Source organism: Eleutherodactylus coqui, chromosome 4, assembly GCF_035609145.1.
Source record: "Eleutherodactylus coqui strain aEleCoq1 chromosome 4, aEleCoq1.hap1, whole genome shotgun sequence".
Taxonomy (NCBI): Eukaryota; Metazoa; Chordata; class Amphibia; order Anura; family Eleutherodactylidae; genus Eleutherodactylus; species Eleutherodactylus coqui.
The window spans coordinates 207691475-207831998 of record NC_089840.1 but is presented as its reverse complement, the minus strand read 5'-3'; the positions used below and the strand labels follow the sequence as shown (position 1 = coordinate 207831998).

Here is a 140524-nt window from a genome sequence, read left to right as displayed (position 1 = left end):
GCTATGAAAAAGTCAGAAATAAATCGTGATTTTCCGTTTGCGGGGGCAAAAAAACCATTTGCAGCATGCTCTATTTTTAGGCGGATTCTGTGAGGCCCTTCCACTATCATCATTGTTACTGCTCACCGCAATGCGTGTCCTGTGCCCTAAACTACCTGCCTGAAGGGGCCAAGAAGTGCGTTGTAACAATAACAATGAAGCATTTCTTCCTTCCTTCTTCTCTTTGTGATATACATGAGTTTCCATTTGTATCCTGAAGACAATGAGATGTCATGTCAAGCTATCACTAGAATGTGAGCACAATCTGATTGCTGATCAAAACAAGCTATGTAAAAACTACTGCGTCATTTTGCGTTGATGAATGCCCAGGATGACAGAACATGTAATGGACGAAGAAGATGATATAATATGGAGTGGACTAATTCACTAAATGCTACCCAGTATGAACTTTGACCTGTCAAACTGACCATTGCTTCAAAATGACCTAAGTGCCCTAACTGGGCACTAAATACATTGTTTTGGCTGGCCATTATAGCCTGTTTTTAATAAAATACAAGTCAATACTCATATAGTCATTTATTGTAATACCGGTAATTACTCAGTGTCTGCAGAAGTAGTGCCCTAATAGATCACATGGCTTTATTAGTGGTACACTGGAAATACCTTGTTTCCCCTGCAGGGGGTGCTCATGGGCTAGCCAGCTTGGTGCAGTAAATATCAAAATTTTAAAAACTGCATTTAGGGTGCCTGCACACGAACGGAATTTCCAGCGCGTTATTTTAGGCACATTATCTGCCCCAGACCGCAGCCAATATACTCCTATGAGGATCCGCAGTTGTCCCCAGACGGACGGATTTGTATCGCATTTTTTCACGCGCTTGAAAAAATCGGCGACCTGTTCTAATTTGGGTCGGATTCTGCACGTGAAGCCTCCAATACAAGTGAATGGGTGCGTTTTTTCACGCAGTACATCCGCAGTGCAGCTGCAGATGGAGTCACTGGTTGCTATGACTACAGGAAGTAGGCATGGTAGGAGGCATCCCAACACACAGCACAGAGCTTCACAGGCAAATTTGTAGAGGGAGATAGGTAGTATTTCTTGCCAATGCAGGATGTAAGAATGCAAAATCTGTAGTAATGAATTCCTCTTGTGAATTTTTTTGCAGTGACTGAAATAAAGTCACGCTGGAGAAGCGCCTGAAAAAAGTTACATGGATCAACCATGCCCACAAAGACATCAATAATTTAACGGTGCTCGCACAAGCAAGAGGGACAAAACGGAGTCTGGGTGTTGGTTTTTAAGCTGTTTTCCAAGGAATGGGCAGTTCTCTAGGGGTTGGGTTTACAATAAGGGGTGTCTGCTGTTTTTTTTGCGCGTTTTTTTCTGCAACACATCCGTGTATATCCGCGCGTGATTTTTCACGCATCCGCACCTATCCGCAAGCACATTTAGGTACCATACGCGCGTGAAAATCCGCTAGCGGAATCCGGAACGCTCGTGTGCAGGCAGCCTAACTGTATGTGAAACCATTGTTTAAACAGAATAATTTCATACTGTCAGTTATTATGAGATATAAATCTAGAAGAGAATTGGCACTATAACCAACATCATAAACTCGAAATCATTGTTCCTCAACTCCAGTCCTCGAGTAATCTAAGGGACGCTCCAGACAGGACGAAAAAGGGATGCACAACACATCGCAAGCCGCAGTAAATTCTTAAGATCTACAGGCTACCTGCGGATTTTGATGCAGAGTTAAACATGGCTTAAAACCTGCCTGCAATTCCACATTAAAATCCACAGTTGGGCCTCCCTGAACATGGATTGTGCCCTGCTAATGGGCAAGGTATGCATTTGGAATTCTGACACAGAAATTTGCATTAGGCCTCTTTTACACAGGCATTGCGATTTTCGGCCCCGCACATTGCGGCCGAAAATCGTTAAATGTGAAAAAGCTGCAACCAGGTTGTGGCTAAATCCCCTATTTTCTCACTCGTTCACACGACTGGGCTGCGGCGTATATATACCGCAGCCTGGAATTCCGTATGCCGGAGGAAGAGACCTTAGCGCTGCTAAGGTCTCTCCCCCTCCCCTTGCCGGCTGATAGTGGCAATAGAAGCTCCCATAGAAGGCTAAATTCCCTCCCCCCACCTCCCCAGACGATGGGAGCTGCCGGTAAGGGGAGGGGAAGAGACTTTAGCAACGCAAGCCGCTGCTAAACTCTCTCCCCTTCCTTTTTCTGATGGCTCCCATAGGAGTCTATGAGAACGACTGGCATATTCTGGCAAAAGATTACACAAGTCATATCTTTTCCGGCTGTGCGTAAAAGTGGCCAGGTGGAATGTGTACCGTATGTGCTTTATTTTCCGCCCGACGATTTTAGGCACCAGAAAATCACCCATCGGAACAAATGCATTGGAATCCAATGCTTCAGATGGTCACGATTTTTGGCCAGTGGTTTATTGAGGCATTATATCCGCAGTAAAACGCTCATGTGAAAGAAGCTTTCAGTGATTTTCTGCATCTAGAAGTAACATGTCACTTCTTGACGCGGAAACTATCCAGACTTCTTACTAAAAATCTCATCTGTGTGGGGAGTTTTAGATAAATAACAGTGTAACTTGGAAAGGTCTTGACATCTACTTGGTACTGAGTTTTGCAGAACCACAGAAAAATGTCAAAGTTATCAGGAGTGTTGCTAGGGGCTTAAAAATCACTGTTTCTAGATGGATATACCATTTTAAATTAAATTCATCTCTACAGAACATACAGGAGGAGGGCTTATTTACACAAGCTCCAGCTCCTTGTCCATAACCAGCAATGGGAGTGGGCAGGACAGAGCAGAGCTTAGCTCCGCCCCTGTCCTATCCCCTCCAAATGCTAACGCCGGAGTGGAGGAGAGAGGCAGTTAGGAGAGGAGAGGGACTGCTTAGATGGAAGCGTATATCAGACGGACGTGAAAACGCTGGTCGATATACGCTCGTGTAAATAAGCTATCACAGGTAAAATATGCATAATTTATCTCCTTTGATCACATGTGACGTCCTTTCTGATTATACAGGTTCTCTTTCTTCATCTTCTCTATTTGGCTCAAATCACCATGATGCTGCTTCCAGCCATGGCTCATCTCTACATAATTTGCTGCCCAAACATCTTAAGTTCCTCACTTTTCCATCCTCCTCCTCACCTTTTCAACACAAACTCCCCAATTCTGGTGACCTAACAGTATCATCTTGCTGCTAGCTTTTTCCAGCTGTGCTAACAGCTATAGTAACCCTCAGGCTACGGCTACAGCGCTGGGACAAATCAATGCAGATGCAGCAGCGTGTTTTGTCCAACCCGGCCACCATCGAAGCCAAGCGTGGTACTCGCCCGTCTGCTCACCTCTCATTCCTGGGCGCAGCCTCACTCCTCTGTCCCCGCCGCGGCCTAACGCCCCGTTCTGGACAGCAGCTGTCTGCTCCTTTTCGCCGGCCGCATCAGTGGTCTATGACGGCTGCGCCCGGGAAAGCACTGTCAGTTAGGTTTGGCCTCCCTGCTGCCGACGGCACCCAGCACTTCTACAGTCAAGGGCCTGCTGCCGCCGGGGAAGGCACTTGTTCCAGGCAGCGCTTCTACTGTGAGGGGGCTTGGGGCTTCCGCCTTCTGGGCCATTGATGGGGAAGGCACTTGTTCCTGGGGGTGCGCAACTGCAGTGGCGGGAGCTGCTGTATGGATTTTCAATTACTCTTTAGTGCCCTTGCAGGACCTGGAGTCGAACACCCTGTGCAGCCAATCATGTACAGGGGGCATCACCTCCCTGTCAATCTTGACTCCACCAGAAATTCCTGGTGGCGTCAAGATACAATAATACCCAGGTAGGGAACCTGTTAAAATTTTCTATCTCATCTAGTGCAATTACCTCCTTCTAATAATCCTGGCGCGGGACTTCTCTGCAGGCTAGTGAGGTACGAGTAGAAAAAATTTGAGCAGTCTCAATCTATTGTATTTACCCAAAATATAACAGCCAATGATACTTTAAGCTCAAAGAGTAAAGCAAAATTCCTCACAATATACATTGCAGTTCACTGTTTTTCTGCAATTTTGGTAAGGGACAATATTGTATGTGAGCTGGTGAGTTTGGTGTGCCAGGGCTGCCATTTGTAATCCTAGTCCAAACCCTGGGCAGAATACTGTAGCCCAGTTCAAAGAAGAGGTTAATGGGAGAATTTATATTGATCTAGTGTAAGTAAAGGGTTAACTGTCCCATTCTTTGCCGGTCTTGGGTAAGAGATGGGTTACTTGGGCTCTTCCTCTGCGGGGCTTACCTTCTGCCTGTTACTGAGCAGCAGACAGAGCATCCCGTGCAGGTGTATAATGGGACTACAGGGTAGCTACATATCCCATCAAATAAAATAAACTTTTAATTTGCCGCTAATTTCTGAAAGATGAGTAGTTGAGTGACCAGGACATCATCATCCCCATGCTCTTACTGCACTGCTTGCTGTTCGGCTACCTACTGAATGCAGACAGAAGCTCTTCTGTAATTTGCTGCCCCCTGCAGTTGGGAAGGAGTGCCACCTGAAGCAGACTGTTCAACCAGCCTCTGTGTGCAGGTATTGAATATATTCCCAGCAAGATCATTATCTTCATTTACTTATATGTGGAAGGAAAAATCAAACCTAACACAAAGAGAATATTCATCGCAGCCATGGAATTTCCCAGACTTATCCCTCTATAAACATGCTGTTCATTAAAATGTATTTCAGGAGTAGTAAAAACCATAAGCATAACACAACAACATTGTTTTACTCTCTACTTGTATAATCCAGTAATAAATAATGACTAAAGCTAACCTAGAACCTACTATATAGTGATAATCCTTTTACAATGCAGTCACAAAAAGGCTTTACTCAGACTGCCATGTTGTGAGTTGTGACCAAGGTTCTCAGGCAGGGGCATAACTAAAGGCTCAGGGGCTCAGGTGCAAAAGTTCAGTCCAACCACCGTACCCGTACCCATACCTAAACCGCGCTGCATACAGTTGCAAAACAAACTTACATATATAAACTGGCCTCTTGTCTTAACCTATTTTTAAACATTTTCACGCCGAGCCGATATATGGTGTCCTTGTCTGCAGGGGGGGGGGGGGGAGAATGGAAGAGCCAGGAGCAGGAACTGAGCTCCCGCCCCTTGTCACTCTTTGCAATGGGGGGGCATGGGTGGAGCTAAGTGCCCAGACTTAGCTCCGCCTCATCCCACCCCTCCCATTGCAAATAATGGCAAGGGGTGAAGAGGAGGTGGAGAGGGGGAGGGAGCTCAGTTCCTGCTCCTGGCTCTTCCATCCTCCTCCCCCTGCAGACGAGGACACCGTATATCAGCTCGGCGTGAAAACCTAGCCGATATACGGTCGTCTGAATAAGCCCTAATACGCATGGGAGAGCCCATCATTTACTATGGGAGCATAATCAATGACACCCATATGCAATTACACTGTGAGGTGTCATGGGTCGGGAAATATAAACAAACGAAAAAAACAAACCATTGAACTGGCAAGACGACATGCATGAAATACGCTGTTACGCACAGTACAATTTTGCTGCCATATGCAGTGGTAAAATGCTGCATGATCCCCGTGGTGGTTACGCTTACAGCTGTGTCATCATGTGTTTCTGTTTTTTTTGAATTTTTGAACCACAATTAAAAAAACACGTTAAAAAACTGCTAACAGTATTTAAAAACCACAGATGTTTTTTTTAAAAAAACTGCATACACTATTAAAAACTGCATGTGAATTTAAACAATGCATGCGTTGTTTTAAAAGTTGTACGGAGGCTTTTGATGCCGTTTTTAATTGTGTGTAAAGTATGCAACTATCTACAGGAGATACCCAGGTTATTCCTGCATGGTATATCACTATATACAGAGAATGAATAACTTATACAAACTGTAGATATATACTATATGGACAAAAGTATTTGGACACTGCAGAAAATCAGCAAATATACAAATTCTGAGTTTGCCGAACGGTATGCTGGGAAGGGCATGGGGAAAATAAGCTGCTAATTTTGTAATAACTATTCATTTATCCGATCGAACACTTGTGGGAGGAACTGGAGCGACGGGTATGACACCGCCACCCACGCCCATCTTCACAACAATCTCTTCTCAGAGCCTTGCAGGAGGAATGGCAGCTATTCCTGCCCAGACTTACAGAGAACTTGTGGAAATTATGCCTCGATGTGTTGTCGCTACATGTAATGCAAGCAAAAGGAGGGCCGACATCTTACTAAATAGAAGAATAAACCACTTTTACTGATAAACATGCAGTGTTCAAATACTTCTGTCCATATAGTGAATAAATATATACAGCAGATAACAGGTTATACCAGAATGATCCATATCACTATATACAGGGAAATGTATAACCTATACCAGCTGTACATATATAATTATATGCAGGAGACACCCAGGTTCTACCAGCATGTCACTATACACAGGGAGATATATAACACATACCAGCTGTACATATATAAAAATATACAGAAGGTACCCAAGTTAAACCAGCATGCTTCATATCACTATACACAGGGATATGTATTTACATCTCTTGTATACAGTGATATCAACCATTCTGGTGTGAGGCCGGTTTCACTTCTGTGTCATAACCTCCGGTTAGAGGTTTCGTCACAGTTCTGGCTCAAAATACTGGAAGAAAAGGCGTGGATTCAGCACTTTTCCTTCCGTCTAAAAGCCGGGCAGCTGAGTGGAACGTGGATGGACCCCATTATAGTCAACGAAGTCCACCTGATGCTGTTTCGTTCCGTCCAGAGATGGCGACGGGGATTCCAATAGCCCTCATGGTGTATGAAGGGCCATTCCAAATCTTGTCATAGGCGAGCTGTTCAGATGAGGGAGCTCCCTCCCACTATTGGGTAATTTAGATGCTGCTGTTAGATTTGACAGAGACATCTAAATAGCTAACAGCCGCTACCATTATCTCCAATCGCGGCTGATGCAGTAGGGTGTCAACTGTTATACAACTGACACCTGCCATGTATAGAGTCTGACTTTCTTTTTTGTCCAACTTGGCAGGGCTAATTAGTTTTTTTCAAGCGCAAGTATGAAATCTGCATCGCCCTTTTTGAGGTGAATGCTCTGTTACATACAATTTTATTAGGGTTTACTAGGGTTACTTGGAATAATTGTTTTGCCCCTTTTTGGTATATTACATTTTTACTGTAGTAACTTGTCTTGGTCTGTTGACCAGGATTGACTTCTCTGTGATTGGGTTAAGAGGGTATTCCTATCTCAGCTTTCAAAGCTGAGTTGAGAAACTGCTGACATGGTCACCGGCTGGAGCCTACGGGAAGAGCTGAGCACTTCAGTTATTTCCATACCTCCCTTTCATTTCAATGAGAGCTACAGAAAAAACGCTGTGCTAAGCACTCTGCTCCTTCTGACAGATTATTTGAAGACAGCAACAGGGTTTTCCATCTTGGCTATGAAAAGCAGAAATGGGTATACTCCTTTAATATTTTGCTGGCTGCCTAATAGGTTTACCAAAAACTGTTTCATTTTTTTTTACAGTTAATAGTTTCAGAGATGTTCCAAAAATATTAAGAGGCCTTCAAAATATGGTGTATAGCCAAAACGCCATTTTTTACAACGTATTTAGCCAAATATGCATAAATACTGTGATAAACGCTACGAATGTTCAGCCTCTCCCCTTCTTTTCCACCCTGTTCTACTTTATCTCCAGAAACAAATTATTCCCGTCCTCGTCCTGATAGATATATATATATATATATATATATATATATATATATATATATACACACACATTCTCTTTCCTTGACCTTTAAGCCCCATAAACTATGTTATGGGGTATAACAAAAATTCCAGGAAAGATTGAGGAGGAACGTGAATGCAAACTATCGTCATCCTGCACACTTCCACCAAGCTTCCTAACTTTGCACCCGTATACCTCCCCCCCAACATGCATTGCGGATATCAACCAGGGGGTCGAAAATAAGACATGATGAAATAGATGAACTAACTACTAACATTTAGAACCCTACGTGATGGCAAACTACAGATCATGCTATACACCAACTGTAATTTCACATGCTACTGTATTGCACATACATGAGGCACCGTAAACCTCCCTAGAAGTAATGGGACATGTTTACTAATCCTGTCTAATATTAAGATAGCATAAACTTAAGGCCCATTTACACGTAAAGATTATCGCTCAAAATTTATTCAAACGACTGAAAATGAGCAATAATCGTTACATATAAACGCAGGCATCATGCCCTTTTTTGCAATGAAGCCGGTCACATGTTCTTTCCTCCGGCGCTGCAGAGAGACGGCCATCTTCAGGTATGTCCGTCTCCTTCTTGCAGTCACACGGGCGCATCGGCGCCGGTGTACGGATGCCGATGTGCCCGTGTGACTGAGCCCTAAGGTGTACTTAAAATCCATTGTTCAGCTACTGACAGGTGAATCAAACACATTTATCTATCAGTAGACCACACAGGAGTGCACAGATCGGCGTGTGATTAATCACAAGCTGGGCTCTGGAAACAGCTCCTGGAGCCCTTTTACATGCAAATGAAGATAATAAAGTGTTAATGGCCATTAACAATTTATACAAATAGATCACAAAATCTTTCACTTGTTTAAAAGATTATCTTTGCGTGTAAATGGGCCTTAAAGGGGGCTATACCAATTAGATAGCTGTATACCGACATTCCCATACCTTTACATGCTCGGATGACCTTGCATGTGTTCTAAAAGATGAGAAAAGAGAAAGATACTGCTAGACTCCTATTGAAATGGCTCATCCTCTCTGAGAATAAAAGCATTGGACAACTGCTGTATCTTTATCTACTCTGGCATCTGTTGGGTGAGCGTTGGGAGGCTTTCATGCACAGTTGGGAGCAATTCAATCTGCTGAAATCGGTGGCTTCAACTAATATACATCTAATCAATGTACATGTCATGTATTTAGCGATTTAGAGAATAGACAGCCTGAAAATAGACAGCACTGGAAAAGATCTGTCTTCATCCTTCTGCCAAAGAAAGGCGACTCCCAGAATTGCTCCAACTACCGAATAGCCCTCATTCCGCATGTAAGCAAGATCCTTCTAAAAATCATGCAGGAAAGACTGAGATCAGTAGTCGAACCGCCACTCCCTGATGCGCAGGCAGGATTCTGGTGAGGACATGGCACCCGCGATCATATTGCAAACCTGCGATGGACCATGGAAAAATCTTGAGAATATTAAAAGAATATCTACATGTGCTTAGAGTACATCACGGCCTTTGACTGCATTGCCCATAAAAAGCTATGGCACACCTACATGAGTTGGGTATATCGGCGCATCTAGTCAAGGTGATAAAATCACTTTATACCAATCAGGAAGCCACTGTAAGAACATAGAAGGGGAAATAAACTCCAAGAGAAAAAGTCCGCGGCAGCAGGTTGATGCAGTTTAAATCAGATGATTTTTATTCCTCCACAGCACCCATGCAACGTTTCGATCAAATTACTGATCTTTATCAAGCATAGTCACACCCATAAAACCACCCCTTATATAGTGGTTAGAGATGAGCGAGCGCACTCGTCCAAGCTTGATGCTCGTTCGAGTATTAGGGTGTACGAGATGCTCGTTACTCGAGACGAGCACCACGCGGCACTCGACTCCATTACATTTCCTTCCCTGAGAAATTTGCGCCCTTTTCTGGCTATTAGAAACACAGGGAAGGCATTACAACTTCCTCCTGTGACGTTCCAGCCCTATCCCACCCCCCTGCAATGAGTGGCTGGCGAGATCAAGTGACCCCTGAGTATTTAAATCTGCCCCGCCCGCGGCTCGCCACAGACACACGCTAAGAGAGATCAGGGACAGTGCTGCTGATGCTGCTATAGGGACAGTGTTAGCGTCTTCAAGAACCACAACGGCCCTTCTTAGGGCCACAGCTCACCTAGTGCATTACTGTTGTGGCTGCTGTGAGCAGTTTTGCACAATTTTTTTTTTTTTTTATGTATATCGGGCGTGCAGGCTGTAGCGTTCTCAGGCTGCAGTCTGTACTTCAGTATAGGGGCACTATTGGTCAGGCAGGTACAGTGGTAGTGTAGAATCCTGTCTACAAGTACCCCAACGGTTCTTCTTAGGGCAACCTGCGACCGTGTGCATTTAACTCCGTGGTTGCCGGGAGTTGTAGTATCTGTAGTGGGTGCTGTGATCACTTTTGCACAAATTTTTTTTTTTTTATGTATATCGGGCGTGCAGGCTGTAGCGTTCTCAGGCTGCAGTCTGTACTTGACTATAGGGCACTATTGGTCAGGCAGGGACAGTGGTAGTGTAGAATCCTGTCTACAAGTACCCCAACGGTTCTTCTTAGGGCAACCTGCGACCCTGTGCATTTAACTCAGTGGTTGCTGGGAGTTTTAGCACCTCTGTATTGCACAGCTAAGCCTGCATGCAGCCTTCATTTATAAATATTTTTCTGTCCGCACTTCGCGTAGCCTCACTGCAGTGTGCCTCTAATTGTACGCCAAGAAACCACACATTTTCTACAACGCTCTGTTATACGTGTGCTCTCTCAGATGTTCACAGTCTGCTCGACGCCCATAGATTGAAAGTACAATACACACTGCCTAGCCTCAGCCTGCATTGTAGAGTAAAATAAGGAGATTTTTTTTTAAATTCCTTTTTACGGCTAACGGTTACCCAGTGCATGTGCCTGCGTGGCCTGTGGGACTTCACGTCCATCCAAGCTGCATAGTTCACAGCCTAGCCTGCGTGCAGCCTTCATTTAGAAATATTTTTCTGTCCACACTTCGCGTAGCCTCACTGCAGTGTGCCTCTAAGTGTATGCCAAGAAACCACACATTTTCTACAACGCTCTGTTATACGTGTGCTGTCTTAGACGTTCACGGTCTGCCCGACGCCCATAGATTGAAAGTGCAATACACACTGCCTAGCCTCAGCCTGCATTGCAGAGTAAAATAAGGAGATTTAAACAAAAATTCCTTTTTACGGCTAACGGTTACCCAGTGCATGTGCCTGCGTGGCCTGTGGGGCTTCACGTTCATCCAAGCTGCATAGTTCACAGCTAGGCCTGTGTGCAGCTTTCCTTATTATTTATCTCTGGCTTCATTTAGCGTTATATTACCGCTGGCAACCAGCAACTGCGTGGCAATAATTCACAAACATTTTTACACCGCTCTGTCTCTGCTCGATTCTTAATCTAGCATGCTGAGGGGTAGGGGCAGAGGACGTGGACGCGGTCGCGGTCGAGGACGCGGAGTCCCAAGTGAGGTTGCGGGCATAGGACGAGTTCCTGGTCCAGGTCAATCGCTGCTGTGGGAGTAGGCGAGAGGACAGTTTCTGGCGTCCCCAGCTTCATATCGCAATTTTTGGGTCAACGTCGTAGACCATTATTGAAAAATGAGCAGTGTGAGCAGGTCCTATCGTGGATGGCAGAAAGTGCATCCAGCAATCTATCGACCACCCAGTCTTCTACGCCGTCCACAGCTGCAACTCTGAATCCTCTGGCTGCTGCTGCTCCTCCTTCCTCCCAGCCTCCTCACTCCATGAAAATGACACATTCTGAGGAGCAGGCAGACTCCCAGGAACTGTTCTCGGGCCCCTGCCCAGATTGGGCAGCAATGGTTCCTCTCCCACCGGAGGAGTTTGTCGTGACCGATGCCCAACCTTTGGAAAGTTCCCAGGGTCCGGGGGTTGAGGCTGGGGACTTCCGGCAACTGTCTCAAGAGCTTTGAGTGGGTGAGGAGGACGATGAGACACAGTTGTCTATCAGTGAGGTAGTAGTAAGGGCAGTAAGTCCGAGGGAGGAGCGCACAGAGGATTCAGAGGAAGAGCCGCTGGACGATGAGGTGACTGACCCCACCTGGTGTGATAAGCCAACTGAGGACCGGTCTTCAGAGGGGGAGGCAATTGCAGCCGCAGGACAGGTTGGAAGAGGCAGTGGGGTGGCCAGGGGTAGAGGCAGGGCACGAGCGAAAAATCCACCAGCTGATTCCCAAAGCACCCCCTCGCGCCAAGCCACCATGCAGAGGCCGAGGTGCTCTAAGGTGTGGCAGTTTTTTACGGAGACACCGGACGACCGACGAACACTGGTGTGCAACCTTTGTCGCGCCAAGATCAGCCGGGGAGCCACCACCACCAGCATGCGCAGGCATATGATGGCCAAGCACCCCACAAGGTGGGACGAAGGCCGTTCACCACCTCCAGCTTGCGCCACTGCCTCTCCCCCTGAGCCGCAACCTGCCACTGAGATCCAACCCCCCTCTCAGGACACAGGCACGACCGTCTCCTGGCCTGGACCCACACCCTCACCTCCGCTGTCCTCGGCCCCATCCAGCAATGTCTCTCAACGCAGCGTCCAGCTGTCGCTAAGAGAATCGTTGAAGCGAAAGCGCAAATACGCCACCACGCACCCGCACGCTCAAGCTTTAAATGTCCACATAGCCAAATTGATCAGCCTGGAGATGCTCCCCTACAGGCTGGTGGAAACTGAGGCGTTCAAAAACATGATGGCGGCGGCAGCCCCACGCTACTCTGTCCCCAGTCGCCACTATTTTTCACGGTGTGCTGTCCCAGCCCTGCATGACCACGTCTCACGCAACATCGTACGCGCCCTCACCAACTCGGTTACTGCCAAGGTCCACTTAACAACGAACACGTGGACAAGCAAAGGCGGGCAGGGCCACTATATCTCCCTGACGGCACATTGGGTGAATTTAGTGGAGGCTGGGACCGAGTCAGAGCCTGGGACCGCTCATGTACTACCCACCCCCAGAATTGCGGGCCCCAGATCGGTGCTGGTATTTGCGGCAGTGTATGCCACCTCCACTAAACCTTCCTCCTCCTCCTCCAACGCAACCTCTACCTCGCAATCAAGACTTGTCACCAGCAGCACGTCGCCAGCAGTCGGTGTCGCACGGCGCGGCACCAGCGGTGGGCAAGCGTCAGCAGGCCGTGCTGAAACTACTCAGCTTAGGAGAGAAGAGGCACACGGCCCACGAACTGTTGTACGGTCTGACAGAGCAGACCGACAGCTGGCTTTCGCCATTGAGCCTCCAACCGGGCATGGTCGTGTGTGACAACGGCCGTAACCTGGTGGCGGCTCTGCAGCTCGGCAGCCTCACGCATGTGCCATGCCTGGCCCACGTCTTTAATTTGGTGGTTCAGCGGTTTCTGAAAGGATACCCACACTTGTCAGACCTCCTCGGCAAGGTGCGCCGGCTCAGCGCATATTTCCATAAGTCCAACACGGACGCTGCCACCCTGCGCACCCTGCAACATCGGTTTAATCTGCCAGTGCACCAACTGCTTTGCGACGTGCCCACACGGTGGAACTCTACGCTTCACATGTTGTCCCGGCTGTATGAGCAGCGTAGAGCTATAGTGGAATACCAACTCCAACATGGGCAGCGAAGTGGGAGTCAGCCTCCTCAATTCTTTACAGAGGAGTGGGCCTGGATGGCAGATATCTGCCAGGTCCTTGGAAACTTTGAGGAGTCCACCCTGATGGTGAGCGGCAATGCTGCAATCATTAGCGTCACCATTCCCCTGCTATGCCTGTTGAGAAGTTCCCTGCAAAGTATAAAGGCTGATGCTTTGCGGGCGGAAACAGAGGCGGGGGAAGACAGTATGTCGCTGGATAGTCAGAGCACCCTCATGTCTATATCTCAGCGCGTTTTGGAGGAGGAGGAGGGGGAGGAGCCTGAGGAGGAAGAGACAGCTTGGCCCACTGCAGAGGGTACCCATGCTGCTTGCCTCTCATCCATTCAGCGTGTATGGCCTGAGGAGGAGGAGGATACTCAAAGTGATCTTCCTAGTGAGTACAGCCATATGTTGCGTACAGGTACCCTGGCACACATGGCTGACTTTATGTTAGCATGCCTTTCTCGTGACCCTCGTGTTAGACGCATTCTGGCCACTACGGATTACTGGGTGTACACACTGCTTGGCCCACAGTATAAAGAGAACCTTTCCACTCTCATTCCCGAAGAGGAAAGGGGTTTGAGAGTGATGCAATACCACAGGGCCCTGGTGGACAAACTGATGGTAAACTTCCCATCTGACAGCGCTAGTGGCAGAAGGCGCAGTTCCCAGGGCCACGTAGAAGGGGAGGCGCGGAGATCAGGCAGCATGTTCAGCCTAGTCAGGGGAACACTCTCCAAGGCCTTTGCCAGCTTTATGGCTCCCCAGCAAGACTGTCTCTCACCTCCCCAGTCCAGGCTGAGTCGGAGGGAGCACTGTAAGAAGATGGTGAGGGAGTACGCAGCCGATCGTACCACCGTCCTCCGTGACGCCTATGCTCAGTACAACTACTGGGTGTCAAAGCTGGACACGTGGCCCGAACTCGCGCTGTATTCCCTGGAGGTGTTGGCGTGCCCTGCGGCTAGAGTCTTGTCGGAGAGGGTGTTTAGTGCAGCTGGGGGAATCATCACGGACAAGTGTACCCGCCTGTCAACTGACAGCGCCGACAGGCTTACACTCATAAAGATGAACAAAGCCTGGATTTCCCCAGACTTCTTTTCTCCACCAGCGGACAGCAGCGCTACCTAAAGAACTTTGTCAATCTGTGTATGGTATTCGTCCTCCTCCGGCTCCTCCTCCTGAAACCTCTCGTAATCACCGCGAATGGGCAATTTTTCTGTGGGCCAAAAAGCTCATATAACTTTTCTAAATAATATTTTTCTGTTTCAATTCTCATTAAAGCATTGAAACTTCCACCTGAACCAATTGTTTTTTAGACTGGGCTGCCTCCAGGCCTAGTTAAAAATTAAGGCACAGTACGCTAAGCGATTAATGGGTTTCACCTGCCCTCTGGGTTGGGCATGGGCAATTTTTCTGGGGTACATTTATACTGTCGGTACAACAATTTTTCGGGCCCTCGCCTACAATGTAATCCAAGTAATTTTTATGGGCTTCGCCTACACTCATGGTACACCACTGTGTCTGGGATTGGCCTACAGTTTTGCTACAGAAATGTAACTCTGTTCTGCCTACCTATACTTCTGCCACAGTAATGCTACAGGGGTCTGACTATACTTCAGCAACAGAAATGTTACTTCGGTATGCCGATACTTCTGCTCCTGAAATGTTACCTTGGTTGGTGTATACTGTTACTACTGTTATTTTTACTAATACTGGGCTCTGCCCATAATGCTTCAACGGAAATGTTACTGGGGCAGGTCTATACTGCTATAACAGAAATGTAACTAATAGTGGGCTTTGCCCATACTGCTTCTACGTTAATGTTACTGGGGCCTGTCTATACTCCTACTACTGAAATCTTACCAATACTATGCTCTCCCTATACTGCTGCCAGGGAAATGTGAATCTGTTGCTTTGTCCCTACTGCTTCTACGTTACTGTTGCTGGGGCCTGTCTATACTCCTACTACTGAAATCTTACCAATACTATGCTCTCCCTACACTGCTGCCAGGAAAATGTGAATCTGCTGCTTTGTCCCTACTGCTTCTACGTTACTGTTACTGGGGCCTGTCTATACTCCTACTACTGAAATCTTACCAATACTATGCTCTCCCTACACTGCTGCCAGGGAAATGTGAATCTGCTGCTTTGCCCATACTGCTTCTACGTTACTGTTACTGGGGTCTGTCTATACAGATACTACTGAAATATTACTGGGGTCTGTGTATACTGCTGCAAATGAAATGTTAGTGGGGTCTGTCCTCACTGCTGCAAATGAAATATTACAGGGGTTTGTGCATACTCTTACCGCTGAAATGTTACTAATTCTCGGCTCTGCCTATACTGCTGCTACTGCAATGTTACAGGGTAGTGGAAACGGAGGCTTCCCAAAGACATGATGGTGGCGAGGCCACGCTACTAGGTTCCACAGGCGCGACAACTTTTCAGCGACGTGGTCACTGGAAAGGTGCATATAACCACGGACACGGGGACAGGACACGTACTGCCTCAAAAACTTTCCCGTCCTCCTCTTCCAACAATGAAAACATTCTTGGCCGAAGCCCACCTGCATTTAATCTGACGTTAGCTCTGCTGTCCAGGGCACTGCAATGGGATCTTTTTATGTACCGCCGGTGGCTTCCTGGGACCCACCCATGCTGTCGGTCCACACGGAGTTGTAACTGCATGTGTCTAGTTATAAAGAACCCCAGTCTGACTGGGGCATGCAGTGTGGGCCGAAGCCAAACTGCATTAAATCTGACGTTACCTCAGCTGTGCTGGGCACTGCAATGGGATATATTTATGTACCGCCGGTGGGTTCCAGGGAGCCACCCATGCTGTGGGTCCACAGAGACTTCACATAGGGGATTTGTACCTGCCTGTGTCTATGAATTAAAAACCCCGGTCAGGTTGGGGCATACAGTGTGGGCTGAAGCCCACCTGCATTTAATCTGACGTTACCTCAGCTGTGCTGGGCAATGCAATGGGATTTATTTATGTACCGCCGGTGGCTTCCTGGGACCCACACATGCTGTCGGTCCACACGGAGTTGTACCTGCCTGTGTCTACTTATAAAAAACCCCAGTCTGACTGGGGCATGCAGTGTGGGCCGAAGCCCACCTGCATTTAATCTGACGTTACCTCAGCTGTGCTGGGCACTGAAATGGGATATATTTATGTACCGCCGGTAGGTTCCAGGGAGCCACCCATGCTGTGGGTGCACACGGAATTTCCATTGCGGAGTTGTACCTGCCTGTGACTATTTATAAAAAACCCCAGTCAGACTGGGGCATGCAGTGTGGGCCGAAGTCCACCTGTATTTAATCTGACGTTAGCTCTACTATCCGGGGCACTGCATTAGGACAAACTACAGGAGCAATACAGCGCTAATGAGACGTGCACAGCTACGCTAGCATAGGAGTCGGCTGTAGGCTCGCGATTGCTTAGGGTTTGTGCAGAGGCCTACGTCCTGGGTGCAGTGAAAGTCCGCTTCCTGCCTAGGATTGCTGAAGCTGTGGGCCGAGGCCTATGTCGTGGGCGCGGTGCAAGTCTGCCATGTTTGGCCGCTCAGATCAATTTTTTGTTCATGTCTTGGGTTTCCTAGGACCCACCTATGCTGTTGGTGCAAACTTAGTTCCCATCGCAGTGTTTGACCTGTCTGGCACAAAGACACTGACAGACTTGGGTAGATGGCAGAGCGCTGACGGCTTTCCCCTTGCAGTGTGGATTGAGCTATGCGACACCTTGACAGAATGAATACTGTGCGGCACATGGATTCCCCATTGCTATGCCCACGTTTGCAGCTCCTGACGGAGGAGGCACAGGATTGGATGTCTCATTGCTTCTGTACAGCATTGTGGGCTATCGCCCTGCCCCTTTTAAATAGGGTCGCTGCCTGGCCCTGCCAACCCTCTGCAGTGTGTGCCTGCGGTTCCTCCTCATGACTGACGCACTTATAAATAGACATGAGGGTGGTGTGGCTGTGAGGCCAGCGTGTGGCATGAGGGCAGCTGAAGGCTGCGCAGGGACACTTTGGTGTGCGCTGTGGACACTGGTCGTGCGGGGGGGTTGGGCAGCATGTAACCCAGGGAAGAGGCAGGGGTGTGTCCCGCAGGTAGTGCTTGTGCTTAGTTGGAGGTAGTGTGGTGCTTAGCTAAGGTGTGTCTTACTAATGAGGGTTTGTCCGAAGTAAAAATTGTTGGGGGAGGGGGGCAACTCTTGCCGCTATTGTGGCTGAATAGTGGGACCTGGGAACCTGAAATGCAGCCCAGCATGTTGCCCCTCGCCTGCCCTATCCGTTTCTGTGTCGTTTCCATCACTTTCTTGGGTTTTGCAGATTTTCACCAATGAAAACCTTAGCGGAGCATGGGTGATATACAAAAATGCTCGAATCGCCCATTGACTTCAATGGGGTTCCTTACTCGAAACGAACCCTCGAGCATCGCGGAAAGTTCGACTCGAGCAACGAGCACCCGAGCATTTTGGTGCTCGCTCATCTCTAATAGTGCTATAATTAAAACAGATACAAATCAGCTGTCTATAAAAAAATCCCATACCTGGGGTACATGTGGATCCATCCTCCATAACCTCCGGTTCCTCCAGCGTCATGCCGCAGCTAATGAGTTAGCACAGGTGTACACAGGAACCTCAAGATCTCACGAGATCTCGGCCATGTTACATGGTGCCCGGCACCTAACAGCACCTTAATATCGTTACTAAGCATGCGCGGGAACTTCATTCGTCCCGCGGGACTTCGGACATACCTCACCCAGTCTATACAACTACTAGTGGAACACTGCACATGCGCAGACGCTCATACAGCCTACGGAGCATGAAAGACCCTGGTACTGTTAACCAAATTGTACAAATGAGTGGCAGAACGCCATCAAGGAATAGCGGGCCCCATAAACATCCTAAATATGGACTCATGGCAGCTACCATAGTATTCTCAGCGCACATAACTAATAATAATTATGTTCTACACATTGCAAACCGGCTCACAGCCTAAAGCAGCAGCATACACTAACCTATCTATCAATAAATCCATATTGTATATTATATTATTCATATTCTTTAATCATAAAGTATTCAACAATAATAAAAAAAATTTCATAACCATTATGTTTATAGCGTATTAACTTGTCTCAACTGCAATGTATAGCCATACCAAGTATAACCCGCTGATTATGCATCGCAATATATGTACAGTTGCAATATCTCCATTGCTATATGTGAAGGGCAAAGTGTGTTCCAATATGTTACAAACGTAGGCTCCCATAGAGCAATAATAGGTCCAATAGGAATTCATTGTCCCAAATAACGTGTGAGGGATTGTACATTTAGCATATGCACAACATATTCACCTAACAGAACTGGCATATATAGCCACCACAAATGAGTCCCATTGGTAATATACCGCAGTAAATGAAAACCGCAATATACTAATCGTCATGTGTGAAAGGCACAGTGTGCTTTGAAACGTATTATCAGCACAAAATCCCATAAGTAGATAGTAGGCCTAATAAAGATTAGTCACTCCAGTAGCGTGTGCAAAATATGGTAATTTATTATTATGATGAAGAAATTCAAGCAATGCAAGTCATGACACAGGAGGAGGGAAATCCGGAAGTCAGGAGTCCGGATCACATGTATAAATCAGCGTAACTATAGTAACTATAGAAAGCAGATGCTAGAACGATAGTGACAATAATCAGCACGTTTACAGTGCTTTTACATCAGATTTGTGATGATGATACAATAGTGAAGCCAGATACATGGTTATAGAGAGCTTCCCTAAAGCCACTCTCTATAGGAACTGTTGGGAAGTAGCTGTAAACATCAGATGCGCCACACTAACTGGTTAAGGGGGGGGGGGGGGGGGGCAAGTATTTAACCCCTTAACGACAGGATGTTTTGGTCCAAACAGTCCCTACACTTTTTGGCTTTGTTCCCAAGAGCGTATATCGGCCACCGTTTTCACGGCTGCTGATATACACTATGATCTGAGCAGTTAAAACTCGTGAACAGGCGCACAAATGTGACGCTTGTGTGCTCGTTCAGATGGCTGCCATGCCATCACCCCTTCCCTCCCCCTTGCCGGCTCACTTCCTCTTTCCTCCCCTCTGGCTGATTGCAATAGGAGGGGGCGGGGATTAGCGCCACCCCATCCTGCCTCTTCTGATTGCTGGCTGCGGACAAGGGGCAGGAGCTTAACTACACCTCATCTCGACCATTGTCCACAGCCAGCAATGGGAGGAGCACGGGGCGGGGTGGCACTTAGCTCCACCCCGTCCCGCTTTCTCCCATTGCAATCAGCCAAAGGGGAGGGAAGAAGAGGGGGGGAGTTTAGCAGTCATGCTGCTAAACTCCCTCCCACCTCCCTTCTCCAGCTGTCATTGGCTCCCATAGCAGCCCATGCAGCGGCCTACGTATTCCGGCCCAAAAGATAGTTCCAATGTAAAAACGCTCGGCACTATATTGGCTAGCCAGACGGTTTTACGTCAGGGGAATACAGCCATGTGATCTGATGCATTGAAATCCAATGCATCAGATCACAGTGTATATCGGCCGACCGTGAAAACGACGGGCCAATATAGGCCCGTCGGAACAAAGCCTCTAGGGTGCTTTTCCGGCCCTATTTTTTTTCTTTATCTACCAAAATTATTTTGATGACATGTAGGGCTGTGTTATTATATCTTTTTTTCACAGTTTTTTTTAATTTTTGGATTTTTAGTTTTATTTAACTAAAAATATATATTTCTTTCAATTTATAGTTGTTTATTTTTAAAATTGGTATATTTGCACTAAAATAAGGCAATGGAATGGGTTCCTCATTTTGTCTTGGATATATATAATTTGTATAATCTCAGATTACATGGCGCATATGGTGAAGGATTAAATTGGCGTCAGTGGTGGGTCGTTTTCATTTTACTATATATGTATATTTTTATTTTTTCTGATAATTTTTTAAACTTATTTTTGTAACTATTTTGTAACTATTTTTTGTAACATGTCTCTCAGGACGTTCTATAAGGCCTCCGATTGGCATTCACATTGTCTTTATTTCACGCTCTTATGCATGCCCCAGTTAAAGGCAAAAAATGTCCCCCTTTTAGTGACAACAGTCACTGACAGCTGATCTGGGTCTGCTAAGTCCTCCCAGCTCTGCTGTGGCATGGGGCACCCGGTGGTCATGTGGTCACCGTCTCAAATAGCAGAAGTAACACTCCCACTTTCTCTATTTGCTACATAGCATTCACTGAACGCTATGTTGCATGCAAGAGAGAAGGCAGAAGCAATTAAAAACCACTAGAAATCACCTATGAAGGTTATCAGCGCCGCACGCTGATTTTCTCAGTGGGTGGCGCTGATAGTATTCTTTCAGCTGGTATCCCTCTGGGACTTCTCAGCGGGATACCAGCTGAAAGCTCCAAGAACAAAGCAGCTGTTTGCATATACAAAACAGCTGCTGTTCTCAGAGTTATCAGTGGTGTCCTGCTCCACCTGCATTTAACTCTTTAAGTAGCTAATTAGCTACTTAAGAGTTATGCAAAGATGATCACTCAAAACTGTCAGTCAAACTGTCGTTCGAGAGATTTTTGAGTGATCATCTTTCAGTGTTAATGGGCCTTAAGTCTTGCTCACCTAAATCTTAGTTTGTAACATTGTATCATTGTATTGTAAATGTTAGGGTTCCTGCACTCTTGCGTTTTTCTTGCGCATTTTTTTCACTCGATATCGCTGCGTTCTTTTCACGCGATTGTCAATGTGACTTTCTAATGTGAAAAACTAGAGATGAGCGAGCATACTCGCTAAGGGCAATTGCTCGAGCGAACATTGCCCTTAGCGAGTACCTGCCCGCTCGAGAGAAAAGGTTCCGGTGCCGGAGCGGGGGAGCGGTGAGTTGTGGCAGTCAGCAGGGGGGAGCAGGGGGAGAGAGGGAGAGAGAGATCTCCCCTCCGTTCCTCCTCGCTCTCCCCCGCAGCTCCCTGCCCGCCGCCAGCACCCGAACCTTTTTTACTCTCGTGCGGGCAGGTACTCGCTAAGGGCAATGATCGCTCGAGCAATTGCCCTTAGCGAGTATGCTCACTCATCACTATTAACCCTTTCCAATCCAATTTGTATTCTGGTTTTCCCAGGGGGCTTACTCTTTTTCTGCCATTATACAATGGCGCTATATGCTGGCTAAAGCCAGTACTGCATGAGGTGACACGTTGGATAGGCTCCGACAGCAGAAAGGCTGGCAATATACAGTAAGAGAACTCCAATGGACGTCTTCCAACATCAGAGCTGTACAGCCTTAAATCATAATGTCTTCAGACGTCAGACAGTGGATTGGAGAGGGTTAAAAACGCATCGCACAAAAATTGCAAAGCACCAACTTGGGGTGCGTTTTTAACATTAGAAAGTCCCATTGACAATCGTGTAAAAAATAACACAGCGATATCGCGTGAAAAAAACGCGCAAGAAAAATGCAAGCGTGCAGGAACCCTAACATTTACATACAAAACGCAAGCGTGCAGGAGCCCTTATCAGGACAGGAAAGGGATTTCTGATGCTGCTGTTGGTATTAGATCAAAGTTACAGGCTTAGGCTGGGTTCACACTCCACTGATGGCACCCCAAAAACTCCATTTATTATAATGGGGTCAGTCGGGCTGCTGTCATGCTGCCTGACATTTTCCCAGATGAAATACAGCAGCATGCTGCTTTTTTCCCCCCGTGATTTGGTGGCGGATCTATTCTGTAGCCTCGAATACAGCTGTAGACACAGCCCTGGATTAATTTAACAAGACAATCAGCTTTGTGTGCCATTTTACGTCATGGCCAGTGGCTACAGCGCTGAATGTAAACAATGAGTGTTTCTCTTCACTGAAAAAGGCCAAGAATTATATTGGAAAAGTGCCTAAGTTTTAATTAAACAATGTATGTGTCACAGCTCAGGGTGATGTCACGGTGTCAGCCCCGGCCCATGGGATCCTCACTCTCGCGCATGGTTTGTGTCAATTCAGTGTTGGATGTCGAGGTGGACACTTCTCTACAGGTAAGTGGATAGATTGGTTGGCTTAAGGCCGCCTTCACACAGACAACACAACATCGGCGCAAGAAAATCGCAGCAATATCGCATTGCTGGTCAGGGGTTTGAAATATAAGCCCTACCCTGAAAATATGCCCTAGCTGCAAGAGAAAAAAAAAGTATACATCATCTAGAATTGTAGAAAGCACTGTCCGGGGCTAAGTGTCAGCCAATCACAGCCAGTGCTTCCAGGAAGCAGGGATTTTTCAATCCCCGGCCAGAAGAGATGAAGAGAAACAGGAAGCTGCAGCAGCGCCAGACAGCGCTTCTAAGGTGATGTATATTGTTTTTTAAAAAAAATTTCTGCAGCTAGGGCTTAGATTATGGCTTTCGCAGTAGGATTTCCTACTGTCAAAGTTGCATCGCACCACCTAAAAATCGTGTTTTCGTGCGATGCGATACAACACAAAGGAAGGCTCCATAGGGAAACAAGTTACAAAACCTCACGAGTAACGGGCATACCGCGGGACCATCAAGGTTTTTGTGTCGGGTTGTTGCATTCTACAAAATATCGCACATGTGATTTAACCTATAGGAAAGCATGGGCTTCACATACATGCGATTTGTAGCATTGTCGCATGGTGACAAAATCGCACGACTTTGTCGCTCGTGTGAAGGAGGCCTGAAGGTGTGCATTCTATCTAGCCAATGAGCTTTAATTGATACACATTTATTCCAGCTCCTCCTTTCAAAGGACACTAGTTATACTCAGTCTGAAGGTGTTTCTGGTTGAGTCAGTGGTTTCTGGTCGACTCCTGCGTCGTAGTTCAGATAAGTCTGTTTGGAGTATTATTGTTACAGTGTTTTACATCTTATCTTCTGCTAAGTTGTGATACTTTTTCTTTGTAGCATCAATTGTTGCCACATTCCCTGTCACAATCTAGGGAGAGACAGGATTGCGTCAGGTTCCTTATGTGAGGTCACCCTGATCAGGGTAAGCACTCTGCTTTTAGGTAGGGTCTTCTCTTATTAGTAGGTTAGGAACAGTTCTCCTGTTTCCCCACTTTTACATTTCCTGATATACAATCTTGTGTTATCCACGTTTCCACTCTGTATGAATATCCGTCCTTCAAGGACACTATTATATCTGGCTTGGACATAACAGTATATCCTTTAAGGAGTATTCCCATCTCAGTCAATCATGTCTTAGATGAGAATACTCATCCTCATACCGCAGTCACCAATGGCCAGGATTGCAGAAACTACCGATCAGACTGTTCTACAATATACTGTTTTCATAACACTTATAGAACTGAATGACAGTTATTGGATACAACATAACACAGTGAAATATGTTATGTCTGTAACTCCTAAATTGCCAAAACATCGTTGCTTGCTGGGCTACACTGCTTCTCTAACTCCAATTCACTTCTAGGGGAGTTATGGAAATTGAACAGATAGTTCAGCTGTTTCCGTAATCCTTGCCAGTAGTAGCCACAGAGGTGAGCTGAGATAGGGTTGGATGACCCCCGCCCTGAAGATAACTGCAAGTTCCAGAGGTGGGACCTGCATCTAACAGACATTTGTGGGATAGATTCTGTTTTAAAGACAACTACTGTCCATATGCATATGAGATGTCACAAAGGGTGTTCTCATGTGAACGGAGTCTGTGCAGCATCATATCCTACACTACCTTATAGTGCCTCATTATGGCACTATATTTTCCCCAAAAGCAAGGTTTGTAAATAACTTGGTAACTGTTTTGAATTATAAATGCCCTCTTAAAATACTTTCTGCCAAGTGTTTGCCCAGCTGGTGACCGTATAATGATACTGGTTAGTTATCTGTCGTTGTGAAACGATGTAACTTGGCTAACTACAGTAGCTGAAACTCTGGTTCTCTTGGTGAAGGGGCTGTGCTTAATTTTTTCTTTGTCACTACTGCTTGTGAGTCTTAACACAGGAAGTATTGGACGAGTGAAAATCAGGAAGTATAGTATATATCGTATTACAGTAACTATGTGCTCACATTGAGCAACAGGTGTTTGCACTTGTTCATTTCAATACCAGCCAGATTCTGCTACTGCAAGATTTTGTTCTACATAGTTACAAGCTTTTACCAATCTAGGATGATACAAGAAGGCAAACACAAGCACTTCATGGGACGTTGAGAAGACATAGAATGACAGTGTTTAAACTTGGAGCTATGACAAGGATAATTAATAAATCACCTTGAAGACCACAGAACTTAAACTGAAGGATTATACTTTTTTTTACGCTTTTGAAAATGGCATCCAGAGGTATGTAGTAAGTTTTATTTACCGTAGATCTTTCTCTAAAAAAAAACATATTTCCTCCTTCGAAGGTTCCTCTTTCTTCATTAAGCTCAGTGCAACTGTAGCGGACATTAAAATGTTTGCTTGTTGCTGAAAATCTGAATTTATTATTAAGGTGTCGAATACATAAAATAGTTTGTGAATTTAAATGAAATTATTTAACTCAAAAGTTTCAATTCGCAATATGTTAAAGGCTTGGCTGTGACTGATGTCCAGCAACATTTTCACTTGAGGGCATCTAATTGTACGAGTATGTGGTACTGCAGCCGAGACACATTACATCACTGCAACTAAGCTGCAGATGCAGGCATAGCTATCCTTTATGGATGATCCGCAGTGCTACATTATGAAGTTCGACAGGATTCGCATCTCCACAGATCAAATATACTGTAGATGGCGAATGCTAAGGATAGGTCATCAATGTTTAAATTCCGGAGAAACCCTTTAAAGAATTGTTCATATTGCGATTTTCTAATATTTTAACCAAAATGAAAGGTGAGGGCAGAGTGTTTTGTATGAAATGCTTTTATATGTATGTTTACACAAATGGATAGATAGATAGATAGATAGATAGATAGATAGATAGATAGATAGATAGATAGATAGATAGATAGATAGGAGTATGTTTTTATATTATGTTATTCGTTTTATTGTGTTCACTGATATTTAAATGATCCTTTTACCATATTTAGGTTTCATTAGAAAAGCAATTCAAGATTTCTAATCAATTGTTTTTAACCAGCTCTGTTTGTCAGGCAGCAGTCAGAATACACTAGCTATTGGGGAGAGGTTCACATTTATCTCTACATTCCTTTGAAAATCTAGTTTCATAACTTTCACTTATAGTAAAGAGTTGGAGATGCTTATTGATATGCACCACCAAGTCATCCTGATCTCTATGGACAATTGACGATGGTTCCTAGTACTAGTACATACATTGCTAAATTGCTAAACAGCATGACTGATACATTTAACCCGCACAGAGACATTTGTATCTACTGCTTAATAAATTGGAGAATAGGTCTACAGATGTTTTCAGCCTCTGGAAGTAATGAAAAATATTTCCATCCACTAAAAGAATAATAAAAAAAGGCTTTTAAGGTTCGTAAGTTTTTGTTATATAACGATAAAGCTTTAGTTACACATAACCAGAATCCGTTGATGGTGACGGTGCCAAAAGGGCAGCTTTGGAAACTTGAACTACTTGTAATCCACTCATTTCATGCCAACATTGCAGTCCATGTCATAATTCAATATTGACTCAATACTTAATGCCAAATTAAATATCAAGTATACCATAAACCCAGAGAATGTACAGAATAAGGCTACAAGACAATCTAGCCATGTGCTTTAAGGTGGCTGGTGTCACATTGCTACTTTGTGATCTACAGAAATACAATGAACCTTAGAGCTCTCTCACACGGGCACTTTTTATCGCATATTGCACATGGTAACAAGCTTTACATGGCTTTCAACAGTGCCTCACATACACAGTACACTCAAAAAAGATCGCAGCATGCACTATCTTGGCACGAATTATGCACGCATACACACCAAGATAGTGTATGGAGATAATAAGCACGCAGCAAGTACGCAATACATTGAATACTGCTGCATGATCCCCAAGCGGAATGTATGCCCGTGGAAAACACTCATGTGCAAGAGCCCTTACAGTGTGTTGCAGCATGGGTTCGAGGCACAGTTCTGGCTAATGCCAACAAGAATCTAAATAAAAAGGCCAGTTGTATAGCCTGCATAGGACAAATGGCATCCACTAAATCCATATCCTAAAAAAAAATAAGTGCATTTATTAAAATGATCAGACAATATCATGTCACAAGGATTGGTCTGTAATAACTAGTTTACCTTTGTCTTACTATGCCTTAACTCGAACAGATCAGTCAGCCTAATCCCATTTACATGGGATGACTGTCGGGCAAATGATGCCCGACACTCGCCCCTGTGTGTTCGTGCTGCCGTGCTGTCACAACGGAGCTACTAGTGCTGGCTCGCTCACTACTGAACGGCTACTATTTAAACTGAACGATGAGCGATCAGCTGATCGTCCATCGCTTATGCTGCATAAACGATGAGTGATGAGCTCATTGCTCAGTGTAAATAGCCGCCCTTCAGTAGTGAACGGCTGCTGTGTTATGTTAATTGAGATGGACGGGGGAGCGAGAGGAGAGAAATCTTCTGCACTGCCCCGCCCCTCCCTGCTGGCTGCTCCGTGAGTGAGCCAGCTCTGCTAGCTCCCGTGTGACAGCACAGGAGTGCAGACACACAGGGACGAGTGTCGGGCATCGTTTGCCTGACAGTCGTCCCGTGTAAATGAACTCTAACAGTACATTCAGTTAGGCTGCCTGTCCACAGGCATAGAGGTATCCTGTGGCAGATCTCCGCCGCGGGATACTGCCGCCCAGGAGCAGGAGCCGGCAGACGGATCTCCGCTGTCAGACTATCTGGACAGGTAGGCTGACCACGGAGAATCGCGGTAAATCGCAGCATGCTGCAATTTGCCGGCCGCGAGCGGAGAATCGCAATGATTCTCTGCTCGTGGACAGGGGGGAAGCACTCTCTATAGGAACGCTATGGAGAGCTTTCACTTCGTTACCCGCGGACGGATTATCGCCACTGGGAATGCAATGAAAACCCGCCTGTGGACAGGCAGCCTTAGTATGGTGAAATTGAAGATGATGTAGGCCCCGTATTACATAGCTCACTGTGCCCTCTGCAGCGGGTCATACACAGGGTCGCATGACAGATATATTACCAAACTCCCCCACAGACATATTTGCACGGAATGGCCAAGCATGTATATATATATATATATATATATATATATATATATATATATATATATATATATATATATATATACTGCCACAGGGAAATTGTTAATATGTAAAGCAACTATATTCTAACAAGTCTCTGCTAAACAACCACAGCACTGTAATTCTCCACTTTCTCATCAACTAACTTTAATAGGTTTGGTAACTTTGTTGCTTTTTTGTTTCTGAGAATAGGTAATGTTGTTTCCTCTTGGTTTAGTCATTGGTTTATCACATGATACAGAAATAATGTTTTAAAGTGAAGCAGTCTGGTTAAATTGATGACGACAACCATGAATAGAGAGAAAAGGTATAGGGAGGTCTGTGTGAAAGAGGAACTATAGAGCAAAGTTTAACTTGACTGTGACAATTTTCTGCAACAAGTTATCCTATCTTAAGGCATTCAAAGCTATTGTTATCTTATTTTACCCCAAGAAAAGACATTGTAAAGCAACTGAAGGGGCAAATAAACTGCGACGCTAAAAATGATCTTAGCAGGTTACGAGTCAAGTTAAACCATGCTGCTCTTTGTATGATATATATGAAATCATGTATTTATTCAAGATAATTTTACCCCTCAGTGACCCACCCATACGTGTTTTCATGTCCTGGTTCTCTGGGCTTTAATTTACAGGGCCGTAAAAGCATGCTGGCCCTATAGACTAAAGCCTCTGGATTTTGTGTGTGTGACAGCTCCCTGCTATCAGCTGCTGGAGGTAGCAGGGAGTCGTCATCGGAGGCAGCAGGAAGTGTTCCCTGGTCATGCGATCGCCGTTACGTAGCGGAAAACAGCAATCACAGAAAATGTTTTAAAAGTTAAATAAAGTGATCAAATCCGTGAGGGGGAAATGAAACCACTCACCTCCGGCCTCCGCGATGTCCCACAGCGATCTGATCCTGCAAGGACCTAACACCGGCGTCTGCACATGCATGCCAAAGGCAGGATGTCAGGTGCATGCGCAGAAGGCTGAAGAGCCCAGGAAATTAATCTCCTTGCTCCTGGCTAGCGAAAGTAGCTGAGAGCAAGGAAATGTCACCAGGGGCCGCAGTATGGATAACAGCGATCATGTAAAGTTAAAAAAAACTTTAAAAAGTTAAAGTTTCATCTCCTCTCACGGATCAGATCCATGAGGGGAGGTGAAATCACTTACCTAAGGCCTCTAGTGACGCCCCTGATGGGATCTTTATCCATGGACCTTTGCCCGGCTTCTGCGCATGTGGCCATCAGCAAAATTGTGGAAGCAAGTGGGGAAAGCCTTGGAAATTTAAAATCTTCCTGCTCCTTGCTACCAAAGGTAGCCTAGAGTTGGAGCAGTGCCAGAAGCCACGTGGAGTGGTTCCTGATCACGTAATCACCGTTATCAAATGGTATAAAAAGGTAGCGATCTACCTTAAGCTGGTTTCACACGACTGGCTAAGAATTGTGGATTCTGCATGCATTTGATCCACGGATCAATCAAATGCATTGGATTACACAATTCCACTCACATTAGCAGGTTGGAATTACATAATCTACTCGCAGAAAACAGAACGCAGCATGTTCTATATTACTGTGGATATCCGCGAAATAGAGCCCATTGTGCTCTAGGGTAGCGGACATACCCGCATCATCGCTAAGCGACGGTTCAAGAAATATAAACAAACAAAAAAGTGTACTGCACATGACCACCTGCGTGAGTACGCAGTTATGTGCAGCACATTACATAGCCATATGCATGGTCACGGCCGAGCTCACAGCTGGGATCCGCTGCAAGCAGATTCCACATATGGTCGTATGAGCCCAGCATTATTCAGATTGCTATCTTTAATGCCTATATAATTTATGAGCAGTCCCCGGGAATGCGCACTTTCCTGCAGTTCCAGGAGCAGCTTGGTGAGACCGCCACACCCCAGCAAGCTTACGAAGCCTCACAGACCGCCACTTTTTACACCCCATCCCTGCCGCTGAGGTCAAGAATTACCCCCAAAAAAGTGTGGAGTTTGCAGCAAGCATGGGAGGAGGAGGGATATCTGGTTTTATTGCTCCATGTGCCCATCCCAACCAGGCCCCTGTAATTACCCCTGTTTTTGGACATACCACACAGTTTACATTATTACTTTTATCTAAGATTTAGGGAAGGCAAAAAGGAAGGGGACGGGATTCTTTTTAGGGAGTCAATGTTTTCTCTGCGCAAGTGTGCAAAGGGGTCTGGAATTTATTCAGTTGTGCCCTAAAATCCAGTGGGTGTTCCCTCCATTATAGTAAGTAGATTGAGGGTATTGCTGAACACAGGAGAACTAGTGATATAAAATTTGGGGGGAATCTCCCCAGTTTTGCCTGTTTGAAACATTACATTTTATTTATTTTTCACATGCTTTATAATTTTTGCAAAAAACTATGGGCTCAAAATACTCAGTACACTCCTAGATAAATGGGCTAAGGGTCTAGATTTTAAAATGGGGTCACTTGTGGGTACGTTCTATCGTTTTTGCATTCTATCTCTAGCCCTTTATTGCCAGAGATTCTATAAGATCCCATACCAAAGCAATGTTACTAGATGTGTCTGTATGATGAAGCCTGAGCCATCTCAATAATGAACGTGTACATATAGAGGAAGGCTTCATATACCCTAATATTAAAGGATCCATCTGATCAAAGGCTTTAGACAGCCTCCTTCTAGCTTCTCCTTTATACCTTCCCTCATTAACGGTTTTGGAAGTTGCAATCATACATGGTGGTGCAATAAATAGAATTACTTAATTCAGACTACAGACTTGATCGTAAAACTAGTTCAAACCACAAACTAAGGAACCATAAATAAATTAATTAATTTGACTCCAATCTCAGATACCTCACAATGAATTCTGACTCCAGGTTTAGAGACCCAACAGTAAATTCAAGCCCACAGTTAGTTGTTTCTCCGGCTCCTCCTGGGTTGTGCATAGAGTGTCCAGTCTTCTTATTGCATGCCCATCTTTCATAGGTGCTAAGACTGTTTTATAGGAAAAACCGTGGCCCCTGCTGTCCAACATAGTATATTATGTCTGCAAGCTTCACATTACCATGTGGCCTAGAAAGGCAAGGGGCAGTTGTAACCTATACTCAGCATAGGATGGCGGCTGCCATACGGAAAGGTGTGACAGGCTTCAGAGGTCCCATGTGACTGCCATCATTACCAGCATTAAAAATGCCTTTTATTAGTGTGTAGCTAGAGACAAATTTTCATAGTAACCAAAATGTTTACATAATATTGCATATAATAGAGAACAAGTCTGGCACTTAAGTTTTGAGGATACAGCATTTTTTCGCCATGCTGGCTCAATGGTTAGCACTGCTGACTTGCACCACTGGGATCTTGGGTTCAAATCCCACCAAGAACAGCTGCATAGAGTTTATGGTCTCTCCATGTCTGTGTCAGTTTCCCCTAGTTATTATGATTTCTAATACTCCCGAAAAGAATTCTAAATTGGCCTAGTCTTTGTTTGAGATAGAAAATTTAGATTTTAAGGCCAACTGGGCACAAGGAGTTGGTGATGATGATCTCTGTATAGCTCTGCAATATGTTGGTGCTATACAGTATGAGCAACTGGAAATAAAGCTTGTCCATATTTTTTTCTGTTTAACTGTAACCCTGCAATACCACACTTTTGCAGACAGATGTTAATATTACATGTGAATTTTTTCCCAGTCTACTTTTGGACATAAAAGAATAAAAAATATATAATTATGTTAAATTCATTTTTTTAAGTTGTTGTACAGCAATTGCCAAGTATATCATCATACATATAAGAGCGCAATACAGTTCTGTTGTAATAACAGAAATTAAATTGATATGTGCTCTGTTGGCACCAGTTTGAAGATTTGATTGGGTGAATTTTCACCCAGGGTAGTAACATAGTATGTAAGGCCGAATGAAGACAATGTCCATCTAGTTCAGCCTGTTTATCCTCCTATGTTGTTGATCCAGAGGAAGGCAAAAATCCCCAAGAGGCAGGAGCCAATTACCCCTTTTGGGGGAAAATTCAGTTCTGATTCCCTAATGGCAATCAGACTAATCCCTGGATCAACCCCTAATAGTTCCTACCTGCTTGTATATCCAGATTAACAGTTAACCTAAGATTTATATCCTGTAATATCCTTCCGCTCTAGAAAGACATCTAGTCCCCTCTTAAACTCCTCTATGGATTTTGCCATCACCACATCCTCAGGCAGAGAGTTCCACAGTCTCACTGCTCTTACAGTAAAGAACCCTTTTCTGTGTTGGTGATGAAACCTGCTTTCTTCTAGACGTAGCGGATGCCCTCTCGTTACCGTCGCAGAACCTGGGTATAAACAGATCATGGGACAGATGCTTGTATTGTCTCCTCAAGTATTTATACATAGTTATTTGATCGCCTCTTAGCGATCAAATTAGTCTTTTTTCCAGGGTAAATAATCCCAATTTTGATAGCCTCTCTGGGTATTCCAGTCCCATCATTCCATGTATTAGTTTAGTTGTCTTTCTTTGAACCCCCTCAAGCACTGTATTCCAGGGTTAATATAGCGTTTCATATAGTGTAATTGTTATGGTAGCTGGTCACAGCCAACGGTCTCCCCCAACTAATCCTGTTGGTCCTGGCTAGCGCGATATCACCCTATGTTGTCTCCTGCACATACCACAACACCTGACTATTTCTTGCTTCTTTAAGGGCCAGTACATGCATTCAGCCCATGCAGACAGGCCTCTGGCTATTTTATGCACCCATCTCCACTAGCAGGTGCCTGTGCAAATAGTCCAGACTGTCATGCAAAGGTGTGCACTCGTTGTCAATGACTTCTGGTTTAATCCATGCTTGTTCTACTGACCCATGCTTGTTCTACCAGGCTTTCCTTACTTCTCCTCTTCTAACCTTCACTTGTTTTTGGATCTTGTTATCTTTGTCTGCTGCCTACCCTGACCCTGGGTCTGAAATATTGTGACCCCTACGATACCACGATAGTTATTATGACCAGTTTGCATCAGCTGCTACAATATCAAGACTACTTCTGGGGGCAATGACTTGGGGAATCCTTTAGCGAAGACCAGATCCCAATTGATGGGGTTAAAGGGTGAATATTAGGTGACCCCCAAGTGCTGCCCTCAAAAGTGCCCCTAAGTCAAATCAGTTTGTAGCACAGTGGGTCCACACCAACTGTTTGACAATAATAAAGAATATTGTATTTGATTTTAGTGTGGAGATGGCATCCCCTGTATAATACATGATCATTTAAGGTTGGTTACGACCAAATTCTCCTTCTTAAGCCTCAGGTCCACAGGCGGGTCAGATTCCGTGGGCAAGAGCCCGCAGTGGAATTCCACCCTGCCCACAGCCGAGGATATTACTTTACCTGTCCTGGGTCTGTGCGGGTCTTCTGTGTCTCGGACGGATCTTCTTTCTTCTGCACGGCAGATGTGCACCTGCGCAGTAGGAGTTTTTCTTTTTCAAACTTTTGCTTTCCCGTGGGATCCGCAGCACTTCTGCAGTGTCAGCTGCGGGTGTGCCACAGATCAGACGGCTTCCATTGACTTCAATGGAAGCCGTCAGTGCAGGATCCGCAGAAAAATGGAGCATGCTGACATTTGTTTTCCAGACTAAAAGATCCACAAAACAAATCTGCAAGCTGTAATTACTTTGTGGGCGCCCATGATTCCCTATGAGCTTGATTTGCGGATCTCCTGCGCAGGTGTCCCGTGCAGGTTCCGCAAATCAAACCTGCCCGTGGACATGAGGCCTTTGTCAGATGCTAATGACACTTTAGGTAGACCCATTTTAAGAAGTTTTAGTTGGTTTGTGCAAGCTGCGGATTGTCAAGGATGACCAGGCGCTGCTTGCAGGCTACAATCCCTGGACAGATCAATTTCTAACAAAAAACAGAAATACAGAAGTACCAATGAGAAGAGGAACAAAAATTTCAATGTTGGAATAAGCCGCAAGGTCTGTACTATTCCACCTAACATCGCAGACATAAAGATTTGGCCACAAGCATTCCAGTTATTTCTTTCATTAAAAATGATTCTTCTTGTGGGAAACATTGTTCATTTTTCTTGCTCCAAATATTTTCCTTGGATGATGTAAACTAGACACAATGATTGTATTGTTTATCACCAATAACTGACAAAAAAGTCTGAAGCATGAATGATAAGTGTTCAGTCCAATGAATCAGATTGATCAGAACCGAGAGATTTAACAACTGTTAACAATTTACTATTATAAATAATATTTATCGTAAAATCGGTTCAACCTTTAAAGGGGTATTCCAGCGATTAAAAGCGAATGTTCTATGCTTCATAAGGCGATAACATGTAATTTTGCGATATGATGTTATAACTTGTTTTAGAAAGTTGCAAAGATATTGCCTTACCCGTGGTTTTATCCCCGGTAAAACTATCCAATGGCTACGTCCTGTACGCTCCGCTCGTTACTGTTCAGGCATGCTCAGTGCCTTCAAATTCTGTAACAGCACAGTATATACAGTCATGAATGTGCACTCGTCAGTAACTGCCAAATTCAGTGTAGTTTTTGCACTCCCCGGGTGGCCATTTTAAATAGCAATGCAGAAATCTGAAGCTGGCTGGAACAGAGCGGCGGTGCAGGTCAACGAAAGAAGGTAATGGAGTTCAGTTTGATGATTTAGATGGACGTTTAGAAAATAATGGCAATAATTGGAAAGGTTGGGGAAATTTTGAAATACTCCTCTGGAAAGGAGTATTTAAGAAAGCAAGCAATAAGTAGCTAAATAACTGAAAATGTCCCAAAAATTACTTAAGGTTGCTAAAGCTGACCATACACTGCAAGATAAATGGTTCACAGAGGGAGCACTCTCCCTTAGTGATGTCATTGGCCCTCCGCTATGTAATCTCAGAAGGCCGATGGGTTGCCATGGCAACTGGATGCCAGAAACTGGTGTCCAAGCCTGCCATGGCCTATGATCGCTATTGTGAGCGATAATGCATTGCAGTACAGGAGGACTGCAATGCATTATCATAGTGATCAGAGCTTTTCTGGTTCAAGTAACCTATATGGACATAAAAAATGTAAATAAAAATAAAGAAAATAGTAAAAAAAAATGTAAAAAATACATTTTGTTCATTTTGTCTCCCACAAAAACACAAAAAAGTGATTAAAAAAGCTGTATACACCCAAAATGGTACCAAGCACTTCACGATGCTCCGTCTATGGAAAAAGTAATGGGACCTTAAATGCAATGATGTAGAAGAAAAGAAAATTGAAAAATGAGACTGCTGCAGGCTAAATAGGCTGCACGAACACAAACGAGCTGGTGAATCATGAGATTCTCATTCTATCTAAAAGCGGTATTAGGGTACTTTTACACGTAGCATTAATCATTCACCCGAGTAAATGAGCAAACGATGACACAGTTTGCTATGGCGGTGAATTTAACCTCTTAACTACCGCTAATATGTCTTTTGATTGCGGCTGCATCAGAAGCTCGGTGCTGTGCCAGGGAGATTGGTGCTTGGCTGTCGGATGAAGAAACCTTCAATTCCCGCTGTTTAACCCTGCGACTATGGCATGTAAAAGGCTGACAGGGGGAGGGGGCCCCCTCTCTCATTCACCAGAGCCCCGCGATGTGATGACAGAATTGATGATTTTTTAAATCTTGCCTGTAGAAAAAAATGGAATAAAAAGCAATCAAAATGTTGTATATTCCCCAAAATTGGATAAATGAAGACTACAGTTTATGCTGCAAAAGACAAGCCCTCATACAACGGAAACATTAAAATTCTATGGCTCTTGGAATGCGGCGACACAAAATCAAATCTTTAAAAAAAGAAAGTGTTTGTTGTGTACACAAATAACAAAAAAAGTTCTAAATATGGTATCGCTGTGCTGACCCAGAGAATAATGTTGTTACATTATTTATTTTTCACACTAAGGGCTCCTGCATACTGGCGAGAGCGATATCTGGATGTGATTGACTCTCCGATATCGCTCTCGCAATCCTTCTGAAGCCCTGGATGCGATGTTCACAGCAGGAGATAGTGATTTTCTCCCATTGATTTCAGCAGCGCCAGCCCCAGCGAAATCAATGGAACACGATTGCGATCCTCTGCCACTGCTGTGACAGCAGTGGCAGGGGACTCTATGCCACAAGGATTTTCGGGGGGGGGGGGGGGGGGAGAGGTCTTGAAATATAAGCCCTACACTGAAAATAATCAATAACTGTAAAAAATAAAAAAGAATACATTACCTGGGAAACGTTGTCATCTCTGGCGCATCTTCTTGCAGATCCCGGCACTACTCTTCTGCTGCTCTTCTGGCCAAGGATTGAAAATCCCCGCCTCCTGAAGTGCTGCCTCTGATTTCTTTTTTTGCCCAAATCATCCTAAAAAAAATAATAAAAGTTATACAATACTTTATATGTACCCAAAAAAGATGCCATTAGAAAATACAACTTGTCGCACAAAAGACAATCTTTCATATGGCTATGTCGACAGAACAATTAAAAAGTTATGGCTGCTGGAATGTAACAGAACAAAATGGAGTCACCTGTTTACTTTAAATGACATGGTTTGTGGCTAAATATCATATTGCAGCCAGGGAAACAATACTTTCTTTCAATATGTGCAATAAAAGAATAGACATGAGACAATGATCTCTTCTCATTATTCCCTGAGAGACATATTCATAGATGTTTCTAAAAATAGAGGAAAAAGAAAAAAAATTCCCAATGATAAGGTTTGGGCAGACTGCTCTTCATCAATGCTGGCTTTCATTAGGAAAGGTAATAACTTCCAGGCTATATTCACATACGTCTATTAAGTGAGCACATAGTAGGATAATTGTGGTTGCTGTCATACAGAAACTGGCAAATGCTCAAGAATGCAATATAATGTGAGGATCGATTCAACTGTGCTGCAATTTTCTGGATACTAAGGGTCCTTTCAGTTGAGCCGAGTATAGTTTGAACGAACGAGTGAGTGATGCCACCGCTAAGGCTTCTTTCACGCCAGCGTTTATCGCTGCTATTTTGCTCGCAATAAAACACTGGCCGAAAATCGCGACCATCTGATGCATTGGATTCTGAAGAATTTGTTCAGATGGGTGATTTCCCCTGCATGAAATTAGTTGGCTGGAAACATAGCGCACACGGTGTGTATTCCGCCAGCCACTTTTATGCGATGCCTGAACAGATAGCACTTGTCCTATCTTTTGCCGGAATCTGCCAGCAGCTCCCATAGACTCCTATGGCAGCCTAAATTCTGACATTTGAAACTGAAAATGTAAGATTTCATTTATATTGTTGTATGAATATGAAAGACTTTATCTGTCTGTATTGTTTAATGAAAAAACTCGAATAAAAAGTGAAAAAAAAAAAAATGGATGGGGGAAGGAGTTTAGCAGTGGTTCGCGTTGCTAAACTCCCTCCCCAGCCTGTGGGAGCTGTCAGCAAGGGGAGAGGGAGGGAGTTTAGCATGACTAGCTCTGCTCAGTTCCAGCCCCCTCCCTTTGCTGGCAACCGGCAAGGGGTGAAGAAGGAGAGGGAAGGAGTTTAGCAGAGCTGTCTGAATAGGCTAAAAAATGGGAGATGCAGCAGCGACTTGGTCACAGCTGGCTCTCGTTCATGCGATTTTTGGCCATGATGCGGGCAGCCGAAAATCGCAGCGTCCGTGTGAAAGAGCCCTAAAGCATTCACTCTTTTGCAGCCTGTTTAGACAGGCAGATACATCGTTGGCTTGTTCAAACAAAAATATTGTTCAGAATCATTCAGTCTTTTACATTTGCCGTATAAGTGAATGAGGACTCAACAAGTGCTGTTCAAACTGAACGATAAGTGAATGAGCCAACGATGGTTTTATGCCTTCATAAAATGAACGACGAACGAAAAGTAAACAATTAGCGTTCATCGTTTGGTTGTTGGCTCGCATGTAGACCAAACGATTAGCGTTTACTTTCGCTCATTTAAGTGATTTTGTTGAGCAATAATCGTTCTGTCTAAAAGCACCTTAAGGCTGCCTACACACGGGCGAGCACGATGCATTCCAAGGAACTCTGCCTTGTGAAACCGGCCTAAGTATAGTATGTATCCCTGATGTTTGTACAATGCAAATAAAATCCCACAAGAAGAATTTACAAAAGGAAATCATATGCAAATTGCACATGTCAATGATATTCATAGGTTATGCTATCTAACTATTGCAGATAAACAAGTAATGCTTTTATTATTTTATTGGAAGGAAGACTGGAAATCCTTTGATTCATTGTATCAAGTGCTACCAACTGTTCATTAACATACATGAACTGTTATGTAACAGAGAACCGACATACATAATAATCCTATGTGTGAGAAATCACTAAAGTAGCAGAACATAATTACTTATATACTACAGACACATTAGAGAAACATAAAGTACATTTATCAAGCTTCATTGTGTATGCAGTATCTTAATCCTTGCTATTACATCTATCACATTTTATGGCTATGGTTTATGGTTCCTTTATGCCCCATGTCCACGGCCGTGGCGGACTCCGCTAGCGGAATATCGCAGCGGAGTCTGCCATGGCGCCCTCCAAAACCCTCATACTCACATGCTGGATCCGCCGCATTATTCCCCTCCCTAGAGCCGTTGCGCCAGCACAGTGCAGCGCATGATGCGGCTGGCACTGGGCGGGGACACGTATTCACGCGATACTTCCACTGTGCTACAGCGGAAGTATAGCGAGACGGCCGGCTTCCACTGACCGGGTCAGATTCCGCAGGGGAATCCAGCTGTGATCCCGGCCGCGATACAGCGTACCTATAAAATCTATACTGCGGATGAGTACGGAGGCTTGCAGGCGGTTATGCGCAGTACAGATTTAAAAAATATATGTTTGCATTTCACATGCCGTCACTAGGCGATGACTTGGGTACTCGTGGCCCATCCCCAATGTTTATTGCAGATTGGCTGTGGGATGGACAGCCTCCATTGACTTCAATGAAGGTCGCCCGTGCTGAGTCTGCAGCAAAATAGAGCATGCAGTGATTTTTTTCCTTTGCTCGCAAAATATGCAATTTATTCCCACGAGTGTGAAGGGAAAAGCAAAAGTACATACCTTTCAATGCGTGCAATTTGCTGCAGATCCCCTGCGTGGGCGCCAACCTCAGATTCTGCAGTAGGAATCCAGTTGTATGAAGCTGGCCTGAGGTTGGTTTCTAAAGGCTGCAATAGAGTCATAGCATTTGTATTATGGCTGGAATCCCAGTGGTTGGACTGTGGTTCTACTGAGCAGGACTTAGATTTTCCTGGGGTTTGTTTAAAGCCGGCTTCACACGAGCGTAAGTGTATTTGTGCATTTTTTGCACACAAATGTTTTGTGCGTAATACGCTGTGCTTATACATTTGTGTGAATCCGGCCTTCATGTGTCTGTATTTGGTATGCTTATTTGAAACTGGCCTAAAAATGAATCTGGCTGATCTTCTTCACTTCATACATTTCCTTGCTTTACTAAAGGGTATTTCTTGATTCGCACCAGGGAGCCACGTGTGGCTTAAACCCCCCCAGGTTTGTTGTTTGCCATTGAAGCCCATCATTCTGACCACATGCACTGGTTATAATTTGACTTCCACAATGAAAATACTGCAGACATACCCTCGTCCCAGCCTGCAGAGTAGGAAAGGACCGACCTTTGGTTTACACGCTATATACTTGATGCTGGCTGACCTATTATAACAAGCATACTTTCTATTCAGCTGGATGACATTGTGCTTGGAGAGCGAGTCATGTTAAAAAGAAATTCCCCATAATTTCCCCTGTTAAAATTTTAGTTTCTGCTGTTGCATCATTTTCTATTTCCCTTCATGGATTACACAAATCAGTGCTGTTTTCAGTCAGTCATTCGCATCTTACAGTATTTTGAAGATTTATGTGCCATATTTAAAATAGTGTACGTTAATATTCCTAGGGGAAAAAGTACAGTGATTCCCTGAAAATAAGACCCTGTCTTATATTAATTTTTGCTCCAAAAGAGGTACAGGGTCTTATTTTCAGGGGATGTCTTATAATTATCTAGCAGGCACCATTCAGGTCTCCCCGCTGATGTCCGGAGCTCTGGCGTTCTTGTTTCAGCCCTTAGTCACCGACAGAATATTACTTGCTGGTAACAGAATTCGTAAACCCCGCCTCGAGGAAGCAATGGCTCTGATTGGTTCTCGAGCGCCGTGGCTCAGCCAGTCAATGCAGCACTCGAAGAACCAATCACAGTCACTCCATTGAATTCCATAGACGGGGAGGCACTGGTGTGACAAACGTGCTGCTTTATTGTTTAAAATATGTGCATATTCACAGATAAAGAAGGACCGGTTTCAACTCTATCACGAGCCTTGTTCACCTCGTAATAGAGTTGAAACCGGTCCTTCTTTATCTGTGAATATGCACATATTTTAAACAATAAAGCAGCAAGTTTGTCACACCAGTGCCTCCCCGTCTATGGAATTTACTTGTGAAAGAAAGCCAAAGTGACCGCAAGGCTGTATAAGCACTTGGAGATGCACCTGCTGTATGGAACCAGAAGCTAGAAGCCGTCTAAGGTGGGATGAAAGTCTTTTTTTCTAACCACTGCATTGAATGGCTGGGATTGGTTCATCGAGCGCTGCATCGATGGGCCCAGCCGCGGTGCAGGAGCTTTAGAGACCAGCTGGAGGGACCCAGATGGCACCTGCTAGGTAAGTATTGCTTTTTTTCTTTTGTATAGCTAGGGGTTATTTTCACGCTCATACCCTTTCCCCCAAATATCAGGGTAGGGCTTATTTTCAGGGTAAGTCCTACTTTTGGGGAAACATGGTATATTCCTTCTCCGATATTTAATTACTAATAAGACTTTCCTAGAAATAGGTCATTAATAGTTGACCGGTGGAGATCCGCCACTCGGGACCCCTGGTGCTCCGCTGTTGTCAGTCTGTACAGAGCTGGATGCTGATGGCATTGTACACTTGTCAGCGGCTCGGGTTGGTACTGCAGTCCCTGTTCCCATTGAATTCAATAGCAATAGTGAATACAATACCAATCCGGGCAGCTACAATGTGTACGTTACTATCAGCATCCAACAGTGAGAGTTTTTTTTACAAATGAGTTAGGGCTTCTTCACACGGGCGTAGTTGCGCTCGTATTTGCATGCGCAATATGCAGAGAATACAACCCATTGATTTCAATGGGTTCATACACATTTCCTTTTTTGGGTGTGAGAAACATGCTCTACTTTGTGTGCATTTGCGCACCAAAGGGCACCCTAAAAGTTTAAGGGGGGGGTGCGCAAATGTGAACACAATATGCAAGGAGATGATCAAAATGTATTGCAAAACAGCAGGGAAAAGAACACATCTGGACCGCATTAGGCTAAATAGCCAGGGTGTGGGTGTTCGCACACATATGAACAGGCCCTGCGCGCCCAACAAAGGGCTGTAAACTATGCAGACATGTGTGTAAATCAACTTTGTTTATAGCACAAATATGTTGCATTATAGCTTTACTGTATACGCTCGAGTAAGGAGGGGCCTAAATATATAGGCTATTTTGTAAAAAATTTTTTAATAAAGTTTGATGTATGTTAAATTTGGCCCTTTGAATTTATGACCAAACAGCTTAAGGCCGGTGTCACACGACCGTATGCTTACCACTTCTTATGCAGGCCCTGTACGCCAGTGTACTACACGTTAACATGCAGGCAATTAATTACATTGATTTACCCAGTTGCACTCACATTAGCATGTCCGAATCACATTATACGCGACCAGAAAAAAACAATGCAGTATGTTCTACATTGCCGCATTTACACGCACAATAGAGCCCATTGTATTCAATGGGCACGTATATACACACGCCAAAAATATAAACAAAAAAGAAAAACGGGGGGACTGTGCATGGAAGCGTACGTGAGATATGAGGCAGTGCGCCGAGTCACCGACGGCTGCAGGGGCGTAACTAAAGGCTCAGGGGCCCTGATGCAAAAGATGAGCTGGGGACCCCATCTATCTGTATCTGTACCCGTACCCATACCTAAACCGTGCTGCACAGAGGCATAACTTGAAGCTCCTGGGCCCCAATGCAAAACCTGTAAGAGGGCCACCAACTATAATGCTTTATTCATAGTACTGGGCTCCTAATATGGAGTGGAGAGGCTTTATGGGCCGCCTAAGGCTCCTGGGCCCAGGTGCAACCGCATCCCCTGCACCCTCTATAGTTACGCCCCTGGCCGGCTGCACAGCTGTGTAACGCTGCATGTCTGCATGCTGTGTGACCCCAGTGTAAGGCTGCTCTCACATCTTCGTTAGGGTCAGTTCAGGATTTACGTCTTTCTGCATTGTTTTTGGAAGAGAAACTGAAATAAAATGGAAAAAAGAAACCGATTAGTTTTTTTCCCCATTGCTTTTCATTATCTTTTGGCCAAGTGTCCATGGGCGGATTTGATATGTGGAATCCGCGCGGGGGACGTCAATGGAAGCCGTCCGAAACGTGGCCTGTCCACAATTCCATTACAGACAGGCCACGGATTCTGTGGGAATGTGGACTGTCCGCAGTACAGAAAATGCGGAAGTACAGAGGTCCGTGCGGATGCTGCCGCCTGCCCACACAGGTATGGAGGATGCTCAGCTGCGGGCAGGGTCAGATTCTGCTGTGGACTCCTGCATGCAGAATCCGACCTGCCCATGGACATGCGGCCTTAAACCCCATTGAAATCCAACCGAAGGGCTTCAGTTCACTCCTGATCTGTTTTTTTGGGCTCCTGAAAAATGTAAAGGGAAAAGAAGCAAACTGAATAAAGATGAGCGAGCATACTCGTTAAGGACAAATATTCCAGCGAGTATCGTCCTTTTCGAGTATCTGCCTGCTCGTCCGCAAAGATTCAGGTGCCGGCGGGGGGCGGCCCGAAAAAGCGGGGTGGGGGGAATGAGGGGGAGAGCTCTCTCTCTCCTCCCTCGCTCCCCCCTGCTCACTCCCGCAACCCACCGCTCACCCCCGCCGCCACCCGAATCTTTGCGGACGAGCCAGCAGATATTTGAAGAGGACGATACTCGCTTGAGTATTTGTCCTTAACGAGTATGCTCACTCATCTCTAAAACTGAAGCCTTTCTGTTTGCTTTCTATTCTTTTTAAACCCCACAAAATCAATGGGGGAAAAAGGGTCCGTTATATTTCAGTTTCTCTCCACCAAAATGGGAACAACGAAACGAAACCCTGAACTGAGCGCTAACGCAGGCGTGAAAGCAGCCTAAAGACTCCTTCACATGGGTGTGCGTGCACAAACATTTACCTGCGCAATACGCAGAGAATGAAACTCATTGGTTTGAATGGGTTCGTGCACATCTTCGTATTATATGTGCGCATTTCACACACAAAAATAAATGCAGAATGCTTTACTTTTGCGTGCCAAGGGCCCCCAAAGAAGTCTACGGGGGTGTAATGTGCACGTAATACACAAGGAGATGCGCAATTCCACTGGAACTAGAACACACGTGGAGCTTGTACTGACTAGCCGTTTAAATCGGGGCTAGTTTGTCTGCTATATTCCAGTCCACATTGTGTATATATATATATATATATATACATATATATTGCATGCACACAGGCGGGTCAGATTCCATGTGTACCATTATTTTCTTCTTTTCTGCACTGCGGATGGTTCGCACGGCTCGCCGTCACACATGCGCAGTACAGATTTTTTTCCAAACTCCTGCTGTTCCTGTGGGATCCGCGGCCGGATGGCTTCCATTGACTTTAATGGAAGCCGTCTGTGTACAATCCGCAGGAAAATGGAGCATGCTGCGATTCTTCATCTGTGAGCGGAAACCGCAATGGGTTTCCGCTTGTGTGTGGGAAGAATCATTCTTGCATTGCATGCTACGGCCGGTATTTGCTGCGGAATACGGAGGCGGTCGCCCACTCCAGATTGCGCAATTCAAATCCACCCGTGTGCAGGCGGCCTAAGGTACATAAAGGTAATTATGTACCTCAACCACAATATGGATTGGAATATAGAACGGCGTTTGGCCAGACGACATGAGAGCCTCTAGGGGGCAGCACTGGGGTGACTTACTGTGGGGCTGTGGCAGGCAACGTGCTGGTCACATGAAATGTTCACAAACACATTTTATAACCAGAGCCGCCCACATGGCATCCGGCTGCAGATACACCGCCATCACCTTCCATCACTATATGCTTAAGCCGTTAAGTGTTAAACCACAATATAACCTTCAGCACACACAAACTTATAACGTGTGTATGTCCTGTACCTTCTGCTGGAGCAAACAGGTGACAGGTAGGCTTTCTTATGAAAGCCGTCTGAAAGAAAATCTGTCTTTGTTGCCCACAGCAACCAATCACAGCACAGCTTTCATTTTACCTCAGCAGTACAAGAAATAGCAACCAATCACAGCGCAGCTTTCATTTTATCTCAGCAGTATAAAAAAATTAAAGCTGCTCTGTGATTGGTTGCCATTACTTATACTGCTGAGGTAAAATGTGTTGTGATTGGTTGCCATTTTTTTTTACAGCTGAGGTAAAATGAAAGCTGTGCTGTAATTGGCTTCTATTTCTCATACTGCTGAGGTAAAATGAAAGCTGTGCTGTAATTGGCTGCTATTTCTCATACTGCTGAGGTAAAATGAAAGCTGTGCTATGATTAGTTGCCATTTCTTATATTGCTGAGGTAAAATGAAAGCTGTGCTGTGATTGGTTGCTATTTCTTACACTGCTGAGGTAAGTATTACCTCAGCAGTATAATAAATGAAAGCTGTGCTGTGATTGGCTGCTATTTCTCATACTGTTGAGGTAAAATGAAAGCTGCGCTGTGATTGGTTGCTATTTCTTATACTGCTGAGGTAAAATGAAAGCTGTGCTGTGATTGGTTGCCATTATAATTCTGAGGTAAAATGAAAGCTGTGCTATGATTGGTTGCCATTTCTTATATTGCTGAGGTAAAATGAAAGCTGTGCTGTGATTGGTTGCTATTGCTTATACTGCTGAGGTAAAATGAAAGCTGCGCTGTGATTGGTTGCCATTTCTTATAATTCAGACGTAAAATGAAAGCTGCGCTATGATTGGTTGCCATTTCTTATATTGCTGAAGTAAAATGAAAGCTGCGCTATGATTGGTTGCCATTTCTTATATTGCTGAGGTAAAATGAAAGCCGTGCTGTGATTGGTTGCTATTTCTTATACTGCTGAGGTAAAATGAAAGCTGCTCTGTGATTGGTTGCTATTTCTTATACTACTGAGGTAAAATGAAAGCTGTGCTGTGATTGGTTGCCATTACTTATAATTCTGAGGTAAAATGAAAGCTGTGCTGTGATTGATTGCCATTTCTTATATTGCTGAGGTAAAATGAAAGCTGCGCTGTGATTGGTTGCTATTTCTTATATTGCTGAAGTAAAATGAAAGCTGCGCTATGATTGGTTGCCATTTCTTATATTGCTGAGGTAAAATGAAAGCCGTGCTGTGATTGGTTGCTATTTCTTATACTGCTGAGGTAAAATGAAAGCTGCTCTGTGATTGGTTGCTATTTCTTATACTACTGAGGTAAAATGAAAGCTGTGCTGTGATTGGTTGCCATTACTTATAATTCTGAGGTAAAATGAAAGCTGCGCTGTGATTGGTTGCTATTTCTTATACTGCTGAGGTAAGTATTACCTCAGCAGCATAATAAATGAAAGTTGTGCTGTGACTGGTTGCTATTACTACTGGGGCCAATATAAGGGACACTTCCGGTTCCCAGCACCCTGGTCAGGTGATGCTGGTCAGTCAGGTGAGGCCACTACAGGCCGCTGGGAACCAGACACTGGGGAGCGCTGATGGCAGGAAGCCTTCGGACCGAGTAGTCCTGTGTTCCCCAACTCCAGTCCTCAGGGACCAGCAACAGGTCATGTTTTCAGGATTTCCTCAGCGTTGCACAGGTGATGTAATTATTATCCATGCCTCACACATTGCCACAGGTGTTTTCATCATAGGATATCCTGAAAACATGAGCTGTTGGTGGCCTCTGAGGACTGGAGTTGGGGGCCCCTGGGGTAGTCGTGTGCAGCATAGTATGACATCAGCTGTAGATACGCGGCTGATTTCCAGTCAAAATCTGCAGCAATGTTACAGATTTTGACTTTTTTGGATGCAGTAATGCTGCGGAATTTGCTCCCTGTCTTTCTTGAAACGGCCCTGTACATTTTATAACGACGGAGGTAACATCATAAGTTGTGTTAATCCCCGCTCCTGACCACAGCCCTTTATCCAGCTTTGACCACTCATCCAGACTTCTGGGTGTCTAAGCTGGACGAGTGGCCAGAGCTTGCCCAACATGCTTTAGAGGTGCTTGCCTGCCCTGCTGCCAGTGTGCCATCAGAAATGGTGTTCCACACAGCTGGGGGGGGTGATAACTGACAGACACATCCGCCCCAGTGTTCCCCAGATATGTGGCTGCATTCCCATACAATCTGGGGGCTGAGGCTGCTTTGGGGACCCTCTAAGTGTTTACATGGCCTGATAGTCACCCACTTCTTATGGATGCGTAAACTGAACAACAAGCGATAAGAGAACTACTTGGTCCATCAGTCAGCGCTCGCATTTAAACTCAACGGCGATCATTCAGATTCTCGCTAGACCGTGGGAATCTGAACAATTTATTGTCCTGTGTAAACGTACTGCAGCTTCTATATCCAGTGATACGTAGAAGCTGCAGAAGGCAAACAGTGCAGAATTTGTAATAATATCGTATTGCAAAATGGATTGTCAGCCCAAAATACGTGCATTTAAGTGAAAAAAGCCCCCCCCCCCAAGCTGTCCATACCCTTTAACTACTATGCAGTCATGTTGACGATTGCCACATCTTTTGCCATGTTTTTCTTTTATTTCCTTTTCAGTGATATCTTACATTTCCTTGCCACATATGCATTAGTGGTAAAATATTTGGTTTTCAATTTTGTTTAAAATGTTTCCATAAAAATGATTAAAATATAAAAGTATGAGAGAAGAAGATAAAACACAAATAAAAAACTGCAAACTCCTGCTCTAACATCCATAAAGTGCCAACTGGTAGATTCTTGTTCCATATATCCGGCAGGGCCGTTACATCACGTCCTATACTTGGCAGCGGCTGGCGCTGACTTTACAGGCACACAGAACACTCATATCATGTTCTGTAAATCATGTGACAACTCTGGTGTAAAAATGGAACTTTGAGCTGATGTTTTGTAATATGTGTTGCTGCAGATGATATCACCACAAGGCCGGCTTCACACGAGTCTATGTGGATATGCACGTCCATGAGCGCCGTGTTTTTGTGGAATGAACGTTGCTTTTGTGCAGGCATCAAAATATTTTGCTGTACTTCTTGCACACGCAAGCACCGAAGTTCCCAACCATTGGAATGGCTAATTAGTCTAATGAGATCAAGATGTGTTCTTTTTCTGCGCAATTACAGTGTTTTATTCTTCTTCTAGCATATTGTGCATCCCCATTGACTCTTATGAGGACTTTCAGTGTGTACATGCTCAGGAAAATATGGCACGCTGCGTTTATTTTCATGAGGCCAAAACGCGCAGGATAATACATGCATGTGAACGAACCCATTGAACTCACCATGTGAAGCCAGTCTAATGCTTTCCTTGCTTCTGTTAAAAATGTTGTTGTCGTTAGCCGTTTAGTCGTTCACGACCCTCAGCGGCCCTAAAGGCGAGCTCCCTCCATGTTTTTCGGTTTTGCACGGCTTCTTTCAGTTGTGTGATATCCATGCCAGTATCAGCTTTGACAGTATCAAGCAGAGGCGTAACTGGAAGCTTCTGGGCCCAAATGCAAAATATGTAACAGGGCCCTCAACTGTAATGCTTTATTCATAGTACTAGGCTTACTATATGGAGAAGAGAGGCCTTATGGACCCTCTAAGGGTCCTGGGCCCGGGAGCAACCACATCCCCTATAGTTTTGCCCCTGGTATCAAGTCATCGTGTCCTTTGCCGGCCAGGTCTTGTTTCGCCATTGATCTGTCCAAGCATTATAGATTTTTCTAGTGACTCTGCTTGCATTACATGGCCAAAATACATGAGTCTAAGTCCGGTCATCTTGTCCTCCAGTGATATATCGGGTCTTATACCATTCAGGACTTCTCTGTTTGTTACTCTCACCATCCAGGGCATACACAGCAGCTTTCGCCAGCACCACAGCTCAAACGCATCAATCCTCCTTCTATCAGCTTTTTTGCAGTCCAGCTTTCACATCCATACATGGCTATGGGAAAAACGGTGGTTTGCACTATCCTGCGTTTAGCTGCTATACCGATATCCCTACTTTTCCAGATTTTGTCCATGTTTAGCATCGCGCCTCACCCCAATGCTATCCTAGTCAATTTTTGAGCCAAGGTAGATGAAGTCTCGCACGCACTCTATGACCTCGTTGTCGATTTTGATTTGGCTATTTTTTGCAGTTGTCATAATTTTAATCTCCTTTAAATTCAGGTAGAGGGACATTTTTTCACTTTCAGCTTTAATCTTACATATCAGCTGCTTCAGACCGGCTTCAGTTTCTGCAAGCAGAGTTGTGGCATCCGCATAATGGAGATTGTTGATGTTTCTTCCACCTATTTTCACTGCAAATTTGTTTAGGCCCATTTTCCACATGATCACTTCCACATATAGGTTAAACAAGAAGGGTAAGAGGATGCAGCCCTCCAAACCAACCTGTATCCCCATACTGTGTTCTCACAGTGGCTTCTTGTTTAGTATAAAGTGATTTTGATAGCTTGACTAGATGCATCGATACACCCAGCTCTTGTAGATGCAGTCAAAGGCCTTGATGTAGTTGATAAAGCGCATGTGGATATTCTTTTGGTATTCTCTAGCTTTTTCCATGGTCCAACGCAGGTTTGCAATATGGTCACGGGTGCCACATCCTCACCAGAATCCTGCCTGCGCCTCAGGGAGTGCCGCATCAACTACTGATCTCAGTCTTTGCTGTATAATTTGGAGAAGGATCTTGCTTGCATGCGGAATGAGGGCTATAGTTTATGAGTTGGAGCCGCCCTTCTTTAGTAGAGGGATGAAGACAGATCTTTTCCAGTCCTGTGGCCATTGTGCGGATGCCCATACTGCCTGGCACACCGCTGTGATGGATTTCACTGGTACTGGCAGCAATAGCTTTGCTGGTATGTTATCTATGGCTGGTGCTTTATTTTTGGCTAGTTATTTCATTGCCATAACCACTTCTGACTCCATAATGGAGGCTCCAAGTCCACCTCACACAATGGTCCAGGTATGTGGTTGCAGGCATATAGTTCCTCTGAGTATTCCTTCCACCTATCATTAATATTCTGTTGGTCATAAAGAATAAAGGCTTAGGGCTCGGTCACACGACCGTTTTTTGGTCCGATCTGCAGATCTATAGACCAAATGCATCCCAAAGGGATCGGTCACATGTCCGCTTTTTATGCGGATGTGTGATAAATTATAGGACACAACGATTCGCAGAATCGTTGTGTTCTATATAAGTGCTCAATGGGGCCAGCGGCAGCAGCACCGACCCCATTGAGAACATATACTAAAGATCGTTCTCCTTTGCCACAGCTGTAACAGCTGTGGCAGAGAAGAACGATGTTCGCCCATTGAATTCAATGGAGCCGGCAATACAGCCGGCTCCATTGAAAGCAATGGGCTGCCGGCAAGCGCTGGATGAATATAAGCCCTTACCTGAAAAGCATCCTGCAAATGTGTAAAAATAAAAAAAAATGTATACTCACCTTTTTCCAGCAGCCGGAGTTCAGCCGTGTCCGACTGGCAGTTCTCCTGAACTGCTCTGTGTAGTATTCAGCAGACGGGGATTTAAAATACCCACCTGCTGAATGGGCTGCCTCTGATTGGTCACAGCCCTCACCAATCAGAGGCATCTCTCACTCACCTATACATGAATTCATGAATGGGTGAGTGAGTGATGCCTCTGATTGGCTGAGCGCAGGGACCAATCAGAGGCAGCTCTCAGCTATTGAAAAGCAGTTCAAATCAGTTTGCTACCTCTATAGTGTATAATTGGGGGATTTTACAGGTGGTGAATTACTGATGGAGACAGTAGGGTTGAGGGTCCTGCTCCAACGAGCTTACACACTACATTCATACATTCATACTAGAAATAATGGGGTGATACAGAAGGTAAAGGGGCTGGAGAAATCAGAAAATACCCATGACATAAGTAGTATCCATACATAAGCTACTGTGGTTCCAGGTGGGTGTGGGAGCTCCATGTGTGTCACATACTGACTGCTAAGGCAGTGTTTTTACTAGGGCAGAGCTGCTTTGTACTGCGTTCAGTGTAAGCATTTGCCTGCGTTGGTACTCCACTTTCAGTGCGATGGCAATGCAGGCGAAGCAAGCTGATGACATCACCACTTTCATTCTCCCCCATCACCCCCAATGACATAGAACACTATATTCAAAAATGCAGTAAAATGCTGTACACAGCGTTCTACTAGGGTTTTTGACAGATCTTAAAAATGCTCCACATCGCATTTAAAAGTACTTAAAAGCCTGAAAATAAAACAGTTAGCGCTAGAAAAATGCTGCGTTAGAAACACGCCATTCGATTGCTAGTTTAAGAATTGCCGTTGAAATCAATGAAGGTGCTCTACAGCATTCAGCGAGCTAAGGCCTCATGTCCACGGCTATATTAATATTTAAAATCCGCAGCGTTTTTCCCACATGCGGATCCGCGCCCCATAGGGATGCATTGGACACTCGCAGGTAGTTAAATACCTGCGGGTGTCATTTTTCCCTTCAGGCGCGGATCCGCGTGCGGGAAAAAAACCGCGACATGCTCCATTTTCGTGCTCGTCTCCCGCTGGGACAGTTCCCGCTGGCTTCTATTGAAGCCTATGGAAGCCGTCCGGATACGCGGAATACCCGTACCAGAATTAAAACTCACCTGTCTGGCCGAAAAAAAAGCAGATCCGGCCGCGACGGAGGGAAGATCCGCAGCGTCCGGACAGGTGAGTTTATTCTTATTTTTAGCCTCATGTCCGCGGGGCAGGAGGGACCCGCTACGGATTCTCCATGAAGAATCCGCCTGATTTTCCCCGTGGACATAAGGCCTAAGCGCTGTAAACAGCAAGCTGTGTGAGTGCAGTTTTTGGAGTAAAGCTGTGCAGATTATACAGGGGCGGAATTCAAGCCCCATAGGGTTAACATTGTGACGCAGAAATGTCCACGCCGACTAATTCCGTCCTGTGGGAAAGCACCCATAGGGCTCCCACCCACTGGCGTTTTTTCACCACTGCGATGCGATTCTAAAGTTAAAGTCTCGCATCGCAGTGCGAGAAAAACGCAGGCAGATAACCCAAAATCGCTGGGATATGGCAGCAGCGCTAGCCCTATTGAAAAGATATGGAGAATGCCGTGGACTTCTGCCACAGCTGTGACAGCTGTCACAGCTGTGGCAGAAGTCCGCAGCATGCTATCCCATTGCTTTCAATGGGATCGGCACTGCTGCCAATCCCATTGAAAGCAGTTGTTTCTGACAAGCCCTGCAGAATGATTATTGGAGAAGGGCTTAAAATATAAGCCCTTCCCCGATAATCATAAAAAAGTGGTTAAAAAAATAATAAAAAAGTTACTCACCTCTCCTGCTGTCAGCCGCATCCTCCGGCTGGCTCCCCGACACTGCTACTGAGCTCTTTCAGCAGACAGGGATTTAAAAATCCCCGCCTCCTGAAAGGGCTGTGCAGATTGGCTGAGGGCTCAGCCAATAGCAGCTACTGCTTAGCTATTGGCTGATTGCTCAGCCAATGACAGATAGCTCTTAGCTATTCATTCATGGCTAAGATATTGCTATTCATGAATAAATAGCTAAGAGCTATCTGCCATTGGCTGAGCACTCAGCCAATAGCTAAGCAGTAGCTGCTATTGGCTGAGCCCTCAGCCAATCTGCACAGCCCTTTCAGGAGGCGGGGATTTTTAAATCCCCGTGTGCTGAAAGAGCTTAGTAGCAGTGCCGGGGAGCCAGCCGGAGGACACGGCTGACAGCGGGAGAGGTGAGTAACTTTTTTATTATTTTTTTAACCACTTTTTTATGATTATCGGGGAAGGGCTTCTATTTCAAGCCCTTCTCCGATAATCATTCTGCAGGCCTTGTCAGAAACCACTGGGATCAGCAGCAGTGGGATAGCATGCCGCTGACTTCTGCCACAGCAGTGACGGCTGTCACAGCTGTGACAGAGGGTTCCTTCATCCCCACGGTCCCCGCGGGGATGAAGGAAACTCCTGCCACAGCTGTGACAGAAGTCCGCGGCATTCTCCATATCTTTTCAATGGGCTAGCGCTGCTGCCGCTGGCCCCATTGAAAAGACTGTCGCAGCGATATTGCTGCGATTTCTCGCACTGCTCTGCGAGAGTTTTCACTTACTCTCGCAGCGCAGTGGAGAAAAAACCGCTAGTGGGTGGGAGCCCATAGGCTACTCTCACACATGCGTTCAGTTAAACGCTGCTCGAAACTGTGGCATTTTACTGCAATTTCAAGCCTCGTTTTTGAACACATGGTCCAGCGTTTGACACCCCATCATTGTTATAGGTGATGAGGTGCATTAAAAAATGCGAAAGCACAGAAAAATAGAACAGACAGCGCTCGGAAATCGCGGCCGTGTTCGAGCGCAGGTCTACAAGGCCCCTTTGAAATCAATAGGAGCGTTGTATCACGGTAAAAAGCAGCTGGTGTGAGAGCAGCCTTAGGGAGGCTTCAGACGAGCATATGCACAAATACACTCGCCTCAGCGCCATGTACTTGTGCGGGGAACAGGATTGATGGAGGTAGATTTGCACTCGTATTAGCGCATAATACTGTACTTCGTGCGCATGCAGGGCCAGTTCACACACGCACTCGACACATCCTGTCTGTGGATTAAAAGGCTTATTAGCCTAATGAGGTCCGTTTGTGTTTTCTGTTCCGCTATGTGTCTCCGGCTCAAATCCCTCAAACAGCATTCACAGGGAACCCTGGACGGGACCGTAGGGTTTAATGTGTCAAACAGAGAGCACTTTGTTCTTTATTTCACACGGTTCCCTTTCCTCTCCGGCATTTTAGGAGGATAGTCCCAGCGTAGAGTCTTTAATACCTTTTTTTTTACATTTATAGTTCTTGATTCTTTCAATTTGCAATTTCCCACTAAAATAAAGCCTAGCCGCTTCCCTGTTTTGTTTCGATGATAACATCCTGTGAAGTCTCCGCTGAACGCTGTGGCTTTGGCGATGGCTCCTGTGGTGTGGATGACGTGTTTTTGTTTTCTTCATTCTTATTTTACATTTCCTTCTTTTTACATATATTCATTGAAAATGTATGGCCCAGGAGTTCTTATTGGATTAAAAAGAAATACCCGAACATTCCACATTTTCTTGATACTTCTGTCACTAATCTTTTATTATTTGCATGGCTTATTTATAAACATATACAGTATATGTCTTTAACAGTTATGAGGACGAAGTCTGTCAAATAAGTCTATGGGCGCCTCAGCGCAATCTATTTGCACAGTGAACCAGGTAGATATGCATGTGCGCCGCCAGCCGCAGCGCTGATTTAAAAGGTTATTTAGCCTAATGAGGTACAGTTGTATTCTATTTTTTACAGAATTGCGCAGCATTTTACGGATTTGTGCACCTCCCATAGACTTTTATGGGGAGTTTTGTTGTGCAAACGCGCAGAGATAAAGCAGGGGTTTTTATGCGAGTGAACTAAATGCGCACAAAAGAATCAATTATGTAAATAAACCCATTGACATCAATGGATTTTATTCTGTACACATTGCACGCGCATATTTTGAGTGCACAAAAACACATGCAAATATGTCCGTATGAAGTGTAGAAAAGAAAAGCAGTTTATCATCTTTGAAGTTGGCAAATGGAATTTCAAAGCTAGAGAACTGCATCGCCCAAAGTTGGTAATTAGTAAAGCCTTGCAAATTTTGAAGTCAGCAAATCCTTCCCCTAAGGCCGGGCTCACATGGGTGGATTTGGATTGCAGATTCCGCGATCACCATCTGCACAGGAGATCTGTGGAAAAACGTGGGCATTGAAAGGCATGCTTTTTTGCTTTTTTTTCACACTTGTGGATACAAATTACGCATTCTTTGGGCGGAAGAAAAATCACAGCATGCTCTATTTTAGCGCAGATTCCCCAGACGGCCCCATTGAAGTCAATGGATGTGACTTCCGTCGCCAGTACACAATTAACATTGTGTATGAGCGGTGGAAACATTCGCAACTTCAATGGAAAATATATAGAAAAGTTGGAATGCCGGCTGGAGGGGAAAGATCTTTCTTGTGTTTTTTCTCTTTAGGTTGAAATCTACCTCAATGCTACCTCAGGACTTATTCAGATGTGCGTATATCAGCCGGGTTTTCACGTCCGGCCAATATATGCTGTCCCTCCCACTCACTCGCTCTCTGCCTCTCTCCTCCCCTCCGAGCAGTTTGCAATGGGAGTGGGCAGGACGGACTGGAGCTAAGCTCCCGCCCCTTATCTATACCTAGCAATGAAAGTGGGTGGGACAGAGCAGAGCTTAGCCCTGCCCCCTTCCCCTCCCATTGCAAACGCAGGTGTGGAGAAGAGAGGCAGAGAGCCGGTGAGTGGGAAGGAAGGGGGCACTGCTTAGATGGAAGCGAATATCGTCCGGCTGTATTTACACAGGCGAGTGCGATATCAGTTTGAGAAAATCAAACTACTGTAACACTTATAAATGTGCAATTTTTTTAATGTGATTGCTATGCGCTTCGCAAGAAAAATGCATCATATCACAGCGCTGTACATGCGATTCTCATATGCATAAAAAAAACACATATTGTTCCAATAGTTAATATAGTAACAAAAGCATCACATTCGTATGCAATTCACTTTTTTTTCACACACCCATAGGAAATAAAAGGCGATTATTGAACAGAATTGTCCAAAAATAGAACATGCTGGTATTTTTTGATCTTGCACTATCAGTACAAGCGAAAAATTGCTCATGTAAATTAACCCATTGAAATCAATGAGTTATTTTCCCCTGCAAGTTCTGTCCATATCAAAATTGGGCAGAACTTGGGAAAATTTGTGTAAATAATCCCTCTGAGAAGAACAGGGAAAGAACAGAAAAACGTATACAAGTCTACTAGTGATACTAGGCACCTACTTTGGACACCATCTTTCCTTTATTTTTCTCGAATGGTGGTAGTGAGTTTGGAGGCAGATTATTGGCAATCACTCCCTTGTTGATTGCAAGACTTGATGTATTACTTTTGGTGATATTGAGAACTTGTAAGTATTATCTTCATACCTAAGGCCGCCTGCACACGGACGGGTTGGATACTGTATGCGGGATCCAGCAGCAGAATCTGACTCTGTGTCTGGCCGGTGACCCCCGTGGACCTGTCGGCCTTATTCTTACATGTATTGCGGATGTGTCGGCCGGTGCACATGCGCAGTACAGATAATGCCACGCTGTCACTACGACCTTTCCGTAATGATGATTACAGAAGGGCTGTGGATCGGACGGCTTCCATTGACTTCAATGGAAGCCGACAGCGCAGAATCTACCTAAGAATAGAGCATGCTGCGATTTTTGCCCCACAAGCGGAAAATCATAATTGATTTCTGCTTGAGGACAGGAAAAATCGTCTTCCATAGCATGCTGTGGGAGGTATTTGCTGCCAAATCCGGAGGCGGACACCCGCTTCGGATTCCACAATGCAAATCCGCCCGTGTGCAGGCGGCCTTACTCTCTGGCTAAATTATGCATTTTAAGGGTGGTTAAACTGCCATTGCTGCTTACTGAATCTAGAACAAGCACTAAAAGCGAATTGATCAATAAACAGTAAATATTGAACAAATACCATATCTAATGGATTCAGAAACCTAATCAAAGACCTGATAGTGTGCCCGGTATGCATCTCCTACCTGTCATTAAACTTCCTTAGTGAGTTTGAAGCAGTGAATAGGCTCATCCGATATTTTGAGACTTTTTTGAGGCACTTCATTCCTTTAACCAGTTCGTGAATTCCCATAGACTATAACTGTGGCCCATGCCTGATAGCAAAGGGGGTAAAGTTTCTGGTCAGGAAGGGCTAAACAAGTTTAAGAACTCTTCTATAGACAGCGCATGTATGATGGATTTTTCTAACAAAATATCACATTTTTCATTCCTATGTGACGTAAATTCACAATATTTATGGTCTATTCCATAAATGTAAGAGATACAAATAGTGAAATTCATGAAGGTAAAATTACAATTATGGTAGGGAATGGGTTCACCATTTCTTTACACAATTTTGCAGTTTGCCCCCAATTAACAATTGTTAACCTAAAACATTTAGCACTACATGTAAAAAATAATTTTTCTTGGCATTTTACAGGGATGTGTGATTTATTAATACTTCATGGACCTGATGCAATCGAGTGGTGTGGATATCTTGTCAGTCTCTTTGGAACAAATCATCAACTTCAACCTCTCAGTATTGAAACTTACGAACTCTGTGAGGATAGCCCTATACCTAAGAAAAGCATAAAAACATTTCAGACTTGTAGATGCATTCTCCTTCTTCTGTCTGGAGATCTGGAGAGTACTTTTGAAAATCCAGAAGTTTTGGAAAACTTAAGGAACGTTTTAAAGCCACCAAATAAAGTGATTGTCTTACTATGTGGGGTAATAGATAAAGAGGATTTTACAACTTTTTTTGAAGACTGGCCAAAATGGAAGACTCTGTCCTCTGAAGATGACCCAGAACTGTATGTTACCACTCTTATGGATACCATCTCAATAGGTACGTGCCATTCTGATTTATCTATGAATAATAGAAAATTGTGTTGTTATTGCCATTTCAGGCACTGGGTTGGAGCCTTGGAGCCTCAGGTGTAATAGCCGTAGGTCTGGAGAGCAGTCAGGGAGGAGCCAGTAGTCGGCAACGGGAGGGCTCAGTTTGCAGTACAGATGGATGAGACGGGTAGCGTAGTCAGAAGGGAAGCTAGGGGTTGATACCAGAAGGTCTCAGTAGAATTGCAGAGGAGCAGGCAGACGTGGAGCTAGATCAATGATTGGAGCACAATAATCATGCACTGGAGGAGTGTCAGGGCCAGGCTTTTATAGGTAGTCCTAATTCGTGGCAGGGCAGTGTCAGGACAGACAGTCAGGAACCAGACTAGCGGGAAACATAGAACAAGGCTGGAGTCATGCAGGGGAACTGTCCAAGGTTGGATGGCTCAATAGGGAGAGCCAATAACTAGAGCGCAGGAGGTTCTAGGTTGGTTCCCGAGAGTTGTTTTTATTCGTTTTCAATGAAAATAGATTGGAACTAAAAGAGTTTTTGGTACTTTATGCACAAACACATTTTTTACATAAACCATTTTAAAATTTTAAAAGTTACCCAAATATCTCACATTGTGATATTGACTCTATTCACTGTTCTCCAAACCCTGCAAATCTTAAAGAGATTGTCCGGGACTTTTACTATTGATGACTTATCCTCAGGATAGGTCATCAATAGTTTGATTATCAGCAGTTAACCACTCAGGATCCCTGCTGATCTGCTGTTCTCTAGGCCAGCTGTCAGTACAGACAGTGTTGGAAGCAGATAGCGCTGTCAGTATTGCAGTGGCCCAGGTTGATACTGCAAGCACAGGTCTCGTTGAATTCATTGGGAGCTGTGCCTGCTGTAGCATCCTGGGTGGCAGCAGTGTTGACAGTGCTATCTGCTGTTCTGTTCACACTGATGGAGGCCCAGCGAACAACTATCCTGATGATAGGTCATCAGTGGTAAAAGTCCTGATCAACACTTTAAATATTGCTTGCCCCATAAATATGTAACCACATTGTCCTTATATTTGTGCTGAGTATTTTAGATGCATTGATACAGGTGTATTGCAATCATGTGATTTTATCCTATAACATCACAAGTCAATGTTCCAGAAAACAATTACAATGCTTTTAATGGAAACAATTCATAGAGTACTTTTAGACATGCTCATTGCTAGCTCATTCGCTCTCGTGCAGTCTGTTTAGACAGGCAGATACATCGTTGACTCGTTCAAATGAGAAATCGTCCAGTATCATCCAGTGATTAACATTTGCTGTATAAGTGAATAAGAGGAACTGAGCGAATGCTGTTTAAACCAAATGATAAGTGAACGAACCAACAGTGGTTTTCATGCCTGCATAAAATGAACGATGAGCGAAAAGTAAACGATTATCGTTGGTCAGAGGCGTAACTTGAAGCTTCTGGGCCCCAGCGCAAAATCTGTAACAGGGCCCCCAACTATAATGCTTTTTTCATAGTACTGCGCTCCCAATATGTAGAAGAGAGACCTTATGGACCCCCTAAGGCTCCTGGGCCCGGGTGCAACCGCATCCCCTGCATCCCCTATAGTTACGCCCCTGTCGTTGGTGTTCCATCATCAGTTCATATTTAGACCGAAAGATCACCATCGCTCATTTGGGCGATTATATTTTAATGATAATCGTTCCATTTCAAAGCACCCACAGACTTTGTACATTTTCAGTACATAATGACCCATTATTTAAACTTAAAAGAGTCCAGAAAGTTTATTTTCTAAAATGTGTTACATTTCTTTGAAGAAATTTATATATTTAGTGTTGTTTGGTTTTTAAGCTCATTGTTCTAAATATGTAAAACCTCACTTTGAGGTCACATTTTCTCATTATTGTCGAACAACAGATGTGAAGAAACAGTTGTGGGTAAAAGGACCTAATGTATTTTAATCTTCACACATACCTCTCCTAGACACACAAACAGTGCAACCCTTGTCCATGAGTTGGGTCTGGTATTGCAGCCCATCTCTAATCAAATGAACACGACATAGTCCATGGACAAAAGTGGTGTTTCCAGACAAGCAGACAGTTTTCAGATTTATAGATGTAATATAAGGTGACCAGATGTCACGATGTAGGCAGGACAGTACTGTTTTGGTACCCTGTGTCCCGCTATCGCCAGGGTCTCTAAGTGGGACAGCCTTTTGTCACGCTTTCGGAATGCCTGTCTCACTTTTGGGATGTAAGGTCTCCATTAAAATGATTACCAGCCAGAGTGCCGTGGCTTTCCGTCAGGTAATCACTCAGCATCGCTGCTGCAGCATGCACACACTGACGGCAGGATCTTCCTCCCCTGACCTCTCCTCCTTGGTTCAGCAGGAGGAGAGCAGAAGGGAGGAGGAGTCCAGGAGCACACACTGCAGTCCGCAGCAGCGCCAAGCAGAGAAGGAGGATGAGGAGGTAACTGTATCAGTCTCAGGGTGGCACTATTACTACTGCGGCCACTGTGGGGGTCACTATTACTACTGAAGCCACTGTGAGGGTCACTATTACTACTGGGACCACTGTGGAGCATCACTATTAGTGCTGGGGCCAATATAGGGAACATTATTACTACTGAGGCGACTGTGGGAGTCACTATTTCTACTGAGACCACTGTGGGAATCACTATTACTGCTGGGGCCAATATAGAGGACACATTACTACTGAGGCTACTCTGCTTGTGGGAACATACCTCAAGCTGAGTTAGGATATGTTTACACTGGTGAAAATTTCCGTGGCAAATTACACAGCATTTCCCCAATTTGCTCCCTGTTTTGTTTTTCTTTAAACGCATATATATATTTTTTTATATTGACGGAGGTAAAATGATATGTCGTGATAAACTCTACCCACTGACCGCTCCTCTCTGTCCCGCATTGACCCTGGGAATATCTGATCACCTTATAAAAATAAAGATTGTGTATATACACAGCACTACACTCCCCATACACAAGCTACAGTATATACATTTGCATAGTGATTGGGATCCAAGGTTGCCATCAAAACCGGTCAGCACTTATTTTGGCATGAAAGCTAGATTTCACATCATTAATGCACTTTAGAGGGACTTTTAAAATGTTTTCTGTATTAGGTCTACAACACATCATACAATTGCCACTTACGACCAATGAAGTGTGAACATTTTGATGTTCATGTCCGTGTAGCTTCCAGCTGACTAGGAAGACACTATACTTGGGAACAATAAAACTGGGAAGTACTGAACTTCTTGAAACTGAGCAGATATTCTGTAAGTCTCTGCATTTGCATATTTGGTATTATTCTGACTGTTACTGCACAGTGCTAAATATATGCACACTAGACTTCACTAGAACAGCTATCCGAGTCAATTATAGTACTTGGAAGCTGTAAAATCTAAGGGGGGGGTTTACTTTGACGGCATCTAAATACCAGGCTTAATCTTATTTGCACTAAAGTGAAATGCACCAGTCAGATCTACATCAGTTATGAGCTGGCACAGATTTGGGCTATAATTAACTCCAGTTACTGGCATAAACTATACCAAACTTTCCAGCCTGGGAGCCCACGGCCTCTAACAATCTTTTCAAAAAAAGTAACAAGTACGGCATATAAACTTCAAACATTTTCTGCAGAAATGGTTTGCATCAAAATTTGCCTTTTTGTTTTCTGGCACATCTCTGGCACACAGACTATGATACATTTTCCCCAAAGTTTCCTTTTCTTTAACACCAATGCCAAAAGTTTCTGTAAAAGGTATACTGAGCAGTTATGCTTAGGCGGTTTTGTTCATAGAATCATAGAATGGTAGAGTTGGAAGGGACCTCCAGAGTTATCAGGTCCAACCCCCTGGTCAGTGCAGGATACACTAAATAATCTTAGACAGATGTCTGTCCAGCTTCTGTTTAAACACTTCCATCGAAGGAGAACTTGCCACCTCCTGTTCCACTCACTGATCACCCTCAGGGCTCCTTCCCATGAGCGGATATACAACAATGGTATTTTTATGTTTTCACGCCTGCTCCATGTAAGCGCCTGAATGGGTGTTTTTTTCGTGATCGTGGCCAGCGTTTTTTCGTTCATTCACACGACCGCAAGCGTTGTTTTTAGCGGAAAAATATGCCCTCGCTCTGTCAAAAACCTTGGGATACCTTCCAATGCCTATATAGAGGCATCTGTAAGCTTTTCGCAGCGTTGGACGCTGCAAAAATGCCTCCCCCTACCTTCTCTTTTCCTGCTCCCATAGGAATCTATTGGACCCGCCGGCGTATATTGGCCAAAAGATAGCTCCAGAACTATCTTTTGGCTGAGCGTATATACGTTGGCCGCGTATATTTTCTATTTTTTATGCTGCTGTCGTATTTATGTGCCATATAATCGCCCATGTGAACAAATGCATTGAGAACCAATGCTTCACATGGGTAACATATATACACCAAGGCATGAAAACGCGCCGTATATGCGCTCGTGGGAATAAAGCCTTACTGTCAGAAAGTTTTTTTCTAATATCTATTCTGTGTCTCCTCCCTTTCAGTTTCTTCCCATTGCTTCCAGTCTTTCCTTGTACAAATGAGAATAGGGCTGATCCCTCTGCACTGTGACAGCTTTTCAGATAGTTATAAACAGCTATTAACCCTTTGCAATCCAATTTTGAATTCAGGGTTTCCTAGGGGGCTTTCTCTTTCTGCGATTATACAGCTAGAGCCAGTACTGCAGTATGTGACATGCTGGAGAGGCCCCCGACAACAGAACGGCCAGTAATCTACAGTAAGAATACCCTGCCGGACGTCTTCCGACATCAGAGATATACAGCCTTCAATCAGAATGTCTTTAGACGTCAGACAGTGGATTGGAAAGGGTTAAGTCTCCTCTCAGCCTTCTTTTTTGCAAGCTAAACATTTCCAGATCCTTTAACCGTTCCTCATAGGACATGATTTGCAGACCGCTCACCATCTTGGTAACTTTTCTCTGAACTTGCTCCAGTTTGTCTATGTCTTTTTTAAATTGGTGTGCCAGAACTGGACACAGTATTCCAGATGAGGACTGACTAAGGAAGAGTAGAGGGAGATAATTACCTCACGTGATCTAGACTCTATGCTTCTCTCAATACATCACAGAATTGTTTGCCTTTTGCATTTGTATCACACTGCTGACTCATGTTCAGTCTGTGATCTATTAGAATACCCAAGTCTTTTTCACATGTGCTGCTTAGCCCAATTCCTCCCATTCTGTATGTGTTTTTTTTTTTTTGCCTAGATGTATGACTGGGCATTTCTCCCTGTTAAATACCATTCTGTAAGTTGCTGCCCACTCTTCAAGCTTGTCTAGATCTTTATGAATCCTCTGTCCTCCCTCTCTAGTGTTAGCTTAAGGTACAGTACTGGGCCAGTTCAAAAAAGACAGGAAGCAAATTACACAGAATTTCTATACCACTGTTGTAGATTTTGACTGGAAATCAGCCACATACCTGCAACTGATTTCATACTATGCGGCGCTCCACCTCACCTCCTCCGAAGGCTTACTGCTGTCTGTGCTCCCTGGCTTCCAGTTCCCAGCGGCCTGTAGTGGCTTCACCTGACCAGCGGCGCCGCACCTGACTAGACCGCTGGGAACTGGAAGCCAGGGAGCATTGACTACGGGAAGCCTCTGGGGGAGGTTAGGGGAGCGCCGCATAGTATCAAATCAGCTGCGGGTATGTGGCTAATTACCAATGGTACAGATTTTGACTGTCTTTTTAGATGCAGAATTTCCTGTGGACATTCCGCAGCATTTCCGCCATGTGTAAAGATACCCTAAGTCAGCTTGAGGTACCCTGCCACATGCAGAGTTGCTTCAGTAGTAATAGCATCCCCCATATCATCACTAGTAATAATAGTCACCCCCACAGTAGCACCAGTAGTATTAGTGCTCCCCTAAACCAGCCCCGGCATTAATAGTAACCCCCCCAGAAGCACCAGTAGTATTAGTGCTCCCCTAAACCAGCCCCAGCATTAATAGTAACCCCCACAGTGGTCTCAGTAGCTTAAGCGCTACCTTAAGACCCATATACTTACCTTCTCATGGTCTTCACAGCACCGCTGCTCCTCTCAGCGCTGCTGCCAGCGGAAGTGTGTGCATTCGCACCAGCTACAACTCCCCTCTCCTCACTTGCGGAACCAAATAGGAGATGTCAGGGGAGGATGGGATGAAGATCCCAGATGCACACACAGCCATCAGTGTGTATATCCAGCTGCAGAGTGATTATCGGCCGAGAGCTGTGGCACCCCAGACAGTAATTACTTTAATGGTGACCAAACATCCCGAAAGAGGGACAAATGACTGTGCTGTCTAAATCGGGATGTCTGGTCACCTTAGTTAGTTATCCCTCCTAGCTTTGTGTCATTTTTTTTTCTTTACTGTATAGGAAAACACATCCTGCTGTAATTTCCTACACAGTTTGCTAACCCAAAAATGTATACAGTTTGCAGTTTTTTTTAACATGGGGGACTGTGGGTGCTATTCACCACTGTATGGTATATAGTGTAATATGTTGGATCTGTATATTCGATACATTCGATACATTCCACATATATGTCAAATGTAGAGAGACTCTTATCACCATGTGAGCAGCTCTTAAAACTCATGAATGGTCTAAGGTCTCATGCAGAGCTACGTGCAAGAACCTTTGCTCCTTGGGGTTCTGTATTGTGAGGTTGTTTTGCACTAAAAGCAATGTACAACCATTCAAGTCTACATTGCATAAGTCTTCAGTGCAAGGCAAACTTGCCACTGAAGTAAAGGAGAGAATTTACAAGAAGACTTGGCAGGACCTACCTTTACAATTGTCATATTACCCATGTGGTAACAATAATTGTCTAAAGACAAGTACATGTAAATACGGTGGGAAAAGATTTTTGAAAATGAGTCATGCTTCATGTCTACACCGAGTGATTATCCTGGAGTGATTGACTGATCAAATCACACATAGAATGTTGTCATGTATTCCTATCCTTCGAACAACTACCAGGCAAACATCATTTCTAAAAAAGATTAACTTTACGTTTTTGGCACAGCATATAACCTGTCATTATTCCTGAGATGTCTGTTTTAAGCTGCTTTGAGAACTGCGTTGGAACCTGTGATTGGAGGTTCCGTTGCCAATGCGGCACAAAATGCTAGGAGAAAAGTCCTGCATGAAGGACTTATTCATCCGGTAAAATTATGGGCAACTGAATGGAGACCAAACGGACACCATTAAAGTCAATGAGGTTCCTTTTGGTGCCGTTCAGTTTCATCGTGATACAGATCTGTTCGGCCATGGGATTCCCCTTTCCAGCTCTCATAATGGAGCAGAAAACAGAACCCTCAAATGCAGATGTGAAAGGAGTCTTAATAAATACTTGCATTGTCCATGACATTACAATTCTGGAACATTTTTAATTAGAATGCTGTGTTTTATCATTCCTAGAAAATATGTGAATAAATTGACAACTGGGTCTCATTATTCCTCTTGTCAGAGGGGTGTGTCTTTACACAGTATTGTTACATTGACCTGTAGTACTATGGTTTCTAGCAGCACAGCTACACAGGTGGTGAATGATTGAGCTGGCTGGGTGTCGTGACTTCCTGCTAGCCAATCTCCTGGGTCTTTGCTCACATATAAATCCTGCACCTGTCAGTGTCTGACTAGTGTCCATAGTGAGCAGTCATGTATCCATGTCCGTTACAGTTTGCTGTGTGTTTGGTGTTCTGTACTTTTAGAGAGTAGGAGACATATATATATATATATATTGATTACCACCTCTTTTATGTTGCCAGAAACAAGTTCACACTGGCACCGTAGTCATTATTACGTAGGTAAAGGGGAGAGTTCTGTAGGCCAGTGTTCCCCAACTCCAGTCCTCAGGGACCGCCAACAGGTCATGTTTTCAGGATTTCCTCAGTGTTGCACAGGTGATGTAATTATCATCAGTGCCTCAGACATTGCCACAGGTGTACTCATCATAGGATATCCTGAAAACATGACCTGTTGGTGGTCCCTGAGGACTGGAGTTGGGGACCCCTGCTGTAGGCTATTGTCAGCACCTTTATTGTAGGTGCTCAAGATAGTACATAGCCTACTGCTAGTGTATATGCACGTGGGTGATGCATTTTTCTTGCATCAGCCTGACTTGATACATGTTTGTTTGTCTTTTGCTACTGGTCCTAAAAAAACATATTTAAAGTTTTAAATTGTATTTAGTAAAGGTTATATTTTAAAGGGGTCCTCTCCTGTGACAGTGTTTGGTGTTCAGGGTCAGCAGTCATGAATCCCTGTCCGTTGCAGCTTGCTGTGCTTTTGGTGTCTTGCTGGTTCATGTCTGTTTGTACGTTTATTTTCTGTCAGTTTTGTGTCAGTTTGTTCTGCTGCGTATGTTTGCTATTTTTGCGCTAGGGTGGTCCCTAGGGTCCTCTAGTAGATGTGTCTGGCTATTGTAGGAACTGCAAGACACGAGGGGCCTTGCCGGGGATTGCAGCTTAAAGGGGTTGTCTCGCGAAATCAAGTGGGGTTATACACTGATGTATGGCCATATTAATGCACTTTGTAATATACATCGTGCATTAAATATGAGCCATACAGAAGTTATTCACTTACCTGCTCCGTTGCTAGCGTCCTCGTCTCCATGGTTCCGTCTAAATTCGCTGGCAGCTTGCTTTTTTAGACGCGCTTGCGCAGTCCGGTCTTCTCCTTTCAGCACGAGCCGCTTCAGTGTGCTCCCCGCTATAGCTCTTCTGCGCATGCGCAGACGAGCTGTCACTGCTCGGGAGCGCGCTGGAGCGGCCATTCTGTACCATCCTCTGTTAGAGGAAGGTGCAGAGCCGCTCAGCTGTCCCGAGAAGCCGCCCAGCTGTCCCGCCGTCCTGCCGCCCAGGTAAGTGATGGGCCGGGGGGGCTGCCGCTGTGCCGGGGGGGGGCTGTGCCGGGGGAAGGTGCAGAGCCGCTCAGCTGTCCCGAGAAGCCGCCCAGCTGTCCCGCCGTCCTGCTGTCCTGCCGCCCAGGTAAGTGATGGGCCGGGGGGGCTGCCGCTGTGCCGGGGGGGGCTGTGCCGGGGGGGGGGGGTGGCGCTGTGCCGGGGGGGGGGCTGCCGCTGTGATGGGGGGGCTGTCGCTGTGCCGGGGGGGCTGTCGCTGTGATGGGGGGGCTGTCGCTGTGCCGGGGGGGGGGCTGCCGCTGTGATGGGGGGGCTGTCGCTGTGATGGGGGGGCTGTCGCTGTGCCGGGGGGGCTGTCGCTGTGATGGGGGGGCTGTCGCTGTGCCGGGGGGGGGGGCTGCGCCGGTTACCTGCTGCCTGGCGGTGGGTGACTGTGTGCCGTGGTCGGCCGCGTTCAATCCAGGGGTCCGGTCGGCGGCTGCGGGCGTCTGGTTGTCAGGGAGACACAGCTGGTAGCGTCTCGGGAGCGCGCACGTCGGGCTACAGCAAGCGATGGGAAAAGAGCCGGCGGCCATCTTGGGAAAATTTTTATAAGTTGCTGAAACGCTGGAACTGTAAGTACAAACCAGCTAGAAAAGTCATTTACAGGGGGGCTTAGTAATGTATGCTTAATTAGGGGGACTGGGCAAAAAAAAAATTCACTGCTTCCTCGAGACAACCCCTTTAAGTTCATTGGCCAATATACGAACTAACACCTCGCTCTTATATTCAGCTTCATCATATGCTATTAGAGTTTGCATTTTGGCTGCTGTATGCTGTGTCTTCTGGCTCTGTGTGTCCTGCTGTTCTGTCCCTGTTAGTGGTGGCATGTGTATGTGTCCTGTTCTGGTGGCGTGATTCCTAGGAGCAGCTAGGGCCCAGATCCGAAGACCGCTGGGCTGCCCTTTATCGGGGGGATGTCACCACTTAGGTAGGGCCATGCCATCCTCCCTGTAGAACAGGGTCAGTTGTTGGAAAATCGTGTGCATATTCTTTGGTCACGATCGTGTGGGCCCCGTGCTTAGTTTGCCCACACGATCGTAACAAGTATGATCATGGCAACACTAATTGCATAATGTCAGACTGTGTAAGGACACCCTCCCAACAGGTAATCCAGTTGTCAATTTATTCATAAATTTCCATGAGGAGTAACGAAGGAATAACTCAAAGCAGTTCTAAGAAAATATATTCTAGATTTGTTACTTAAAGGTAACCTGTCACCAGATTCATGCCACCTGAACCATGGACAGGTATGCCCATTGCCCACACATGTGGTGTTCTGAAACACTGCGGCATTTCAGGATAATCGCATTTAAAAGTTTGACCCATAAATTGGTATCACTGCAGCCACAAAAGTCCAGATTATTAAAATATCACATTATTAGTCCTGCACGGTGAGCACCGTAAAAAATTAATAAATAGCTCTTTGGTCACCCCGTATTCAAGAACAAATTAAGTAACAAGTGATTCAAAGTCATATGAACCCTAAAATGGTATTAATAAAAACTACAGGTTGCCGTGCAAAAAATTGACCCTCAGACTGCCCAGTCGACAAAAAAATGTAAAAGTTATGGAGGTGAAAATATGGCGACAGAAAGGAAATTTTCTCTTTAAGACATTTTATTTTTTTGAAGTGGTACTGCATTGAAAAATATAAATTTGGCATAACCATAATCAAACTGACCCAAAAATGTCATTTTTACTTCACCATGAACATCAGAAAAGTAACCCCCTCCCACCCAAAAGAATTGCACAATAGCATTTTTTTTATTTCTGTTCACTTAGAAATTTGTAAACATTTTTTCAGCACTTCATATGTCATGTTAAATGGTAGCATTGAAAAATACAACTCATCCCTCCACCCCCAAAAAAGCCTCCATGGCGCTACGTAACCTGAAAAATAAAAGAGTTATGATTATCTGAGAGTGGAGAGGAAGAAAGAAAATACTTCAGCATTGCAGAATATGGCCTCCTGCGAAATATTCAGCACCAAAAAATGCAATGCTAAGATACAGATTTCAATGCAGAATTGAAAATGACAGAATTCTGTTAGCCATTCCATTACAACATTCGCAGTGATATTTTTTGTTATCAATTTTTGGAATTCTTTTTATTTTTTGGATCAGGTCTCCCATTTTCTTGACCTGGGTATCTAGTAGCTCCCCCTCCTCTTATCTTGTCCCTATTTTTTTAGTTAGAGAAATTTAGGTTGAGGCAGGTCAGCTTCCATTGTGGGGTCGCACTTTTCGAGGCGGTTACTCCACTTGCTCATCTAGATATTATAGTTTGGGACATTGTAGGCTGCAGTTAGGTTTTTTAATATAATTTGATTACTAATAAAATTTTAATTAAGAATACGGTACGTGTAGGAGTGATAGTCTGTCAGATAATGGAGGCGAAGTGGCCGGAGATGTCTTCTGCCCGCTTGCCTCCATTTCCACAGGAATGGTTCAGAGATTGAGTGGTTACTGGTTACACTGAGCGAGATGTTGCTCAGTAGTCATTCCGTTTCAGTGACCTAAAACAAAACAACTAGCGACTATTGAGCCACTTCTCGCTCCGTGCCCTGTTGGAGGCCGTTTGTACATGACAGTCGCCCATAATCACTTGTTGGAGTGATTATTCTGCAACTATCGGCCTGCGTAAAGTTATGTTTATGTAGTTTACATGTCTTGAGCCCAATAAATGAGGACTATGGTATCATGCTGGGTATTGTAATGCAACCTTATCTGCTTGCATGAATTTCTTGCAGATTCTGGATGCGGCTCCGTCAGTGATACAGACGTTGAAAGTGATAAAGAACAGTTGCCCGTGCGTCTGATTACTGGAAACCTATTGACTATACAGCCGGAGCGAATACATTGTGGGGTTTGTGACCTTTTTATTTCTTTATATTAGCTGATTTTGGAATAAATAAAAGTAGTTTGTTGCAGATTTCATCTAAACAATGTATAATTGCAGTAGTTTGATGGCAGATTTTCATGGTTTCAAATCTCCCCACTAGCCATGAATATTATTCTTCCCCCCCCCTTCCCCGGCAACTAGCAGGAAATAGTCTAATAATACCATTTTGTTATTGATTGGCGATTTGATCATTTCACTGATATCCTTTGAATAATGTATCTATAGTGAGTTTACAGTATGTAATTTGATTACAAAGCAGAACAAATGCTACATTCCCTTATTAGTCACACATTAGTTCCCTTTTCCACTATGATGTTGATAATTGTGCTTTTCAGGTGAAGACACAAATATACCTAATTTTTAAGTGCAAACTGGACAGTCGGGTTAAAAATGAGGTTTGCTTTATCCCTTTGAGTGGTCCTTCTACACGTCTACCTTCAACTTTGCAAAATCAATACATGTTATCAGTGGATGCTCCTGGTAAGTCTTATTTCACTCTTTAATAGATAATGCAATAGCCTGAGAATTGCTAAAGTTTACTTGAGTCTTCAAAAACTTTTCACAAGCAGCCTAGGTCCTCATTAGCTGCTGTTTGCACCCAGTTTGAGCTCTATCAGCTTTCATATTTTTCTGCTGCCCTGCTGTTTGCAATCCACTTACAGGTGGTTGGGGGGTCGTAAGTCAGCCATCCTGCCAGTACTATTCTGGCCTGGTCTTCCTCTCCCACACTTCCCATTCTGCCTTGCATAGTCTGGCTCCAATCAGCTGCAAGGCAACATCTGAATGCCTGCTCCTCTGTTGCATGTAGTAAGTAGCAATGTCCCTGTTACTAGAGAAGCAGAATACCTATGACAGGCAGTGGATTGCAAAGGTATTGCAAGTTCACCTTTTTTATACTTACATCAGTTGATCCCAAGAAAGGTGAAATCTGCTCCCTAATGGGGAATAGGTCATTAAATTCTTGAAAACCCCCTTTAAATGGTAGAGACCCTTTTCATCAAAAAATCTATATTCCTGATTCCTGCTGGCCATCAAATAGATCCCTGGTTGAACATTCTACATGATTTTGACCACATTACCTATTTTTTGACAGATGATTATGAAATTAGGCAATTCTTAATAACATTTTTAATGACTTTTTTTTTTTAATCAAAGCTGAAATTTTATCAAGCATTGTATAAGCCCCTGAGAAAAATTATCTGTTAAGACACTTGTCTGCAGAAGATATTGACAGGAAGAGGAAACTGTGGTAATAGGTAGTTAGTATCTCCCCCCAAAGCTGATACATTTGTGTTTTCACAAGTTTGTAAACATGCGAAATAAAGGGAGTTTTTTCGATTTCGATGTAATTTTATGGAAATACAAATTTTATTTTGATGGGCTTATTCACACTTCCATTTTTTCATCAGTATGCAGCCTATGTTTGCAATGGGTTGCACATGTACAACATCTGGATCTATTGACTTCACTGAGCTTTTTCACACGTGGAATTTTTTTTCCTTACCCGCGGTCCATCTTAAGACCCTTTTACATGGGCCAACAGTCTTTTGGACGAGCGCTGACATCACCACTAAGGTCGTTAGCACTCGTGCAGAGCATTTAAACTGAAAGTCCTGCCGCCAGCTCAGGGGCTTCTCGCTCACTTCTCACTCAGAGCTTCACCTCCTATGGGAAGTGCTGAGTGGGGAGCGTTTCCACAGGATGAGAAGCCAGCGAGTCAACAATGTTTTTTAAGCCGACAATCACAAACGACAAGTGAGCGATTTTTTTTTCCCGCATTCACACTGAACTATTATCATCTAAATTCTTTCATATATGTAAATTAACCTTAACCCTTTCCAATCTACTGTCTGACATCTTAAGACATTATGATTTAAGGCTGTACAGCTCCGATGTTGGAAGACGTTCATCGGGGTTCTCTTACTGTATATTGCCAGCCTCTCTGCTGTCGGAGCCTATCCAACGTGTCACCTCATGCAGTACTGGCTTTAGCCAGCATATAGGGCTGTTGTATAACAGCAGAAAAAGCGTAAGCCCCCTAGGATAACGAGGATACAAATTAGATTGAAAAGGGTTAAGAAAGATATTGCAGCATGTTTGTTTTTTTCAGTCCTACTAAGGCAGAGAATAGGACATGCAAAGTTCACTCTTACCGCTGCTCTTACAGCACACTAACTTGTGTCCATGTGCTGTCCAATGCGAATTGCTCCCGATAATCTTAAGAAGTATAAATAAGCCCTTACTGAGCATTGTGGATAAAGTTTGGGATTATCTTAAATTTAATCTGAATTCCAGTACATAATATATAGCATAATAGATGCTGGTACAGAGATATATAATATTGACTTTGTGCTATACAGTATATGCAGCCTTGTGCCAGGCAATGCCCCTAAACACTCCTTTTAATGCCTGTGACTTAACAATATGTAATTAAGGCCTCATTTAGAATTTGCATTGATTCCTAAACACAGCTACATTTGCTTTTATGTAAGACATAACTTTTAAAGAAAATGGTGTTGCATTCCTGTTAGCTAAGACCCTTTCTAATAGCAAGCAGTAAAAGTTTTTTCTTCATCCAGCATTATTTTATTGAGTTATTGGTTTTGCTGACTTCCTCATCAACATGAAAAACTCCGACTGGTCATGCATGAATGTTTACTAGTTGGGGATAAGCAGCTAACAACTGCTTATCTCCCAGTAGTAGGTTTAAATCCAGTGTCTGTTCCCTCATACACAGGATCTGCTGACATTTATCTACTGTGTACGGGCAGCCAGGGAATACACAATTGTGTTTAGGTTGTTCTTCGTTGCAATTACATATCAGCCTTTGAGAAACACTGGAGGTTAAGAGGCTTTTTACATGGTCTATGATCCAGTAAGAATGTTTATAGGAACATTCTTTTGCCCGATCAGCAGGTCGTGTGAAGCTGTATTCGAACATTCGATGAATGAGAAAACATGGGGATGCTGACACTGATGAAACTATATGGGGATGAGTGTTCATATGTACATCATTTGTGCCCCATATATTCTGAAGCTGCCTATATGGAAGCTTGTCATTGGGTTGAGATTGCCACAAGTAAAAGGGGTGCTAACTTTTCAGACAACTTATGCTCATGTAATAGCCTGTGTGTCTCATCAACCTCATATTATACTTCTATTAAACATTTTGCTGTTTTACCACTGTAAATCAAGCTTGAAATGGCTGCCATTAGGGGTCTCCCTTTCAGCCCCTCTGGAATCCACTGCCTGTTAGATACTGAACTTCTGTAGTAAATGGGAAGGGACTAGGTACTATCTTCACAGGCTGCTCTTTGCACTCACAGACTCTACACACAGAGAGGGGCTTATTTACTTTTCAAAATACAACAGTTTTTTTGCGCAAATTACACTAGAAAACTACATTAAGGTGCTTTTAGGCTGAACGATTATCATTCACAAAATCGTTCAAATGAGCAAAACTGAACGATAATTATTCAGTTTGAACGCAGCTAATGACCAAATGATGAACGATAGTTCACTTTTCATTCATTGTTTATTTTACACAGGCATAAAAATCATCGTCGGCTCGTTTACTTATCATTCGGTTTAAATACCGATTGTTCAGACTTCTCATTCACTTATACGGTAAATGTGAACGAGTGAACGATTTCTCGCTTGACCGACCCAACAATGTATTTGCCTGTTCATACGATATATTGTTTGGTGTAAACAAACCCTTACATTCCATATTTTCTAAACTATTTCGGACAGTTTTTCTGAATTGTCTAATAAAGGAGCGTGTCTTAAAAAAAATTGTGCCATATTCCTGTGAATTGCGCCAGAACCACTAATGATAAATCTGGCGTGGCTTACACGCTGCTAAGCAACATGTAAACTATGCTGTAGTCATCCTGAAAAAGATCGTGTGACCGGGCTGTCTCTAGCTCTGTGGAGCAGCCCAGTCACACATCCATGGTGTGGGTTGCATGCTTCCACGGCTCCCATAGGAGCCTATGGAAAGCACCCTGCACAGCGCGCACCATGGGGCTGACAGGTGAATCGGCACTCGCTGTCCATTCTTTTTTAGAAGTGCAGAAAAAGGTCCGTGTGAGCGCTTCCATAGTAACCTATTGATTGTTATAGAAGTGTGGTTTACACGCTGCTGTAGCAGCATATAAACCACGCTCATCTGACCGAGCCCTAAGACTGTTTAGTCTAAGTTTATACTGTCTAACTTTTAGACAATATTAGTAAATAAGCCCCAGTGTCTGCAGTCTCCACAATCTCTGCCTCTCCTGCTATTACAGCACGTGTGTGTACTGTAAGGAAATTAGCTGGGAATTGCCCGGGCTGTGTACCACAGGTCACTTCTTCAATGCAAGCAGCTGGGACCCAATCTTTCAAAACTAAATATGGCTTTTATTTTCTTTAACTTGAGGTGCAGCTATACAGATATCATCCACATTAGGTAATAATATAAAAATAAAAACCTGCCCAGCCAGCTCTAACTTTACATACAATAGTTCTAACTGCCAACTGGTGGCCTACCCCTTCCCAGTCTCACCACATAAGCAACACAAGTCCAATGGTAAGTCCTGTACTCACACATGTTTTCACAGTACAGCAGTTTTCAGTGTCTGTGTCTCCAGAAGAGAGAGACTGCACAATTCATCTGCCCTTTTAGCACACACACACTGGAGTTGGCCGTTAATTAACCAGCAGGTGAGTCTGCTCCCTAAAGCTTCACAGAATGACAGGAGTCTGTAAGAAACTCCTGTCATCCTGTCACAGTATATTATATTGGATTTACTAACTATTTGGCCAGAATGTCTTTGAATGCCTGAATCATTCCAGGAAAGTAATGGGAGAGGCATTCATATACTGCCTCCCTGCTGATTGAACCAGAGACCAGCATGGGAAGTCAGGGAAAGGAAGTGCAAGACAGTGAACTACTGATAGAATGCTAGGCTTGCTACATGCCCCTTTGCCTGAGAGTGGATTGCAAACAGCAGGACAGCAGATACCTGAGGAAGACCACTTGAAAATCAGAACTTATAAGCATTACACATGGTGCAAATAGTAACAAATAAAATGGTAAGGACCTGTTATATTTTAAATAACTTGGTGAAAACTCAGATACACTTTAAGTGCTCATATCATAGGGTCAGAAATTCAAGGACAGCATACACACAGTTATATTCTGTGTCCCTGTCCACAACGCTGCATAAGTGAATACAGAGCCTTATAACAAAACTGAAAACATCCATTCCCTCCTTGAATTAATTTATCCTATTACATCTCCATGGATTTCCACATTTTATAGGACAGAAGTGCATGGCATAATCTGCAAGATGATCCCGACCACCACTGCTTCCCAACATTGCGGTTTCTGTAAGGCCAGATTCACACAAATGCATGTGTATTTGTGCGCGCATGAGCATAGCGTTTATGAAGAAAGAATATTGCTTTTTTGCTTGCACATTGGTGTATTTTTACTGTACTTTTTGCATGCGGCAAAAAATACACACCAATTGAAATGGCTAATTACTGTAATGAGTTCCAGATATGTTTTTCCTGTGCAATATTGCAGTGTTTCACGCATCTTCTAGTGTATTCTGCGCATATTTGTGCATCCCCATTGACGCCTATGGGGATTTTTGGTGCACAACCAAAATGCCCAGGAAATCTAAGCATGTGAACTAGCTCATTGAAATCAATGGGTTCTATTCTTGTGTATTGCAAATATGCCCGTATGAAGCCAACCTTAAGAGAGGAAGTCCTGCACTGGGTGACATAAGAAGGCGGCATGGGCCCAAAATCTCCTTGATCCTTTATCAACAGAGGCTTTTATGCTGCATGTACCCCTAGGGACCTTCTAATGTTTTTGTCCTCCTCCACTCATATGTGAATAGATAACCACCATAATTGTGGCTGCATTCACATGACCATGTCCTTCATCAGTATTCCATCAGCTTTTTCTATCCATAATATGGAGTTAATGTTGTTCTATGAGACATTTCGTATGGGTGCATAAAATATGTATGTATTATAAAAATTTATAATGCAGTACTTTCATCTGTTTTGTGTATGGAAAACTCCCATTGAAATCTATGGAGAGTGATTAAAATATGGGTGCATCAATATATCATCTGTATTGCATCACTAGATTGATTATCTCCCTAAAGACAGCCAATCGGTATCCCTGATCTATAAAGGTACATTTACACAGGATAGCTATCACTGCTGTGCTTTCAAAAAGGAGTGATAGTTCTTCAGAGAATGTGGGCAAAGAGCACCAAAGATCCTTTCATGGATGAATGACTATTTACATGAGCAGATAGTTACTTGGGTTTTAGGTGAGCTATAAAACCAAGCAACTCCGACAAGTGAGTGATTTCTTGCTCAGTGCCCTACGGGTGGCCTTGTGTACACGGTATGACTATCACCCGAAATCACTCTTTCCAACGATTATTTGGGCGATAATTATCGACCTGTTTAAAGGTACAGTAACACTGATGGAATACCGATGATATACTGATGTAATGTTATTAGTAATGTCCATACCATGAATCTGTATTATGGACATTTATCAATACGCTCATGTGACCCGGGCCTTACAGTATACTAGTAACTTTTATAGAATATTCTGCAGGTTTTTATATTTCTTTGAAATGTTCTATTCATGTTCTTGATCTTTATTATTATTGTTCTTCCTAGATCTCCCATCTGGACCGGTATTTCTGAGAGTTTTTTCTGGAGATCTACTAATATGTGAAGCCAAAATAACTTACTTCACTGATATGGAAGAAATTTGTAATTTGCTTGACAATGCAACTAATCCCATTGAATTTATGTGTCAGGTAAGAAAATTATCAATTAAATGTACAATCAATATGGTGTAAATGATTGTCAGCTTTAGACCACTGTTAGGGCTCATTCACATTGGCGTCAAAATCATGCAGAAGTAAGCTGTACACAAAATTGCGCCTGTCTCCGCTAAAAATCGGGTGAATGGACGATTTTCCGCGATTCAGTCCCAAGCTTAATTAGCATTGAAATCGCCCATTCACTCGATCTGGAGCTACGTGTTGCTGAAAAATGTGCTGCTGCTCTGGGAGGTGAGAAAGAGAGAGAGATATAGGGCAGCCCCACGGGGCTTCCTTTCATTGCCGGGGACTCCCTTCATCTCAGCGGGGAGGGAGTAGTTCCCCAGCAAGAGAGATGTAGGGATTCCCCAGCAGCACGAATAGTGGGGTTCCTCTGTAGGGAAAATAGTGGGATTCCCCAGCAGTGCAGATGGAGGGGTTCCCCTGCTGCAGGGGAATCCCTCCATCTCCCTTACAGTGTAACCCTTCTATTCGGGCTGTGGGGAAATCCCTCCATTTTGCCTGCAGGGGAATCCCTTCATCTCCCCTGCAGAGGAATCCCTCCATCCCTGCTGCAGGGAATCCCTTCATCTCCCTTTGCTGACTGGCTCGCATAATCTTCCAGGAGTCTATGGAGGCTTCTGCTTTTTGCACACCAAAAAGAGGTCAGGTCCTATCTTTTTGCGCAGTAGGGAATTTCAGTTACTGATGTCCTATCTTTTATCGTGCAATTTTTTTTGCACTGCTAGAATTCCTTTGTCTGAATATTTCCATAGGAAACCATTGCTTCTAATAGTCACGTTTTTTTGCGCGTGTAAGTTAGCTGCACAAATTCTCTCATGTGAATGAGCCCTTAGATTGCCGTAAGAGTGTATATGCATAAGACTTTTTTTGCTTTTCTTCCATATTTTTGGCCACAAATTTCATAATTGTGACAAAAAATTGTTGTTTTTAAAAACATAATGTGATTTAAATATTGTGGATGACTAAAATCATAACCAAAAAAAGCACAGGAAAAAGTGTTATGTAAATACACCCTCATATAGACGGATTCAGGATCCTGTGGTAATTTTAGCCTGGTTCAGTAAGACCACGGGAGTTCTGCGCATTTATACATGTATAAACAAAGGAAGATTCTCTGGAAACAATTTAAGGGTCTGTGCCATGTTTGAAAGTTATCCCCAATCTACAGGATAGGGTACAACTTTCAGATCAATGGGGAAGGGTGGGGGGTCTACCCCTGGGAGCACTGTATATTGTGAGAACAGGCCTCCAGCGGATCCTGAACTGAGGGCACATGTACACTGCTGCGCCATCCATTTCAATGTGACCGCTGGAGATAGCTGAGTTCAAGAGCTCAGCTGTTCATGGCGCTCCCACTGATCTCACTTGAGGATGTGTTGAAGTCCCGTTCTCGGGATTGGTTGGGGTCCCAGCAGTCAGACTGATTAAAAAAATTATCCCCTATCCCTTGGATACATGGTAACTTTCAAGCATTACACAATCTCTTTAAGGCTGCCTTCACACGCGCGTTTTATCGCGACTATTTTGTCGCGATAAAACACTGTCCGATAAGCGCGACTACGTGAAGCATTGAATTCCAATGCAATTGTTCAGATGGGTGATTTTTGGGGGCGGAAAATTAACTGTCCGGGAAAAATAACGCATACGGTGCACATTCCGGCCAGCCGCTTTTACACCAGCCGGAAAAGATAGGTCTGGACCTATCTTTTGGCCGGAATATGGAGGCCGGTCCCATAGACTCCTATGGGAACTACCGGAAAAGGGAGGTGGGAGGGAGTTTAGCAAAAAACTTTGCTAAACTCTCTCCCCACACCCGATGGTATTCTGGCCTGCGGCGTGTTCACACTGCACCTGGTCGTCTGCCCGGGCGGAAAAACGGGAGATGCAGCTGCAACTTTGTCATGGCTGCCTCCTGTTCGTGCGATTTTTGGCCATGCTGTGCCCCTGATGAAGGCGGACGAAAACCGCAGCACCCGTGTGAAGGAACGCTAAGGGTTTATTCACACAAGTGTATATATGCCGCGTTTTCACAGGCAGCCAATGTACATGACCATCTGAGGCATTGGTTTCCAATGCATTAGTTCACATGGGTGAATTTACAGTGCGTAAAAACGTTGCACCATAAAAAATGGAACATATGCGACCAAAATCCGCGCCGGTGGGTAAAAAGATAGTTCTGGTTCTATCTTTTGATCGATATACGCTGGAGGGTCCCATAGACTCCTATGAGAGCTGAAAAAAAAGGGGGAGGCAGTTTAGCAGCATCCAACACTGTGAAAAGCTTACAGGTGCCTCTATTTAGGCATTGGAATTGATTTTGAGGATTTATGCTGAACGAGGGCTTTCCGGGGTGGGACATGACTTTTTGCTAAAAACGTCGCACCTGGTCGTTTGAATGGACAAGAAAACGCTAATTAAGCTCGGGACTTGATCGCGGAAAATCGTCCATTCATGCAACTTTACGGCGCAGACATGTGAATGTAAAAACGCATACGCTCGTGTGAAGGAGCCTTAAGGCTGACATTTAGAGTCACTCAAAGCCATGTAAAATCTTATGTTAGGGAATTGCCAACTTACATTCCAATTGGAGCGGGGTATGTAATGCCCCTTTTAGACGAGCCTATTCTAGTTTGAACGAACGAGCGAGTGACGTCACCACTAACTCATTCACACTCGTGCAAAGTGTTTGGAGAATAAGATCATTGTTAAGAATAGTTCACTTCTGGTTCAGTGTTGTACGTTCCTATGTGACACACTGAGCTGCAGTGTTTAAACACAACGAGAAGTGAAAGATCCAACAATGATTTTTAGTCCTGCTGAAACTGAACAAAAAGTGCATGATTCCCGTTCGTCGTTCAGTTGGTTGGCTCATGTTTAAACCAAAGTATTCTCGTTCACTTTCATGCATTTTAACTTTTTTTTAACCAACACTTATTAGTCTGAAAGTAGCATTATACTTCTGTTTGTAACTCCAGGCAGAGATTAATCCGATGAGATCCATTAATATTAATATATTCGCTGCTGCTCCTGTCGTCCCTGTCCCCCTGCATACCTGTGCATATGGAGAGACCTGTCAATCAGTTGCAGAGAGGCCAGAGTGATCCATGGGAGCAGTGAACATATTAATTCATCTCATTGGACTCATTTCAACTCGGTGCTGCAAACCTCTAAATATAAATACTAAACGCCTGCATGATTGGAATATAGTGTCTGTCACTATACCGCTCACAGCCAGGACAATGTTAGGGACCTGACAGATCTTTGTGGCTGCCTTCTTGGTGGTAGAACACAGCCTGTATTTTCTGAATGGGGTAAGCAGATAGATGCCATTGAATTTTTTGCTTTGGATAATATATACAGCATATATTTTCACAGGCTTTTAAAATTATGCCATATGACAAAGATGTACTTGACAAAACATTGACCGAATCACTAAAGAGCAACATTCCCGCCAGCGGCCTGCATCTATTTGGCATTAACCAGATAGAAGAAGAGAATTTTAGTGCAAGTGAGTAAACATTCACCTTATTGTGTATTCAAGTGTTTAATGTTATGCAAGCAATGTCTACTGACACCACCAACAATAAATAGGAGCAGGTGACCCAAACAACTCATCAGGAGATATGGAGACTGGATGTTGTTCTTTTCTTAATTTAACCCCTTCCACCTTCTTGGTCTCTATATACACAAAGATAAGAGTTTTATGCATATAATATTGGAAGCACAGTGTCCTGTATTACTTCTCTTTGCATTATTATATTGTATGCTCTGATTGTGTATTAAAAAAGAAGCAAAATAATAAAATTAGTATCAATAATGTAAAAAACAACAGAGATAAAAAAAAAATACATGAGAGTTAGGCCTCCTTCCCACGGACGGATTTCCGCCGCGTAATTTGCGGGGAAATCCGCTGCGTTGCCCGCGGCTATTAGGTTCTATTGAACCTAATAGCTCAGGGCTCACGGTGCGGAATTCCACCGTGAAATTCCGCACCATGAAATCCCCCGTCCTCACCCGCGGCATGCTCTATTTGCCACGGGTGTACACGCGGACGGCTTCCATTGCAGTCAATGGAAGCCGTCCGTTCACGCTATCTTCCGCTGTAGCACAGCGGAAGATAGCGTGAAATCGACTCTCTGCCTACTGCCGACGCGTCATATGACACGGCCAGCCGCGTCATGTGACGCGGTGGGCGTGTCATGTGACGTGGCCGGCGTGTCACATGACGCTGCGCCGCGTCACGCCAAAACGTCATGCGGGAGCGAGGACGCCGGATCCGCAGGTTAGTTTGGGGTCTCTGGGGGGCGCAGTGACGGGCTCCGCCGCGGAATTCACGCGGCGGAGCCTGTCACGGCCGTGTGCAGCCGGCCTTAAGGCTTATTCTTCAATGACTTTTCTTTGTTGCGAGGTGCACAAATATGAACTCCATTCTTTTGAATAGACTTATTCACATGACTGATGAGCAGCATTTTCTGTCTTTTAGTGTTCCCTTGGAACGCTACGCCCATTGTTTTCAATAGGACCATTAAAGACCTTGCATGGCATTCGCATGCCGTACGTGTGCATACGAGTACATGTTTGCAAGCGCAACATCAGGCCAAGTTTCTCGCCAATGTGAATGTAGTCATAGGCCAGTTTCACATGGCCGAGAATCTTGCACAAGATTTGTGCATTGCGAGACTCACAAATCTTTCGTGAATATGAACCTCATTTTTTTGAACAGAGTCGTATACACAAGTGATGAATATATTGTGCCATGTCCCATCTTTTTGCGGTTCTCAGAATGCATCACTCATTGCTTTCCATAGGAGAGTAATACACATTGCACATCGTGTGATGTGCATGTGAGTGCAATATGAGGTTTCCTATTGAAAACAAGGAGGATAGACAAGTGTTTCCCAAACGTACCTGACAGCCGGGTGGGGGATCGCTACTTCACAGAAGTGATGGGAGCTGTTTGTGACAGAAAAATTCCCTGCACCGACGTGAAAACGCACGTTGGCGAGTGCAAGATTGGGCCGAGTTGCTCAGCCCGAGATTGCGCTCACCCGTGAGTAGGTATCTTTAATCTAATCTTTCATCTTTACAATTCCATAAATTTAGATCAAATAAGATGTCTGCTTAGATTAGTGTTCAGGAGTGGCTGGAAAGTTAGGCCCTTTTACACGTGATGATTATCGTTCTGGTTGTTCAGGCTCCTGCATTCCCGTGAGATTTTGAACAATAATCTTCCCATGTAAAAGCATGCTGAAACTGAATGACTGGACGAGAATCGTCCAGGTGTTCACTTTAAACCCCTTAACACTGCAAGGCGTACATTTACGTCCTGCAGCGTCGGAGTATGTATGAAGAGAGATGGCGGGGCGATCTCTCTTCATACAATGCGGGTGCTGGCTGTTTCTTACAGCTGACACCCAGCGGCAATAGCTCTGATCAGCCACGTGGCTGATTGGAGCTGTTAACCCTTTAAATGCCGCTGTCAATTCTGACAGCGGCATTTACATCCCTTAAACGATGTTCGGGGGTTCCGTACGGCCCCCGCGCGATGAGCTCGCAAGGAGCCGTGCGGGTGTCATGGCGGCCAGGGGCCTTCTGAGAGGCTCCAGGGCTGTCTTGGTAGAATGCCTATCAAGCCATGCTCTTGGGGTGGCTTGATGGAATGCCCGCCAGATAGCAGTATGATGTAGTAATAGTGACCCCCCATAGTGGCCCTAGTAGTAATAGTGACCCCAATATTGACTCCAGTAGTAATAGTGACCCTAGTAATAAGAAACGCCATAGAGGCCCCAGTAGTAATACTGACCCCAGTAATAAGAAACCCTATAGTGGCCCCAGTAGTAATAGTGACCCCATAGTGACCTCACTATTCAGTATAGTTTCAGATACCGTTTTATTTTCTCCACCCCCTCCCCCTCCCTCCAAAACAGAACCCAAGATTCCCAACCTGAAAAATCACAGTAACTAGACATGTCATTACAGTAAGCACTCAGGCTAATTCCACACAGTCAATTATGATTTTGCTGCGAGAAAATCACAAAAGCAAAATTGCTTCTTTGTTCCTGCGATTTTTGAACGCCAGCGTTTCTTTTTTTTTTTTAATTTAGACTAATATTGCGCAATTTTTTATCACAAAAGTCAATAGAACTTTCTAATGTTAAAAACACATTGCATCACAAGTTTGTGCATTGCGATGCGATAAAAAAGAGGCTGCATAGGGAAACTTGGGAAATTAATAAAATGGAACATCACTAAAAGCTAGAGCATGCTGAGATTTTTTGTTCTCGCAACATCGCAAGAGTGAAAACATCGCTAATGGGAAGGAAACCAATGAAAATCATTGGTTTCATAAACCTGCTTTTATTCTCACTCTCGCATTGAGCAAGTCGCACAATTTTATTGCCTGTGTGAAAACACCCTCAGTATCCTCGCATAGTGAGGAGTGGGAAAGGAGAGACTTTCAAATTTCCCCAATGCAGAGGAGTAAGTCAGATATACCTGATGCAGTATTAGGGCTCATTCACACGGGCGTATTGTCACCATGTATTACGCGCACGTTTTCCCATGCGTAACGCACAGTGAATGAAGGCAATGAAAGTCTATGGACTTTTATTCTTTCATTCACACCTGCATTGGAGCTGTGAGGGGACACTGCATATGAAACACAGGAGAAATAAATCACAGCATGCTCTATTTCCCTGCATTTCATACGGAGCCCTTATAGGGTTTCTTATTGAAATGCTGCCCCCTCGCAATGGCAGCGTTTAGTATGGAGTCCCACTCTATGCAAGGTGGGAGATTTGGGGAAAAAAAGTCATACTGCACATGTCCATGACGTCATAATCCGGGGCATGTGCAGTGCCTATCACAGCCCATACGCGATCTCTGCTGGCTCTTCTGCTGGCACAGCGTAGGGGCCGTGATGAGTAACCAGGACTCCAGGTAACCAGGACTCAAGGGACCTTGAGTTCTGTTGTCACGTGTGACGCCACCACTCCATCCTCCACAGTGAATTCTAGACAATGTAATAAAGCGTCCACACATGCAGAGTTGAATTTCAAAGGCAGAACCGGGAATGGTCGGTAAAGCCATTTACTTGTAGCATAACTCAGAAACAGTCTAAAACAGTTTTTACATCAATTGGCAAGATAGTAGTGCAGGAGGACACATAGTGTGACAGTGAGGAAACACGGGAGGACAGAGGGACTTTCACAAGTCAAGTTATCTGTGGATCTCTGATCCTTCTACTAACACTCACCAACTCTCTACTGATACACTCTCATCGAGAAGGAGCATATACACAGCACTGCACGGTGAGGACTCACAATCTGTGCGGTTTCTCTCTCGCACTCCTTAATTGGGCTTCACTCCGTCTTGGAAAGAAGGAACCCAAGACACTCATATGCCATCCTCTCAACTTCTTCTATCTTCCCTGCATACAGACTAAAGGTGTCCGTGTGCAGACAGGCTTCACACTCCACAGCAGGACCAACAAGAAGGCACAGAGAAGACAAACAGATAAAAGCCAAAAGACTAAGGTCTCCTGCACACGGACGGAAATTCCGCTGCGGGATTTCCCGCAGAATTTCCGCCCGTGGAAGCTGCCATAGGATTGCATTAGAAAACGCAGTCCTAGGCGGACGGCCGCGATTTGTCCACGTGAAATTCTGCGCGGAAAACAAATCACGGCATGCTCTATTTCTGTGCGAGACTCGCAGAGCCCCGCACAGGAATGTCACTCCGCGGCCGCCTGCTCCACTCCGCACATGCGCCAGCTGGCCGGCAGCCGGCACATCAAGGAGCTGGAGCCGCGGGAGAGGCGAGTCCTTGCAGGGGTTCTCGCAGCGGGATCCGACCCGGCCGTCTGCAGGCGGCCTAAAAGACTCACTCATGCACCTTGCAACCACATATATAAAACAAGATCACATGACATACAAAAGATACATTTCCAGACATAACCCAGACAGTAACCCATTCAGTGCTGCAGCTATGCAAAATGTGATTGTTCCCAGCAAGAGAAACCAAGTAATCTTGTTGATATGATACTTTTTAATGGCTAACAAAGGTATCATATCTACCAGATTACTTCGCTTCTCTTGCTGGGAACAATCACATTTTGCTCTACTGGCTAACACGGTACCAAACCTTTTTTTTCATTGCAGCTATTCAGTACACGTCATATTCACTCACATAAAAGATATCTGACAACACATAAGCACAAGACAGACATAGACCATTCTACATGTGCACTTCGATGACTTCACAAATAAGTAATTTTGTACCTCTTTCTGCATTCCGGCACATTGATTTACAATGCCTATATGACATTTAATAACACTAGTGTCTGCATGGAGTACATGACAGATGGAGGTGTTCCATATGCATGATGATCTTTATCCACGGTTTAAAAAAAGAAAAAAAATAATATTTTATTCATGTATGTCAGATAGGCAAATGAATGACAAGTGTCAGTGATAACTCTAACCCACACAAAGGAGTTTACAAGTTAGGGTCACAGTAATGCTACATAAAATGTTTTTTGTTTTTTTTTAAATGCCAAATAGAGTAAAATACAGTGTAAGCTGCTTTATGACCCTTTTCGACATGCGCCAGGGTGTCATTGTATGGAACAGGCTCAGGAGCCGAGCCCGCTGCATATGCAGTGGGTATCAGCTGTCTTTCAGTCGTCACCCGCCTGCAACAGTTACAATCGGAGATAACTCCAATCTCAGCTTTTAAATTGGTTTCCCAGGGAGAATACTATTCATGATGTATGTTTAGGATAGGTCATCAATAGTTGATCGGCTGGGGTCCGTTGCTCAGGACACAGACTGATCAGCTGAGCGGGTGCATGCTGTCAACGCCGCGAATACACAGAGGTCGGAGTGGAAGAAGCAGAGGTCTTTGCGTTGACCTCTGTGCAGTGGCCAGGGCTTGTAACTGCAGGCACAGGTCACATTGATTTCAAGGAAAGCCCACTCAGCTGATCGGTCGGGACCCCGAGCAACGGATCCCAGCTGATTAACTATTGATGGCCTATCATGATAGTATTCTCACTCGCATTTAAATGTTCCAATTGGGACTGTGATGTCTTGAATGGTCCTCCACAATGTAATCTGGCTGTCATGGAAGCTGGATACTTTCTGAAGGCTCTCAGGGCTGCCATGATTGTTTGCCTACTATGACATGCCTGTGACATGTCCTAATAGAATGTCTGTCAGCATACAGTGTAATGCAGTACTATGGTATTGTATTATACTGTATAAGCGATCAAACAATCACAATTTCACACTAGAGACAAAAAAAGTAAATATAAGTGTAAATGTTTTTTCAATAATTATAAGAAATATTAAAAAACTTTTCCCAGTTGTTGCTTCAAAAAAAAAATGGTACTGCTGCATCCATAGAAGCTTTATTTAATAAAATATCACAATTTTAATCCTGCATGATGAGCACTGTGACAAAAAAGATACACAATGCCAGAACTGCACTTTTTTTTTTGGGGGGGGGGGGGGGGGGCACTTCAAGAAGAAATTGCATAAAAACCCAATATAAATACCTAAAATGGTGTTAATAAAAACTACAGGTCACCATGCAAAAAAGAAACGGGTCCTCGCATAGCTGCATTGATGAAAAAATAAATGGCAACAGAAAACAATTTTTTAAAGATCTTTTATTTTTTAAGCAGTACTACAAATAAAACTATATAAATTTGGTATTGCCGTAATTGTACTGAAACACAGAATAAAGATAAAATGCTATTTTTACTATAATAATCGTAAAAATAGCCTGACCCCCAAAAAATGATGCAATTTTTTTTTTACATTTTCCCCACTTATAAAATGTTTATATATTGCAATACATTATATAGTGCAGTAAATGATGCCATTGGAAAATACACCTATGTTTTATTTCAGACCAGCGAGATGAAGAACTACCAACCCTTCTGCACTTCGCTGCAAAATATGGGTTAAAAAAATTGACAGCTCTCCTTCTCACTTGCCCTGGAGCTTTACAAGCCTATAGTGTGGCTAATAAAGATGGAGACTTCCCAAACAACCTTGCAGAAAAATACGGCTACATGGACCTACGGCAATTCATAGATGAATATGTGGTGAGCATTCTTTAAATTCGGAGCATAAGGTTATGAAATTCTGCGTTAATTATATATTTAGAGTGTCAAGCATCAAATGGTACTGTCTAGCTAAATCAGATGGCGGATCTCAGAGGACTTTAACAGCTTGGCAAGGATAAGACATTATTATGTAGGAATCAAATTAATTCAATTTATTCTTATTTAACATGTAGATAAGATTTAGGATGTATTACATTTCCAGCAGTTATTAAGGGGATTTTCTGATTTTCAAATTAAACACCGTTGTGATGGATGATCAGGTGCATTAAAAAGCGCAAAGTAGAGTGGATAGCACTCAAAAATCGTGTCATTAGAATGCAGGTCTCCGAGTCCCCATCGAGATCAATGGGAGCGTTGTATCGCGATCACCACAGCGTTTAAAAAAGCCGCAATAATCACAGGAAAAAGCTCATGTGTGAGAGTGGCCCTTGTTTGTACATAGGAAAAGGTTCAGTAGGTAAAGTTTGACTGTTTGCTAATGAAACAGATGTGTAAAATAGGGTTGATACTCCTGTTGGTGTTTGTGACATGGAAGATAATTCAGTTTTACTGGAATGAAAACTGCAGCTCAGTATTTCCAAATGAAAACTGAGTATTAGAGTTACATCTTACTGGTGCTGGATAGAAGCTGCAAGTGTAGTAGCCATACAAGTACTCGAGAGTAGTTAGGATAGCCAGGAGTCATTCACGGGAAGTCACAGTTGTAGTACAATGGTGTGAGACAGAAGCGTGGTCAAATGAAAAGCCAGGGGTTAAAAGCAGGGAAGCAAGTAATAAATCCAAAAATCGGATCAGAAAGGGCTGACCATTCTGAGGCTTGATGATTCCACTGAGATATGTTGAGGAGATCTGATGTGGAGACTTGGTAGACTGCTAGCTCATGCCGCTGACAAACAGAAAAAGGAGATAACCAGCTTCAACACGTCGATCTACAATGAATAAAACTTTATTTAATCTTCAAGGAGGACAGTGAAATATAAGCTTTAAAAAAGCATTCCTTTAAGCCACTTATGAATTTCAGCAAATTTAACATTCCCCCATAGCAGGAAGAGAGAAGGGGGGCGGGACTAGAGAGAGAGGGCTGGGCTAGAGGGGTTCTCCTAGGGCTTCCCACCATAGCAAAAAGAGAGGGTGGGGCTAGAGGGGTGAGGCTAGAGAGCAGTTCACTCTAGCACTGCCCTTTCTTCCCCCACTCTTAGGGAAGCCCTGTAGCCCTGCCCCCCCTCTCTTGCCCCATTATAGGGATTCCCTTGTTCTTCCCTACAGGAGAATGCCTTCTCTCCCCACTACTGTGGAATCCCATATTCTCCCCTGCAGGGGAATGCCAGTATCGTGCTGAGATGAAGGGAGTTATCCATGGACTCCCTTCATCTCGCTCTCTCTCCGCTACAGAGGAATTCTTCTAGCTTAGCTGCTGGGGAAACCCTCCATCCCCACTGTGATGAAGGGAGCCCCGGGTGATGAAGGAAAGCCCTGCCGGGCTTTTCTTCATCGCTCTCTCTCTCTTTCTCTCTCTCTCCTCTCAGAGCAGCAGCACTCGTTTTCAGCAACACACAGGTCCCGAACACGTGAATGGGCAATTTCACTGTTAATTAAGCTTATGGTTTGATTATGGGAAATTGTTTATTCACGCTATTTTTCGCACAGTTAGCCACATTTTTTTTGCGGGCAACTTCGCCATGATTTTCACACACATGTAAATTAAGCCTAATCTGGATGAGGACCATTGTTTCCATATTTTAAATCACATGATTGGTACAAACGAAAATAAAATTACTAGTCAAAATAACAATGCAAACTTAAATGAAGAACTGAAATATGGAGTGGAAATGATTCAAAAACAGGCCTCGCTCACATGGGCGACAAAGTCGCACGATTTTGTCGTATTGCTACAATGCTGCAAATCGCATGTATGTGAAGCCCATGCTTTCCTATGGGTTCCTTCACACATGAGATATTTTGTAGCATGCGACAACCCGACACAAAAACCTTGCTGGTCCCGCGATATGCATGTGACTCGTGAGGTTTTGTAGCCTTGTTATCCTATGGAGCCTTCCTCTCTGTTGCACTGCAACAGAGCGGAAGGTGTGATGCAACTTTGACAGTAGGAAATCCTAATGTCAAAGCCATAGCGTAAGCCCTAACTGCAAAAAAAAAATAAAAAAAATACACATACATTACCTAAGAAGCATTGTCAGCTTGGCCGCATCCTTTCCCTGGGTCCCCGACACTTGTCTTCTTCTTTTCTTTTGGCTGGTGATTGAAAAAAATCCCCGCCTTCTGGAAGTGCCGCCTCCAATTGGGTGACACTTAGCCAATCACAGCCAGTCCTCGATGAACCAATCGCAGCCATTCATCTACTGCTGGCTCTGATTGGCTAAGCGTCAGCCAATCACAGCTTGTGCTTCCAGGAGACAGGGATTTTTTAAACACCGGCCAAAAGAGAAGAAAAACATCAGTGCCGGGGACCTGGGGAGAAGCTGCAGCGGAGCCACGGACAGCGTGTGTAGGTATGCTTTTTTTTTTCTTCAGCTATGGCGGATTTCTAGGGTAGGTATTATATTGCAAGCCCCTTCCCCTCTGAAAATCCCTGATGTAGTGCCACAAAGTCACGACATCACTGCGAGAAACCGCAGTGATATCGCACGGACCAGCGATGTTGCCCATGTGAACAAGGCCTAACCAACAAGTTTGATATCAATTTAGTTTTTAACTCCTTTCATCTGGACCTACTGAATATGCTTTAATTTGAATAAAGATAAAGATGTGTTTTTAGAGCCTCTTAGAGAGGATCAGGGTTGCTAGTGGGCTGATACACCCTTAGAGTACCCTGTTGGGCATTCAATAGTCAATACAAGAATTTGTAAATACATGGCCTGTTGCTTCAAACCTATCCTGGGCTGCCTAGGAAACACAGCGGTTCAATTATACACTTAAATTCTGAAGGACAGATAAAAAAATAATTCTCATAGAAAATTCAAGCTACTTTTAATTATGTTGTAAGCTTGAGGCCTGTTTCACGCAGGCGACAAAATCGCACGATTTTCTCACGTTGCTACAATGCGACAAATCGCCTGTATGTGAAGCCCATGCTTTCATATGGGTTCCTGCACATTTGCGATTTTTATAGTCCTTGTTTCACTATGGAGCCTTCCTCTCTGTTGCATTGCATCGCACAAAAACACTGTGTAATTCCGCTGGAAAAAGAACATATCTGGGACTAATTAGACATTTCAATTGGTGCGATTGTTGGGCTGGTGATTATGCCCTGCGGGCAGAAAATATACAGTAAAATACGTCAATACAGGCACAAAAAAAGTATTGTTCTCTGCACAAATACGCTTTCAAACCAATTATCATTCATTTCCTTCTAGTCATAGAGCCATGAATTAACTGGAAAATAACTCTTTAACTTTCGGATGTAAATATGAATGTAAAACATTTTAGCAAGGTATTTTTATTTTATGTTAATATTTCATTATTTGTATGTTTTATGTAATGAAGGAAACTGCTGACATGTTGAGAAGTCACATTAAGGAGGAGCTAATGAATGACAATGAAGATGAAAGTATATATGAGCCGATGGCAAACCTGTCCACTGATCTGCTGATGAAATATACCCTACAGCCTGATATGGAGCTATACCTACCTATGAAAGGCAGAGTGAGTCCGCACGACAGTGAAGAAACCTGTAAGTGCTTATCACATTGGTCTCCATTTTTAGTGGTAAAATTTCTATGTTCACTGAAAAAGTTTATATTCCAGTTTTTAAGAAGACTGTTGAGTTGAGATGTTGCTGCCCCATTTCCTTTATGGATTGAATAAAATCAACATACTTCTGGACTACTGGTGGTGCTGCTCCTATATACTATTTTTGGACTTATTGTATGGTTCTGGGAGTTGGGACCTGTGGAGCTTGCACACCTTATCCCCACCTTGCACCTGATGGTGGTGTTTATTTGCGGAGTGCTGCTGCTTCTATATATTTTTGAGTATATTTCAGTTTTTAGCGGCATATACATGGTACTGGTGCATCTTGTCTCCACCAGAAGTATGGGTGGAGACATAGTAGGTGAGTGTATCCGCACTGCTGGCACCCTCCAGCTCCTGATTGGCTATGGTGGTGGTTTGCCGTGGCTGGGGTTTTGCCTTAGGGTTAGGGTTACAGGAGTAGCGGGACTGACGGAGCGGGCGTCAGGAGGTGGCCAAGAAGCACTGCTGCGTCCGCAGATCAGCACGGGGCCATGGAGGGTGAGAGCACTGTTGCCGGCGGCGGCAGTGCCAGCTAGGGAAGGCCTAGCAGGGTCAGAGTGCTGTTGTCAAGAAAGGGGATGACAGCTGCCAGGGGACGGCTAGACAGAAAGCGGGGCCGCCTTCTGGAGCACGGGGATGGCATGACATATTGCAGGAAGCCGGCAGTAAGAGTGCCAGCAGGGGACCTTGTAGGGAGGCCTGCGGTGACAGTCACAGCAGGGGACAGGAGTGCTCGAGGGGAGCTTGCATGGCAGAAGGCCGACAGCGCCGCTAACGAGCAAGCCGCTTGCAGCAGCAAAAGGAGGGCATCGGGGAGCTTACATGCCTGAAGGACCACAGCGGAGAATGGAGTCCAGCGGCCAGCTGAGACAGGAGCTCAGCCAATGAGCAGATGTGGGTGCACCCTATACCTCCCACAGGTCTCCACCCACAATCCAAGGTCTCCATCCATTGTTCTGGTGGAGATAAGATGCACCAGTACCCATATACACATACGCTCTATTTTTTATGCATTTTAAAATGCATGTTATTTTTTAGATGCATTTTTGGTAGTATTTTTATTGCGTGATATTTTATCCACCTGTTTTCTTGGAAATTTAGATTTTTTTGTAAAACAAAATGTAAAAAAATGCCCCCAAAAAACACACTATACCTTTGATAAAAACACTACTCATCCAAAAGATGCTACAAATCCACCAAAAAACAATCTGTGTAGGTAGACTTTAAAGTAACATCTTGCCACAATGTTTTTAAATATTAAAAGACGTATAGGAAATGTATCAAAATGCTTTGTGAGGCTGAAAACTGGCAATTCTTTAAAGGGGTTGTGCAAAGTTCTGAAGTTAGTCTCCACAGAGTACAAGTGTAGGCTTCCTGTGCAAATTACACCTTAAAAATCTGCGGTGAATATATGGTGCAGAAATCTTCAAATGCTTATTCATATATTGTAGAAAAAAATAGCTCAGGGTTTAGGACTTGTTGTGGAGTTTCAAAAGCACCACATACTTTATCCATCATTAAAGGGGTTGTGCCAGGTTATAATGTTAGCCCCTATGTATCAGAATAGGGGCTAACTTTACTATCAGTGGAGACCCAACTCCTGGGACCCTCACTGATACCAAGAAACAGGGTTCTGGAGGTCCCGGTATGAATGGATCAGAGAATGTGTATGCACACCGCTGCACTATTCATTTCAATGGGAGCTCCGGAGATTGCTGAGTGTGTGTACTTGGCAGTAAACTGCTAAACTCCATCCCCTTTCTCTTCTCCTCTCTCCCCCCCCCCCAGCTGTTTGCAATGGGAGGGGGTGGGGCTAAGATCCGCCTTGTCCCGAGTCTCCCATTGCTGGCAGCGGACAAGAGGCGAGGAGGTGAGAGAAGAAAATAGACAAAGACAAAACTCACAAGAAGGGAGCCAAAAATGCGCCATCTGATAGACTGCAGGGCAGGTTTAATCACCATAGACCCTAGTAGTATGCAGAGAGCCAGATTGCAATGTGAGCGAGCTAAAAGCTCAGTGTAAACTAATATGCAGTCACCCAGCTCAACCCAGCCCCGATTGTTGGAGGGGTGACTACTAGCAAACAGTCTGCACATATGAACTGATACCAAGGATGTCAGCCATAGATAAGTCGCAACATGTGTATACATGGGATAATTATCATTGAAATTCTTTTGGGGGATTACGGAAATTTGGACGATTCTGAATGATTATCGTCCCGTGTAAAAGGACCATACGTTTCTGATAGATATACAAAGGTACCTTATGTTAAAAGTATAGCGGCCCTCCCAGCTCAGGGATGGAGTTTTCACAGGTTATACCCAGGTTGTGAGAGTGTGCACATTTAGTACCATTCAGAAAAAGCAAATTCTCTTAGGCCTAATGCCCACAGACAGATTATCGCTGCAGAAATTGCGGTCAGACACCCGCCACGATTTCCGCAGCAATGTCCATTCATAGACATGCTGTGTAAATTGATTCTCCCCTGCCCACGAGTGTAAATCAGCTGCAATTTTCCGACCACGCGGAAGAATCACAGAATGTTCTAATTTGTGCGGAAAAACGCACGGACGGCTTCCATTGCAGTCAAACTGCGCACTGTGGGTACAGCGAAAGTATTGCAGGGAATCCGCGTCGTACCTCAACGCTCGCATGCGCGCCGGCTCGCCAGTGACACTCTCGCATCGGATCTGGACAGGTGAGTATAGGGTCTCTGGGGGGCGCGGGGTCTGATTTCGCTGGCGCAATCCAACCCAGCCATGGGCATGAGGCCTTAATCTTGTCCTCTAACACCGACTAAACATATAATATGCGTATTGTCACAGCAAGGCCACAGCAAACACTTTATGGCTAGCAGCTGATCATCTAGGGATACATTCATTTAAATACAATGCTGTATGTTCCTTCTATTCTTTGTCCTTACTGCTTGTTCAATGACTTTTGTTCTAGTGATGTTTACTTTGGACGGTATCTGCAGACTGAAAGTGCTATGATAAATTGGATCAATGTTCTAGGCCAGAATCTGTCCTTTGATACCAGTTATACCCACAGCTGCTGTAAAGGTCCTTTTACACACAATGATTATTGGTCAAAATTTGCTCAAAAGCCATCTTTTGAGCGATAATCGTTGTGTGTAAATGTGTGCCCATCATGCACTTACCGTGCACTCTTTGTCCATCTGTGAGTTCAGCTCAGCTTCAAGACGGACTACATGCTGAGTTCTCAGTAAGTAGCGCTGATAACATTCTTTCAGCAGCTGTCCCGCTGGAGAACAATAGCAATGTATTTAGAGAACATACCACCTGCTGTTCTCTAAATACATACAAATGAAGCTAGTTATGCAAAATGATCGCTGAAAACTGTCAGTTTCTGCCAAATTTTTAGCGATCTGTGTGTGCAAATGCACCTTAAGATTGTGAGCTCCTTAAGCCTTATTCACATGACCGTATATATGCGACTAATTTAGCCGCGTTAAAAAATAGCGACCATCTGCGGCATGTATTCATTCAGATAAGTGATTTTTAGGCACATAAAAAAACGTTTCAGGGAAAGTAGGACATCGGGGACCAAAATCAGCGACCAATTTTTTTCTCTGCCTGAAAAGATAGGTCTTGCCCTATCTCCTGCCAAGATACGCAGAAGTCTCCTAAAGACTTCTATGGCAGCTTTAAAAAAGGGAGGGGGAGTTTTCCAGCATCCAATGCTGGGAAAAGATTACAGCTGGCTCTAGTTAAGCAGTAGAAGTAATTCTGTGGATTTCTGCCGAACTAGGGATTTCCACTGCAGAGTATTTTCTCGCCAATATGCCGCAGTCCATGTGAATGGACGAGAAAATGCTAATTTAGATCGGGACTTGATCGCGTCTTTTTTCCTTTCACATGATTTGAAAGCTTAATCGGCCAAGCATAAAAACGCATGCAGTCATGTGAAAGAGGCCTCATCCACACGACCGTATATAGGCAGGTATTTTTGGCGTGAAAAAAAAAAATCACCCCAAAAAACCACGAGTGTCCGTAGCATTGGATTCCAATGCATTTATTTAGATGAACGATTTTTATCCACATGCGCCGGAAAAATAGCACATAGCTGACCGTTTTTGGTCACTGATTTTATACTGCATGTAAAAAGATAGGTCTTGCCCTATCTTTTGCCCAAATATGCAGGAACCTCCTATAGACTTTTATCGAAGCAAGAAAAAATGGAGGGGGGAGAGTTACTCTGCTTACAACGCTGGGAAAAGAAGACAGCTGGCTCTATTTAAGCACTACTGGTCATTATGAGAATTTTAGAGCAAGTGCTGGTTTTTCTCGCTTCTGCGTATTTTTTTGCTGATACGCAGCAGCACCCTGCGTGAACGGTTTAAAATACGCAAATAAAGATCAGGACTGAAACGCGGCGAAACTTGATTCATGCGATTTATACGGTGTGTAGGGGCGAACGTAAAAATGCATACGTTCGTGTGAATAGGACCTTATGGTGTACATTCTGTTTGTGTGAGTTATGTTCTTACGGTAACTTATTTTGCTTTACTATACTGGCCAGGTGGAGAAACTCATTTTATAAGGCCGCAGCAAAATCCAACCTGGTACCAGGCTGGTGACCCTTGTGGACCTTTGCGTACGTGTCCGGATCTGTGCTGCGGACATGCTGGCGTCGTGCTGGTGCACATGCGCAGTACAGATGACGCTGCGCTGTCCCTAGGCTTCAATGGAAGCCGTTCGCGTGGAATCTGCGCCAAAAAAGAACATGCTACGATTTTCCCTCCACGAGCGTAAACTTGCAATTGATTTCTGATCATGGACAGGGAAAAATGATTTTCTATAGCATGTCTATGGGCAGCATTTGCTGCGCATTCCGGAGGTGGACGCCTGCTCCGGATTCCGCAATGCAAATACGCCCGTGTGCATTGGGCTTACTGGTTATTAGCCTCCAGCAATATGTTGTTGGCGAAATATGGCCTTGGATATCATGTGCTGGAGGCAGATCATTAGGACCCAAAGATGTCTGTGTCGCAGAGGGCGCTGCTCGATGTGCTAAGTCAGTCAGTACAGAATCTACCAGGGGATGTCTTTGGTGTGCTCTTTGCTGTGTATGCCTATGATAGGAGTGACATTCTCTGTAGTAGATCCACTCAGAGTGAGAGAACGAGAGTGGAGAACCTAAAGAGAATGAAGACCGTATGCTGGAGGTTCCGACCTAGCAGCATGGGCCACAGAGGGAAAGTCTGCTGAAAGATCTCCGTTAAGGAAGACTATTTAAATGGGACAAAGACTGATTCTTGCAGTAGCAAAGCAAATCCAGCAATAAAAGTGAGGTAGCAGATTGCCACCACGTACCAAGCAGATGTGGTACAAATTAGGCCACCAAAACATAGGCAGAGTCACCACTCAGGTCCAACCATGCAAATAAGTTGTGCTGTTGTGTGACTGTTCTATTAAGGCGTGTGCCCCTGCAGAGAACCACTACATCATTACATCCTGTGTGAGTAAGAGAATATGTTCAGGGCAGGCGGGGGGAGTGTTCCCCACCCATGTCAACATGCTGTGCATGCACAAATAAGTACAGTAAAGTACGCAGGCACGCGCGCAAAATAGACTCATTCACTGCGTTGAGGCGAGCGTATTTGTGCATACGCTCGTCTGGAGCCACCCTTAATTGCAGTATGAGATAGAATACGATCGGAGAAAATGGGAAAATATCTAAGATATTTATTTTTTTGTGTATTTTTTATGTTTAATATTCCTTTAAATCCTTACAGATACTGAAATGTTGCACATTAAAGATGATTGCCCATCTTCGGAAACACAATCTTCTCATGATAAAGACTCAGCGCTACGTAGAATCTTAGAAGGTAAGTTGTAGAAAAGTTTTTACATTTACCTTTTTAAGTATGGCTACCAATTTTCTCAGCATCATTAATGTGGAATAATATGCACATTACAGCCAATTCTTCATTGGAGGTAACATTATCAAATACTCATATTGGATTAACACAGAATTAGCCCATTTCTGGCATGTGCACATATATATTGGAGAGCTACGTGCCTGAAAATATAAGATACAGTTTACTATATAGTGAAACCTCTTCAAAAGACCATCTCTTTGAGAAGACCACCCCCTTATCCAGACCAGATTTTTCATGACTGATTTTAAGATCCAGCAATCATCTTCTTCGTTAAGATCATCCCCAAGAAGACCACTTTCAAAAGATGTTATCTACTGGCAGAATCCCAGCGATTAGCTAATGAAGACCTATTCTAAGGATAGGTCATTATTAGTTAAGAAGCAGGCAATACCTGTAGGCCTCTTTCTCATGACTGTATGCATTTTTACGTTCGTCTGTACGCGCCGTAAAATAGCTTCAATGAAGAATTGCCCCGATTGATTCCCGAACATAGGCGGCTGTTGCGTATCAGCAAAAAAATCCATCAATCTGCTGAAATCCACAGAATGACAGCTGTAATCTTTTCCCAGCGTTGGACGCAGGTAAACTCCCTTCTCCTCCCTTTTTTTCCACTTCCATCGAAGTCTACGGGAGCTTCCCTCGTATCTCGGCAAAAGATAGGGCAAGACCTATCTTTTGACATGCCGTATACAACCAAAAACGATGGCCGATGTGCTATTTTTCCCAACACGATTTTTTTTACTAAGCCCAAAATTCGATCATGTAATAAATACATTGGAATCCATTACTTCACATGGTTGCAATTTTAGGGCGATTATACGCTTGTGTAAATAAGGCCTTAATGCAATGTGCGGTGGTCGTCTCACCATCTCACCATAATTATAATCCCTTCATTGGTTCCTCTGCGTGACTGTTTGCTAAAAAGAATACTGCAGCTCCTGAAATTGCAGATATGACTACAGTAAACCGCAGTAATCTAACCCTGGTCTATCATGTCAATCCATCATGTCCAGGAAACGACGATATGGGGCAGAAGAGTGGGGTTCTGTGGTTACTGCTGTGGGACACACATTTTAATGTCTTTTTATACTTGAAATAACTTGTCAGCTCTCTCATTGCTAAGTGATTCACGTGTTAATAACTTTTTTTCTTAATTCTTTTGTGTTCTGTATATCTTTTTCCAGGAAGCAGCTATGGAGATGATGATGATGATGATGATTATAGCGAAGGGAAGGGTATATATGACACATGTATTAGGGAATCGTTTTATGACATAGTTTGCGAAGGAAAGCTACACTCAGCAGCAATTAGTCGCCCTCCCGTTCCTGTTCCGAGACCACAGCAACTACCAGATGCAGAGCCTTATATTGCACAGTGTGAGTTTAAGCTGCAATTTCAAAGCTCCTTTTTTATTTATACATTTTTTAACTGTAAATTAGTATTTTGTTAACGCTGATATTAGTGACAGCATAATTGATAAAAATCAACAATAAAACAAGCTTAAATGGGTATTCCAGGACTTTTTAATATTTTTCACTATTGATGACTGCCAGCGATCCCTACCGATCATCTGATTGCACAGGAAGCACAAAGTACTGACTATAGGGAAATGGCCATGGTTGGTACTGCAGGCACAGCTCCTATTGAATTCATTGGGAGTTGCGCTGCAGTAACAACTCAGACTGTTGCGCTGTAGTCAGTTGATTCTGGTTCCTGCAGTGACAGCTGTCACGGGAGTCAGCTGATCATCGGAGATCCGAGGGGCGGGTCCCTGGCGATCATCTGTTGATGACCTGTCATACATCAATAGAAAAAATATTAAAAGTCACAGAATACCCCTTTAGTATGTTTATAGGCTGGTCTTTTTTCATTAACAACCACCGTTTATTGCCACAATAGCACGTAAATAGGCGAATCGTGACGCAAAATGGCAATTGTAAAACAGCCGTAAGTCGTTTATGTGTTTGATCCACGGTAAATGTGTCTTCCTAATTCTTATATTTATACACTATAAATGCAATAGCTGAAAATATGTTTATCATGAAGTAGTTCTCTATAACTCACGAAAAGCATAGGTCAGGTTAGCGATAGTGAAAGCCTACATTTACATACACTTCCTCATTTAAAGTTATTACTGTCAGTTTTTTGTTTTTTGCAAACTTTGCAAAAAAAAAAAGAGAAGCAGAGGAATGTTTGCCTTATAAGATAGCTTGTATTTATTTGACAATTCTCCTTGGACACACTACTGGAGTTGGACCACCGATCGATTATTGTTTATCTAAACGCAAGCCAATGACTGAACGAATCATTCACTTTTCGTTTGTTGTTCATTTTATGTAGGCATGAAAATCCTCATTGGCTCATTCACTTATTGTTTAGTTTAGGGCTCAAACAGACAAACATGTTTGTGCACATTTTTGCGTGCATGAAACTCACGCCCGCAAAACGGGACGAAGTGAACCCATTGATTTCAATGGGTTCGTTTCCATGAGCATGCCCTATCTTTCTGCATGTTACACAGAAAGCTGCCATAGAAGTCCATGGCAAGTTAAAAAAATCAAGGGGAAAGGTGGGATACTGCGGACAAGCCTTGTTCATGCACAAATGTGCTCCATCATGGCGAGCGTATTTGCATGTACGTTCGTCTGTCAAAGCCCTTAAACAGCAATCATTCTGTCCCTCTCATTTACTTATACAGCAAATGTGAAAGACTGAATGATTCTCATTTGAACGAGCCAAAAATGTATCTGCCTGTTTAAGCAGGCTGCATGAGAACAAACGAGCTGCATCACAAGTGACATCACTGACTCACTCGCTCCCTCAAACTTGAATCGTCTCATCTAAAAGGATCCTTTAAGTTCCATTTTATCAGTATAGAAAGTGGCTTAAACAAGAAGAGTGTTATGTGAAGTGTAGGAGTGCAGTGTATAGAGGAGCCTGCAGAGGGGGTTAGACAGGCATTCTGGTACCTGTAGAAAAAGGGAAAACACCTGAGTGTGGCAGAAAGTAAGATAAACGTTTCTCTCACATTCAGGAGATAGAAAGCTAGCTGCTAGCCAGAGAGGGGTTGAAAGAGCCGGTTCAGGGACTTGGTGCCTGAGGTCCGGTGCTGACCAGTTTGGGACCCATCTCCCTGTCTGAAAGAGAAGGACGCCCTCTAGATGCCCTGGGCAGGGTTAGTGACAGGGACCCTATGAGTTTGTAAACCCAAAATAATGGACTTTGTGTTGTATGCTGTGCACCTACGTTTGCTGTGCTGTATAAATAAATCCTGGCAAGTGCCAGCTTTAAAGATATCCAAGTGTCTGGAATGATGTCTATATGTGTGGTGCTCATTTCTGGTCCGAGAGGTCGGCGATCTGTCGGCGCCTAACCCCACTTGTCACAGGAGCTAATGTAATGTGTAAGTTGAACTTAAAATCCATCGTTCAGCAGGAGAGAAGATAGTAGGGACCGCACACTGTGTTCTGCACACGAGTCGGAGATTACATTGTATTCTGCCGATGGCACATGTGAGAACAATGGAGCTGTGTGCAGAGCTCAGACCACATGCTGTGCTCTACAAACAGCTCCTGGAGGCCCTTTTATACGCAAATCAAGCTGATAAAATGTTAATGGACATTAGTGTCCATTAATACTTTATGCAAAACGATCACTAAAACTGTTAATCTTTCATTCATTTGAAAGATTGTCTTTGCGTGTAAATGGGCCTTAAGAGTCATGACCTTTAACAAAAGCATTGCTCTTCAGTGAGATGTTGCATGTGCTCAGGAAGGGCTAAACAATGGATTATGTTCTAACACGATCAATGAATTATCCACAGCAAGGCCCCCAAGGTCCAGCAATAAATCACCACTACTAAAATTGACAGTTGAGCAGACACTTACTGCTGATGCTCATAAATCCCATTGACCTCTGGCCTTTTGTTTCCAATGAAGAGAGCAGAATTTACTATAAAGTATGTTGGTTCTTTATAAACAAATTTCGCAGCTTACTGATTTACATTGTGTATAAATTCTACAGTATTCTTCATATTTCAGCAAGCCGACTGATAAAGAAAACTTCAGAGAGGAGGCAAAACTTGTCCATGACACCTAATCAAATGCATCTGCTGAATTATGCTCTTCTCTATATGACTGTGCTTATTCTTGACATATTCAGCTATGGTGGGAATATTGCCAATAATGAATTGGAAAGTAATTTGGTCCTAAACATTTGATCATCGATTTTGCGCAACTTTTTGGTTGAGTCACGTTTTTCCTGATATCTACCTAAAGCTGTTTTCCTCACTTTTTAAACCAATTTTAGGACCAGGCACTGTAAATATATGATGCCTGGTCCCTTGCTTTAAGCCCAGCTGTATTTAAAATTACGGCGGGGATTAAAGCCTCCTGCTTCTGCAATCAATCAGAAGCAGGACGGATTGTCAGCTGTTAGCAACAGCTGATAATCTGGAGGAGAAAGCAGAAGAGGTTTTTAACCTTTTATGCCTTCTCCTTCCCCGAGTACACAGCGCTCAATGAGCGCTGTGAACCAAAAAGTAAAAATGAAATTGTAACTTCCACTACGGGAGCCCGGGGGTCACATGACTGCCAGGATTCCTTGATATAGCAGAGCTACAGCGTCATACTACACCCTGACCAGCTCTGCCAGTGACTAATGTCTCTACAGGGGATGTTTTCCCCTGTAACTGGGGCTCCTATGGATGCCCCAGCTACAGTGGGAAACTGTCAAATAAATAAAAACTGAAAACATGTGAATGTCCCCCAGAGGTCTTATATGATGTCATGTGGGACATAGATAGTAAAAAAATATAATTACATACACAAGTAAAACAAAATTACAGAATAAAGCAACAATATATACATAAGAAAGAAAATAACCCAAAGCCGATGACAACCAAAACTATCGCGATAAGCGCTCTATAATCCAAAACCATACATACTATATATCAAAACGTTTAAAACAAAATGAGGAACCCATCCCCTATACTTTATTTTAGGGTAAATATACTAATTAAAAGAAAATAACTAGACATGTAAAAAAAAATATTTTAGCTTTTTACCCCCAATAAAACTAAAAAACTGAAAAGAGTCAGTGAAAAAGATATGAAAAAAATAGCCCTATATGTCACAGAAAAAAAAACACAGCAAAAATGATTTTGATAGCTAAAGGAAAAAAATAGGGCAGTAAAACAACCACATGAGTAAAATCTAGAGATGAGCGAACGTGTTCTTCCGAGCTTGATATTCGTGCGAATATTAGGGTGTTCGGGATGTTCGTTATTCGTAACGAACACCATGCGGTGTTCTGGTTACTTTCACTTCCTTCCCTGAGACGTTAGCGCGCTTTTTTTGGCCAATTGAAAGACAGGGAAGGCATTACAACTTCCCCCTGTGACGTTCAAGCCCTATACCACCCCCCTGCAGTGAGTGGCTGGGAAGATCAGGTGTCACCCGAACATAAAAGTCGGCCCCTCCCGCGGTTCGGCTCAGATGCCTGGTGAGTTAGATGAGGGACAGTGCTGTTTGTACCGGAGCTGCTGTAGGGAAAGAATTGGTAGTTAGTGTAGGCTTCAAGACCCCCCAAAGGTCCTTATTAGGGCCACTGATAGCTGTGTGTTGGCTGCTGTTAGCAGTGCCATTTTTTTTTTTCTCAAAATCGGCTCTGCAGAGCGTTGCACCTGGCATTAGGGACAGAAGTGCTGCATAGGCAGGGAGAGTGTTAGGAGTGAGTGTAGCCTTCAAGAACCTCAACGGTCCTTTCTAGGGCCATATTTATCCGTGTGCAGTACTGTCCAGGCTGCTGTTAGCTGTGCTGCATTTTTTTTTGGCTTCTCAAAATCGCCTCTGCAGAGCATTCCACCCTCCATTGATACTGCAGGGAAAGAATTGTATAGGCAGGGCCACAACACCGTTATTATTCATTGAATATACGCAGTGCTGCCTTTTGCTTGTAAAACAAGTGAAAATAATTCTATTTGTCCTGCCTCTGTCCGTCCTAACGCCGGTGGACACGTGTCGGCTGCGTCTGCAACCTGTAAAAATCATACGCACCCAGCTACGTTTTACTCCTGGCTTCGCCATTTGCTTTCCTTAATTGGGAAAAAAAATACCTGCTCTGCCACAGTTAATAACTCTGCTACCCTCACGTTCTGTGACACATTAGCAGGAAAACAGCACAGTTATTAAACTTCTCATGTTCATAGAATATACGCAGTGCTGCCTTTTGGTGCAAAAAAACGGAAAATAATTCTATTTGTCCAGCCTCTGTCCGTCCTAAGGGCTGTGGACACGTGTGAGCTGCGTGAACAACATTGCTAAATCAGACGCACCCAGCTACGCTTTACTGCTGGCTTCGCCATTTGCTTTCCCTAATTGGGAAAAAAAATACCTGCTCTGCCACAGTTAATAACTCTGCTACCCTCACGTTCTGTGACACATTAGCAGGAAAACAGCACAGTTATTAAACTTCTCATGTTCATAGAATATACGCAGTGCTGCCTTTTGGTGCAAAAAAACGGAAAATAATTCTATTTGTCCAGCCTCTGTCCGTCCTAAGGGCTGTGGACACGTGTGAGCTGCGTGAACAACATTGCTAAATCAGACGCACCCAGCTACGCTTTACTGCTGGCTTCGCCATTTGCTTTCCTTAATTGGGAAAAAAATACCTGCTCTGCCAGAGTTATAATAACTCTGCTACCCTCACGTTCTGTGACACATTAGCAGGGACACAGCACAGTTATTAAACTTAGATTATTCATTCACTAGAGGCAGTGGGGCCTTTCGTTTTCCAAAAAGGGCAAAAATTATATTTGGCCTGCAGTCTTGCGCCAATTTATTTCCTGCCCGTGAAATCAAATCACTGGTAATACAGCATGCTGAGGGGTAGGGGTAGGCCTAGAGGACGTGGACGCGGCCGAGGACGCGGAGGGCCAAGTCAGGGTGTGGGCACAGGCCGAGCTCCTGATCCCGGTGTGTCGCAGCCGACTGCTGCGCGATTAGGAGAGAGGCACGTTTCTGGCGTCCCCACATTCATCGCCCAATTAATGGGTCCACGTGGGAGACGGTTATTAGAAAATGAGCAGTGTGAGCAGGTCCTGTCCTGGATGGCAGAAAGTGCTTCGAGCAACCTATCGTCAACACGCAGTTCTGCGCCGTCCACTGCTGCAAATCCGAATCCTCTGTCTGCTGCTCCTCCTTCCTCCCAGCCTCCTCACTCCACTACAATGACACCTGCTCAGGAGCGGGAACACTCCCAGGAACTGTTCTCGGGCCCCTGCTCAGATTGGGCAGCAGCGGTTCCTCTCCCACCAGAGGAGTTTATAGTCACTGATGCCCAACCATTCGAAAGTTCCCGGGGTCCGGGGGATGAGGCTGGGGACTTCCGCCAACTGTCTCAACAACTTTCTGTGGGTGAGGAGGACGATGACGATCAGACACAGTTGTCTTGCAGTGAGGTAGTAGTAAGGGCAGTAAGTCCGAGGGAGCAGCGCACAGAGGATTCGGAGGAAGAGCAGCAGGACGATGAGGTGACTGACCCCACCTGGTGTGCAACGCTTACTCAGGAGGACAGGTCTTCAGAGGGGGAGTCAAGGGCATCAGCAGGGCAGGTTGCAAGAGGCAGTGCGGTGGCCAGGGGTAGAGGCAGGGCCAGACCGAATAATCCACCAAGTGTTTCCCAAAGCGCCCCCTCGCGCCATGCCACCCTGCAGAGGCCGAGGTGCTCTAAGGTCTGGCAGTTTTTCACAGAGACGCCTGACGACCGACGAACTGTGGTGTGCAACCTTTGTTGCGCAAAGCTCAGCCGGGGAGCCAACACCAACAGCCTCACCACCACCACCATGCGCAGACATATGATGGCCAAGCACCCCGCAAGGTGGGACGAAGGCCGTTCAGCGCCTCCAGTTTGCACCCCTGCCTCTCCCCCTGTGCCCCAACCTGCCACTGAGATGCAACCCCCCTCTCAGGACACAGGCACGACCGTCTCATGGCCTGCACCCACACCCTCACCTCCGCTGTCCTCGGCCCCATCCACCAATGTCTCGCACCGCACAGTCCAGCCGTCGCTAGCGCAACTGTTGGAGCGCAAGCGCAAGTACGCCGCCACGCACCCGCACGCTCAAACGTTAACCGTCCGCATCGCAAAATTCATCAGCCTTGAGATGCTGCCGTATAGGGTTGTGGAAACGGAGTCCTTCAAAAGTATCATGGAGGCGGCGGCCCCGCGCTACTCAGTTCCCAGTCGCCACTACTTTTCCCGATGTGCCGTCCCAGCCCTGCACGACCACGTCTCCCGCAACATTGTACGCGCCCTCACCAACGCGGTTACTGCCACGGTCCACTTAACTACGGACACGTGGACAAGCACAGGCGGGCAGGGCCACTACATCTCCCTGACGGCACATTGGGTGAATTTAGTGGAGGCTGGGACAGAGTCAGAGCCTGGGACCGCTCACGTCCTACCCACCCCCAGAATTGCGGGCCCCAGCTCGGTGCTGGTATCTGCGGAGGTGTATGCTTCCTCCACTAAAGCACCCTCCTCCTCCTCCTCCTCCTCCTCTGTCTCGCAATCAAGATGTGTTAGCAGCAGCATGTCGCCAGCAGTCGGTGTCGCGCGGTGTGGCAGCACAGCGGTGGGCAAGCGTCAGCAGGCCGTGCTGAAACTACTCAGCTTAGGCGATAAGAGGCACACGGCCCACGAACTGCTGCAGGGTCTGACAGAGCAGACCGACCTTTGGCTTGCGCCGCTGAGCCTCCAACCGGGCATGGTCGTGTGTGACAACGGCCGTAACCTGGTGGCGGCTCTGCAGCTCGGCAGCCTCACGCACGTGCCATGCCTGGCCCACGTCTTTAATTTGGTGGTTCAGCGGTTTCTGAAAAGCTACCCACGCTTGTCAGACCTGCTCGTAAAGGCGCGCCGGCTCTGCGCACATTTCCGCAAGTCCCACACGGACGCTGCCACCCTGCGCACCCTGCAACATCACTTTAAGCTGCCAGTGCACCGACTGCTGTGCGACGTGCCCACACGGTGGAACTCTACGCTCCACATGTTGGCCAGGCTCTATGAACAACGTAGAGCTATAGTCGAATACCAACTCCAACATGGGCGGCGCAGTGGGAGTCAGCCTCCTCAATTCCTTTCAGAAGAGTGGGCCTGGTTGGCAGACATCTGCCATGTCCTTGGTAATTTTGAGGAGTCTACCCAGGTGGTGAGCGGCGATGCTACAATCATTAGCGTCACCATTCCTCTGCTATGCATCTTGAGAAATTCCCTGCAAACCATAAAGGCAGCTGCTTTGCACTCGGAAACGGGGGCGGGGGAAGACAGTATGCCGCTGGATAGTCAGGGCACCCTCCTGTCTATTTCTCAGCGCGTACAGGAGGAGGAGGAGGAGCATGAGGAGGATGAGGAGGAGGGGGAAGAGACAGCTTGGGCCGCTGCTGACGGTACACCGGCTGATTGCCTGTCATCCTTTCAGCGTGTATGGCCTGAGGAGGAGGAGGAGGAGGAGGAGGAGGAGGAGGAGGAGGAGGAGGAGGAGGATCCTGAAAGTGATCTTCCTAGTGAGGACAGCCATGTGTTGCGTACTGGTACCCTGGCACACATGGCTGACTTCATGTTAGGATGCCTTTCTCGTGACCCTCGCGTTGCACGCATTCTGGCCACGACGGATTACTGGGTGTACACACTGCTCGATCCACGGTATAAGGAGAACCTGCCCACTCTGATTCCCGAAGAGGAAAGGGGTTCGAGAGTGTTGCTATACCACAGGACCCTTGCGGACAAGCTGATGGTAAAATTCCCAGCCGACAGCGCTAGTGGCAGAAGGCGCAGTACCGAGGGCAAGGTAGCAGGGGAGGTGCGTAGATCGAGCAGCATGTACATCCCAGGCAGTGCAACAGTCTTTAAGGGCCTGGCCAGCTTTATGGCTCCCCACCAAGACTGTGTCACCGCTCCCCAGTCACGGCTGAGTCGGCGGGAGCACTGTAAAAGGATGGTGAGGGAGTACGTAGCGGATCGCACGACCATCCTTGGTGACGCCTCTGCCCCCTACAACTACTGGGTGTCGAAGCTGGACACGTGGCCTGAACTAGCCCTGTATGCCCTTGAGGTGCTTGCTTGTCCTGCGGCTAGCGTCTTGTCGGAAAGGGTGTTTAGTGCGGCTGGGGGAATCATCACAGATAAGCGTAGCCGCTTGTCAACCGACAGTGCCGACAGGCTAACACTGATCAAGATGAACAATGGCTGGATTTCCCCAGACTTCTGTTCTCCACCAGCGGACAGCAGCGATACGTAAGCAATACGTAGGCTGCACCCGCGGATGGAAGCTACGTTCTCTCTCACCATCCAAAACGGGGACATTTCTGCTTCATCAATCTGTGTCTAATATTCCTCCTCCTCCTCCTCCTCCTGCTCCTCCTCCTCCTCCTCCTGAAACCTCACGTAATCACGCTGAACGGGCAATTTTTCTTAGGGCCACAAGGCTCACTCAAATAATTTTTCAGAACAATTTTTATAAGTTTCAATGCGCTTAAAAGCGTTGGAACTTTAACTTGAACCAATTTTTCGTTACACTGGGCTGCCTCCAGGCCTAGTTACCACTTAAGCCACATTAACCAAAGCGATTAATGGGTTTCACCTGCCCTCTTGGCTGGCCATGGCCAATTTTTGGGATGTACATTAGTACTGTTGATACAGCAATTTTTGTGGGCCCTCGCCTACAGTGTAATCAAATTAAGTTTTAGCCCACCTGCATTACAGCTGACGTTACCTCAGCTGTGTTGGGCAATGCAATGGGATATTTTTATGTACCGCCGGTGGGTTCCAGGGAGCCACCCATGCTGTAGGTGCACACGGAGTTTTTAATACATCTGTACACTTCTAAAGAACCCGTCTGACTGGGGCATGCAGTGTGGGCCGAAGCCCACCTGTATTACGCACGACATTACTACCTCAGCTGTGTTGGGCAATGCAATGGGATATTTCTATGTACCGCCGGTGGCTTCCTGGCACCCACCCAGGCAGTGGGTCCACAGGGAATTATAAATGCATCTGTTTCCACTTATAAAGAAACCCAGTCTGACTGGGGCATGCAGTGTGGGCCGAAACCCACCTGCATTAACCCTTTCCAGTCCACTGTGTGACCTGTGAAGACATTAGGGTTTAAGGCTGTACAGCTCCGTTGTTGGTAGACGTCCGTCGGGGTTCTCTTACTGTATATTGCCAGCCTCTCTGCTGTCGGAGCCTATCCTACGTGTCAGCTCATGCAGTACTGGCTTTAGCCAGCATATAGCGCCGTTGTATAACGGCAGAAAAAGAGTAAGCCCTCTAGGAAAACCATATACAAATTGGATTGGAAAGGGTTAAGCACAACATTACTACCTCAGCTGTGTTGGGCAATGCAATGGGATATTTCTATGTACCGCCGGTGGCTTCCTGGCACCCACCCATGCTGTAAGTGCACACGGAGTTTTTACTACATCTGTACACTTATAAAGAACCCCAGTCAGACTGGGGCATGCAGTGTGGGCCGAAGCCCACCTGCATTAAGCACGACATTACTACCTCAGCTGTGTTGGGCAATGCAATGGGATATTTTTATGTACCGCCGGTGGGTTCCAGGGAGCCACCCATGCTGTAGGTGCACACGGAGTTTTTACTACATCTGTACACTTATAAAGAACCACAGTCAGACTGGGGCATGCAGTGTGGGCCGAAGACCACCTGCATTAAGCACGACATTACTACCTCAGCTGTGTTGGGCAATGCAATGGGATATTTCTGTGTACCGCCGGTGGGTTCCAGGGAGCCACCCATGCTGTGGGTCGACAGGGACTTCACAATAGGGAGTTGTACCTGCCTGTGTCTATGAATTAAAAAGCCCGGTCTGACTGGGGCATGCAGACACCTTGACAGAATGAATAGTGTGTGGCACATAGGTTCCCCATTGCTATGCCCACGTGTGCAGCTCCTGATGGCGGTGGCACAGGATTCTATTTCTCATTGCTTCTGTACAGCATTGTGGGCTATCGCTCCGCCACTTTTAAAGAGGGTCGCTGCCTAGCCGTGCCAACCTCTGCAGTGTGTGCCTGCGGTCCCTCGTCATGGCAGACGCAATTCTAAATAGACATGAGCGTGGTGTGGCATGAGGGCAGCTGAAGGCTGCCCAGGGACACTTTGGTGTGCGCTGTGGGGGGGAGGGGGGGCGGTTGGGCAGCATGTAACCCAGGAGAAGTGTCAGTGGAGTGTCATGCAGGCAGTGATTGTGCTTTGTTGGAGGTAGTGTGGTGCTTAGCAAAGGTATGCCATGCTAATGAGGGCTTTTCAGAAGTAAAAGTTGTTGGGAGGGGGGGGGGGCCCACTCTTGCCGGTATTGTGGCTTAATAGTGGGACCTGTGAACTTGAGATGCAGCCCAACATGTAGCCCCTCGCCTGCCCTATCCGTTGCTGTGTCGTTCCCATCACTTTCTTGAATTGCCCAGATTTTCACACATGAAAACCTTAGCGAGCATCGGCGAAATACAAAAATGCTCTGGTCGCCCATTGACTTCAATGGGGTTCGTTGTTCGAAACGAACCCTCGAGCATCGCGGGAAGTTCGTTCCGAATAACGAGCACCCGAACATTTTGGTGTTCGCTCATCTCTAGTAAAATCCCTAAAAAGTGTCTGGTCCTTAAGCTACAAAATAGCTGGGTCCTTACGGGGTTAAAATTATATATATATTTAGATTTAGTTTTATTTTTTCAGACTCACACTCGTAATTACATTCGTAAGGCCCCCTGTCCACGCTAGCGATATTCCGCCGCCCGGGAGCAGGGGAGAGAACTGTCAGTTCTCTGTGGTGAGCCTATATGACAGATCACCTCACCGCGAAGAATCACGGCAGATCAACGCTATGGAAAGCGTGCACTGCCTTACTTGTGGACGGATTATCGCCGCGAGTAACACAATGCACTATTGCCTGTGGACAGGAGGCCTAATAGTAATTAGGGTAGTTATAAAATTAGCATTTCTTTTCTCTTTTTTTTTTATACAATTTTTCAAATATATTTTTGACATAAAATGTCTCCAAAGCGCTAGTAAAAAACTTCTGGTGGATATTGAGACTTTATAGTTTGTATTTTTATTATGCATTTTTCACTATAACTCTGCCATCCATGGCATGCCACACTGACTGGCTCTTGAAATGTCATTCATGACAACAGTGGACCATAGAGGAGTAGGATTTTTGACTATTTGAGAACTCTGGTGACTGTCAACATTTACTGGAATGTAATCTCAGAGCAGTATGGATTATGGATTTTGCTTTGGAAGCAATTGACCTATTGCTTCGCAGGACTTGACAATTTTAGGAAGCAGATTTTTTTTAAACTTCTTTTTTGTTGATACTGTGATCAGTGTTAGACTGGGGTGCCCAGGACCCAAGAGTAAAATTAATTCTAGGATCATAGAATGGTAGATTTGGAAGAGACTTTACAAGTTCATCTGATGCAATCCCCTGCTCAATGCTGGATTGTACAGCGACATGAAAATATTACCTGATCCTCGTTCACAAATTCCTTGCCATTGCATTCTCCATATACTTCAATAGAAAGATGGCTGCATTTGTATATGGCCTTGTGTCCACTGAAGTATATGGACAATGCAGTGGGCAGAAATAGTTAGACTCTTAATCACCCAATATGTGAAAATCCTATGCTTGGGTGAAGGGCTGGTGGCCCACCCGACTCAGAGCCCACCGGAAAATTCACTTGTACCCCTGTGGGTCATTCCGAGTTTTATTGTGATACTTAGAAAATAATAATAAATTAATGTTCTTAAAGGGGTTGTCTCGCGGCAGCAAGTGGGGTTTAGCACTTCTGTATGGTCATATTAATGCACTTTGTAATATACATCGTGCATTAATTATGAGCCATACAGAAGTTATTCACTTACCTGCTCCGTTGCTAGCGTCCCCGTCGCCATGGATCCGTCTAAATTCGCTGTCTTCTGGCGTTTTTAGACGCGCTTGCGCAGTCCGGTCTTCTGCCTGGTGAATGGGGCCGCTCGTGCCGGAGAGCTGGTCCCGCGTCGTCATCGTAGCTCCGCCCCGTCACGTGTGCCGATTCCAGCCAATCAGGAGGCTGGAATCGGCGATGGACCGCACAGAGCCCACGGTGCACCATGGGAGAAGACCCGCGGTGCATCGTGGGTGAAGATCCCAGCGGCCATCTTGGAGAAGGAAGAAAGAAGTCGTCGCAGAGCGGGGATTCGGGTAAGTAATATATATATATATATATATTTTTTTTTTTACCCATCCCTTGGGTTTATCTCGCGCCGAACGGGGGGCCTATTGAAAAAAAAAAAACCGTTTCGGCGCGAGACAACCCCTTTAAGAACACTTTACAGAATGTTTCTTAGGCCAGTTCGACACAAGCATGTAACGGGTACATTTATTTACTTGTAATACGGAGGAGTGTATCAGTCTGACTGCGGGTCTATTTAACTGAATTCAAAGCATCAGAGGGATCTACAATGCTCTAAATTCGGGTCAGTACACCCACGGTCTGGCCTTCCGGTGTGTTTTGTAATTTATATCTTATCTGACATGGAAAATAGATTAAACACTAAAGAAATACTGATACACTGTCTTTTGTCTAGTGGAGGACCTGAGAGTATGGTGAATGAATAAAAAAACATTAAAAATGTAATTCAGGCTTTGCTCCTTAAGAGTCTGCATGGTATATCTGTTTTTTTCTGGAGTGTTCCTTTAAAGGGCCACTCTGGCAAAAAACATTTTTTTTTTTTTTATCCCTGCCCCCCTTACCTGATTGCCTGTCACACTCTGGAGATCTCCTCTATATATTGCAGTCACTTCCATCCAGTGCAGCCTCCTGTATGATTCTTTTCAGGCACTATCTTGATGGTGATATTTTTGGGGGTTTCCCTTTAACAATCCCATGATGCACAGCATTAGCTAGAGGCTATACCATTTTTGTGTGCTGGGTGGACAGTTCAATTATCACTACCTTCTATATTCACCTAAATAAGCTACAGACCATAAGTCAGGATGATGAGCTGTGATCTCATCTGTTATAACTGTATGACAGGTGCTGTCTGATCATCATAAGTAACTGTGATAGGAGTACCTGTGTCCCCCTCTAGGCAGTTTTTTTTGTGGTAGGTTACATGCAACAGCATCACACAGACTGAGAAACTGACCAGGAACTGAACACATAACTCCAAGTAAACCTTAGTTGGTCAGAATTATGATCACATGACTGTCAGAGAAGTAAGAGGCCAGGAGTTTGAGATAGAAAGAAATAACTAACCAAGTTAACACTAGCTCACTTATATATACTGGGGGAATGGATACATAATGAAGGAATAAACATTTTTCAACAGTATGGCTTTCAAATAAGCAAAGGTAATTAATCAAAATATCTTCTTTATTCTAGTTGTCGCAAGGCCAATGAGGAAGGAAAATGTTTATGTGGATTCTTCAAACCCCTCAAAGGGTGAGTCTATTTATGAATGACAATGATTGATAACACTACAGGCAGCATGAACCCGGTACACAGGCATGGAGTGAAGCTGTCACTCTTGATTCTGTGAGCTGTGAGAGCCTGGTGCCATTCGCTCCTTCGACTCGAAAGCTGGAAGATCTGAGCTCAGAGTCAAATATTTTTTCTGAAACTCAGGAGCTTTTCAGTATAAAACATACATGGTTAAATGGGTATATCTGCCCCGGGTTCATGCTGTCCGTGGTGTAGACAGCATGAACCTGGTGACAGGGTCCCTTTAAGGTGTGGTTTCCATGGACGTGTGGCGCAGAGTGTTAAGGCAGCTCTAAGTGTTAAGAATGCAGTTCTAAGCTCTCACTCATTACCTGAAGGTTGCGAGTTCAATCCCAACCTGGTTCAGGTAGCCGGCTCAAGGTAGACTCAGCCTTCCAACCCTTTGAGGTTGGTAAAAGGAGTACCCGGAGGGTACTCAATTTAAACAAAATTACCTGATAGTGCTGCGAAATAAGTTGTCGCTATACAAATAACAAGTCCCTCCCCCATAAGGAAGTGTAGGCCTGTGTTTGTCAAATGGCATTACTATTACTAATTACTACACCTTGCAGGTATATGTTTGACCAAACGGAAGCGTGCGTTCCGATGAGCGGTATAAATGGTATAACTTCCTATCATATAGATTATACATAGTTCCCCTTCTGGTCTTTGGAGCCCATACCTGGCGACTATCTTGCAGCATTACACTAAAACGCATGCTATGGGGCGGGTATAGCGTGTGGCGGTGTACCATTTCTGATCGCTCCTGTTTAGCGCCCATTTTTTAATTGTATATTTAATAACAGGCTAGATTTATTTTCCTGGTTGCTGCCGGTCTGGCTACTGAAACCACTATGCAATCAACTGTTATCCCTAGCGAAAGCCGAAGTGGTTGGAAATGTAGTACCACATAGTGCCCATTCAAATAAGTAGAAGGCTGTGTGATACAAGGATATGAAAAATCTGCTAGAATGGAAACTGCTTTTTCCTTGATGTGAAAATGTCATCCCGCCAAGTACAACTTGTTAAAGCTTAAAGTATTAGTATTTTTGTAAAAGTGTTAAACTGTGCTTTATATTTCAAGGGCCAGATATTCATCTGAGAAGAGACCGACAGCAGTCAAGTGTCTATGACCCGTTTGTTGGCATGAAAACTCCTGGTCAGCGGGAACTGATCACATTACAAGAACGTGTAAAACTAGGAATGATCAGTGTAGATGAAGCTGTACTTGAGTTTAAAGAGTGGCAATTGAATCACAAGAAAAGATCGGATTCATTAAGATACCAGCAGGCAAGTAAGATGCATGAAACCATAAAGAAAACCTAAATCAGATATTTGGAACAGAAAAGATAACATCTAATTGGGAGTCGTAGAATGTGGATGGAATGTATTTCGTTTGGCGAATAAAAGGAAGCTCTACTTGTGGAGCCGCGCTAATATACAATTAAATAGAACTGTGAGCCTTTTTCCAACATACACAGTACAGCAGGGTTATTGCGCCTTCACACTGGTGATGAAATTGCACGAATTCCCAGCGCTGCGAGTCGGCGAGAAAATGCAAAATTATGAGGCCAATGGCTTCCAATGGCTCCATTCACATGTGCGATGTTCTCACGCTTACGATGTTCTATCTTTTTGAATCCCTGCCTGCTAAAAGAGCTTTACAGCAGTGCAGGGAGAAGGCAGGCTGGATGCGCCTGAGCCCCAGCAGCTGCAGAGAGGTGAGTATAACTTTTTTTTATTTTTTACACATTTTAGGGATGATTTTTCAGGGAAGGGCTTATACTTAAAGCCCTTCCCCGAAAATCACTGGAGGGCTTGCCAGCAGTCCATTGCTTTCAATGGGACTGCAGAAGCACCGGTCCCATTGAAAGCAATGGGGAAACATTGCGATCCTCTGCCACAGCTGTCACAGCTGTGGCAGGGGATTCTTTACTCCCCACGGGGAGTCCCCTTGTCACTGAACACTGTGACAGCACTGTCACAGTGATCAGTGCCAAGGGGACTCCCCGTGGGGAATATTTACACGGCAGCATTTATTTATTTATTTATTTTTACACATTTTAGAGATGATTTTCAGGGAAGGGCTTATATTTAAAGCCCTCCCCCGTAAATCACTGCAGTGGTTGCTGGCAGCCTATTGCAGTGGTTGTGGCCCCATTGAAAGCAATGCTGCACGGACCTACATTCATGCGTGTTTGTGCATGTACGTGGATGCGTGGTTTTGTGTGCACCAGTGTATCACACACGCTCGTGTGAATTCACCCTCAATCTGCTCCCTGGGGGTGTTGTGCTAGATTAGGCACCACACCAATAAAAATGCGAGGGCTGTATGTTCAGGTAGTCCTTCATCCTTTTTTGAGCAGTGTGGGTGTCCGATCTGGCTGTGCATACTATTTGCTGATTGATGTTGATCCAGGAATTCCAAAGAAGGTTATTTGATGGTTACTGTAACTTAAAGAAATACTGAGGAGCCTCATTATTATCATGGATTCCTAAAAGCTACAGTAACCATCGCATGAACTTCTGCAAAATTTCCTGGTGCTTGGATCCACATCCATTTTCCTCTGAGTGGTCAATCCACAACTGTGTGTAAGGGGGCTGACGTTTATGCCACCATCTACTGCACCCACTTACCATAAGGTGTAACCTGTTGCCCTGCATTCTGTTCAAGTTATTGTTCTGTGAAGTAATAGAGAATGTAACTGATAGGCTACATGTCTTGCAAAGAGATAGTAACCATTTAGTTGTGTGCCTTCAGGGAGACACTGTCACTTGTTATTTGTAACCCCCAAGCTATGTGACTGCTTATAGAGACTGCAGCTGCCAAGCCTTGTACTACAGGCTGGTCCAAAAGTGTTGAGACACAGTGAATGCCATCCTGTGTGTGACATGTTGCTAAGGGAAAGGGGGCAAATCTGAGAGGAGTGATGTCCAACACGGAGGACATTTTCAAAGCTGCTATCCAATGGTGGTTCAACTCACCCTGTTCTCCTGTGGCAGACGCCGGGTGCTATGATGTGGGTTCTGCAGAAGGACACCAGGATGGCCATTGTTGCTTCATCTGTGCCAGTTTTGTTCTGTCCACTTTTTTCCAGGTCAAGCACAGAAACAATTTGGAATAATTTGGCAAGCAATTTGCCAACTGTGCCATGGTAGATAGGTGGTTTGTTAGGATGCCTATCACTGAAATCTGCTGTAGTGACTCAAGTTCTTCACTCCCTGAATATCAGCACAATCTCTGTTCACTCCCCACGTATTAATCTTGCAGCCATATCTGTGTCTGTGGCAAACAGAAACTTGATAATAATTTTCGCTTGAATAATGAGATATCAGATTCAAGCACAGATTTAAATGCCTCATCCCTACCATTTGAAAATATCAACTTGGTTGTATGTCTTTTGTATGTGAATGGTGTCTTTCAAAATGGCCACCATGTTGGACACCAGCTCTCACAGATTTGCCCCCTTCCCCTTGGCAACATGCCACACATTGGATGGCATTCCAAACCACCATTTTCCATTTTTTCAGGTGTCTCCATTCCTTTGGACCACCCTGTAACAGTGATACTGCTTATATGCGATCCCTTCTCCTGATTCTCTTGTCAATAGCACATAGCCACATGTAAACAGGGACATACTGCTGATAATAATGAAAGTATGTGTCCAAATGATCTCATTAACATTCAGTCTCATATAGTGCCGATCATAACTCCATGTGAATGGAGCTAAATAAACGTTAAATCGACTTGCCATATTCTTGATCAGCTTTCATTTTGCACAGAACATCCCCATCTAGGTGGACCTAACACTGTGCTACAGTGAGAGGAGAGGGGTAGAGAAAAGAGAGCAGATGTTAGCCCTGAGGCGACAGCATTAAGGAGCAGGGTGCTTTGTGATCTAAGTTCACAGCAGCAGCACAGCCAGCTATGTAAACAAGTTGCGCAGACTTTACAGAAGTTTTTAATGAAGATCATTTAGAAAGTTATTTTTGCATTTAGGAAGTAGATGTGCATTGAAAAATGAAATCAGTACAAATGTATACGTAGCCCTTAAGTCTCGACATTCTGAAAAATACACTATGTAAGATGTTTTTAAGTTTTACCTGCAGGGCACTGCTTCATTGTTCTCCTGTTTGCTTCCAACTACTGTGTGTGAAAGGCAGATCAGATTTTTAGCCTTAGGCCTTAGTCACACGGGCGTTTTTTCATGCGATTTGCGGATCGCATGACGGATGCGCATCCGAAAATCGCGTGACCGTTGCGCGCAAGTCGCCCGCAAATCGCCCGAAAATCTACTTCTAGCCGCGTTTCATTAGAAACGGGCCGGAGCTGTCCAGCGCATTGCATTCAATGGAGACGGCAATAGAGCCGGCTCCATTTAAAGCAATGCGCTGCGGGCGAGCCCGGGATGAATTGTCGGGAAGGGCTTAAATATATAAGCCCTTCCCTGCAATTCATCCTAAAATGTGTAAAAATAAAAAATATATATATACTTACCTTCTCCCGGCAGCCGGAGCTCCGCGCAGCCGTCCTGCAGTGGGTGTGAAGGGGGTGTGAGTCAGACCTGCCCCCTGATTGGCTCAGCGCTGAGCCAATCAGAGGCATGTCTCACTCACACCCATTCATGAATTCATGAATGGATGTGAGTCAGACCTGCCCCTGATTGGCTCAGCGCTGAGAGGCAGCAGTCACTCACCCATTCATGAATTCATGAATGGGTGTGTGAGTGAAACCTGCCTCTGATTGGTCAGGGCTGTGACCAATCAGAGGCAGATCATTCAGCAGGCGGGGATTTTAAAGCCCCGCCGGCTGAATAGTGCCGAGAAGCAGTTCAGGAGAACTGACAGCGGCCGCGGCTGGACTCCGGCTGCAGCGGAAAGGTGAGTATACAATTTTTTTTTATTTTAACACATTTTAGGATGAATTGCAGGGAAGGGCTTATATATTTAAGCCCTTCCCGACAATTCACCCCGCGCACGCCGGCATCCCATTGCTTTCAATGGAGCGGCTGTATTGCCGGCTCCATTGAATTCAATGGGCAAACATCATTCTTCTCTGCCACAGCTGTTACAGCTGTGGCAGAGAAGAATGATTTGTCTTCTATATGTTCTCAATGGGGTCGGCGCTGCTGCCGCCGGCCCCATTGAGCGCATATAGAGAAGAGAACAGGAATCGCAGATCGCAGATAGGTGCGATCTGCGATTTCTGTTCTATAATTTATCGGACGAGCGCATAAAAAGCGCTCATGTGTCCGATACCATTGCAAAGCAATGGTTTTATAAAATCGCCGGACGCATGCGCATGCGCAAATCGCGGCTAAAAACGCCCGTCTGACTAAGACCTTACTGTGTACAGTGGCCAGTGTTAGGTAAAACAGTATAAGGAATAGGAAAAAAATATATATCTCTCACCTAAATTCATCCTTTTATAACATTAAGTTGAAATTAAAATGTTCTAGCCATTGATCAATAAGAAATACTTAAAAAAGGGTTGTCTTACTAATGTTTAGACAGCCTTATATCAAACAATGTCAAAGTCAACACGGTGATCAGCAGGTCTGGCTTCTCTAACCTCTGGAGAGCAATTGTTATTACGGGTGAAGCTACTTCTGGCCACTTATTTCCCTTGCTGTGGAAATATAGCAATGCATGGGCAGCTGGGTCCTCCAGAATGGGAGCCACTCACACATATAGGTTCTCCCTTATGACTTATATATTGTTCATATACCCTGATGGGGCATATGGCCAGACATTATCTTTATGAGTCAACTCCTTTAGAGTATTACTGACATAAAACTGAACTGTAGGTTATGCATAAATGTGTTTGGATGTGTGTTATATCTAATTAATCCATTTATATTTGAAGAGATGCTCAAAGCAAAAGCCCAAACTCCAGCCCAATATACTCCCAAAGTATCGCCTGCATTGTACCTTGTAGGTAGAGAGTCCACAGGATTCTTCTAGTAGTCTGCTCATGCTGCCTTTATGTCCCAAACAGCATTTTTCATTAGCTGTCTTAGAACATATATAGGAAAATACATGCCTCTTCGGATCTATTCCATTTAAGCCTGAGGAAGAACCCTGCATAGAATTGAAAGCTTACTATAACATCATGTCTTTTTGTTAGTCATTAAAAGGTATCATATCTACAAGATTATTTGGTTTCTCCTACTGGGAACATTCACATTTTACTCTACTGGCTAACACCGTACCAAACCTTTTTTTGTTTTAGGAAATTACTTACACAGTAAGTTACTCCCTATAAGTACCAGAGTGAATCATGACAACTGCTGCCTGGTAGCTGAGAGTAGTCACAAGCTGCAGGAATACTCTGCCTGTAGTCGCTGGTCGAATACCCTGATCAACAAGTACAATATCACATAGGGGGCAATTTGGGGATGAGATGAACACCTGCACTCAATGCTAAAAGCTGGATTTTTTAAAAGTTGAATAGAAGTACTAAGCTAGACGAAAAAATAATGTAATTATCATTTTCTTTTAGGAAAACCTAAAAAAATTGCGTGATAGTATAAATCGAAGACTTTATGAAAATAAAAAACAAAGAAAATCTACAGGTAATTATGTTTCAGATGTTCGAAAGCCTAACAAATATATTTGTGAATCATTTCCCATGATACTCCAACAGTATGAAGGGGAGTTGCTTGCTGCTGTCTCATGCTACCTATAGAACTCTATGAGTAGGAGGAGGGAGCAGCTGTTACCAGGGGACAGAGAGACTCACACAAAGATGTAGCTGCATCTTCCATCAGCACTGCTAGTAATGCTATATAATGCTTTATGCTGATGTTTCTCTATATGTGAGAGATATAGAGCCTTGTGTGGTGCAGAGTGTAAGCTCTTCCTCATGACCTAAAGGTTGCAAGTTCAATCCCTGCATGGGATAGGTAGCCAACTCAAGGTCAACCCATCCTTCCGAGGTCGGTAAAATGAGTACCCAGTTTGGTGGGGGGTAATAAATAATTTTTTAAAAATTACCTGAAAGCCCTGCGGAATAAGTTGGCGCTATACAAATAACAAGATTTATTTATATGGGAGCAGGATATTCCCTTCTTTATGTGTGCAGTATATAGAAGACATCACAGCGAATATTCTCCACTCATTAAAAATTGAGAATTCTAGGTATAGCCTGCAGAAGAAAAAAACTGATGAAGAATGCAGAATAAAAGTCCCACAATGCAACAGGAAAACGGAATCCTGAATGGAAGCCCAAACAGAAATGTGAATGTGGCCTAAAAACCTGCAGCAGTAGTTTTACATTCTGAGTGCGGAGATGTTTTCTATAAACTGAATTCTACGCTGGCATTATATATGCGGGCCGTTTAGGTCCATTTTTGATGCATTATTTTTTGCTAAAGCCAATACTTTTTTTCTTTTAAGCCCATTCCCAATTTTGGCTTTAAAAAAATGGGAAAACTTCACTGAAGTTTCTCCCAGCCCAAAAACATTTCCTAGATCTTTCTCTCTATACAACCTTAATGTTGCAACCAAAAAAGACCTAATAAATAAGTGTTTGTTTTACAGATGGGGCCAGCATTGTGCGAGGTCTGAAGAAAGCCTTAGTGTGTTTGTAAATTAAAGCAATTCTAACCATTCATTTTCACACAAGTATACATACAATAAAATCAATATTACTATATCATCTAAATGTGTTTTTTTTCTTTAAAGACTTGGAGATCACAAAGCCCATTCGACGTGGTCAGAATTTAGAAGTGAAGCAAGAGTTTGCAATTTATGACTCAAGTGCTTGCTTACTTCCTCCAAAAAGGGAAATCAAACGTGGAAACTGGAAGACAGATAGCACCTCTAGCACCACAAGTAGGTATCCCGTCACAGTATATCACACAGTCAGCTTGAAGGATGCAACCGCAATGGCATGCTTATCTTCAGCAGACAATGTGGTTAAAATGATAGGTAATGTGTCTTTTTATAGCGCTACATATCCTGCATACTGGGAGAACTATACCTGCCTAGATTAGATACAAATGTACTTACAGGTATGCAGTGTTTTATTTTAGGTACATATTACAATACTGTATTATTAGGTCGGCTTCACATGTGTATTTGCGCACACAAAAGCGCTGCGTATTTACGGAACGAATGTTACTTTATGGTATAAATGTTACTTTGATGCTCTTTTTGCAAAAAAAAAGCACCAATGCTCCGAACCATTAATAGCGAGTTCAAGATGTGTTTTTTTCCTATGTAATTACGCAGTGTTTCACGCATCTCAGCGTATTCCTGGCAGATCTGCACATCGCTATTGACTCCCATAGGGATTTTTGGTGTGCAGAAAAACGGAGCATGCTGCGGAGGAAGGGGGGGGGGGGGGGGTTACGTGACTAAAATGCGCAGGAAAAATATGCGAATGTGACTGAGTGGGTTTTATTCACTGCATATTGCCTGTACAAATATGCACGCATATACATTTGTGTGAAGCCGGCCCAACAGTGCATGTGCAATGACATAAGCTTATAGGTTGAGTCTATTTATAGTTATATTGTGGCTCCTCCATTTATTTTTATCTGTGGGAACACTCAGGGAAAATCTCCTGTAACCGGTAACATACCTCTCCCCTCTTTCAGTTTGCTCTTTGGTTTTGCACCTAAAGAACACAATAGGGAATACAGTATTTAGCTATGACTACATCCAGACTTACTCTTTATTATTCTCTTTACTATTTGTCTATAAACTAGGCAGTGCAAGTAACCGATCCAGCACCCGAAGCAGTCTGAGCATGAGCAGCGGCATGGAAGGAGATAATGAGGTGATTATACACATAGGGAACAACTGCTGGACTCCAAAGTTCTTTTTGTTTTTTCCTGCTCTGGATATTTTTCATATCCAGACTCTCTTTTGTTTGTCATAACTTTGTAGGTTTTGTTTACACTGCATATAGTGTTACAAACATATATTGTGCCGATCTCAAAAGGGTCCTCCCAAGTCAAACATTTATGGCATATCTACAGGACATGCCGAAAAATGTCTGATTGATGCAGGTCTCACCACTGGGACCTGCATCAGTCTGTAGAATGAAGGTCCTTGGAGAAGTGGCCCCACATGTTCTCCACGTAGGTGTAGATACCAGAGTTGAGGCCCTCATCTATCAGACATGCCATATATTTTAGAGTTAGGAATAAACTTTTAAGACTACATTCACACAGGCGAGCATGATGAGTACGCTATGAGGCCCCCCAAAAATGGCTCAATTGTGCTTACCAATGTGCGATTTATAAGGCGATGTGAAGTGTCTTTGATTAAAAATCACATAGCATCGCTTCTGTGAAATTGCAATCCAAATTAGTGCCATATATATATATATATATATATATATATATATATATATATAAAATGGAGGTGCCCCCAGAGTAGCTCAGTCCCCTGCAGTAATGCTCCTATAGTATAATACTCTTTTGACTATCCATGGAACAACGTTCCACTTCAGAATGTCAATTTTCTGAATAGCAAAAATTCCAGTTCCAGATATCAAAATTTAAATTAAAGTTCCAGATTCAACTCGTTTCTGCTACGATAAAGTAGTTTCAAATCCCCGTTCTCTATCTAGCTTGCACTGCATTAAGTTGCTTGTCCATTCAAAAGGTGGATTATCTATCATTATGAATACCTACCACTAATAGGATGAATAGGTTCCTGACGAAACTACTATATATGTGGCACTAATTTGGATTGCCACAAGTGCACGCCACGGAGTTATATCACCATCCCCTCAGGGTATATTCACAGACCCTACTACTCATATGTAGTAGCACCTGCTTGGTGTTTGAAAACCTCTCTGTATGTATGTCGCACGAGATTGAGTTTTTAATTATAATTAATAAAGGTTATATTTTAGAGATTAGGAATCCTCACAGTGAAGATAATCTATATGGGGCAGTAAAGTTACACCATAGCAGAATTTTAGTGCGCTGCTGATTATAAATCCATAGAATGTCAATTGTTTGCTGCTTTCACCATCTACATGCAAATCTGTACCCATTAGGAACCGATTTTGCTCCTGTGGATTATCTGCTCGTTGAATACAGCCGTCTGACCCTACCCTAATGGCCCGTTTACATGTAACGGTTGTTGCTCAAAGTTCGCACAAACGAACAAAAGTGAACAATATCATTACATCTAAATGCGAGCTAACAACTGAATGATTAATGAGAATCGGGCACTTCTCATCACTTGTTCAGTTTCAGCCTGCATAAAAATCATGGGAGGTTCGTTCACTTCTTGTTACGTTTAAACACCCTCAGATAGAATGTGAAGCACTGAGCAAGAAGTGAAGGAGAAGTAAACGATTCTCAACGATGATCTACCTGTCTAAACTGGCTGTACGATTGCAAACGAGCTCATTTGGCTCGTGTAAAAGGGGCATTACTGTGACTTGAGAAGAGGGTACAATGTCCCTCAAGATCAGTTATAGTTGGTAAATATTTTACTGAACCCACATAATTTTAAATAGCACTGATGTTCAAATATGGAGCTATAATTTAATTCCCAATTAGCATTTTAGTACTATGAGTATATTTACGACACTGGCGTAACTATAGGGGGTGCAGAGGGTGCGGTCGCACCTGGGCCCAGGAGCCCTAGGGGGCCCATAAAGTCTCTCTTCCCCATATTGCAAACCAATACTATCAATGAAGCTTTATAGTTGGGGACCCAGTTCCAGAATTTGCATTGGGGCCCAGCAGCTTCAAGTTACTCCTCTGATACGGAGTTTAACACCTTCTGAAACTTGAGGTGAAGTTATTTTTTTCCTCAATGTTATAGGATAATGAGGTAGCAGAACATCATCAGCAATACAAACCTAGGCATTCCTTGCAAGACGAAACACCGCCACCAAGACCCCCCAGGATACAAAACAGAAGCACTAGAAGGTAATTCTGCACAATTAAACACATCATATCATATTGAATATTTCCTATTTATGAAAACAATACTTTATCAATTGTAATTTTAAAGGGAATGTCGCCTACCTAATACAGGGTGTAGTCAAAGAGACTCATCCAAGGCCGTAGCTCAACACTGGTGTCCTATATTAAAATAAGAATAGTGTACGTGAATAAAAAGACATGGATGCAGTATACAATGGCATGGCACACAGGCCCCTAGGGGCTCCAGAACATGGATTTCATTGTTGTGTTGGGATCCCTGTAAGAGATAGAAAGTAAGAGCCAATTAATTGTTGAAGAGTAGCTTGTGAGAAACAGAAATCCACTTTCTGCATCGCTATAAGTTCCATGGAACCGCTGCTATAAGAGTGGCCTCCTGCTAGGATACATGCATAGAGCCATTGTTGGACCTGTGTTCATTCCAGCATGGATCGCTGCATGAATCTCCTGCAGACAACGGTGGATGGCTTCCTGGATGATCTGCTCCTATCATAGCAGAAGGTGGCTACTTTGAGTATGCTTTTCTTCCCTAAGTCATAACAACGGTCCCACGGGACTAAGAGATGCGGAAAGCGGATTTCTGCGTCTCATATGCCAATCTTCAACTTTGCAATTGGGTTTTACTTTCTATTTCTTAAAGGGACCACAAAACAAAATTGAAATTGGAGGTTCCAATGCCGTCATACCATCACGTAGCGCATCCATGCATTCCCACTGAAGCACACTATTGTTATTTCAATATAGGGCACCTGTATTAAGATACAGCACTAGATCAGTCTTTATGACTACACCCTGTATATCTCCTGACGTGTCATAAAGATAGTAATCCTGAGGGTCTTTTTTCTTGGTCCCTCATGAGTTGCAGAACAAGGTGTCTACAGTGCACCTCAGAGCCTCACAAACCATTTTGGTGCAGCTCACTTGGTCTGCATAATTACGGTACATCACCAGATACAACAGTCAGTTAAGTAAACTATCAATTACAGTAAAATAATGAATATTATCCCTGATTTCTTAAAAACAAATGTTATCAGAAGATGCAGATTTTACTATTAAATAGGTTTTCTGTACTCTGGAGAGCTGCAGCTTAGTCCCATTCAAGTGAAAGGGACTAAGCTGCAGTACCAGGCACAGCCACTACAGGATGCACAGAGCTGTGTGTGGTAAACAACAAAGAGGACGTGGCCTCTTCAATTAGCTGATTTGTTGGGGTGACGGGCATTGGACCCCCAACATTCTGATATTGATGGCTGATCCCAAAATCTTCAACTAAAGAGCAAAATCTAAAAGTTTTCTCTGCCTATATAAACTGTTCTCATGAATGAACTCTGCCATCGTTCGCCTGTGCAAACGATAAATGGCGCTGCGTAAAAGTACTCCGTATATTTAAAGAAAAAAATGTGTTCTTCGCTGCAACAAAATGATTTGTATTCAACATTTTAGATCTCAATCAACCTCCAGCTACAGCAGTGTCCCTCCAGTGCCACCTAGAGGCCGAAGCAGAGAATGAGGATTGGCAGAGAGAAGAAGATACATTTCCCTTAAAAACTAAACTACAGTTCGTTCACTGTATGTGAAGGTGTAATATATATCATCTTCATCACTGACTAATAAAATGGACACAGTTGGAGTTCCCAACTAATATGGATCAGATCATCTAACCAGAAGAGCCTGAAGCACCACTAATCCACTATTCTGAAATGGGTAACCACAAGATAAAGCCTTCAACTCCACAGAAGATTGTGAGGACGGGATGCTAGAATTGAACAGATGTTTCCAACCAAAACTTGGCATCTTGGTCAGGGGTCTGTTAGAAATGAATCTACACAGAAAGCTTTTGCCTGCATCATCTAGATAATACCAGCAGATGCGAAATTATCAAATTCCTGTTGTTATAGTCGTGTTTCCTTAATTCTGTTTTCTTAAAGGGGTTTAACCATGAAAGACATGCATACTTTATTCACAGGTCAGGGAATAAATGTCTGATCGCTGGTGTCTGACCACAGGAACCCCCAGAAATGCGCCCCCAAATGCCCTTATGATGGAGCAGGGGAGCGCCTAATTGACCTCCTCTCCATTCACTTCTATAAGCACATAGAGATTGCTGAGCACATTGATCTCCATTTATCCCATAGAAGTGAATAGAGTGACAGTCGAGCGTGCACACCGCCACTCCATTCACAGGGGCATTCAGGGCGCAATTCTCGGGAATCACTAGAGGTTCCAGCAGTCCCATGAATGGGTTATACATGTCTTGCGGGTAAAACCCCTTTAATTGACACCTTTTCTTCAGAACTATACATGTTTTATATATCACATATCGCCGTCTATATATATGTATGTCGAACTAATATACACTAGGATCTTCCGCATTATCCTGAGAAATATTACATTATTGGTACAATTGCTACGACGAGGTTGTAACTTGCAGCATTTCCCTGTTAGTATGGCATTTCCGTATAAACTAACACTTCTTTAATATCCATATGGCAATCTGACCGTCAGCTGTGTAATGTACACTCACTTCACTCCTTCCAATAAAAGCATACTGTTCACATCAAGCTATTTGTTCTGGATGACATATTTGTATGTAAATTACTGCAAAATGGTAGTGAATGTAAAGGGGCACTAAATGTCCTGTAAGGCCCGCAGCTCAGAAAAGCAAAGCTGGTGTTTTCATACTGAATTAGGACCCCAATCAGACAAATATTAAATAAAAAATGTAATTTGTGCTGTATATATTACATATCTTATAAGGTAAAGGCCCTTTTACACAGGACAATAATTGGTCAAACGGGTGTTCATTACAGATGAGCGAACGTACTCGTCCGAGCTTGATATTCGTGCGAATATTAGGGTGTTCGAGATACTCGTTACTCGAGACAAGTACCACGCGATGTTCGAGTTACTTTCACTTTCATCTCTGAGACGTTAGCGCGCTTTTCTGGCCAATAGAAAGACAGGGAAGGCATTACAACTTCCCCCTGTGACGTTCCAGCCCTATACCACCCCCCTGCAGTGAGTGGCTGGGGAGATCAGGTGTCACCCGAGTATTAAAATCTGCCCCGCCCGCGGCTCGCCACAGATGCATGGTGACAGAGATCAGGGAAAGTGCTGTCTTGCTGTAGCTGCTATAGGGAGAGTGTTAGGTGTTATATTAGTCTTCAAGAACCCCAACGGTCTTTCTTAGGGCCACATCTGACCGTCTGCAGTACTGTTGAGGCTGCTTTTAGCAGTGTTGCACAATTTTTTTTTTTTTTGTATATCGGGCGTGCAGACCATTGCGTCCTCAGTCTGCAGTCATTGTACAGAGTATAGGGGCAGTACTGGTAAGGCAGGGAAAGAGGGAAAGGTGAAAGAGATATACTGTCTATATAGGCAGTGGGCTTTTTCAAAAAAATTGAGGAAAAATACTATCTTTGGGCTGCCAGTGACAGTCTTCAGTGTACTGCGTGTCTGCTGGGGGTAGTAGTCCTAATTAATACGCAGCTAAGCGTTACAGCAGGCGTGCGCAAAATTGTTTCCTGGCTCTGCTGTGCCCGTTACATCACCGCCGTCACAGCGCCAGAGGGAAAGAGTATACAATATATACGCTGCATACAGTATCTGTCGGGTGTTTTAGCTCACCATTTAAAAAAAGGGAAGCCAAATACTTAAGGCCTACCACTGCCCTTTGGCGACTTGACTGCTTCTGCACTGTGAATTCCACTAGCTCAGTCCTAAGCACCTAGGTCTCACTACAGGCGTGCGCAAAATTGTTTCCTGGCTCTTCTGTCTCCGTTACATCACCGCCGTCATAGCGCCAGAGGGAAACAGTAAACATAATATACGCTGCATACAGTATCTGCTGTTTCAGCTCACCATTTAAAAAAAGGGAAGCCAAATACTTAAGGCGTACCACTGCCCTTTGGCGACTTGACTGCCTCTGCGCTGTGAATTCCACTAGCTCAGTCCTACGCACCTACGTCTCACTACACGCGTGCGCAAAATTGTTTCCTGGCTTTGCTGTCTCCATTACATCACCGCCGTCATAGCGGCAGAGGGAAACAGTAAACATAATATACGCTGCATAGAGTATCTGCTGTTTCAGCTCACCATTTAAAAAAGAGGGAGACAAATACTTAAGGTGTACCACTGCCCTTTGGCGACTTGACTGCTTCTGCGCTGTGAATTCCACTAGCTCAGTCCTACGCACCTAGGTCTCACTACAGGCGTGCGCAAAATTGTTTCCTGGCTCTGCTGTCTCCGTTACATCACCGCCGTCATAGCGCCAGAGGGAAACAGTAAACATAATATACGCTGCATACAGTATCTGTCTGCTGTTTCAGCTCACCATTTAAAAAAAGGGAAGCCAAATACTTAAGGCGTACCACTGCCCTTTGGCGACTTGACTGCTTCTGCGCTGTGAATTCCACTAGCTCAGTCCTAAGCACCTAGGTCTCACTACAGGCGTGCGCAAAATTGTTGCGTAAGCGAAGTAGGCCAATAAGTAGCACATTTAATTACAGCGTTCTGTTTCTGCTCTACTCGTAATACACCATGCTGAGGGGTAGGGGTAGGCCTAGAGGACGTGGGCGCGGCCGAGGACGCGGAGGCCCAAGTCAGGGTGTGGGCACAGGCCGAGCTCCTGATCCAGGTGTATCACAGCCGACTGCTGCGAGATTAGGAGAGAGACAAGTTTCAGGGGTCCCCAGATTCATCTCACAATTAATGGGTCCACGCGGTAGACCTTTATTAGAAAATGAGCAGTGTGAGCAGGTCCTGTCGTGGATGGCAGAACGTGCATCCAGCAATCTATTGACCACCCAGACTTCTACGCCGTCCACTGCTGCAACTCTGAATCCTCTGGCTGCTGCTCCTCCTTCCTCCCAGCCTCCTCACTCCATTACAATGACACATTCTGAGGAGCAGGCAGACTCCCAGGAACTGTTCTCGGGCCCCTGCCCAGAATGCGCAGCAATGGTTCCTCTCCCACCGGAGGAGTTTGTCGTGACCGATGCCCAACCTATGCAAAGTTCCCGGGGTCCGGGGGATGAGGCTGGGGACTTTCGGCAACTGTCTCAAGAGCTTTCAGTGGATGAGGAGGACGATGACGATGAGACACAGTTGTCGATCACTCAGGTAGTAGTAATTGCAGTAAGTCCGAGGGAGGAGCGCACAGAGGATTCGGAGGAAGAGCAGCTGGACGATGAGGTGACTGACCCCACCTGGTTTGCTATGCCTACTGAGGACAGGTCTTCAGAGGGGGAGGCAAGTGCAGCAGCAGGGCAGGTTGGAAGAGGCAGTGCGGTGGCCAGGGGTAGAGGCAGGGCCAGACCGAATAATCCACCAACTGTTTCCCAAAGTGCCCCCTCACGCCATGCCACCCTGCAGAGGCCGAGGTGCTCAAAGGTCTGGCAGTTTTTCACTGAGAGTGCAGACGACCCACGAACTGTGGTGTGCAAGGTTTGTCGTGCCAAGATCAGCCGGGGAGCCACCACCACCAGCCTCACCACCACCAGCATGCGCAGGCATATGATGGCCAAGCACCCCACAAGGTGGGACGAAGGCCATTCACCGCCTCCGGTTTGCACCACTGCCTCTCCCCCTGTGCCCCAACCTGCCACTGAGATCCAACACCCCTCTCAGGACACAGGCGCGACCGTCTCCCGGCCTGCACTCACAACCTCACCTCCGCTTTCCTCGACCCCATCCAGCAATGTCTCGCACCGCACCGTCCAGCCGTCTCTAGCGCAACTGTTTGAGCGCAAGCGCAAGTACGCCGCCATGCACCCGCACGCTCAAGCGTTAAACGTGCACATAGCCAAATTGATCAGCCTGGAGATGCTGCCGTATAGGCTTGTGGAAATGGAGGCTTTCAAAAACATGATGGCGGCGGCGGCCCCGCGCTACTCGGTTCCCAGTCGCCACTACTTTTCCCGATGTGCCGTCCCAGCCCTGCACGACCACGTCTCCCGCAACATTGTACGCGCCCTCACCAACGCGGTTACTGCCAAGGTCCACTTAACAACGGACATGTGGACAAGCACAGGCGGGCAGGGCCACTATATCTCCCTGACGGCACATTGGGTGAATTTAGTGCTGGCTGGGACCGAGTCAGAGCCTGGGACCGCTCACGTCCTACCCACCCCCAGAATTGCGGGCCTCAGCTCACTGCTGGTATCTGCGGCGGTGTATGCTTCCTCCACTAAACCACCCTCCTCCTCCTCCTACGCAACCTCTGTCTCGCAATCAAGATGTGTCAGCAGCAGCACGTCGCCACCAGTCGGTGTCGCGCGGGGTGGCAGCACAGCGGTGGGCAAGCGCCAGCAGGCCGTGCTGAAACTACTCAGCTTAGGAGAGAAGAGGCACACGGCCCACAAACTGCTGCAGGGTCTGACAGAGCAGACCGACCGCTGGCTTGCGCCGCTGAGCCTCCAACCGGGCACGGTCGTGTGTGACAACGGCCGTAACCTAGTGGCGGCTTTGCAGCTCGGCAGCCTCACGCACGTGCCATGCCTGGCCCACGTCTTTAATTTGGTGGTTCAGCGCTTTCTGAAAAGCTACCCACGCTTGTCAGACCTGCTCGGAAAGGTGCGCCGGCTCAGCGCACATTTCCGCAAGTCCAAGACGGACGCTGCCACCCTGCGGACCCTGCAACATCGGTTTAATCTGCCAGTGCACCGATTGCTGTGCGACGTCCCCACACGGTGGAACTCTACGCTCCACATGTTGGCCAGGCTCTATGAGCAGCGTAGAGCTATAGTGGAATACCAACTCCAACATGGGCGGCATAGTGGGAGTCAGCCTCCTCAATTCTTTACAGAAGAGTGGGCCTGGTTGGCAGACATTTGCCAGGTCCTTGGAAACTTTGAGGAGTCTACCCAGATTGTGAGCGGCGATGCTGCAATCATTAGCGTCACCATTCCTCTGCTATGCATCTTGAGAAGTTCCCTGCAAAGCATAAAGGCAGACGCTTTGCGCTCGGAAACAGAGGCGGGGGAAGACAGTATGTCGCTGGATAGTCAGAGCACCCTCATGTCTATATCTCAGCGCGTGGAAGAGGAGGAGGAGGAGGAGGAGAAGGGGCAGGAGCCTGAGGAGGAAGAGACAGCTGGGCCCACTGCAGAGGGTGCCCATGCAGCTTGCCTCTCATCCATTCAGCGTGTATGGCCTGAGGAGGAGGAGGAGGAGGAGGAGGACACTCAAAGTGATCTTCCTAGTGAGGACAGCCATATGTTGCGTACAGGTACCCTGGCACACATGGCTGACTTCATGTTAGCATGCCTTTCTCGTGACCCTCGCGTTAGACGCATTCTGGCCACTACGGATTACTGGGTGTACACACTGCTTGACCCACGGTATAAGGATAACCTTTCCACTCTCATTCCCGAAGAGGAAAGGGGTTTGAGAGTGATGCAATACTACAGGGCCCTGGTGGACAAACTGATGGTAAACTTCCCATCTGACAGCGCTAGTGGCAGAAGGCGCAGTTTCGAGGGCCAAGTAGAATGGGAGGCGCGGAGATCAGGCAGCATGTTCAGTGCAGGCAGGGGAACACTCTCCAAGGCCTTTGCCAGCTTTATGGCTCCCCAGCAAGACTGTCTTACACCTCCTCAGTCCAGGCTGAGTCGGAGGGTGCACTGTAAGATGGTGAGGGAGTACGCAGCCGATCGTACCACCGTCCTCCGTGACTCCTCTGCTCCGTACAACTACTGGGTGTCAAAGCTGGACACGTGGCCTGAACTCGCGCTGTATGCCCTGGAGGTGTTGGCGTGCCCTGCGGCTAGCGTCTTCTCAGAGAGGGTGTTTAGTGCAGCTGGGGGAATCATCACGAACAAGCGTACCCGCCTGTCAACTGACAGCGCCGACAGGCTTACACTCATAAAGATGAACAAAGCCTGGATTTCCCCAGACTTCTCTTCTCCACCAGCGGACAGCAGCGCTACCCAAAGACCTTTGTCAATCTGTGTATGATATTCGTCCTCCTCCTCCGGCTCCTCCTCCTGAAACCTCTCGTAATCACCGCGAATAGGCAATTTTTCTGTGGGCCAAAAGGCTCATATAACTTTTCTAAATAATATTTATCTGTTTCAATTCTCATTAAAGCATTGAAACTTCCACCTGAACCAATTGTTTTTTAGACTGGGCTGCCTCCAGGCCTAGTTAAAAATTAAGCCACAGTACGCTAAGCGATTAATGGGTTTCACCTGCCCTCTGGGTTGGGCATGGGCAATTTTTCTGGGGTACATTTGTACTGTCGGTACAACAATTTTTCGGGCCCTCGCCTACAATGTAATCCAAGTAATCTTTATGGGCTTCGCCTACACTCATGGTACACCACTGTGTCTGGGGTTGGCCTACACTTGCTACAGAAATGTAACTCTGTTCTGCCTACCTATACTTCTGCCACAGTAATGCTACAGGGGTCTGACTATACTTCAGCAACAGAAATGTTACTTCGGTCTGCCGATACTTCTGCTCCTGAAATGTTACCTTGGTTGGTGTCTACTGTTACTACTGTAATTTTACTAATACTGGGCTCTGCCCATAATGCTTCAACAGAAATGTTACTGGGGCAGGTCTATACTGCTATAACAGAAATGTAACTAATAGTGGGCTCTGCCCATACTGCTTCTACGTGAATGTTACTGGGGGTCTGACTATACTGCTACTACTGAAATGTTACAAATACTTTGCTCTCCCTACACTGCTGCCAGGGAAATGTTTATCTGCTGCTTTGCCCATACTGCTTCTACATTACTGTTACTGAGGTCTGACTATACTGCTACTACTGAAATGTTACAAATACTTTGCTCCCCCTACACTGCTGCCAGGGAAATGTTTATCTGCTGCTTTGCCCATACTGCTTCTACGTTACTGTTACTGGGGTCTGACTATACTGCTACTACTGAAATGTTACAAATACTTTGCTCTCCCTACACTGCTACCAGAGAAATGTTTATCTGCTGCTTTGCCCATACTGCTTCAACGTTACTGTTACTGGGGTCTGTCTGCACTGCTGGAACTGAAATGTGACTGGGGCATGCCGCAACTGATACTACTGAAATGTTACTGGGGTCTGTCAATACTGCTGGAACTGAAATGTTACTGGGGTCTGTCTAGACTTATACTACTGAACTGTTACTGGGGTCTGTCTATACAGATACTACTGAAATGTTACTGGGGTCTGTGTATACTGCTGCAAATGAAATGTTAGTGGGGTCTGTCCTCACTGCTGCCAATGAAATGTTACAGGGGTTTGTGCATACTCTTACAGCTGAAATGTTACTAATTCTCGGCTCTGCCTATACTGCTGCTACTGGAATGTTACAGGGTAGTGGAAATGGAGGCTTCCCAAAGACATGATGGTGGCGAGGCCGCGCTACTAGGTTCCCCAGGCGCGACAACTTTTCAGCGACGCAGTCACTGGGAAGGTGCATATAAACACGGACACGGGGACAGGACACGTACTGCCTCAAAAACTTTCCCTTCCTCCTCCTCCAACAATGAAAACATTCTTGGCAAATGCTTTCGCAGTGGTCTGTCTGGCGGCAGTCCAAGAATTTCACCTTAAACGACACAATAAGAAAGCCCCCCACCACGGCCATCTTAATCCTGGCCACATTCCGAAAACCAACGGAATAAAACCGCGCTAATAGGTCCACAGTCACGACCACTATCCCACCAACGCGGTTACTGGTAAGGTGCATATAACCACGGACAAGGGACAGGACACATACTGCCTCAAAAACATCCGAGTCCTCCTCCTCCAACAATGAAAACATTCTTGGCCGAAGCCCACCTGTATTTAATCTGACGTTAGTTCTGCTGTCCAGGGCACTGCAATGGGATCTATTTATGTACCGCCGGTGGGTTGCAGGGACCCACCCATGCTGTCGGTCCACACGGACTTCACATTATTGAGTTGTACCTGCCTGTGTCTATGTATTAAAAACCCCGGTCAGACTGGGGCATGCAGTGTGGGCCGAAGCCCACCTGCATTTCATCTGACGTTACCTCAGCTGTGCTGGGCAATGCAATGGGATCTATTTATGTACCGCCGGTGGGTTCCAGGGAGCCACCCATGCTGTGGGTCCACAGGAACTTCACATTAGGGATTTGTACCTGCCTGTGTCTATGTATTAAAAACCCCGGTTTGACTGGGGCATTGTTACGGCACTCTGCCCCCCGAGCGCCAGATGGGGTGCCCTGATCTTTCCGCACCCCACTGTCCCTGCCTACTTGCCTCGGCCCCGGCTAACCCCAGGCGGACAACTGGACGGCGGTCCCTGCCCTGGCTAGGGACCTGGCGACTGACAAGAAGCAAGCTACCTAATGGGGGGAACAGAGTGCCGACAGGGGAGGCAGATGGAACCGACCAACAAAACTACAAAGTTGGAGATGGAGCTCACAGGCAAACTGACAGGATACTGGATAGCAACTAGTGCTGACTGGGCCAGACTAAACTAGAGGCTAACAGAACCGAAAAGAGCAGACAGAAAAAAAGGGAACCAGAGGGAGCTGACCGGCAACTAGGGACTGGCTGAGGAAACCGCAGACAGACTGGCTAGGTGCAAGCAGAACCAATAACTGGCAGTGAGCTCAACTCACTGCCAGTCTTTTAACCACACAGCTCCGCCCAGGGGCGGAGAGTGGGAGGAGGACACTCCACCCCCTGCTGTATAAGAAGAACGGAGGAGTGCGGGCGGCACCCTACGGGCGGACACGCCCACGCCGCCGCCCACTGGCCGCCCCAAGCTGCTGGGATGACCTCGACACAGGGCTCCAGGCCACCGGAGCCGACACCGGTGCGACGCGCGCCGACCGCGGGACCCCGTGCCGCGCTGTATGGTAACATTACCCCCCCTCTGACAGGGGACCTCCGGGCCCCCGGAAACTCGACCAGGCTTATCCAGAAAACGGCTGTGAAAACGCTGTACCAACCCGAGAGTGTGACCCTCCCGAGCGGTCACCATGGACTAATCCTCAGGTCCATGACTTTGGTAGCCTGTGGCTGCCCCATTTCCTTCAGGGGCTCTCCTTTCTACTTCTTCTTTAGGACCAACCGTTGACATATCGTCGTGTTTCAGGTAGTCTTCCGAGTCAATGCCCGAACATTCACCACTATCTTTTGACCCATCCTCGCTACCAATGACGCTGCCTTCAGCGTCTGAGGCCTCTCCAACTTTGAAATCACTGTCATCTGAACTATCATACTCCATAAAACCCTTCTGGGCCCCCAAATATTGTAGGGTTCCTGGACCCCGGCGAGAATCCAGGATCTCCTGGACCTCGTATTCAACTTCATCATGGACCGGGTTGGGCGGCGGGGGACCGGAGGTGGGCATCACCGAAGGGACAGCAGGTTTCAACAAAGACTTATGGAACCCCCTGCGACCCCTCCTTTTGCGATTTCCAGAGGACCGGTACCCCTTCTGTCCTACCCTGTACGGCTCAGATACCGACAGACTCTCCCCACTACGCAACTGCATACGAGACCCCACCACTTTCTTGCATCCCCCCTACAGTGCATCGGTGGCGACATCAGCCGCAGGACAGGCGGACGGGGTGTGAAGGGAAGCGAGACCTCGGGGACTGAGTGCGGTATCGACTGAGCAGGGAGGAAGGGGAGCACGATGGCTATGGCAGGACGGCCCCCACTGGGTTAGATCCCCAGTGGTCCAATCGAATTGGGGGTTGTGCAACGCCAGCCACGGCATCCCTAGTACCATGTCTACCGACATTTTCTCCATCACCAGGAATGATAGAACTTCCGAGTGGCGACCCCCCACCATGAGTTGTAACACTGGGGTCCTCCATCGTACCAAGCCCGAAGCAAGAGGGGTAGCATCAATGCTAGCAAAACGAATTGGCGTCTTCAGCGCCACAAGTTCAGCCCTCAGGGACTCAACGAGACGCATGCTTATCAGGTTAGCGGCTACTCCGGAATCAATAAACGCCTCCCCTGGGCGGGAGAAGTTCCGGAATCTAACCTGGCAGGATACCAGAAGTCTAGGACGTACCTGTGGTCCTAAGCGATCCTCCCTGCAATCGCCTAGGACTTGGAGTCTTTCTGCCGATTCAGACTGTGGACGCTGAGACCTCAGGGGGCAGGTTATCACCCGATGTCCAGCTTTCCCGCAGTAGAGGCAGAGATGATGCAATAACCGAACTCGGCATCGCTCCTTGGGGTCCAGCGGGTCCAGTTCCATAGGCTCGGGAACAGAGACTGGTACGGAAGAGGAGGGAACAGGACAAACGACCTCCGTGACTCTACTGGTCTGCCTGTCCTGCTTCCCAGCCCTGAGCCTCCTATCTGCCTTCACCGCTAGCTCCATAGCCTCCTTTAAGGACCCGGGAACGGGATGGGAGATCAACAGTTCTTTGACCGCGTCCGAGAGACCTTGCAGAAAAACGTCCTTCAGGGCACTATCGTTCCATGCAGTGCCACCCACATAGCGTCTGAAATTGGAGCAATAATCCTCCACACAAAGCGACCCCTGATGCAGCGCCAGCAACCGTGAAACTGCCAACCCCACTCGGTCCGGTTCATCGAAGATACCCCCGAGTTCCTGAAAAAAGGAGTCCACCGACTGCAGGGAGGGGGAACCATCGGGAATGGAAAAGGCCCAGGTCTGGGCAGAGCCCCGCAGCAGGGACATTATAAGCCCGACCCTCTGGGCCTCCGAGCCGGAAGAACGGGGACGCATCCGAAAAAACAGGTGACACAAAAAACTTGTTCCTCTCCCCAGAGAACACCTCGGGAGGAGGGCACTTGGGTTCGGGACTGGTAAAGGCGTTCTGCCCCTGCGATAACGCCCACTGCTCCTGGGCCACCATGCGAGCTGACAAATCCCTGATCACTGGCACCAGGTTTGCAAGGGCGCTGATCGCCACCATGAAAAGAAAAACAGTATTTTAAGGGCCAGTTATTATGTTACGGCACTCTGCCCCCCGAGCGCCAGATGGGGTGCCCTGATCTTCCCGCGCCCCACTGTCCCTGCCTACTTGCCTCGGCCCTGGCTAACCCCAGGCGGACAACTGGACGGCGGTCCCTGCCCTGGCTAGAGACCTGGCGACTGACAAGAAGCAAGCTACCTAATGGGGGGTACAGAGTGCCGACAGGGGAGGCAGATGGAACCGACCAACAAAACTACAAAGCTGGAGATGGAGCTCACAGGCAAACTGACAGGATACTGGATAGCAACTAGTGCTGACTGGGCCAGACTAAACTAGAGGCTAACAGAACCGACAAGAGCAGACAGAACAAAAGGGAACCAGAGGAGCTGACCGGCAACTAGGGACTGGCTGAGGAAACCGCAGACAGACTGGCTAGGTGCAAGCAGAACCAATAACTGGCAGTGAGCTCAACTCACTGCCAGTCTTTTAACCACACAGCTCCGCCCAGGGGCAGAGAGTGGGAGGAGGCCACTCCACCCCCTGCTGTATAAGAAGAACGGAGGAGTGCGTGCGGCACCCTATGGGCGGACACGCCCACGCCGCCGCCCACCGGCCGCCCAAAGCTGCTGGGATGACCTCGACACAGGGCTCCAGGCCGCCGGAGCGACGCGCGCCGACCGCGGGACCCCGTGCCGCGCTGTATGGTAACAGGCATGCAGTGTGGGCCCAAGCCCACCTGCATTTAATCTGACGTTACCTCAGCTGTGCTGGGCACTGCAATGGGATTTATGTATGTACCGCCGGTAGCTTCCTGGGACCCACCCATGCTGTCGGTCCACACGGAGTTGTAACTGCATGTTTCTACTTATAAAGAACCCCAGTCTGACTGGGGCATGCAGTGTGGGCCAAAGCCCACCTGCATTTAATCTGACGTTACCTCAGCTGTGCTGGGCAATGCAATGGGATTTATTTATGTACCGCCGGTGGGTTCCAGGGAACCACCCATGCTGTCGGTGCACAGGGACTTCACATACAGGATTTGTACGTGCCTGTGTCTATGTATTAAAAACCCCGGTCAGGCTGGGGCATGCAGTGTGGGCCGAAGCCTACCTGCATTTAATCTGACGTTACCTCAGCTGTGCTGGGCAATGCAATGGGATTTATTTATGTACCGCCGGTGGGTTCAATGGAGCCACCCATGCTGTCAGTCCACACGGAGTTGTAACTGCATGTTTCTACTTATAAAGAACCCCAGGTCTGACTGGGGCATGCAGTGTGGGCCAAAGCCCACCTGCATTTAATCTGACGTTACCTCAGCTGTGCTGGGCAATGCAATGGGATTTATTTATGTACCGCCGGTGGGTTCCAGGGAACCACCCATGCTGTCGGTGCACAGGGACTTCACATAGGGGATTTGTACGTGCCTGTGTCTATGTATTAAAAACCCCGGTCAGGCTGGGGCATGCAGTGTGGGCCGAAGCCTACCTGCATTTAATCTGACGTTACCTCAGCTGTGCTGGGCAATGCAATGGGATTTATTTATGTACCGCCGGTGGGTTCAATGGAGCCACCCATGCTGTCAGTCCACACGGAGTTGTAACTGCATGTTTCTACTTATAAAGAACCCCAGGTCTGACTGGGGCATGCAGTGTGGGCCAAAGCCCACCTGCATTTAATCTGACGTTACCTCAGCTGTGCTGGGCAATGCAATGGGATTTATTTATGTACCGCTGGTTGGTTCCAGGGAGCCACCCATGCTGTCGGTCCACAGGGACTTCACATAGGGGATTTGTACCTGCCTGTGTCTATGTATTAAAAACCCCGGTCAGGCTGGGGCATGCAGTGTGGGCTGAAGCCCACCTGCATTTAATCTGATGTTACCTCAGCTGTGCTGGGCAATGCAATGGGATTTATTTATGTACCGCCGGTGGCTTCCTGGGACGCACCCATGCTGTGGGACCACATGGACTTCACATTAGGGAGTTGTACCTCCCTGTGTATAGTTATAAAAAACCCCAGTCTGACTGGCGCATGCAGTGTGGGCCGAAGCCCACCTGTATTTAATCTGACGTTAGCTCTACTTTCCGGGGCACTGCATTGGGACAAACTACAGGAGCAATACAGCGCTAATGAGACGTGCACAGCTACGCTAGCATTGGAGTCCGCTGTAGGCCCGCGATTGCTGAGGGTTTGTGCAGAGGCCTATGTACTCGGTGCAGTGAAAGTCCGCTTCCTGCGTAGGATTGCTGAATCTGTGGGCCGAGGCCTATGCCGTGGGCGCTGTGCAAGTCTGCCATGTTTGGCCGCTCAGATCAATTTTTTGTTCATGTCTTCGGTTTCCTAGGACCCACCTATGCTGTTGGTGCTAACTTAGTTCCCATCGCGGTGTTTGACCTGTCTGGCACAAAGACACTGACTGACTTGGGTAGGGGGCAGAGCGCAGACGGCTTTCCCCTTGCAGTGTCGATTGAGCTATGCGACACCTTGACAGAATGAATACTGTGTGGCACATGGATTCCCCATTGCTATGCCCACGTTTGCAGCTCCTGACAGAGGTGGCACATGATTGGATTCCTCATTGCTTCTGTACAGCATTGTGGGCTATCGCCCCGCCCCTTGTAAAGAGGGTTGCTGCCTGGCCCTGCCAACCCTCTGCAGTGTGTGCCTCCGGTTCCTCCTCATGGCTGACGCACTTATAAATAGACATGAGGGTGGTGTGGCTATGGGGCCAGCGTGTGGCATGAGGGCAGCTGAAGGCTGCGCAGGGACACTTTGGTGTGCTCTGTGGACACTGGGTCGTGCGGGGGGGTTGGGCAACATGTAACCCAGGAGAAGAGGCAGGGGTGTGTCCCGCAGGCAGTGCTTGTGCTTAGTTGGAGGTAGTGTGGTGCTTAGCTAAGGTGTGGCTTACTAATGAGGGTTTGTCCGAAGTAAAAATTGTTAGGGGGCCCACTCTTGCCGCTATTGTGGCTTAATAGTGGGACCTGGGAACCTGAAATGCAGCCCAGCATGTTGCCCCTCGCCTGCCCTATCCGTTTCTGTGTCGTTTCCATCACTTTCTTGGGTTTTGCAGATTTTCACCAATGAAAACCTTAGCGAGCATCGGCGATATACAAAAATGCTCGAGTCGCCCATTGACTTCAATGGGGTTCGTTACTCAAAACGAACCCTCGAGCATCGCGAAAAGTTCGACTCGAGCAACGAGCACCCGAGCATTTTGGTGCTCGCTCTTCTCTAATTCCATGGAAACCTGCACTTGAATTAGCAGTGTGTGAACCATGCTTAACACCCTGAAAGCCTTATCCTTCTAGTGCTGTGGTGGGTGTGCACCCAGCTTGTTGGTGTCTGTGTTCACTCATTTCTTCATTTGCTTACGCACACATGACATTTTTGGCAACCATTTTGCATTTATTTTGTCACTGTGTATAAAGCCAAAATATCCAAGTTACAATAGGCACCTTCAGCCCTGGGAAGAATAAACATGAATCCGCATGTTTAAACAATATTATGTTGTATGTGCTGTCACTTACTAGAATATGTTGTATATAATCTGCAAGGTAAAGAACATGATCAGTTTGTATTATCTATATATGTAAAGACGAAAGCCCTCACTGACTCATTCACTGACTGACTGACTCACTCACTGACTGACTGACTCGCCAAAAGTTCTCCAACTTCCCGATGTCGTAGAAACATGAAATTTGGCAGAAGCATAGATTATCTCCAAAATAGGAAAACTAATTGTGTCCCAACTCGATTATTCAATTCTAGCGCTAAAGAATTGGCGTCGAAATTTTGCGTATGGAATTTAAATCTCTCACTTCCCAATGTCATAGAAACTTAAAATTTGACACGAGCATTGATTATGTCATAAATAGGAAAAGTTAATAGGTCCCAACTCGATTATTCAATTCTATGCGCAAAAGAATTAGCGTCCAAATTTTACGTACGGAATCTAATTCTCTCACTTCCCGGTGTCATAGAAACGTGAAATTTGGCACTAGCATTGATTATGTCAAAAATAGGAAACGCTAATGGGTCCCAACTCGATTATTCAATTCTATGCGCAAAAGAATTAGCGTCCAAATTTTACGTACGGAATGTAATTTTCTCACTTTCCGGTGTCATAGAAACGTGAAATTTGGCACGAGCATTGATTATGTCATAAATAGGGAAAGCTAATGGGTCCCAAGTAGAGATGAGCGAGCGTACTCGGATAAGCACTACTCGCTCGAGTAATGTGCTTTATCCGAGTATCGCTGTACTCGGGGCTAAAGATTCGGGTGCCGGCACGGAGCGGGGAGCTGCAGGGGAGAGGGGGGAGGAACAGAGGTAAGATCTTTCTCTCCTTCTCTCCCGCCCGCTCTCCCCTGCTCCCCGCTGCGACTCACCTGTCAGCCGCAGCGGTACCCGAATCTTTAGACCCGAGCTGAGCGATACTCGGATAAAGCCAATTACTCGAGCGAGTTGTGCTTATCCGAGTACGCTCGCTCATCTCTAGTCCCAACTCGATTATTCAATTCTATGCGCAAAAGAATTAGCGTCCAAATTTTACGTACGGAATGTTTTTTTCTCACTTTCCGGTGTCATAGAAACGTGAAATTTGGCACGAGCATTGATTATGTCATAAATAGGAAAAGCTAATGGGTCCCAACTCGATTATTCAATTCTATGCGCAAAAGAATTAGCGTCCAAATTTTACGTACGGAATCTAATTCTCTCACTTCTTGGTGTCATAGAAACGTGAAATTTGGCATGAGCATTGATTATGTCATAAATAGGAAAAGCTTATAGGTCCCAACTCGATTATTCAATTCTATGCGCAAAAGAATTAGCGTCAAAATTTAACGTATGGAATGTATTTTTCTCACTTTCCGGTGTCATAGAAACGTGAAATTTGGCACGAGCATTGATTATGTCCTAAATAGTAAAAGCTAATGGGTCCCAACTCGATTATTCAATTCTATGCGCAAAAGAATTAGCGTCCAAATTTTACGTACGGAATCTAATTCTCTCACTTCTTGGTGTCATAGAAACGTGAAATTTGGCATGAGCATTGATTATGTCATAAATAGGAAACGCTAATGGGTCCCAACTCGATTATTCAATTCTATGCACAAAAGAATTGGCGTCCAAATTTTACGTACGGAATGTTTTTTTCTCACTTTCCGGTGTCATAGAAACGTGAAATTTGGCACGAGCATTGATTATGTCATAAATAGGAAAAGCTAATGGGTCCCAACTCAATTATTCAATTCTATGCGCAAAAGAATTAGCGTCCAAATTTTACGTACGGAATCTAATTCTCTCACTTCTTGGTGTCATAGAAACGTGAAATTTGGCATGAGCATTGATTATGTCATAAATAGGAAACGCTAATGGGTCCCAACTCGATTATTCAATTCTATGCACAAAAGAATTGGCGTCCAAATTTTACGTACGGAATGTTTTTTTCTCACTTTCCGGTGTCATAGAAACGTGAAATTTGGCACGAGCATTGATTATGTCATAAATAGGAAAAGCTAATGGGTCCCAACTCGATTATTCAATTCTATGCGCAAAAGAATTAGCGTCCAAATTTTACGTACGGAATGTTTTTTTCTCACTTTCCGGTGTCATAGAAACGTGAAATTTGGCACGAGCATTGATTATGTCATAAATAGGAAAAGCTAATGGGTCCCAACTCGATTATTCAATTCTATGCGCAAAAGAATTAGCGTCCAAATTTTACGTACGGAATCTAATTCTCTCACTTCTTGGTGTCATAGAAACGTGAAATTTGGCATGAGCATTGATTATGTCATAAATAGGAAAAGCTTATAGGTCCCAACTCGATTATTCAATTCTATGCGCAAAAGAATTAGCGTCAAAATTTAACGTATGGAATGTATTTTTCTCACTTTCCGGTGTCATAGAAACGTGAAATTTGGCACGAGCATTGATTATGTCCTAAATAGTAAAAGCTAATGGGTCCCAACTCGATTATTCAATTCTATGCGCAAAAGAATTAGCGTCCAAATTTTACGTACGGAATCTAATTCTCTCACTTCTTGGTGTCATAGAAACGTGAAATTTGGCATGAGCATTGATTATGTCATAAATAGGAAACGCTAATGGGTCCCAACTCGATTATTCAATTCTATGCACAAAAGAATTGGCGTCCAAATTTTACGTACGGAATGTTTTTTTCTCACTTTCCGGTGTCATAGAAACGTGAAATTTGGCACGAGCATTGATTATGTCATAAATAGGAAAAGCTAATGGGTCCCAACTC

At 45.1% G+C, this 140524-nt stretch overlaps 1 protein-coding gene across 2 annotated transcripts; it reads left to right on the top strand.

The window, feature by feature from the left end:
* Positions 1-22487: 22487 nt before the first annotated feature.
* PIK3AP1 (phosphoinositide-3-kinase adaptor protein 1) lies at positions 22488-123929 on the top strand. 2 transcript variants are annotated; one of them, XM_066600621.1, is made up of 18 exons: positions 22488-22506; positions 24607-24778; positions 55987-56394; positions 68097-68212; positions 68584-68728; positions 74948-75090; positions 78496-78628; positions 85035-85231; positions 88757-88943; positions 94764-94856; positions 96095-96286; positions 110351-110410; positions 111534-111739; positions 116952-117024; positions 118136-118285; positions 119164-119234; positions 121247-121353; positions 122812-123929. In XM_066600621.1, exons 2-18 carry the CDS (start codon positions 24766-24768, stop codon positions 122876-122878), a joined length of 2361 nt encoding a protein of 786 aa, XP_066456718.1. In that variant the 5' UTR covers positions 22488-22506; positions 24607-24765; the 3' UTR covers positions 122879-123929. The 2 variants fall into 2 exon arrangements, with proteins under 2 accessions (XP_066456718.1, XP_066456717.1); XM_066600620.1 differs by lacking the exon at positions 22488-22506 and adding an exon at positions 23306-23473.
* The last annotated feature ends 16595 nt before the right edge of the window (positions 123930-140524 follow it).

What these genes read in the sequence shown, in the direction of transcription:
- PIK3AP1 (XM_066600621.1), top strand. An exon ending in GCACGACAGTGAAGAAACCT is followed by an intron (nt 88,944 to 94,763) that starts GTAAGTGCTTAT and finishes AAATCCTTACAG; the next exon opens with ATACTGAAATGTTGCACATT. An exon ending in GCATGGAAGGAGATAATGAG is followed by an intron (nt 119,235 to 121,246) that starts GTGATTATACAC and finishes TCAATGTTATAG; the next exon opens with GATAATGAGGTAGCAGAACA.